The sequence below is a fragment of the Dendropsophus ebraccatus genome, chromosome 11, assembly GCF_027789765.1.
Source record: "Dendropsophus ebraccatus isolate aDenEbr1 chromosome 11, aDenEbr1.pat, whole genome shotgun sequence".
In the NCBI taxonomy this organism is placed as follows: domain Eukaryota; kingdom Metazoa; phylum Chordata; class Amphibia; order Anura; family Hylidae; genus Dendropsophus; species Dendropsophus ebraccatus.
Genome location: NC_091464.1, coordinates 87,532,310 through 87,676,488, shown reverse-complemented (window position 1 = coordinate 87,676,488; position 144,179 = coordinate 87,532,310). Strand labels below are relative to the sequence as shown.

At 43.0% G+C, this 144,179-nt stretch overlaps 1 protein-coding gene across 2 annotated transcripts; it reads right to left on the bottom strand.

Annotated features, from left to right (window-relative positions):
- Window positions 1-82,555: 82,555 nt before the first annotated feature.
- On the bottom strand, window positions 82,556-143,258 carry PROS1 (protein S). Of its 2 annotated transcripts, none has more exons than XM_069946016.1 (15): window positions 143,100-143,258; window positions 136,229-136,386; window positions 134,162-134,186; window positions 133,263-133,349; window positions 128,809-128,931; window positions 128,086-128,217; window positions 120,667-120,792; window positions 119,477-119,598; window positions 95,129-95,247; window positions 93,497-93,686; window positions 90,795-90,959; window positions 89,414-89,582; window positions 89,192-89,340; window positions 85,343-85,574; window positions 82,556-82,932 (listed from the first exon to the last, which is right to left on the bottom strand). In XM_069946016.1, exons 1-15 carry the CDS (start codon window positions 143,176-143,178, stop codon window positions 82,790-82,792), a joined length of 2,019 nt encoding a protein of 672 aa, XP_069802117.1. In that variant the 5' UTR covers window positions 143,179-143,258; the 3' UTR covers window positions 82,556-82,789. The 2 variants fall into 2 exon arrangements, with proteins under 2 accessions (XP_069802117.1, XP_069802116.1); XM_069946015.1 differs by having other exon boundaries at window positions 89,192-89,343; window positions 143,100-143,257.
- Window positions 143,259-144,179: the final 921 nt, after the last annotated feature.

Here is a 144,179-nt window from a genome sequence, read left to right as displayed (position 1 = left end):
GCTCCCATGATGTCCGTGAAGCAGTACGGTGTATTTTATGTCGATACGTAAAGCGCTCTTACCGCTAAGTACATCCATTAATAATAAGGAATAATAAAAAGCCTGACCGTTTAATAGACTTATACCGGTTCATACAGCTGCGGAATTATTTGTAATTAATTTATGAATGTGTCAGGGCTTTGTTTGATTCTCCAGGAAGGAACTGCAGGATGCATATGGGAGGAATGATCGCTCCTTGCAAAAAAAGAAGAATTTACAGTCAAAGCTTGCCTAATCTCGCTCCATTAATGAAGCCTATATATAGTTATGTATAATACTTGGCCGGTGTAACCTATATTGATATATGCAGAACATGAAACCTTTGCAGGTGCAGGCATTTCAGATGGACGAGAGTTCATAAACATGTTTAATGGAAGGTTAATTGCCGATGTGTTTTTTTTGTGGTCACAGTGCAACTACCCCCCATATAATATAATAGGAGGAGCAATAAATTGGCCTTTTGGCCCTCCAGTACCTTCAGCTTTCTTGCAGTCAGGCCTTTGGGTTCTCTTTTATTAAAGTGCTAATGTACTTGGCATTCAGTCATGCGGACATCCAGGTGAGGTTTTCTTAAGTGAATTATGTAAAATGCCGGATAACGTACAGGTTGCCAAATGCACAATAATGGACAGGATAGCTATAAATATAATGTATTAGGCGAAGTTAACATACAATGGATTGTACAAGGCTATTCATTTTTTAAGATAACTTAACCTAATTTTGGAGAATTTAGAGAATATAGTGTAATATGAGAAATTTTGTATCTACAGTGCAGTCTGCACCTGATGAAGGCTAAATACATTGTGTAATGTTCACTTACTAAATTGTAAGATCAAGAAGGATGCCAGTTTTAGTTTTTCTAATTTGTCCTTTCATTTATTTAAAAGCCGTAATTCTCTCTTTTTTTCTGATACGTCATGGTGCCGCGGGGGGTGTTTAGAGAGGGGTCCCGCCGGGACCCCGCTCTGAACGGCGCTGATCCCGGCTGACACGTGCAGCCGGGCAGTGCCTCTATTAGCCGGTGCGGGTCCCGTTGCTGCGCCGGCTAATTAAGCCTCTAAATGCAGCTGTCAAACCTGACAGCTGCACTTAGAGGCTTCAGACCTCACGTCCCTGGTGTCTAGTGGGACGGATCTCCCCCCCGCAATGCGATCGCGGGGGGGAGATCCGTTCTTCTGGCCGGCCCGGGCAATGACGCTGATCCCGGTTCGGCAATAGATTGCTGTGGCCTGCAGCAGGCCATAGCAATCTATGACCGATCTCATCGATCTTTGTATATGATCTATGAGAGATCAGTGCTGTCTATATACAAGTCCCCCAGGGGGACTTCTAGTTACAGTAAAAATAAAAGTAAAAATGTTTTTTTATTAATAAAAAATCCCCTCCCCTAATTAAAGTCCAAATCACCCCCCTTTTCCTATTTTATAAATATAAATAAATAAATAAACAAACATGTTTGGTATCGCTGCGCACGTAATCGCCCGAACTATTAATTAATCACATTCCTGATCTCGCACGGTAAACGGCGTCAGCGCAAAAAAAATTCCAAAGTGCAAAATTGCGCATTTTTGGTTGCATCAAATCCAGAAAAATTTTTATAAAAAGCGATCAAAAAGTCATATATGCGCAATCAAGGTACCGATAGAAATAACACATCATGGCGCAAAAAATGACACCTCACACAGCCCCATAGACCAAAGGATAAAAGCGTTATAAGCCTGGGAAGGGAGCGATTTTAAGGAACATATATTTGTTAACAATAGTTAGAATTTTTTACAGGCCATCAGATAATATAAAAGTTATACATGTTACATATCGTTGTAATCGTAACAACTTGAGGAACATGCATAACCAGTCAGTTTTACCATAAGGCGAACGGCGTAAATGCAAAACTACCCGAAATCAAAACAAATTCCTTTTTTGTTTTAATTTGACAGCGCCAATGATTTTTTTCCGGTTTCGCAGCATATGTTATGGAAAATTAATGCCTGTCATTGCAAAGTACAATTGGTTTCGCAAAAAATAAGTGCTCATATACGTCTCTAGGTGAAAAAATGCAAGCGCTATGGACTTTTAAACATAAAGTGGAAAAAGCTAAAGTGCAAAAACGAAAATTGGCTTTGACCTTAAGGGGTTAATCATACTATGTGTATGCAGTTACTGGGATGTCACACTCTATGCTGGTAAGAGACATAGAAAAAGAACATTTCAATAACGGCAATCTGCATTGAATAAAATATAATGACGTCCATAAAACATGTAAAAATATAAATATCAAAAGTATATGAATAAACATAAAAACAATGCATACATTAAACACAATGACATGGAGGAAGTGGCTGGACTTTCCCAGCTACGTTCGTTGCTCCAGTGTCCTTCATTTGCAATGTTCTTCTTTTGGCTTATAAAATGTATGACAACAGCGTATGATGAATTTCTGTGAATCCTGGAGACCGGAAAGTCCTTGGATCTCTCCCCAATGCATGTCCTCTACAGCCAACGGTACTATATGTCATCACTTGTCACTTTCCATGTTACTCCAGCGCTGAGGACAGATACACAATGCGGATCAACCTTGAAAACTGCTTTGAAAAATACTTAAAAGTTTTTGTGAGACACGTAAATGACATAGATAATAGGTAACAATGGATAATAACGGTAATAACTGGACATGTATCCGGTATTGTGAGATACACCTAACCTACTGGTTGAGAACCTTAACGACTATATTGAATTTATATTTAACGAAAATCAGTATGTACAGTAACTGACCATAAAAGATCTTGTGATACACCAATACCTCCAGTATATGTTCACACATAGCGTTTAATTTGCTACATTTTGTGCCGAATCGGACAATTTGTGGTAAATTATCCGTGATTATCACTTTTTAAATGATTCTTGATATGTGTGAATATAGCCTTAAAGTGATGATGATGGTGGTGAGATGATGGAAAAAGCAGTTGGATTTTAAGTGCAGATGTTACATTGACAATCCATAGTATCTATACAGTACTAGGCTAAGGTGAGTATGGTATTTAGAACATAAGGCTCAGCATGAACTTAAGTGGATCATATCAAACTAGAACGCTTACTGTATGTATGCCACAGCCCAGAACAACCTAAGGCTATGTTCACACAGTAAAATAATACCAAAATAGGGCTGTAATTTTGAGTGAAAATAAAACAACGTGTGAACAGAAGAAAAAAAACTGCAGTTTTTTGCAAAAAAAAAAAAAAAAGTAAAAAAGATTGTATACAATGATCCCCTTCACAATTTGGATGGTCATAATTAGAGTTGCATAATTAAAGTAGAGCAGACTTGCCGAACTGTTTGGGTTCAGCAAAATTCTCCAAACCTGAACGCCCGACATTTGACTTCCTGTATCTAGAGAAGTTTGCTGAATCCATGTTTTCCTGGGGTGGCATCCAACTTTTCCAGATGCCTGAAGTCAAATGCCGAGCTTTCGGGTTCGGAGACAGTTGCAACACTAGTCATAATCCATACAGTGTTCTACACAGTGTGTGCACTGCCAGGCAATTTCCCATTGATTTCAAAAGAGTGCACTATTAGGCTATGTTCACACAACGTATATTTTTGTAAAACCATGACCGTTGTGCAACGGCCGTGATTATTACGGAAATATACGTTACATAGCCATCTATGGGATCCCGGCCGGAGCGTATACACATAGTATACGCTCCAGCTGGGATTCCTCGCGGCGCCGCAAAGAACTGACATGCAGAAACCCATGTCAGTGCACACTATGGAGCAAGTGGCTCCTGCCGCAAGCTCCATAGTGTGCTGTGGGAGTTCTGATGCGGGCGCGCACAGATGCGCCCGCATCAGAACCCTGCGGCTAAAAAGATCATCCAGCCGGTACTGCAGTATCGTCCGGGATGATCTTTTCAGAGAACGGCTGTTCCATGTCCCAGCCGGGTCACGGAGCGGCCGGTCTCATACTCTGTGGGAACATAGCCTTAGGCTATATTTCCACTTCAGGAACATATCAGGGAAAGGTGGTAATCTTATTATATACATGACCGCTAATACTGATCATGATTATTATTAGCAGCCGTCTATATAACAAGATGGCCACCTTTGCCTGATATGTTCCCAAAGTGGGAATACAGCCTCATAATGAAAATGCTGCAGTATTTTATCTTCAAAATTACGGCCAAATTTTGGTATTATTTTACTATGTGTGAACATAACTTAAAATGGAAAATTACACATTGGATCACTGCAAAAGTAGAAATCACAGCATAACCTTGTAACGGATAATTACAGAAAATAGAATGGTGAAGTACCACAAGTCAAGGGGCACGATGCTTTCATTTCATCCCGTACCGACTACAGGAAAAGAAGTGTGCTGCTCCAGCATAGACTGCAGGAGCAGGCAGAGGACCGTGTGGCTATCACTGGAGCAAGGGAAGGTAAGTGGAATCTTTATTGTTTTTATGTGGTACTGACTACCAGGGCACTACTGGTGAGGCGGTGTTAACTACAGCTACCAGGACACCACTGGGGGGTAAACTACAGCTACCAGGACACCACTGGGGGGTAAACTACAGCTACCAGGACACCACAACGGGTGTCCTACAATGGGTGTTACTATTGGTTGCACCCTTCGAAAAAAGCCTGTACTTATTGTGTAAAAGTGGTGATGAAGGTAGTGATAAAGTTTCGCCACTAGATGTCGCTGTATTCCATAGGTGTATTCAGATGCTGCACAGCTGAAGTATGTAAAGGGTTTGTTTGTGTGTCACATGGATCTGTGAACCAATGGGAATCTGTTCTTCTTCTCTCCTATCACTTCTGTCTTTACTTCTTCTAATGCACTATCCACCCACTTACAGCGCACTTTAGATACGCTGAGGAAGGAAGTCACATGGGTAGAGGAAGTGCATAGGTCTTTCTTGTTGGACATTGTAAAGGAAGGATGCAAGCTAGAAAGCTCTCTACAGTGGTCCTCTCTGGGCCATGGAACTCTGTCAGGTCCCCTACTCAAGTTCAGTCTTAGTCAGAACCCCGTATGGGTAGGAAGCAAGACAGGACACAGCTAACAGTTTTCTTCTCAGTGACGCTATACAACACTATGCAGTATTAAACCCCTTTCAAGAGGGGACTTCAACCCCCGCCGTGGACTAGGAGAGTCGCAGAGCAGGACAATATCCACAGACAGCAGTAAGCTAGGAACTGATCCGGATAGAGAAAAGTTGTGATAAGCCTAAAATCTCGCAGCGCGGTTGTCAGCAGGGAACCCTCAGCATTTCGCTCATCCCAGGTAACAAGGTCTGGGCCTTGTGTCATCCTCTAGGACGGGACCCCAAATCTAGTGGGCATAAGGTGGTGTGAAGACTAGCAAGTCAATACACAGGCACAAGTATTCTCTTCTTCTTCTAAGTATTCTTCTACCTCATCCTCCAACATCCCAGCAGAGCACAGTACTACTTGGGGTGGGACTCTCACGACATCTTCCTCTCTGCTACTCTGCTTCTTTGTATCCTTCAACACGCTACTTAGTCAGCACGACTGTACTCTTCACTGTATCCCTATCACAGATCTGGTTATCGTATTATTGAGTGTATTATCTAGTGCTTTATCAAAGAAACTGTCAAGTGTAACTTATCTTGTCAAAGTAAAGCTGTATAACTTGCTGCACACAAGTAACTTTCAAGTAAAACCAAGCTTATTTATGATAAAGAACCTCAGTGATTCTTCACCCCGCAATGACACAGCATACACTAAAGCCTTGGGACATATACTCTTTCTGTGGATGGCAGTTCAGATGGCAGATGGCAGGGTCAGCCCAGCAGGACACTGTCTACAGGGGAAAAGGGTACAACCGGCCTCCTCAAATAAAAAGAGGTGTGCCACCACATCTGTGTGCCTCACTGGCACTGGCGTCACAAAGTAACATCTTAAGGTCCAGCTGTATCTTGGCCAACCACCACCGGAGTGGCGTCACATATTACCATCTAGCAAGTGACCGGCCAATCCTCCGACACAACATCACCGGGGATCACAAGCAACACCACACAGCTACCAGGACACCAATGGGGGAGGGGATTTAAGTACAACTACCAGGACACAACTAGGGGGTTAACCACAGCTACCAGGACACCATTGGGGGGAAGGGATTTAAGTACAACTACCAGGACACCAATGGGGGGTTAACTACAGCTACCAGGACACCGCTGGGGGGGGGGTTAACTACAGCTACCAGGACACCACTGGGGGAGGGGGGGTAGCTAAAACTACCAGGGAAACACTGTGGGGGTTACTACAGCAACCAGGGTATCACTGGGGGGTTAAGTACAGCTACCAGGGCACCACTAAGGGGGGGAGGGTAACTACAGCTACAAGGGCACTCCTGGGGGGATAACTACAGCTACCAGGGCACCACTGGGGGGCTAACTACAATGCTGGGGGGATAATACATTACCTTGCCCACCGAACCACGCAACTGCACTGCTGCGTACAGTATAACATTAACTGCGACAGCCATGTAGTGGAGCCAACAGGGATAAAGTTCCCTGCCTCTGGCGTCGGGGGATCAGAGAATTCTTGTGCTGGGTGACACAGAAAAGGGTGCTGCTGTTGTACTCCTTCTTTTCAACAATTAGATTATGTTGCCACGACATCATTTTTTTGGCCATTTGAGCCCAAATAAGGGCTGTTATTGTACAATAACAGCCCAAAAAAAACATTGTGAGACCATAGCCTTAAAGGGGTTTTCTGGGCAGCATGGTTTTATATATGAGCTCAATGAGGGGGTAATCAAGAAGAGCCCACAGTTACCCTCCTCACATCTGTTCTGTCCCAGGTAGAGTGGAGCTCTCATTACTGTAAAGTGATTCTGTGTTTGTAAATGTGATGTCACAGACCAGCTCAGCCAGTCAGTAGCTGAGCAGGAAATGGCTGACCTGTCACATCACATCCTTGAACCTAGAAGGGTGGCAGTGCAGAAGGGTTTCTTTTTTTTAATCACCCCCTCTATCAGCATATATACACATGTGGAAGGCATGCTGCATGGAAAACTTCATTAAATGTTCCCTTTATTTAAACAAAGGCACCAGCTTCTAAACTGCCCCCAAATACACAAAAAAAGTCAGTCAAACTTGCCAGTTTTAGGTGTAATGGGACCTTTTAACTTTCCCCCCAACATATGGTAGAGAGAAAATTTGGGCTTGCTGGATTGCATGTACTCAATCATTTTGTTCTTGGAGAGATAAGCCACCACAAGATCAGTGACTCCCCCCTATCCATTCAGAATACATGGACAATTGACCGACAATAAATGGCCAAATGTTCATTTGTATGGAGGCATTAGGAGACAGTTGTCAGCCTGTGGACCTGGCAAGAAAACAGCATACAGCATATGACATTCTCTATCCACTGGGAGTTCAATGTTGAGTGTTCCTGTTCGGACAAACGTTCGTTCAACACAAGTGGACAGCTAGGCAGCTATTCCATGTGTATAGGTACCATTACAGAATAATTATATGGACACTTTGGGTAGCCATTGGCTACTGGGCGCCCCCAGCATCTGCAATAAGCTAGATAATGGGTGATGGAACTAAACACCCTATTACATGGGCCAATCTGGAGGAGCAAGAGAGCACCGACCAGTTAGATCAGTGCTCGATTGGTCCTCATTCCCCACTCACTGCCGGCACTACAACATGCGCCAATAGTGATCGGGTAAGGGCAGAAGGGGTCTGCAAGGAGCTGCTGGAGGGGTCATCTAAAGATCGTCTGGGGAGCCCATAGGTGATAGCGGCGGTCTTCTCCTGCTTCTCCTATTACATGGAGCCATGGCCAGCAGACCATCGCTATTGTTCTAGTTTTTTCAACAACATTGTAAATGTCGGCTGATTGTTGCCTTTTAACAGGAGCTATTACACCGTTCAATTATCGGTCCTAGCGGATGATAATCGTCCAAATATGGCCGATAATCGCTTAGTGTAATAGGACTTTTAGAAAAGGACTGTGTATAGAGATCAAATGTATATAGATAAAGAGGTTTTTGATGAATTAGAAAAAGGATTTTGTTAAGGAATTTCGGAGCATGCAATAACCAGATATATTACTTAAAGTGGCTCCAAATGTGAAGGTGTTAAAGAGGAAAATAAAATACTCTATATTTTACATTTCTTTATTGATGAATGGTACAAATTATCCACCAAAAAAAAAAACAACTTGTATAACAGTACAAAACTTGTATTTTCCGATCCCCGTACCACCCCCTGTGTTGATAAGATTCTGGTTAATGGGTGAAACAAGCATTATTCATTTTCCATAATTAATTGACTGTAAAGAAACTTACAGAGTCGCACACCTTACACAATTTCCTATGGATTCATATTAACTCCCTCCTGTGAATAAAGTAGTATGGAGCCAGCGAATGAATAAACTGATAGAAAGTACAAGTCGAGATGTAAATTAACATGCATGAATGACAAAGTGCTTGACGGCCTCAGGGGGTGCATTAATGTTATTGTAAACTTATTGGCTTCATGAGTAGTAGATTTTACACAGCATAAAATGGGAATTATAAATTAAAGCTAAAAGCTGGCTGAAGAGTCACAGTCTAAATGATTGTTCTGCTTTTCTTCAGGTAATTGCTGTTTTTGGGAGTTTTTTTTTTTCTTTTTTTTTAACTTAAGAGCCATTTCCTCTTAAAGTAAAGAAAAACACTGTACACAAAATTCCTGGATTGACTTCCTAATTGTTAGAATGTTTCTCCTACATTGCCGTATAACCAGACTGCTCTCTGATTTTAGGATAGGAAAATCCCCAGAAAAGGCGGCCATGTTGTTTGGCGCATAATTTCCAGAAGCAATGAAGAGGCAGGCGACAGTTTTTTAATAACTTGACAGAAGGGGCTGAAGAAGACTGTATGTTTTATATGAGAGGCCATATGTTTGTTTTTGCTTTGCTTTTAAGCTTTATTAAGCACTGTGTGTGCCGCCATATGGTGCCTCCAGAATGAACAGTGTTACAGCTCTGTAATGCGCCATTCGATAGAATATGTCATGCCAAGTAACTTGGCATCCTTAAAACTAGAGATGAGCGAACTGAGCCATCCAAACCCAGATTGATTACAAACTTTTCAAAAAGTTTGGTCCGCTACCAAACCAAACTTTCTGCAAAGTTCGGAGGGGTTGGGAAGATTGAGCTGCTCATGTAAATAATAAAAAAAAAATAATACAAATAAACATTCCCACCTGTCCGCTGTCCCCCGATGTCTTCTGGCTGTTCTCTGGTCCCGTCCCAGCTTCTTCTGTGGTAAAGGCCCGCTCAGGCAATCAGAGGTTGACTAGTACAGAGCAGTCACACAGCCTGTGATTGGCTGAGTGGGCTGTCACTCTTGTGTCTACAGTTACAGCCCACTCAGCCACTCACTGGCCATGGTGCTGTCCCGTCCCAGTCAGCCTCTGATTAGCTGAGCGGCCTGTTACTCTTCAGACAAGAGTGACAGTCTGCCCAGCCAATCACAGGCTGCAGTGCTGTCCCATCCTAATCAGCACTGATTGGCTGAGGGGGCCTTCATCGTAGATGATGCCAGTACGGGAACAGAGAAGAATAACCCAGAGGAAGTGTGAACATGTAAGTATTAGAGATGAGCGGACTGTCGGACTTTTGGCCCGACGGCATTGGCGCTCTCTTGTGATGCCTGTGATCCCGGCCGCATAGTTGCGATCACGCGGTCAGAATATTCCAGGGATTTCAACATCGATTCCCTGGAATATCCTGGCCGCATATTCCCGGGAGCGCAACTATGCCGCCGGGATCACAGGCATGACGAGAGAGCGAACTGCTTTAGGACCAAAAGTCCGAACAGTTCGCTCATTTCAAGTAAGTATAAGAAGCAGACTTAAGAAACCGCAAAACAGCTTGAACCCAAACTATACAGAAAAGTTACACAAACCTGTCAAACCGAACTTTTAAAAGGTTCGCTCATCTCTACTTAGAACACATCAAAAGTTACCGATTTCTCTGTGACAGAGGGGATATCATCACACTGGGGGGCGCCAGGCCCGCAGGAAACAAGTAGCATTTTGAAGAATTGACTATGCCACCAGGATCCCGGCACCTGCGGTGAGAAGGGGCTGCACTTTTTTTTTTTACCTAGGTTTAATAGTACATTCGCTTTAATGTAGCTAATGGGTCAGATTGGATTCCCAGTTGAAGAGGGAAGCATGCCACTCCCTATGGCTCTATCTTGGGAACACAGCGGATCCCTCTTGCCTCCTTCTTTACAGTCTACAGGATTTGTTATCCATAGTGACATACCATATGACCACAGTTTTGCCTGCAGTAGTGATATGTCATCTTACATGTATTTTCACAAAAGTAACTGGTCACCAAGGTATCATTATGGTTACATTATGATTATAAAGGTATTTAAAGGGTTTCAGGTAATCAGGAGTAGAACGACAAGGATCAGTCTGGGGAGCCGGAGAGGTTTTCTATGGGGATTTCCTACTACTCTTTACAGTTCCTGACATGGACAGAGGTGGCAGCAGAGAGCACTGTGTCAGACAAGAAAGAATACACCACTTCCTGCAGAACATACAGCAGCTGATAGATACTGGATTGGAGATATTTAAATAGAAGTAAATGACAAATCTCCGGTACTTTCTGATACCAGTTGGTTTCAAAGAAAAACATTTTCATTCTAGTATCCTTTTAAATTGTATATTCCCTGCAGTTAGTTAGGGGGTCAGTCACACTTGCCACAATGAGCTTAGGTGTGGAGTCATTCCCTATCAGAGGCGGAAGATACTCCTGCATTCCTACAGAGATCACAACAAGATATGGCTTGGGGCCCTATGCCATAGTGAGGTGACTCCAAGACCCCCTATTTATGGAGGTTGGCACAAAGGTTTGTTACACGAGAAAAGATTGACGTCTCAAACATCTGAAGTAGGTCGTGATTTTCTTCATTAGATCAAGACTGATTGCAATTTACAGAAACACTCTGATTTCTAACTAGTCTCAAGTATTTGTAAATGATCCTTACATTACCTTTACAGTTCAACTTTCTTTCCCTAACTTCTTAATTGCTGCATTGACAAATTTTGCGACGACTCCATTTTTAACTATGCAAATGTGAAGGTGTGCTAATGATCCCAGTAATTGATGCATGTGAGCTAAATGAATTTGGCCTAATTGTATCTATATCCATACCGCCATCCCTGTAAACATATCATTTTACCCTTCTGCTGCCAGACGTGTTTCTCCTCTGTCTCTTTCATCAATACCTTTTTGAACTCTTCTTCATCTGTGTCTAAATAACAACTGCCTGTTCAGATGGAAACACTACAGTTTCTCTAGTCACGGTCCCCAAGACCGCCTTTAGTACAATTATTACAGAACATGGAAACATCCTACAGGCATTTCCAATTACTTTATTTGTACAGAGACCATTTTAAGGCAAACCGGGAACAGATACAGATGAGAGGAGGGATATTAGAGGGAAACTAACAGCATGGATATGCATGGATCCGCGCTGCCAGTCTTACATGATCTGTGATCCAGGATATTCATGAAAAAACGCTTTTACTTTGCGCTGCCAAGTGTCATAGAGGCGGGTCTGTGACACTACCTGAGCCCGCCATCGTTCTGTCTTTAAGCTTCCTCCAGAATGATTGATGGCTGGCTCACGTTGACAGCTGGTATAATTGACAGCTGGCTCAAAATCGCACACAAACGAATATGAGCCGGCTATCAATCATTCAGGAGGAGGTTGGGGCAGTATGAAGACACCGTGGCAGCCAGAGAGCAGGAAACACGACTTTGTGGCACTGTCAGCCCGAAATAAAGAGCAATTTTTTTTTTTCTGAAGACACCAGATCACAGAGCAGCACTAAAGGTATATATGCAACGCTTGTGACTGGCAGCACAGATATATGGATTTCAATGCTGTCAGTTTCCCTTTAAGAAAACTCTCTTTTTTTAAATTAGTCCTATAAAAAAAAAGTGGCCAAATTGCACCAAAATGTTAAAGGTCTACATATCCTCGCTAAAATAGTAATTCCACACAGTGTCCAAATTATATCACTCTACCACCATACTATACTACTAAGAACGTCATGCAACGTTGCTGCTATTCAGTAACCAAATACTATCACCAAAAGTATCTACATAATGGGCCTCATTTACTGAAAATTTGTAAATTTTAAGCCGTTATGCTGTCGGTTAAGTTTAGTTCTTTTGTGGCAAATTTATTAACCCCTTGCCTCCGCAGCCTGTTTTGGCCTTAATGCCCGGGGCCTATTTTTCAAATCTGACCTTTCTCTCTTTATGTAGTGATAACCCTGCGGTGCTTTTAACTATTCTGAGATAGTTTTTTCGTGACATATTCCTCTTTATGTTTGTGGTATACTTTGGTTGATACACTCAGTAGTTTTTTTTTTTTTTGAAAAACACAACATTTGCGCAAGAATTTGAAACATTTACAATCCTTTATATACAAAATTCTAGTTATGCCACATGAACTAATTATTACTGCAACATCTACAACATGTCTGCTTTATGGTGACGTCATTTGGTGAACGTCCTTTTACTTAGAATGTTAGAGGGCTTCAAAATTTTGCAGCCGATTTTTAAAATTTTCAGGAAAATTTCTAATTTTGATTTTATTAGAAATCAGTTCAGTTTTAATTGAAGTGGATTTGTGGGGCCTGTATACTAGTTACCCCCATAAATCCCTCCATTGTAAAAACTGCACTCCTCAAAGTATTCAAAGAAACATTTCAGTGTATTAACCCTTTAGGTGTTTTTGCAGAAATGTAAGCAAGTGGGAGGGGAAATTTAAGATTTTAATTTTTTTGGCAGATATTCCATTTTAATCAATTTTTTTCCTCTACCACGGCAAATACTAACTGAGAAATACCACTCAGTATTTATTCCCCTTATTCCAATGTTTCTAGAAATCCCCCATATGTGGCCTCAGTGCGTCACCTGACTCAACCACAGGCCGCAGACATGACAGAAGCCTTGTGTATTTTTGAGGTCTTATCTTATTTCAGGTTTTTTTATAGCCATTATACCATGTCACGGAGGCCTTGTGGTGCCGAAATATTTGTGTAAGACAAGTTGACTTTTCCATTGGTACAATACTGGGGGACATGTGACACCCTGATCAATATTTATTTAATTTAATTTAATTTTTATGAGATGGTACAAATAAAAAAAACACAATTTAGCAGCTGCTAAATTTCTGAATGTGCAGCTGCCTTCTCCCAGCACCCGATAGGTGAGAGGAAGCAGATCTCCCCACAGACGCTGCGGTTGCACCGACCGCGGCGTCTATGGGGTTAACTGCCCGGGGGGGCCTGGTGTGAACTGGGCCTGTTGTTGCTTTTGTGTGCCACACCGGATTAAGGAGTTAAGCTGAGAAGCTTGACTTGATTATGCAGCTGTGTTGTCTGTGTGATTGACGCGTTTCTCTGCCTGTCTGCAACCTAGAAGATCAGAGTGCCGGTCCAATGGGGATCTGGACTGGGCTCTTGGTCAGCATAAAAGAAAGCTGAGGCAGAGTCCCAGCACTGGGTATTTAGGTTCATACCCTGATCCCAGCTCCCCTGTCTATTCCTGCACTCACCGCCCTAACTCCCTCTGTTTGCTCGACTGTGTTACCTGACATCTGGCTTGACTTTTTGACTATCCGATTGTTACCTGATTTTGTACTACGCTGCTATCCGCTATTGTGTTTGTTTGTCTGTCTTGTTCTGTGTGCACATATCTAGTACAGGGAATGTCTTTGTGGTTGTCCGCAGCCGCCTAGGGCCGTTTGAGGCAAGTAGGTAGGAACAGTTGGTGGGTTCAGCATCAGGGCTCACTGTCGTGTCTTGTCCCTGCCTCCACTGTCCTGACAATAGTGGTGCACTGGTCTTCCCAAGTTCCTGTTGCACAACTATTGCTTGCTGTGCCCACCTCCTCCTCATTGGCTCTGCTAAAGTCATAGCTGCTAGGCCACCCTCTGCCGCATCATCAGCTGCTCAGCCGCAATTGGCTGAGCACAGTTATGCTCAGCCAATCACGGCTGAGTAGCTGATGACGCGGCAGAGGGCGGCCGGCACTAGGGGCAGTTGGAGCGGTTTGTCCGTCCGTCCAAAGATGACATCATTGGCACAAGATGGCGGACGGGGGTCGGCAAGAAGCAGGTATATATAGAGCATACTTCCGGGTGGGGGGAAACACATGGAAGGGGGCGATTCACTAACATAACATACATTACAAAGTTGTATAACTTTGTAATGTGTGTTATTTAGTGAATAATTGTTTAGCGCCGCACTACCCCTTTAACCAAGCTGTATTATAGATTTGCTCTGTAGTCACAGGATGATTGCTCCGCAGTTATGTGCAGGTGTATGAAGATTTTTAAAGTTATACAAATATTGTAATCATCGGTAATTTGCTTTAAATACAATTTGCAATTTTAAATACAATCAAGAAAGAATAAAAAAACACAACCTGTCATTTTAAAAGATTATTAAAACCTGTCTGGTTTAGTTACAATAACCCTTTATAGTGGTGGAAGGTGATTCTTGGGATTCTAATGAACTGGCTTTACAGGGTGCTGTGTCAGAAGAATGAGAGAAACAACAGCAGAATAAGATGGAAAGGGGTTACACTAAGCACTGATCCACTGCTGAAGACAAGCCTTCAGACTAATGGGAATGTGCTGGGAAAGATTGGATACAGATGGTAAAACTGTGTATATACAGCAACATAGCAAAGAATTGGTTACACTATGCGCGGAACCACTGCTGAATAGGGATGAGCAAACATGAACTTTAAAGTTTAGGTCCATGCCCGAATCTTTGTGTTTGGGTCTCCGGACCTAAACATGAAATTAAGTGCAGAAATCCATGTTCGGGTCCAGTGTTTGGTTTAAAAAAAAAAAGCTTGTTGAAAGGTTGCTTACCCAATCAACACGCTTTAAGACTGTGGAAATGTATTTATAAAGCCTTTACCCATTGGGGGAAAGAGGGAGTTATACTTACCATCCTGGGCTCCAGTCTTTTGTCCTTACCAAACCAGCACACAGCGCTTGCTATCTTGCTGTGTTATGGTTGACTCCGGCAATCGCTGTTCATCCATTCAGAGGTGTCCCGTCTCAGGCACCTGAACATGGACAGGTCTCCTCATCCCTAATGCTAAATACAAGCCTTTAGACTAACGGGAAGGTGGTTGGGGAGATTAGATGGCAGGGCAGTGTACACACCAGCAGCACAGCAAGGAATTAGTTATACTAAGTGCTGAAACTGCTGCTGATCTGATGAGATGATAAAAAAGCATTGATTTACCTTTAGGGGACAGTGCAGACCCTCTGGAGCAGTGTTTCTTCACTACAGTCCTCAAGACCCACCAACAGGTCATATTTTGAGGTTTTCACAGGTGATATAATAATAGTCAGTGCACCATTAACTGCCACAGCTGTTCGCTGTAACTGCCACAGCTGTCCGTTGTATGGGATATCCACAAAACATGACCTGTCGGTGGGTCTTGAGGACTGGAGTTGAGAAACAATGCTCTGGAGAATGGATGCAGCTTGAGGATACAAGCCTTTTTCTCTCTCCCTCTCTCCTGCACATAGCACCGATGAAGCTTTATCCCCACTTCCTGTGTTTTGTCCTTTGGTGTTCGTTATTAGAGACAGGATTCCCCTGACAACAGAGAGTAGTCAGAGAATTGCAGAGAAGTGAGTAATCTAGTAATCAAGACTTTAGAACAGTTTTTCTAGGGTTAGGAGAATTTCTTAGTAAATTAAAGAAGAAGTCCGGTGAAAATTTTTATTAAAGTATTATATTGCTCCCCAAAAGTTATACAAATCACCAATATACACTTATTACGGGAAATGCTTATAAAGTGCTTTTTTTCCCTGCACTTACTTCTGCATTAAGGCTTCACTTCCTCGATAACATGGTGATGTCACGACCCGACTCCCAGAGCTGTGCGGGCTGTGGCTGCTGGAGATGTTAATGGCAGGGGGACACTGAGGGACACAGGGAACTGGAGGGACACTGAGCATCCCTCTGCCATCATCCTCTTCAGCAGCCACAGCCCACACAGCTCTGGGAGTCGGGTCGTGACATCACCATTTTATCCAGGAAGTGAAGCCTTGATGCAGTAGTAAGTGCAGAGAAAAAAGCACTTTATAAGCATTTACTGTAATAAGTATATATTGGGGATTTGTATAACTTTTGGGGGGCAATACAATACTTTAATAAAAATTTTCGCTGAACTTCTCCTTTAAGTGATGTACAGAAATGTTAGGAATCTCACAGGCTGTAAAACAGAGGGACGCTTTTTAAAACGACAACAACCATTTAATGCAAACCTGTTGAATTCAGCCGGCGAATCAAGCACATAATAGTACAGATCCCCTCACTCTGAATACTAAAATATATTTTTATTTAAATTAGTCCCTCCATCCCTGAGATGTATTAGTGTTTTTTCATATGCAAATGAAACATAAACACCAGGAGACGTTCCCCTGGATGGTTCCGCCCACCTCGTGTATAACAAAGTATAGTCCATTAGTGTGCTTAGCTATTGTCATCAGACTCATAGACAGTGGGTGGAGGAGTTGTCATGCTGATGTACCACAGCTTCATTCACAAGGGATACTTGGGACCACTGTGCTTCTGATTGGTGGCAGTACCGATGTTATCCACCTCACCAGGAAACAGTGTCATGTCTCAGCATACAGATGAAGCACATCCCAATGGCAGCTGTGCCACTTTTACTCATTGTTGTCACTCCAGTCTCTGGCTCCTCTCCCTGTCTGTTATGCCTAGCTGCCATCCGATCATTCCTGGAGGAAAGCCGTTCCGTCTTCTGTGACTGTAATAATTCTTTCCCCGCGTATTCTAGCTCAGCAAAGCTATTTAGGAGAGTTCTGCCTGATATCCTGTGTCTGACCATTGTTGTTTATGTGAGTCCACCGCAAAGGGTGTGCCATTCTGATTCTGCGATCCTTTATCTCCTGACCCATGCCTGTTTCTTGGAGTTTGATTCTGCCTGACCCATCTTGTACCATACTGACTTTCCTGACCGGAACCTTGGCCTTTACCATGTGCTTGTAAAACACTAAGTTTCTTCTTCATCTTTGGGTACCATTCAGTGGCGAAACTAGAAATGGCTGGGCCCCATAGCAAACTTTTGATTGGCCCCCCTCCCAACTGACCACTAAGCCGTGAAGTGTAGTCATAACTGCAGTGCTTTCAGTTAAAGGGACATTTGCAGATCCCGGGGTACCCGCTCGGCCAACTCGTGCTGCAAATGATGACAGCTCAGGGGGCCCAGTGTATTGCAGGAGCAGGCCATGGGGCCCCCTGATGCGGTGGGCCCCATAGCAGCTGCTATGGCTGCTACAGTGGTAGTTATGCCCCTGGTACCATTTTGATTCTCTAGTATAACTGCTAACCTGCTCACTGTGCTTAATCAATGTCTTCTGGTGCCACATATTGGTACCACCTCGAACACTGGGCCATACTGGGACCATACCTGGTTATCTCGAGCAGCAGTGGTCCAGTTTTGACATCGTAGAGCAGGATAAAGGGTAAAGATCTAGAACATGTGTCTCCAAACTGTGTCCCTCCAGCAAAACCACAATTCCCATCATGCCTGGACAGCTAAAGCTTTGGATTTGGCTGTCCAGGCAGGATGGGAGAAGTAGTATTGCAACAGCTGGAGGGACGCAGTTTGGAGACCCAAGATCTAGAAGGTCCTTAGACTGTGCTCCCAGGAATGGCTCCACAGTCAAATCTGTTTGGAATTACAGCTGGTCCACACCTGTTAGCTCATTACACTGTGTCCAGAAAGGTTAGATATTTTAGTTGAGTATTTAAAACTGATGAAGCATATATTACCTTTAAAGATAGCGGTCAGGTCTTATGCACCAGAATCTAGGATGGGTGTCTGCACATTAGGACTGGAGAGGACGTAAAACATTATTTTGGATTATTCATGGAGAGATCAAAGTGATGAAATAGGCAGGTAAGAGGACATGGTGAGGGCTGATTTTTAGATTTCAGCATAAGCTTATAGTGGAGGAAATCGTTCTCCATAGACATTTGGCACACCTAATGCACCCCTGAAGAAAAGGAGTTGTAACCAAGGTTGTTGGTGGTTAAGGCTGCTTTGTCCAAGGCATTTTTGGGAGCCCTATTTCTATATCTGGCAGTCAGACTTGAACACAAAAAGCCAAAGACTGGGCACAATGAAGATTGTAGAGTCTCTTTATAATGTTCAGTGTTGATGGCCTGTAGTTTGACAGGTAAAAAGTATATTTTGCCAAGGTTGAGAATTTGTAATAGTCAAGGAGATGCATGATTGAGGACCCAATTGGCAGTAACATTTTTCCACTTTATTCAACACATCTTAAAAACTGTTGCTGGCAGAAAAAGACATGTAAGCCTTTCAAGCATTAGTTGCTGTTAGCCATGACATAATTAAAGCAGCTAAAGCTCAAAACACATAGGCATCATTTTCTACCAGCCAGAGTTTTTAAAATGGGTTGAATAGAGTAAGACATTTAAGTGCTATTTTGGTGCTGGCTTGTGCGTTCTTATTGGGTTCAGGCCATTATCTGGCTATCCACCAACAGGGGCGGACTAACTCTACCATAGGCCCCGGGCTGTTTACTATGATTGACCCCCCCCCCCCCCCTCAGCCCCCTGTAACTATGGCAGCACTAGCGTAATGTTCATGGTACAGGATAATGTCATGATACCCTGATTTGTGCAAAATTGCGTTAAAAAAAGTAGTGATGGCAGAACTGTAGCCAGGAGACAATACACCACAGAAAGTATTTTGGAAAGTCTTTTTGGGTGGCCATGGGCCCCCCCTGAAGCTCAGGGCCCCGGGCTACCACCAGGAACAGACCTATTATAATCCACTACTGTCCACCAGACATCCATGCACCATCCCTAAGAAAGAAGACTTTACAGGTGCTTGATGTTATAAAAGTAAAAGAAAAAAGTTTGTGCCCAGAGAGTAAAGGTCCCTATAACCTTAGACTTACCCTGCTTCTTGCAGCGGGTTTCTACTGTCGGAATAAGGTATATGGAGCTCTCCTAACTGACCACTGACAGATGATATCTGGGGAGATAGACATTTAACTGCTCTTTGCTGGATTGTCCGTTTTTATTGGGTTCAGTCCATTATCTTGCTATCCACTGAACAGCCATGCACCATCCCTAAGAAAGAAGACTCTATGGCTATTTGATGTTGTAAAAGAGGGAAGGTTGTGCCCAGAGAGTAAAGGTCCCCTTAACCTTAGGCTTTGATTGGCCATACCCTGCTACTTCTACTATGGTAATAAGTAGTATAGGGCTTTCCTAACTGACTATTGACAGATGATGTCTGGGGAGATAAGGTTAAGGAGTGATGGAAAATCACTGCCTAACCACTTTGTTTTGAGAGAGATAAGCCACAGCGAGATCTCTCTCACAACAGTTTTCCCCTCCACATGGAGAACAAATTACATAGTTTTTAGCCTTTAAAAAAAAACAAAAACATAATTTTCTTGAATTTCATGAAGTTTTCTACTTCTTTCATCTGATCTGTGCTTCATGAAACCTGTGTTTATTTGGAGCGGAGGACGATTCGGAATCATGAAGAACACAGGAATGCTCGTCTGTCTCTGTGTATGGTGAAGATGGGCAGTGGGCAGAAGACATAACTTCGGACGCCAGTTATTGAATCTGTACGAACCTTTGGAAACTGAGCAGAACTGAAAGATTCGCCCGGTTAATTTTTATATGATACTTTTTTTAAAAAAAAAAATTACAAAAAAAGTCCACCAAACAATAAACAAGCCCGACTCTTTTAGTCATTTTTTACGAGTTGCAAATCAATCCAAAAAGAGGAGTAAATTCTAAACGCTACAACAGGATATGACTTTTTTCCTTTGAAAATAAATAAATAATCATTTTTATTTCCTGCTGCCGTCTTGAAAATCTATTTGAAAACTCTCCCACAAATATCAGCTTTCTTCCCTTATTAAATTCATAGACAACTTAGGTAGGCTGGATATGCACCTGCATGATGCTCTTCCATCCATTACTGGATAATGTGCCAAATATCTGCTTGCCTCTACAGCCGTTCCATGAAAATTAGCTAAGCTCTTTTTGCCTAGAAAACATCTGCTTTTAGTGATAGCAGCTGTGACAGTCTAGCAGTCAACTAAGCTCTTCAAAATTCACTTGTACAAAAGGGCTTTTGACGAGGATGATAAATGACCAGAATTACACCACAGCTTTTAAGTACCTAATTCTAACCTAACGGGTAATGAGCAGCATACGTTTGCACCTGTCACATTCAGAACATTGCTATTATTTGCTGTTTTTTTTTTTTTCAAGTAGTCTTTTTTATTTCATTTTGTGCCATTAGTTCGCATAGACTAGATCGTAATAACGTTATAATTGGCTGACAGGAGAACATTATATGCAAACTTGATATTACATTGAGCTCAGTATACACAGCCTGACATGTCTCATTCAAAGTGGACCACCATTATTATTTAGCCTTTGTTTTTCTCATTTCGACCGGGAGGTGTTCGGCGTGTTAATATAAGGCAAAGCGCTCCATAAAAGTGGCCAGCAATTTAGGTTGCTCCATTTATATTTAAATGTGGAGAGGGTAGAAAATAGATGGGTTATTTAGGTTAAGATGACGCCGAATGAATATCTCGATGAATTAAACATGAAGCTAAAATAAGACAATGAGTTGTAAATTGCAAAGATCAGTTCCTGAATTTGAGGGGTTAACCTGTGACCTTTATAATTCACTATTATTTTATTCCCAATTTTTTCCTGACACTTTTTATTTTTAATGGGTCCTTAGGAGGAATAGTTTGCGTTGGATTAAAAAAAAAATTGTCTGAGTTTCAAGATAAATAGTGAGCGTGATTCTAGGTTAATTTTAATTTTCTAGAAGAAAATGCAGGCAATTTATAAAAGACCTTTACGTTAATCATGGACAAGACTTACATATTCAATAGCTTCTATAGCAGACAATGGACAAATATAGTACCATTTTGTACCAATGATGTTATAACCCACTATTGGTCACTAGACTAACGCAAGATGTTTCTATGGCCAGAGATAGTCTCCTCGTAATGCTTGGAGGGGCTGTTTGGGGGGCAGTTGTAAACTTGGCATTTTAAGTCCTTATTCTTTAGTATCCCCCTGAGGCAGGACCCTAAAATTAAAGGGGGAGTCCTGAAGCTTCATGTCATATACACATTATGGAAACATAGAAGATTTTCGCTAGAAAAAGCCCACCTGGTCCATCTTGTCTGCCCTTTTAGTAATTACCTTCATATTATCTTATATTATTATATTATTGTGTATCCCAGGCATGTTTACATTCAGTTATTTTAGATTTACCAACCACATCTGCTGGAAGTTTGTTCCATGCATCTACTACTCTTTCAGTAAAGAAATTTTCTTGAACCTTAAATAGTCCTTTAAACTTATAATGTCTAACTGATGTGGTTGTCACCTTTGGGATTCACAACTTACTAGACACCTTACTGGCCTGTTTGCATAAGCTGGAAGCTGTCCCCAAAACAACCAAATGTGCTGTTTTATATAATGTACAAAATATGAACTGAAGTTTAAAGGGGTAGTACAGTGATTTTCTTTTTCAGCTTAATCAACACACATTACAAAGTTATATAAGAAGTGGTCTAGCCCCATTTCCACTCTTCCCCTCCCCCCCCCTCTGCGAAGGTAAATAAAGTATACATACCAAAAAACTATCGACTCCATCCTCTTCTTCTGGCCGCCATCTTGGGTCGATGTCGCCGTAGCAGGGGGGCGGTCCTGGTCCCCTTCCTCTTCGCTGTCTTCCACAGCAGTGAATGGGAGAGGGAAAGGCTGCTGCATGATCCTCGAACAGTGTAATAGGCTTGGTAAGCAAGTGCTGATCTAGCAGGTTATTTCTGGAACCCCCGAGTTCTTGTCATTCTACACAACTTCATTAAAGGAGTACTCTGCCCCCCCCCCCAAAAAAAAAAAAAAAAAAAAAAAACAGACACACACAGGAAATATACTTACCATCCCTCTGGTGATGATTGCCGTTCGAATTTACCGCCAGCCGCGTCCCCGCCATCTTCGGCAACCGTCCTCATTTGCGGGGACGAGTGCAGAGAACGGAAGAATAAAGCCCTGATTGGCTGAGCTTGCTGAAAGCCATGTGATGCGCTCCAGCCGAATCAAAAGGCTGCAGGTGCGCATTTGCATATGGGGGGAGATTTACCAAACATGCTGTAAAGTGAAACTGGCTCAGTTGCCCCTAGCAACCAATCAGATTCCACCTTTCATTTTCAGAAGAGTCTGTGAGGAATGAAAGGTGGAATCTGATTGGTTGCTAGGGGCAACTGAGCTAGATTCACTTTACACCAGGTTTGATAAACTTTCCTCATGGGGTCTTCTGTTCCATTCTGGACTTCCCAGCAGTTGCACCCCCACCAATCAGCTTGTTACGCCCTATCCTGTGAACAGGGGGATAACTTTTGAACATGGGAAAACCCCTTCTGTGAGGGGTCCAAAACAACCAAATACCATTTATAATAGTTATACCAGCTCCTGGATGTGACTGCCATTTCTTCACCCCCTATAGCTTTGCCCCTTATTATGGTGGGAATTTCATCCTTTTGGTTTAGCTCTGTCTGGAAAGATATTTAAAAGTTTTTTAATTTTTATCAAATATTGATAATATATACAATTACAATGTGAATAACCGTATTAGGAGGACATGTGTATATAGTTCAGCTTCTGATACCATCAGTCCTGCATAACCATTCTCACATGTGCACATCTGGAAGTAAATGTCATATATATGAGAATATGATCTATCAGATAAGGCAGATTAATAATAGTGGGCAATGTTCCCTATCTAGTTATCAGTAAAATAAAGAAAGAAATCTAAATATAATAGAATAAATGGATAATTTGTTAATACTAAAATAAAAAAAGACAAGAGATTGAAGGATTCCTGTTCACTGTTCCTAACAAATGTGGCACGTGTAACATTGGAAATTCCCATTGCAATTCTAAAACATTAAAACGTCCTACTAGTAGAAAATAAATGTGTTTCACCTTGTGAACCCATCCGCGTACACATTTGTTTCATGATAGATGGTAAAGGAAGGTTTTAATTTCCTTTCACATTTATAAATGTTGTAAATTTTCTTCTAGTTAATTCATCTGCCTTATTTTCTAACTGCAACTTCCAGAAACAGGTAATAAGAAGAATACACTCATGTCTGACTTCAGTATATTCACCAGCCTGTATCTCACAGGTCAGGGAAAGTCAATACTCAAAATTATCTATATGTCATAGGGGATTGGTTTTCAACAACCATCATCCACAATTTTAGCATCATCCAAGTTGAAAAATTTCTTTAGCTGCCACTGCTACCAATACACACCAGTGGCGGATGAAATTAAAGAGGTATATGGAATGCATACTTACCCATCTTGCTTTCCCTGTTCTTCCTTTTTTGGTTGAGGTCTTGGACCCAACCCGCCTCTCCACTTGGCTAGTTACAGAGTTCATCAGGAAAGCAGAGAAGGAAAAACAGCACAAGAGAGGCCTACTCACGCACGTGATTTTTTTTTTTGTGATTGGTTCCCGTTAAGGCTTGGTTCACACATTGTAAAATTAAACTTTAACTATGACTGTATATTTGAGTGACAATAATACAATGTGTGAAAAGATAGAAAAAAAAAACTGCTGTATTTTGCAAAAGCCTCATAAGGCCACTGATCAGATCATATTAAGTTTAAGGGGTTTATAGAATGCATACTTACCTACTGTATCTTGCTTCCCCTGTTCTTTCTTCTTTGGCTGAGATCTTGCACCCAAACCACATTTCCCCTTGGCTAATCACAGAGCTGATCAGGAAAGCAGAGAAGTAAGAAGAATAAACAGCACAAGAGAGGCAATCGGAAGATCTGAGAACTGCAGCACCAGGGGAAAGGAGAAGGTAAGTATGAAGTCTTTTGTTTTACGGCACTTCAACACTTGGGCCCACGTTTGCCCTTTCTATACTGCTTTTTTTTTTTACTTCTGACCTCTCATTTCTGACTCCAGACCAGCCTACTTGATACCAGTTTTTTCTTCAAATCTAGGGGCAAGCACATGGAGCAAGTAAGGCAGCTCCTGAACCTGAAGATGAGCAGGGATGGAGAGTAAGATTATAATAGATAGATAATAGTTCTATTGAGTAGGTGAAAGGGAACCAATAACCAAAAAATTGTTATAAACCCATTAAATATTGCTAAAATGGCTAATCATACACTGTGGGAACATATATCTGTACCCTGCGTCCCTGCCCGCAAACATACTTTTACTTACCCACTCAGTCCCTCCTTAGAGTGATGTGGCAGGGATCCCCAGAGAGTGCCTTGCCAGCCCCAGCAACCTAATTAGTTGGGCCTCAGGGAACGACCAAATGACTAGTTCACCCACATTTACACACAGTGGGTCTCAGCATGCAGGGACACAGGGAACAGATATATGTTCCTGTAGTGTATGCAATATATGGTAGGTTTATAATAATTTTTTGAAGGGATTGGTTCCCTTTAAGGCTTGGTTCACACACCGTAAAATGAAAGCTAAAAATGTCTGTAATTTTAAGTGACAATAATACAATGTGTGAACAGATGGGTAAAAAAATGCTGTATTTTGCAAAAGCAGATTATAAATGATCTTTCTTACTGGTGCTTATTTGCGGCAACATATGGTCACACATGTGTTTAAAGGGGCCCTTACCCTCAGCTGATATGTTTGGTCCCTTGCACCCTATAGTGGTGGCCTTGTGTATTACTGCACTATTTAACCCTATACAAGAGATATATGTAGGTGTTTTATAGTGGTCTTATTAGAATAACTAGCAATTTTCTTTGGCCAATAAATGGCTGTATATGGTGGCGTTTAATGGACATTAGATTGTAGTATTATTTTTAAACCAAATATAATATTTAGAAATTATATGGCAGTATTATTCAATATTATATGCCAGGATTCAGGTAATAACCATAAGGTAAAAAAAAAAATATTTTTCCCTTTTATTTCTAGGCTTCATACTTATTAAAGTCTTCATTGTGCATGACGTATCCAGTGTTCATATATCTAATAGAATTATAGAAGCATAATATGCCCCCATGTATTATTATTTTTTTATTTATATATTTTATTTGTTCTTCATTGTACATTTGTTGTTTCCAATGTTCTTGTCTGTGAGTGAATAGTGTAACGCTGTTATTTAAGCCATACATAATAGCCCCATACATTCACATGTACAATATATCAGGCACAATGGTTTACTTGGAGACGTTTTGATGATATAATGTAATTTATTACGGATTCGTCCATCTTCTTCTTCTAAACAGCTGATTCCCATCTAACATTGAACTGACAAGATTGGGTGGAAACCCTATAGAGCATCTTAAAGGAGTTCAATCTCTTTGACTGATGTTACAAGTGATTGCAATTGCATCTCTGAATGTTTTAACCTAATGAAATATAAAGAAGATTGAACAATCAGGAACACAGATACGTCAATGGATGAAATGTCACCTTATAGTAAAGCTCCTGTAAGTAATGTATTTACAGTTCAATTGATGCGCGGAGACCATCCAGTCTCTGGCTTGGGTCTTCACATTTGTTAATGGTTCATGGTTTATGGTCTCCGTCCTCATGGTTTATGGTCTCTCCGTCCTCATGGTTTATGGTCTCCGTCCTCATGGTTTATGGTCTCCGTCCTCATGGTTTATGGTCTTTGTCCTCATGGTTTATGGTCTCCGTCCTCATGGTTTATGGTCTTTGTCCTCATGGTTTATGGCTGTGTCAGGTGTCATTTTTTGCACCACGATCTTTAATTTTTATCTGTACCTTGATTGCGCATATGCGACTTTTTGATCGCTTTTTATTACAATTTTTCTGGATTTGATGCGACCAAAAATGCACAATTTTGCACTTTGGGATTTTTTGCGCTGACGTCTTTTACTGTTAGGGATCAATAACGAAAGAAATTAAACGTTCAGGCGATTACACACAGGGTGATTCAAACTTTTATTAGCGGAGGTTTTTTTTTTATTAATAATAAAAAAAAAATTTTTTACACACTTATACTAGAAGCCCCCCGGGGGAATACTAGTATAACTACACTGATTGAGATAGTTATACTGCATAGATCCATGAGATAGGCACTCTATTGCTTTTGGCTGCTGCAGCTAAAAGCAATAGATTGCCGAGCCGAGATCAGCGGCACTACGGCGCAGACCCTGGCCGGTATCAGATGCGGGGATCGTTCCTCCGCGACCATGTCGCGGGGGGGGGGGGGGGGTTCCCCCCACTAGACCACCAGGGAAGGGATAGGGAGCATGTTAAATTCAGCTGTGAACTTTGACAGCTGCATTTAAAAGGCAAATTAGCGGGCACGGTGATCAGACCGTGCCCCCTAATAGCCGCGGTCCAGGGCTGCAGGTAGCACCCGGGACTACGGCGGTACAGTTACACCCTCATGCGGGAAGGGGTTAACAGAAATGCTGAAGAGATTGTGTCTTACATCATCATATTTTTCAGCCTTTTTTCGAATATGCAGGAGAATAAGATTCTTGCCACATCCCTAGCCCCGCCCTCCAGCTGCTGATTGACAGTTGACTGACTATACACAGCATTGATAAATAACTGCCATTCAGCTGTTTCCTGCTTCTCATGAATATCCAGGACTACTGGGCTCATGCACATATTGGAGAGCACTACTAACTGTCCATGTTATTCAGGAGGAGATCTCCGGATCAGCTGCACAGAACAATGTAGGTGATACATCATTCTGTTCAGCTTCTCTGTCACTGCTGACAGAGTCTTTTTAAGTGTGCCAATTCTTTGGGTTGACGACGGAATCTGCCTGAGCATAGAATGGAGTTTATGGCAGGAGTGGAGAGTCAAGCGGGGGTCAAGTGGCGAAATCCTCAGTGTGTATATACCCTTGTTGCCTGGTGTATATTAGTTTATCCTCAGGCCACCGTCTTATGTTGGTTGGAATCCGCTTCTTTATTGGTCATATCCTGCACCCCCTCTGGAACTGGAGCCATGTTGCATAGGAGTAAGATGGAAGTGATTCATGATCTAGTGATTCACGATCATGATCATGACACTAGAAAAACTCCGGAGGACCAACAGCCCAATCTCATTATCGGAGGGTGTCGGGACCACCCAGACCCATCTAGACCCCAACCAGGAAGTGATGACTTACCCTCAAATATTAATTCCTGTCTCTATAACCTGTTCTTTATGTGCTGCATCTCACAATATCTAGGTATGTAGGTAAGAAATAATATATCACACAGACCAAAAAAAATAAATAAAAAATCTTTCCCATACCGTGAGTTTCTATTCTCGGATCATGAATACTACAATGGAGATGAAATTGTGCGCTATATTGTTGAGTGGGATTTGGATTTGCAGTAGTCCGTCTCCATTAATAGATTATTTTTCCCTCTCCATCTTGCTGACTGATATAGAGATTTACAATGACCTCTAGGCTTGAACGTTTCTGCAATTTGCCAGCTTCTTGATAGAAATCCAACATTTTCTCCGGCCACTTAATTCCTTCCTGTTGTAACACTGACAGCCAAAGCCTGCGACAAAAGCTAAGAAAGGAATTGTCCATTCTAACAAGTCATTCTTGTCGGCGCTAAGCTAACAGTAATCCAATCTTCATTTGGCTTCTGGACCCTTTAGTCTTGCCATAAACCTTATTTTTCAGCGGCCCCAAAACAAGATAAGACAAATTCTTTTATCACGTCAGCCGCCGGTGACTACGGACGTCTTTTTCCCATCGGCTGAATATAAGCATAGCAGTCTTTTTATCTATTATTGTTAATGTGGCGGATGGTAGGATAAGATGAATGAGACACATCTACATTCGGAACACCTATTTTATTGTTGTTTCTCTAGTTTTGCTTTATTTTAAAAAAGGGTTATCCAGCAAGGGGGGGGGGGGGGGATCATTCAAATCAACTGGTTTCAAAAAGTTATATAGATTTGTAATTTACTTCTATTTAAAAATCTCAAGTCTTCCCATACTCCTGCATGTCCTGCAGGAAGGGGTGTTTTCTTTCCAGTGTGACACAGCGCTCTCTGCTGCCACCTCTGTCCATGTCAGGAACTGTCCAGAGCACTAGCAAATCCCCATAGAAAACCTTCTCCTGCTCTGGACAGTTCCCGTCTCGGACAGAGGTGGCAGCAGAGAGAAAGGTGTCAGACTGGGAAAAAAAACACCACTTCCTGCAGGACATACAGCAGCTTATAAGTATGGGAATCCTTGAGATTTTTTAAATAGAAGTAAAATACAAATCTATATCACTTTCTGAAACTAGTTGATTTAGAAAAAAAATAATATAAAATTCGCTGGACAACCTCTTTAGCAACCAGTGAATTCTTTTTCATGTCCCAACACCAGACTATGCATATATCTAGGAACAATGGGAAATTTCATTTAGAAATGCCATTTCTAATATTCTCATATGGGTCAGAAGGGCACCCTTGTCACTTCTTTTATTTAATAGCCTAATATGAAGATCACCAAGAAGAATATCTGGCAATATTTACTTGATCCGGCAGATTACTGCCTCCCATAGCCATACATTATATACTGCCCATTTCATTGCTTTCTTAGTGCAGCTTTTATTGAGACACTAATGATAAAACCATTGACGGCGGCGTGCCCTCCCATTGACTTCTGTTTCCTGTCCATATTGCCTCAGATAATTAAGGGTTACTCTAATAGGAAAAACTCTGTCCTGCCCTTATCTCCCCAGCAATTCATTTGGAACATTCTGCACTCCAGTGATAACCACATTAGAGAAGCTGATACAGAAGTTAGTTGATAAGAAGAGCAAGCAGTGTGATATCAGAGAGCAGCAGGCCATCAGCACGAGGCCGCAGACCGCCCGGAGAAAATTGTCTACAAAACACTCGCTTCTCAGCAACATTTCCTCTAGCTGTTCTATGAAAATGTTATTCCGAACAATCGCAGAAGATTTCTGGGAAAATCCCGCAAGGTCACCATGTCTACAGATTAAAAAGTTAGCAGAGAAACTGCAATAAAACTCATCAAGGAGCACAACTATCCCGTCCTGTAATAACATTCCGAGGGAGGTGCTGATCTATTTGTCTTGGAAGGCATCAGATCAATGAAGATTTATGGATTTTATATCAATTGGATATAGGAAAATAGATTAGTGGACGTCTGGCTGTCCATTAGAGTGGAAAGTATTTGTGTCTGGGAAGTGTCATGGGGGTGGGGGGTACACATTAAAGGAGGGGCAGGGGGAAACATAATAAACAATCACTACTTACCCATCCCTGTGTCCCTGTTTTACTGTTCCAGGACTCTCATCAGGTTCCTGCTGCTGGAACGTCATGAATTGGTTGATGGACTGAGTGACTGGGGCGGGGCATGGCTGCAGTCACTGATTGGCTGATGGGGCAGTCCATCAGGTGTGTTGGGTATTTTCCCTCCGAGCCACCATAACATTGAAATTCAGGGGGAAATGCCTTCCGGCGAGGGTCCCTGAGCCATGGTCACATGGTGCTTCGTGGGCACCGGGTGAGGTAAGTAGTAATTGTTTATTATGTTCTCCCCTGCCCCTGCTGGCTGTGAAATTTTTTAAATCACCGGCCTTGTCCTTTAAAGTGAATGTCCACCCCTGAATATCCTTATTTTATAAGAGTTTATGTGCTGAATAATTAGTCAAAGCTGTGATTTTATTTCTAAAAGGTTTTCCGACCAAAAGGTCTCTTTATTAGTGCCTGTTGGGCCTACTTATACTTACCTCCTGGGCTCACACTGACACCTCCATTCACCTGCACCAGACCAGGTAGACAAAGATTGCTGTGTTTAGGGTCGGCACGTGTAGTCTCTGCTCAGCCAGTCAGCATCTGAGACGGGACACCACTGCAGCCACTGATTGGCTGAGAGGAGACAGCACACACTGACCCCCAAACACAGAATGCTCTGTATACCAGATCTGCTGTGGGTGAATGGTGGTGGCCGGGTGAGCCCAGGAGGTAAGTATAAGTAGGCCCAACAGGCACTAATAGGGAGACCTTTTGGTCGGAAAACCTTTTAGAAATAAAATCACAGCTTTGACTAATTATTCAGCACATAAACTCCCCGTCCTGATAGGCACCAATATAGAGCCAGTTGGAAAACCCATTTAAATGATAAACTTCTAGGGGGAGATTTATCAAACATGGTGTAAAGTGAAACTGGCTCAGTTGCCCCTAGCAACCAATCAGATTCCACTTTTCATTTTCCAAAGAGCCTGTGAGGAATGAAAGGAGGAATCTGATTGGTTGCTAGGGGCGACTGAGCCAGTTTCACTTTACACCATGTTTGATAAATCTCCCCCATAGTCTACAGGTCTGTTGCACACTGTTTATAATTTATACTCAATAATGTATCTGTATATAAAGGTGGAATTTTATCATTTAAAGGAAACCTTAATTTTAATGCTACCTCAACCATGTGTCATTGGGGCGGTCCCCGTCAGTTTCTCCACACCCTACCAGCATTGATCTCTCTCTCTCTCTCTCTCTCTCTCTCTCTCTCTCTATATATATATATATATATGGTATAGGGAGATGATCCATCAATAAGGCCAGTGAAGCAAAAAGAAGCCTCCAGGGGACACCATGATGGCTTGTGGATCAGGCAGCATGAAAATGATGGGGGGAGATACAAACATGGTGTAAAGTAGAATTGGCTCAGTTGCCCCTAGCAACCAATCAGATTCCACCTTTCATTCCTCACAGACTTTTTGAAAAATGAAAGGAGAAATCTGATTGGTTGCTAGGGGCGACTGGGCTAGTTCTACTTTGCACCAGTTTGATAAATCTCCCCTAATGTGTCTATACAGCAAAACTGGAGTTCTGTATCAAAAAAGGAGTTCTGCATATGACCAAAATATATCTATAAATCTATTAAATCTCAAGTCTTCCAGTACTTATCAGCTGCTGTATGTCCTGCAGGAAGTGGTGTATTCTCTCCAGTCTGACACAGTGCTCTCTGCTGCCACCTCTGTCTATGTCAGAAACTATCCAGAGCAGCAGCAAATCCCCATAGAAAACCTCTGCTATACCTTCTAGGAATAACTACCTGAAACGTTAACCCTGATGTTATTTCTTATGTTTATTTTCTTTGTTCTATTATTGATATACTTTATGTATACTTTGTTATACTCTTTGTATTCATGTTCTTATTAAGAATTTTATTAAACAACTTTAATAAAATGTATTGAAACAGAAAACCTTCCCTGCTCTCCAGACTGGAAAGAATACACCACTTCCTGTAGGACATACAGCAGCTGATAAGTACTGGAAGAGTTGAGATTTTTTTAATAGAAGTAGATTACAAATCTTTGTCACTTTCTGTCACCAGTTGATTTGAAAGATTTTTTTTTTTACTTTCTGAACTACCCCACTACAAACAGCTCTGTATAGGGCTATATGGCACTATGATAGTCAGTCTGTGATCACATTTCAAAGGCCCCTACATACTATACATAGGTTTTCCTAATTGCTAGTTCTCTAGCAAAATTTGTAGCTTGTAAGGTCAAAACCTTTATCCACAAGCCCCATTCTCTTATGGGATACTTAGATTTTCACCTTGCATTATATTGCTGCAGTCGATCAATAAAAGGGAAACGCATGGCCTGTATGTAATGAAGAATTCCCTGCACTCCTATTGTGGAATGTATAATGGGAATTATTACACACTGCGTACATGGGTGGTCTGTGTCCGCATCATGTGTCCTAGAATATTCTAGTAATAATAATTCCCAGCGAGACACAGGAACCTGAAAGTATTTAATTCAATAACATTAACTAAACACAATTTTCTCATTAAAACGTAGACATTGGAAATTTTACTTGTGTGACTTCATCCCTGAAATCAATAGAAATTCATCCGGAGCCAGGTTATCGGCTTTGCTTGAAGGAAGCAGAATGGGCTTCTTTTTTTTTTTTTACCTGCCCAAAAATGTTTTTCTTTACTGCCTGTCATATTTTATGGGGGCATTTAATAAACTTTTTTTTCCCCCTATAAAATGAGATATTTGGTAATTAAATATTATAATAAATATGGAGAAATAGCGATTCATTTTGTACAGGATAAGAAACAATAAGACAGACATTGCACATTGATAGTACACTGACAGTACAGTTTTTTGTTGTATGTGCAGCAGGAGTAGTAGGGGAGCGGGAGGGAGGGCAGTAAGTATGGCTCATTTGCTGTTTTATGCCACAGGGAGGCAGTAGGGAAATCTTAAGATTTAAAGGGAACCTGTCACCCCCTGTGCCGGGGTGACAGGCTCCCGACCCTCCGCTACAGCCCCCTATATTCACCTGATCCCGCTGGGTCCCGCTTCTGGATCCGGTCGGGTCACAGAGATCTCAGCCGCTGCAGCCCGACGCACACACTAGAGATGAGCCCAACGCTCCGTCATTCTCTATGAGCGTTGGACTCATCTCTCAGCACGCGTGCTGGGCTGCAGCGGCTGCGATCTCCGTGACCCGACCGGATCCAGAAGCGGGACCCAGCGGGATCAGGTGAGTATAGGGGGCTGTAGCTGGGGGTCGAGAGCCTCTCACCCCGGCACGGAGGGTGACAGGTTCCCTTTAACAACCTCTTTAAAGAGGGAATCTAATTTAGTAAAACCATGGCTCCTTTAGGACCGGGCTAATTTTTGTTTTTGCATTTTTGTTCTTCATCTGGTTTAAAAGGCAATAGCGCTAGCATTTTTTCACCTACAGACCCACAGAAGCCCCTATTTTTTTGCGCCACTATTTGTTCTTGTTTTTGTGCCATGATCCGTACTTTCTATCGGTACCATGCTTGCATATATGCAGTTTTTGATCACTTTGTATTACAATTTTTCTGGATTTGATGTGACAAAAAATGCTTAATTTTGCACTTTGGCGTTTTTTTTGCGCTTACGCTGTTTACCGTGCGAGATCAGGAATGGGATAATTTAATAGTTTGGGTGATTACGCACGCGGCGATACTAAATATTTGGTGTTTATTTATAAAATGGGAAAAGGGTGACTGAAACTTTTATTATGGTAGGGGATATTTTTATTTATAAAAAAAAAATTTTTTCCTCTATACTTTAACTTTTAGTCCCTGGGGGACTTCCAGTATTACTGCAGTGATCTCCCATAGAGATTGATGAGATCATTGCTGTATTGCTCTGGTCTGCAGCAGACCAGATAGATGGATTGCCGAGCCAGGATCAGCGTCAGCGCTGAGCCCCAGCCATATCAGTAAAATGGATTCCCCCCCCCCCCCGCAATCACATTGTGAGGGGGAGATCCCCCCCTCTAGACACCAGGGAAAGGGGCACATAGTACATTTAGATGCAGCTGTCAGTTTTGATTGCTGCATTTAAATGGGTAATTAGCTGGCTCGGCAATCAGACCACGTCGTCGTAATAGTCACGGTCCCGGGCTACAGATAGTACCCAGGATCACAGCAGTTAAGAGCAGGACCGCCTTGCGGACCCTCTCTGAATCGCCCCTCCCACATCAGGACGTTCAGTTACATTCTGACGCGGGAAGGGATTAAAGGGGCATTCCATTCAATCATAAGTTTTTGCTACCCATGGTGAAACTAACAATTCATTCTATACTTTTTATTATCTATTCAGTCTCCTTCCCCTAGTTATGAGCTGCTGCTTTCTGCTGAAGGCACAAAAATCTATGTGTGACCTTTTCTCTCTGTCTCCCCCTCTTCCCTTCCAAAATAACTTATGTAAATAAGTCCCTGGCCAGCTGTATCTGCAGCCTTGATTCTTCTTTGTAATGCAAGGGACTTGTTTAAATCAGGTGTCTCAGAAGGGAGGGGGGAGGAGATGGAGACAAAGAGAAAAGCTCACAAACAGATTTTTGTGTTTTTAGCAGAAAGCAGCAGTTGAGAACTAGGGGAAGGAGACTGAATGGATAAAGTATGGAAGGAATTGTTAGTCTCAACATGGGCAGCAACATATAAAAAATGTGAGTGGAATACCCCTTTAAATCCCTTTAGGAAGTTCTTAGTTTATTATTATTTAAGACCTCATCTGTTATCCAGTAAAGGGCAGTAAAGAGCATCTCTCTCTCTCTGGAGGACCCAGTATGTCTGTGTATAACATATTCAGTGCAATGGGAACTGTGTATGATCAGCTTATTGCCTGGGAACCTGTCTAACAGTAATGGAAAGTCAAAGAAGAGAATCCCTTTACCATGCAGAGCAACACAGCCAAACCATTTGCAACCAAAATTTAGAGGGGTACTGCCAACTCCCAAGGCTGGGAACCCTACTTATCACGAGAACGGAGGAAAACTGCCCCCCCCGAATGGAGCACAGTGAGCACCCATTCATTCCAATGGAGGTTTCCATACATTAATGGGCACTGAGCTCATTCAGGGAAAAATGTTCGACAGTTCTTGTGATCAGTGGGGTCCCGGCTGCCGCACCCCCACCAATCGGCTGACTTTTAAAGTTAAGAAAATTGGCCATGAATTAGTAAATTACAGTCCATTAATTAAAAGACCAACAGAATGTCAGGCAGGGTATGGTTTCCGTGTGCGCTGTATTCTCGCTGTGCTGCTCCTCCTGAATGTATGGAGCAGGTGATGCCGCCATGCCGTCAGTGCTTACCTGTTCACAGATGGAGTAACAGGGGGGGAAGCTTCCATCACTATGGTGGACACAGCTAAAAGGCACGGATATTAAGAAGATTATTATTTTACCGTAAAATTTAAATGCTTTATTATTATTCAATATTTTATATATTTAAAAAAAATGTTTCCTTTGCTAAAATAGTTCAATGCAATGAAAATCATAAGGAACCTTCGACTATTTGAGCCCCACAGCAGTACGGTCTAGGCTTCGTGATACTGGAGGACAGGGCTTCAGATGTTAGTTATTGTCCACTTTCTGCCACCTTGTGGACAGTTTGGATATGACATGGCGTAGAATGCATCGTCCTACTTTTATGTGATCCCAGAATTATAGATGTAACTATTAGGGTAGTTTACATCACAGCTGCCATGTGACTCAGCACCTATGGGGCCCATGTCTGCTCAGCGAGGTGCAGGTCATAATATCACAGGATGGAAAGAGTGAAAAATTAAAGCAGATCACTGGGAGACCAAACACTATAATACATTCACATTCTGATGGAGCAGCCCATCGCTGTTTATTTCACATGTCTTATCTTATGTAGGAGAAATACTCAGGATTTTCCATGCTGATTTATTTATTTACATAATAAATTAGTAAGATTAGCTAAAAATTTGCTTAAATCATTTAAGTATCTATCTATCTATCTCCTATCTATCTATCTCCTATCTATCTATCTATCTATCTATCTATCTATCTATCTATCTATCTATCTATCTATCTCCTATCTATCTCCTATCTATCTATCTATCTCCTATCTATCTATCTATCTATCTATCTATCTATCTATCTATCTCCTATCTATCTATCTATCTCCTATCTATCTCCTATCTATCTATCTATCTATCTCCTATCTATCTATCTATGTATCTCCTATCTCCTATCTATCTCTATCTATCTCCTATCTCATGCTGTGAGAGGGTTGAAACGTCGCATCTCTGGCTGGCGTGCTGCAGAATATCTGTACATATCTATCTATCTATCTATCTCCTATCTATCTATCTATCTATCTATCTATCTATCTATCTATCTATCTATCTATCTATCTCCTATCCATCTATCTATCTATCTCCTATCTATCTATCTCCTATCCATCTATCTATCTATCTCCTATCTATCTATCTCCTATCTATCTATCTCCTATCTATCTATCTATCTATCTATCTATCTATCTATCTATCTCCTATCTATCTATCTATCTATCTATCATCTATCATCTATCTATCTCTCTCCTATCTATCTATCTATCTATCTATCTCCTATCTATCTACCTATCTATCTATCTATCTCCTATCTATCTATCTCTCTCCTATCTATCTATCTATCTATCTATCTATCTATCTATCTATCTATCTCCTATCCATCTATCTATCTATCTCCTATCTATCTATCTCCTATCTCCTATCTATCTACCTATCTATCTATCTATCTATCTATCTCCTATCTATCTATCTATCTATCTATCTATCTATCCTATTATTTATCTTCTATCTATCTATCTATCTATCTATCTATCTATCTATCTATCTCCTATCTATCTATCTATCTATCTATCTCCTATCTATCTATCTATCTATCTATCTATCTATCTATCTATCTATCTATTATCTATCTATCTATCTATTTATCTCCTATCTATCTCCTATCTATCTATCTATCTATCTATCTTCTATCTATCTATCTCCTATCTATCTATCTATCTATCTATAGTATCTATCTCCTATCTATCTATTATCTATCTATCTATCTATCATCTATCTCCTATCTATCTCTCTCCTATCTATCTATCTATCTATCTCTCTCCTATCTATCTATCTATCTATCTATCATCTATCTCCTATCTATCTCTCTCCTATCTATCTATCTATCTATCTATCTCCTATCTATCTATCTATCTATCTATCTCCTATCTATCTATCTATCTATCTATTTATAGTATCTATCTCCTATCTATTTATCATCTATCTATCTATCTGTCTATCTATCTATCTATCTCCTATCTATCTCCTATCTATCTATCTATCTATCTATCTATCATCTATCTATCTATCTATCTATCTATCTATCTATCTCTCCTATTATTTATCTTCTATCTATCTATCTATCTCCTATCCATCAAGCATCTATTTATCTGTTTTGGATATAAAAAAAACATTTTTCCTAGTTAGGGTGCATTCACACCATCCACAGCAGATTTGATGGCGCAGATTTGAAGCAGCAGATCTGCTGCGGATCCTGTACGTGTGAACATACCCTTAGGCTATGTTCACACAGCGTAATTAAATTATTAATCACGGCCGTTGTTGCAATACAGCCGTGATTAGTCCTTTACCCACATTGTGCTGCAGGCCAAGGGAATCCCGGCCCGGAGTGTATACACATAGTATACACTCCGGCCGGGACCCCTAGCGGTGCTGCAAAAAAATTGGCATGTCAGTTTTCTGCAGCCGCTATTCACTGAAAACCTGTCAGTGCACACAATGGAGCGTGCAGCTCCGGCCGCACCCTCCATTGAGTGCGGTGACAAATTCGGATACGGGTGCGCATGGATGATCTTCTCTGACACCGGCCTTTCCGGAACGGCCAGTGTCTTACAATGTCTGAACATAGCCTTACATAGCAAAATACCGGCTAGTTTGGACTCACCCCAGCACAATGCCTTTCCTCCATATAACCCATGCATGCAGTACATTGTGTGATCCTTCCCCTACTAAAAATACATTTTTGGAAGAAGAGACGACATCTGGAATATGTTTACAGCTGGGAAGCAGGTTTCCAGAATATTAGAAACAAATTAGTGCAGCATTTGTTCAGCTTATTCCCATCTTATTCTATTAGACTAAATACAATTTCCTATATCCATATGGCTCAGTATACATGAATTTACAGCAAAAATCAATATGCAGTCGCCTGGTCGAAAAGAGCAGCGGGCCACCCAAACAAAATAAGACACGAGGAACAACCTGCCAGCTGCCCTGATGATAGAAGTAAGGAAATCAGAACATTTAGAGCCAAGATTTATTTTACATCGGAATATTTGTCTTTTTTTGGGCCAGTTTGGCTCGTATGGATATGGAAGTGCTGAAAGCAATGGGAATTGCCTTATTGTTTATGTTTGTCTTTATTAGAGTCGGTCCCTGCCCACATGCACATGTAAGTGGCCGTGCAGACAGCACACTGTGCAGATGGACAATCCATGCTGGCCAGCCGGAGTTCATTGTGTACAGCTGCTGTGCATATCAGGGGAGTGTATGTCACTCCTGGCAAGTCCAACTTACTAATACGTCCAATATATATATATATATATATGTGTGTGTGTGCGTGTATGTAAGAATTTATATAACTGGTCATCTCTATCATCTACGTATTCCCAGTTATAGCTTGCGCCACTTATTCCAACCTTATGTAAAACAGACGGCAGAATGACTCTTGGATCAGACTTTTTCTCTCTAGTTTGGACTGAATGTGGATACAGAAAACCTTTCAGAGGTTCATGCTATTAAGAAGAGGAATGGGCTACACCAGTATTTTTTTTTATCGGTAGAAACTTCACTCAGAAGAGAACAGCGCAGGCACTCACCGGTATTGGCAAAATATAAATATCTTTTATTCCTTCATATGGCAACGAACATGAGAAGCGGATGAGCAATAGACAACAGCTGTTTCGCACGTCACAGCGTGCTTTTTTTTATTACTTTATTATTTTTAACTATAAATACCATATAAAAGGAGAATATTCATCAGTGATGAGAATCGTTAAATTAAAACCAAGATCATATAATCGAAGTTTAAAAATTCCATTCCCTTTGGATTTCACTTATTACTTTTAGTCATTCTGTTTTATTAAATTCTACAAATATCCAATGTTCTCCTCAGACTGAGGCCGTGTCAGTCCCCTGACCCATATCGGGCTACACCTGTATGTACTATTTCTTTCTATTTGTTTAAAATTAAGATACCATGACTCTCAAGAGACTATTAAGTGGAAGAAGATATTGGTACAATATATAGCTGAATAGATGAATAAAAGATAGATAGATAGATAGATAGATAGATAGATAGATAGATAGATAGATAGAAAAATCTTCTATCTATTATCTATCTATCTATCTATCTATCTATCTCCTATTTATCTATCTATCTATCTATCTCCTATCTCTCTCTCTCTCTCTCTCTCTCTCTCTCTATCTATCTTCTATCTATCTATCTCCTATCTATCTATCTATCTATCTATCTATCTATCTATCTATCTATCTATCTCCTATCTCTCTCTCTCTCTCTCTCTCTCTCTATCTATCTTCTATCTATCTATCTCCTATCTCTCTCTATCTCTCTCTCTATCTATCTCCTATCTATTTATCTCCTATCTATCTATCTATCTATCTATCTATCTATCTATCAATCTATCTCCTATCTATCTATCTATCTATCTATCTATCTATCTATCTCCTATCTATCTCACTATCTATCTATCCATCTATCTCCTATCTATCTCTCTCCTACCTATCTATCTATCTATCTATCTCCTATCTCCTATCTATCTCCTATCTCCTATCTATCTATCTATCTATCTATCTATCTATCTATCTATCTATCTATCTATCTATCTATCTATCTATCTATCTATCTCCTACCTATCTCCTATCTATCTATCTATTATCCATCTATCCCATATATATCTGTCTATGCATATAATTGCTCAAATAAGCATTTTTCTTTTAGCATTTTAGACAGTCATTTACTATTGAGCCCATACCATATATAAACTAGATTATCTAGCTAACCTAAATACTATATAATATTGTGCTAAGGAATGCTTGAAAGAAAGGTATTTCCATTGTTGATTTGCTATCAGCCATTCAGCAGCAGCCTTCCGGGCTTTCATATTCTAAAATTCAGACTTTACGTGACTGTGCCTCATTTTGGAGCGAATAATTTATAGCGACATCAATAAATAATGGCTACGAGTTATATCTGTCCAAACACGGTACATAATACCCACTGAAACATGCTTATAAAAAGTCGCTTATAACATTTGCCAGCTCCTTGTGTTTGCTGGGAATGACTACAACTCATTCTTATAAAGTCAGCTTTCAGAAGTGAATCCTCATCGGCTTCAGCTATCCCGTAAAGATGGATTTTAGCCTCTTGTATTCATTACCACGTATTAGCAAACTCAACAGAATGTGGAATTGTTTTATTCCTTGGAAGGAGCGTCTAAGTTTCGATAGTTTTGTGCTTACCATTCAACCCAAACTAAAAAACAGTAAAAAGAAAAGTGTTTAATAGAATGGGGTCAAATATATTTCATTGCTTATAGGGAATTTTAGTACTTAGAGGGCACCCCAATGATCCTGAAGTAATGGCATATTTTAGAAGATGCCACAAACCCTTTAAATGAAAATCTGTACAGACGTGCCTGTGCGTGGCCTGCCTGCTAGTAGTTGGGAATATTTGGCTCGTATGGATATGGATATGGATGCTCCTGCGGGGCCCCTTTAGTGAATGGATGCTGTGCCCGGCTGGGACTGGTTCTCCTCTCCTCCTGCATGCTGCTGCTGCTGACACCCCATCCTGTACCCCACTGTCTGGCGTACCTTGTATAAGAAGGAGAGGAGAGAGCATGTGATGACAGACCCCCCCCCCCCATTCCTGTACTACACTGTCCAGCATACCTTGTGTGAGGAGGAGAGGACAGACAGCATGTGATGACCGGGGCTGGAGGGATCCTGCAGGGTTATGGCTGCCAGGGACCGGACTGTGAAGAAAAGCAGCGGAAGCTCTGACAGTGAGTGATTATTGTCAGTGTGTCTGTCAGACCGCTGGAAGTTGTAAGACAGAGGGTGGACGGTGTAAGAGAAAGCACAGAGCCCCCCCCCCCTCTGGTGCTGTAAGTTTTATTGTAAGTTTATGCCTTTTAGCCAATATCCGTGGTTGTTTTTCTCTTTCATCTCCCCCCTAAGCAGCCACATACAGTACATGTCTCCCACCTGTGCAGCCACATACAGTACATGTCTCCCACCTGTGCAGCCACACACAGTACATGTATCCCACCTGTGCAGCCACATACAGTACATGTCTCCCACCTGTGCAGCCACATACAGTACATGTATCCCACCTGTGCAGCCACATACAGTACATGTCTCCCACCTGTGCAGCCACATACAGTACATGTATCCCACCTGTGCAGCCACATACAGTACATGTCTCCCACCTGTGCAGCCACATACAGTACATGTCTCCCACCTGTGCAGCCACATACTGTACAAGTATCCCATCTCTGAAGCCACATACAGTACATGTCTCCCACCTGTGCAGCCACATACAGTGCATGTCTCCCACCTGTGCAGCCACATACAGTACATGTATCCCACCTGTGCAGCCACATACAGTACATGTCTCCCACCTGTGCAGCCACATACAGTACATGTCTCCCACCTGTGCAGCCACATACAGTACATGTATCCCACCTGTGCAGCCACATACAGTACATGTCTCCCACCTGTGCAGCCACATACTGTACAAGTATCCCATCTCTGAAGCCACATACAGTACATGTCTCCCACCTGTGCAGCCACATACAGTGCATGTCTCCCACCTGTGCAGCCACATACTGTACAAGTATCCCACCTCTGAAGCCGCATACAGTACATGTATCCCACCTGTGCAGCCACATACAGTACATGTCTCCCACCTGTGCAGCCACATACAGTACATGTATCCCACCTGTGCAGCCACATACTGTACATGTACCCCACCTGCGCAGCCACATACAGTACATGTCTCCCACCTGTGCAGCCACATACAGTACATGTATCCCACCTGTGCAGCCACGTACAGTCCATGTATCTCACCTGTGCAGCCACATACTGTACATGTCTCCCACCTGTGCAGCCACATACAGTACATGTCTCCCACCTGTGCAGCCACACACAGTACATGTATCCCACCTGTGCAGCCACATACAGTACATGTCTCCCACCTGTGCAGCCACATACAGTACATGTATCCCACCTGTGCAGCCACATACAGTACATGTCTCCCACCTGTGCAGCCACATACAGTACATGTATCCCACCTGTGCAGCCACATACAGTACATGTCTCCCACCTGTGCAGCCACATACAGTACATGTCTCCCACCTGTGCAGCCACATACTGTACAAGTATCCCATCTCTGAAGCCACATACAGTACATGTCTCCCACCTGTGCAGCCACATACAGTGCATGTCTCCCACCTGTGCAGCCACATACAGTACATGTATCCCACCTGTGCAGCCACATACAGTACATGTCTCCCACCTGTGCAGCCACATACAGTACATGTCTCCCACCTGTGCAGCCACATACAGTACATGTATCCCACCTGTGCAGCCACATACAGTACATGTCTCCCACCTGTGCAGCCACATACTGTACAAGTATCCCATCTCTGAAGCCACATACAGTACATGTCTCCCACCTGTGCAGCCACATACAGTGCATGTCTCCCACCTGTGCAGCCACATACTGTACAAGTATCCCACCTCTGAAGCCGCATACAGTACATGTATCCCACCTGTGCAGCCACATACAGTACATGTCTCCCACCTGTGCAGCCACATACAGTACATGTATCCCACCTGTGCAGCCACATACTGTACATGTACCCCACCTGCGCAGCCACATACAGTACATGTCTCCCACCTGTGCAGCCACATACAGTACATGTATCCCACCTGTGCAGCCACGTACAGTCCATGTATCTCACCTGTGCAGCCACATACTGTACATGTCTCCCACCTGTGCAGCCACATACAGTACATGTATCCCACCTGTGCAGCCACATACAGTACATGTCTTCCACCTCTGAAGCCACATACAGTACATGTATCCCACCTGTGCAGCCACATACAGTACATGTATCCCACCTGTGCAGCCACATACTGTACATGTATCCCACCTGCGCAGCCACATACAGTACATGTCTCCCACCTGTGCAGCCACATACAGTACATGTCTCCCACCTGTGCAGCCACATACAGTACATGTATCCCACCTGTGCAGCCACATACAGTACATGTATCCCACCTGTGCAGCCACATACAGTACAGGTATCCCACCTCTGAAGCCACATTCAGTACATATATCCCACCTGTGCAGCCACGTACAGTACATGTATCTCACCTGTGCAGCCACATAGAGTACATGTCTTCCACCTGTGCAGCCACATACAGTACATGTATCCCACCTGTGCAGCCACATACAGTACAGGTATCCCACCTCTGAAGCCACATACAGTACAGGTATCCCACCTCTGAAGCCACATACAGTACATGTCTCCCACCTATGCAGCCACATACAGTACAAGTATCCCACCTGTGCAGCCACATACAGTACATGTATCCCACCTGTGCAGCCACATACTGTACATGTATCCCACCTGTGCAGCCACATACAGTACATGTCTCCCACCTGTGCAGCCACATACAGTACATGTCTCCCACCTGTGCAGCCACATACAGTACATGTATCCCACCTGTGCAGCCACATACAGTACATGTCTCCCACCTGTGCAGCCACATACAGTACATGTCTCCCACCTGTGCAGCCACATACAGTACATGTATCCCACCTGTGCAGCCACATACAGTGCATGTCTCCCACCTGTGCAGCCACATACTGTACAAGTATCCCACCTCTGAAGCCGCATACAGTACATGTATCCCACCTGTGCAGCCACATACAGTACATGTCTCCCACCTGTGCAGCCACATACAGTACATGTCTCCCACCTGTGCAGCCACATACAGTACATGTATCCCACCTGTGCAGCCACATACAGTCCATGTATCTCACCTGTGCAGCCACATACTGTACATGTCTCCCACCTGTGCAGCCACATACAGTACATGTATCCCACCTGTGCAGCCACATACAGTACATGTCTTCCACCTCTGAAGCCACATACAGTACATGTATCCCACCTGTGCAGCCACATACAGTACATGTATCCCACCTGTGCAGCCACATACAGTACATGTCTCCCACCTGTGCAGCCACATACAGTACATGTATCCCACCTGTGCAGCCACATACAGTACATGTATCCCACCTGTGCAGCCACATACAGTACAGGTATCCCACCTCTGAAGCCACATTCAGTACATGTATCCCACCTGTGCAGCCACGTACAGTACATGTATCTCACCTGTGCAGCCACATAGAGTACATGTCTTCCACCTGTGCAGCCACATACAGTACATGTATCCCACCTGTGCAGCCACATACAGTACAGGTATCCCACCTCTGAAGCCACATACAGTACAGGTATCCCACCTCTGAAGCCACATACAGTACATGTATCCCACCTCTGAAGCCACATACAGTACATGTCTCCCACCTGTGCAGCCACATACAGTACAAGTATCCCACCTGTGCAGCCACATACAGTACATGTATCCCACCTGTGCAGCCACATACTGTACATGTATCCCACCTGTGCAGCCACATACAGTACATGTATCCCACCTGTGCAGCCACATACAGTACATGTCTCCCACCTGTGCAGCCACATACAGTACATGTATCTCACCTATGCAGCCACATACAGTACATGTCTCCCACCTGTGTAGCCACATACAGTACATGTCTCCCACCTGTGCAGCCACATACAGTACATGTATCTCACCTGTGCAGCCACATACTGTACATGTCTTCCACCTGTGCAGCCACATACAGTACATGTATCCCACCTGTGCAGCCACATATAGTACATGTATCCCACCTGTGCAGCCACATACAGTACATGTATCCCACCTGTGCAGCCACATACAGTACATGTATCCCACCTATGCAGCCACGTACAGTACATGTCTCCAACCTGTGCAGCCACATACAGTACATGTCTCCCACCTGTGCAGCCACATACAGTACATGTATCTCACCTTTGCAGCCACATACAGTACATGTCTTCCACCTGTGCAGCCACATACAGTGCATGTATCCCACCTGTGCCCCAACAGTGCTGTACTGGGGTCACTTCCACACTCTGAGCTATATACTCTCACCCCCCACACAACATCCAGTGTACAATACACCCAGGACCCTCCAAGTACAAGAGCTGCAAACACTACAACTCCCAGCATTTACTGCAGTCTGAAGCCCTCAGGATGTGCTGGGATTTGAAGTACAAATGAGCAAACAACTCAAGTGGTTGTCCTCTCGGAAACTACAACTCCCAGCATTCTCTGAGAGCTTCATAAGTGTAGGGCATTCTGAGAGTTGTAGTTATTGTAATTCGGGAGCTGTGGTCACAGATACATCAGTCCAAGATGGTCAGCATGTCGCTTCTGACGGGTTCTTTATTTGGGTGCCCCCATGATCAGTTCTTTTGGTTGGCCACAGGTACCCCAGTCCCACAGTGGGGCCTGCACAGACTGGAGTACAGTCCTTTAGTGGGCCCTAGTATTTGTGCTATAGGGCTCTCCTCAGAAACCAGGACACATGTACCAGATACCCGGGCGTACATATGTGTGCGCCTTCAAGGCAGAAAGGTGGAGAAACGAATGGGTTATGGGGCCCAAACACATTTTTTGCACAGGGGCCCTTTGCAGTCTGTGTCCGCCCCTGACGGCTCTGCTTGCCCTAGGCCTGATGTGCCTCTCTCTTCATACTGCCCGCCCTACCTATCCTAGGGGAAGCAAGCAGAGAAAGGTGTCCTAGGACATGGATGCTCTAGGCTCTACCTCTTTGACCCAGTGCCGCCCCAAATAAAAGATTTTTTTTACCAGAATGCCAGCACCAGGAGGAGAGACAGACAAAGAAGACAGGAGGAGATATAGTAATGGGAACATTTAGGTCTCTTCCTGACGCTGCTTGGCATTAATAACTACCCAGAATAGAACGTCCTTGTGAGCCCCATTACTGCTGAAGACCTGGCAGGGCACAATAGAACAGACACAGTGCTGAAACGGCTCTTGTAAAGTCCAAGACAACCCCTTACATTGGAGATGAGGCCAACTACAAAAATGTCTTCCTCTCCAAGAAATCTATAAGGCATGTAAACCCTTCGGGTAATTAAATGGTGATGATAACACTGACAGTTCAACACCAAGATGGAAAAGTTGTGGAAATCATAGGATTGATAGATATGTTAATGATATGCAAATGATAAAAAAATAAATATTCAAGATACTCAATTCATATTCAGTGTCGAGTGTGAACACCATGTGCAGAAAAACATGCACTTATATTCCTTGGCACACTATCAATGAGGTTAATAATTGTTCTCCGAGGAACGTTCTGCCGTGCTATATGCACCTGGGCATGCACATGATCCAGATCCATTGCCGGCAGCTCCCTTTGCAGTTACCAACAAATGCCATCCTGGTTGTGTTTCATTGGCTGGAGATGTTGTAGGCCATGATAGCATGTTTAGGGTATGCAGGCTGCTCACAGTAACATGAGCAAGATTTGGCCTGGGACACTTCAGATAATAGGTCCTGGGACACTTCAGATAATGGCCGTACCACTGGTTCTAAGACCAAATCAATGTAGCACTGAGGTTTTAATGTAGCTGGGATAAAGACTAGAACACATCATGCCACCCCACAACATAATCCCAGGGACGGGACTGGTGTGATGTTCACTCCTCAACACTTAAATTGCAACACCAAGAAAAACAAACTGTAAAGTTATGGTGTACAGGGACAGCCTTTGGGTGAATGGCGCCCTGTGCCACCCCCAAACCCTCAGGCGCAGCACCATCAGAATCAGTAGGACATGAGGCCACGATGCATACAGGGAGTGCACTAGATACTGTGTAGCAAGTGCTCGGCTAATCAGTTACATTCAGTGACTCACAGGGGGCATCTTCTCTGAACGAGTAATTCACTTTTCCTTTTTCTCTTCTATCGAGCCCAAACCATCTTGAAGTCTTCTCCTGGCCATTACTCCTCTCTCTAGAATCTGACAGAGAAAGATTTTAGGCTCATTGCTCCAGCTTATATAGTAGTACGATCCCCTGTGCCCCTATATAGTAGTTAGGAATGCCTCTATATAATAACAAAGTCCCTATACAGTAGTGATGGTAAACCTTGGCAGTCCAGCTGTTGCAAAACTACAATTCCCATCATACCTGAACAGCCAAAGCCATATCTTTGGCTGGAGCAGGACCTGGATACTGGTGCCCCCTTTTGATTGATGAGGTGATGCGCTCTATGCAATTGTACAGGCCGCACACCCCTAAGGCCAGCCCTGATGGTGTAGAAATGGCAACAGAGGACTGAATTAATGCCTATCCTCTTGAGTGATGAGTCTGCTCGCAATAAGAGCCAGAGATTGGTTTGGAGACCATGGACAACGCCATGTAGAGGACATCACATGCAGGGTGCTCATACTCAGTTCTGAATTATTCTTTCCATGTTTGGATTGTTTGCATTTCATTAACATGTCTATAGATCCTGTGTGTCCATACCTCAACACATCTTTCTTCATGGTGTCATAATTGTATTGCTGAGGAGTAAAGATTGCAATGTTTTCTGCTGTTGTCTCTGTCTCCAAAATTGTTTTCCAGCAAAAAATAAATAAATAAATCAAAAGTATAGCAATTCAAAAACTGTGAAAGTTAATTACAGAATGTGTTTTAGTTTGTTTTAGTCTTAGCTGGAGACGTGTGAGGAAACAATGAAGAAACAAAAAGATTAATATACTACAATTTTTCGTTTCATTGGGCTGTTGCATTTTTATGTTAATGTGTCACTGTCGTTTCAGTTTTTTTTGCAGAAATCAATAGTCCAGGCGATTTTAAGAAACTTTGTAATTGGCTTTATTAGGCAAATATGCCATTATCTGCATTCAAAAAGACTTTCCCCAGCCCCCCCTCTCTTATTCACTGCTCATTATCAGGAAATCACATCTCTTTTCCATCAGTCGGGTCCTGTCTAATCTATGGAGAGGGGAGGGGGGAGGAGGGAGGGGGGAGATTAGTCCCAGCAGAGAGCAGAAAACACTTTGTTAACTCTTTGTTATCCTGTTTTGGTGCCTTACCTCCCTCCACTCCTCCCCTCTCCATAGACAATCATGAAGATGGGGGGGGGGGGAGCTTCACATTGCTTTTTAAATATAAAAATGCATTTTTCGGCTAATAAACACAATTACAAAGTTTCTTAAAATCGCCTGTACTATTGATTTCTGCAAAAAAAAAATCTTATCGACAGTGACACTTTAAATAAGAAAACAAAAAATGGATGAAAAATAACTTGAAAATAGAGGGGAGGATTGGGTATGTATAGTTACATTTTGGGGCTGGGTATTAGGGCATGGCATATTTGCAGCTAGAATTTTTCACACAGAATAAGAGGCCACTGGCACCGAGGACCTCACGACTTTCCCATTCCGCACTAGTTCCTGAACCTATAGCTGTCGTGGTTCTGGATATATTCCCTATTTTATTATCATATTCCACAGCACATTACAAGTAGAGACTGCACAGTGCAGTGGGAGAGCATCAAGTACTTAGTAAGTAAACCTAACTTGGTGGACAATCCCTGGGAGAAGCCCACACTTAAAGGAGTACTCCGGTGAAAATATTTTTCTTTCAAATCAGCTTGTCTCAGAATGTTATATAGATTTGTAATTAACTTCTATTTAAAAATCATACATCAGCTGCTGTATGTCCTGCAGGACGTGGTATATTCTTTCCAGTCTGACACAGAGCTCTCTGCTGCCACCTCTGTCCAAGTCAGGAACTGCCCAGAGAAGCAGCAAATCCCTATATAAGACCTCTCCTGCTCTGGACAGTTCCTGAAATGGACAGAGGTGGCAGCAGAGAGCACTGTGTCAGACTGGAAAGAATACACCACTTCCTGCAGGACATACAGCAGCTAAAAAGTATGGAAACACAAGAGATGTTTAAATAGAAGTAAATTATAAATCTATATAACTTTCTGAAACCAGTTGATTTGACAGAAAAAGATTTTCACCGGAGTACCCCTTTAACCACTGCAGCCTATTTGTTGCTTCAGTTGTTATGTCTACTACTGGCATGATGGTGGTCATATCATGGCTGCAAGTTAAGAAAGACTGGGACACTCAACAGAGCTGAGGGACCACCGTAAAATCAGTGTAATTTATTTTCCTTTATATTACATTGCATTTTTGCCACTTTTTATTACATTTACTGGGCTGGGCATTCTACACTTTGCGTGTAGAGCTTTGGAACTTTGCATTCAGGCACGAAATGTACTCCTCACTGATCAGTCTGTACAGGAGCAACTTACTGAGTACATTCATTGGTCCTGGTGTTCTTCACCTAGTTTAGTAAAAGTGTATGGAGCCACAGAAGGTAAGTGGGGATGCTATATGCATTGATGCTTATACTGTCAACATCCAATGGACCGAGCCCTCTGCGTACAGTAGTAACCTCTGTAGGAATCCAAAATGGTCATCAAGTTAAAATCAAATTTGTGATCAATTCAAGCAAAACTGGGTGAAATAAATTTTGGGAGGTTCACTCATCTTTACTTTTAGAACCAAAAAAAATAAAAAAAAAATCCTTTACCAAATGCTTCTGCCTCTTCACTCCAGTGACCGGTGGGTGTTTCAGCACTCTGATCCCCACCAAGGAGATTGTATGACTCGGCAATGTGTCATGTCAAAAGTTTGTTGAAACGATGTTATTACTTATATGAAAAATCAGATAGAGTTGCTTTATCAGCTTATTGAAGGTCAAAACCAGAACATGAATATTTTAAGCATTTTTCAGTCTAAATAGGTGAAGAATGAGGAAAATGCAATGATGAAGCTAATAATGACAACTATGATTATTCCTGATTAAGACTCCCGAATCTCAGCCCGCCTTCACATAGACTGCACCAAAACCTCCTGAATCCTATCTGAGAAAACAAAAATTGTTTTGATTTGCAAAGATGATTGTACGGAGACCAAGAGCGTTTCGCAGGAGAAGTGGAAAGCGTGAGCACATGATTGGTCTGACGTGCTTCACCATGTATGTCAGTCAACTCGGATTTGCGCGCGGCTACTTGATTTATTCATTTATGTTGACACGGGAATCGACAGAGTGTTTCTTTTCATGAATGTGCATCAAAGATTTCACATGTATTTAGACAACTTCACTTTTCGCCTAGACGGACATCTTTATTTTTTAGTTCAAATAAATTGACTTCTTCTAAGATCTGACACACACCATATATAAAGCCAATGCATATGACTGAATGCATATGAAAACTGATAAATAAGTTTATACATTTAGGGCTTTCAGAATTTTTTTTTTAAAGAGCTATTGCACCAATAACATAATAGGATAGTTGAATCAATTGATTATATTAATTTCAATTAGTTGTTAACAAACATATATCATTTTGTCACATTTGCATTTATAAGGGAACTATCAGCAGGTTAGACGAACCTAACCTGCTGATAGCCCACTATGGTGCCCAGGATGCTGAGAAGGAAGGTACGTCTGTTACCTTCCTCCTAGGCACCATTCCCGTGCCGTTAGCAGTGTAATCTTTGGCCCGGAGCACCGTTAGGAGCACCTGCCCTCAGAGTAGGAGCCCCCAGTGTAATCCTTGGCCTGGAGCACTGCCCCGCCCACAGAGCAGGAGGCCCTAGGTTAGGGCTCAGGGGAGGCAGTGCTCCTAACAGTGCTCTGGGCCAAGGGTTACACTAGGGGATCTTGCTCTGAGGGCAGGGCAGTGCTCCTAACTGTGCTCCGAACCAAGGAATCCACTGTGAATGCTGCCGAGGGAGAACATAGGATACAATCATATGGCTCTTTCAGTATTCTATTTACATTTCAGGAGCCTATAGGTAGTTCCACAAAATGTAATTCTGGAATAGGCCAAAATAAAGAAATATGGAGGTGTTTCTTGTGGATTTCTTTGTCTGTTTTGGTATGTAATGCATCCACGAATTTCACTGACTGCAATGACTGACATCTGCCAGGAAATGCCACTGTATTTCCACAACAGATATGTCACGATGTAGAGAGTTTACAGTTTATACGACAATAATTTATAAGTCATGAGAGTGTTAAGAATTGGCTAAATCCCCAACTAGAGTGTACAGCAGGACCACAAAGTCTGTTACAGGAACGTATACTAGACAAAAGGTGGTAAAATAAAAACAACAGAGCAGGCAGTCTGCATCAGAAGGAAAGTATAACATACTGCAAAAGGAAGTAAAATTACTTTGTCGGTACATATTTTTTATTAGTTAAAAATAGTTTCATCTTTGGAAAGCCCCTCTAAGTATAAATCTTAGACAATAAAGCAGATACATGCCTGAAGAATCCCAATAATTAAACTCCATGCTGGAAGGAGTTAAAGCTTAAAAAGAAAATATGAAATGCAAATAATGCGGAATCGGAGGGGCGGCCATCTTATCAGATGGTGCTCAATCAAACTTGTCTAAATGGACTTGTTGTTGGATTTTCAATGCACTGCTTTGACATTATAGTGTTTGGAGAGCGATACATGCAGAGTAAATGTAAATCTTCTGCCATTCATCCCACATTGTTATTAGACGGAATATCTAAGCATTTTCCAAAGTAATAGAGTGATAGAGAAATGCATGGCTGAAGAGCGGGCAGTTAAAAATAATCCCATACTCCAACCTATGGCTATGTACGGGTGAGAAATGAAGTGGGCTTTACTATCGGGAGAGAAATTGACTTGTTTAGAGATTGAAGCTAAAATGAAATTATAATCAGCTCCGCAAGTGAATCTAAATTCATGCAGAATAACAGATGGCGATAGCTAATCTTCAGAACTATCATTTTACCATTTATGAGCATGTGGAGAACTTACTGTATATGCAAAAGACGGCAATAAAGAAGCCATTACCTTTTATATTAACGTTTAACGTTTTATACAAACATTTCTGCCTATATATTCCTTGCCACTTTTGGCAGACATGTAAAAAAGCAAAATCTCTTTCCCGTCACTCAGGGTATAGCGTTAGACAGATTTATAGGCAGACGGTGTGGATAGATTTACAGTAATGATAAGCTTGTAATTGTATTTAACCGTATTGGATTTTGGAAGGTCTGGGCGGCTTTTAAGTGGGATTGACGGAAAACACAATAACCTTTATAAAAGCAACACTCATCTCTCCGAACGATGGATAAAAGATTTATACATTTAATGGTCAATAAACTAATTTTGGGATAGCTGTGCTTAGATGAGTTTTGCTAGTCTTAAAAGAGTACTTATCACTAAAAAGAATACTTGACATTACCTAGTGTCAAAAGTTTATATCAGTCGGGGTCTAATTATTCAGATACTGACCGATCAGTAAAGACCTGGGCAACCTCATTGACTTAGGGTCCTATTACACGGGCCGATCATAAAGTGTAAACAAGTGTCGATCTGTTTATTGTGCAATTACACAGGACGACTATCGGGCAGCAAGGACTTCATGGACATCATTAGCAATGTCTGTGCAGCCCTGCCCTTACCTTTAGTGTAAAATAATAAAGTATTAACTTACCTTGCCATGTTCCCTGGTGTTCTCATGGCTTCCCTGGTGTCCTCTGGTCTTCTCCGGTGTCCTCGTGCATTCCCCGGTCTCTGCAGCTCTGCCTTTGTTTCAGTCCCTGCCAGGGCCGCTTCTGCCATGAGGCGGAATGAGTATTCCGCCTCAGGCGGCAGATTCTGTTGTTTTAAAGAAACTGTAATTATTTCTCATTAGATTGTGTCCATCCACTAAATTTCAACAGTATGCAAGCATAGCCTTTCTGTGTTTTCAATCTACTCTTAGTTTTACCAAAAATACTGCTTGGGAACATAGCCTAAACAAGAACTACCATAAGCTTGATATTAAAATGTGAACATTTTGTAAAATTTTTAAAAGGGGGAAAAAAAGTATTTTACTATGTTATGTTTTTGTAGAGTTACCTGTACCCCAGTACTTTCAAATCCTCCTGTCTACCTTGCAGTAGTTCAGCTTGTTGGAGGCTTCTTTCCTCACTTGGCATCTTGGTACCTTGAAGCAACGTTATCTCCTCGGTTATGTCAATGAACAGTATTTGATGTCATCATTTTCATTTGAGTATTTGCTGAGGTTTGGGTGTAACTGGATTTATTAGTTTACTATAGACAACCAATTGTAAAAAAAATATCTATCTAAAGAGGAAAGGGAACTTCATGTCACTCGCTAATGTTTTGTTATTAAGATGAATCTTCACCTTTTATCATCTTGTTGTCTTCGTTCCAAAATTTTTTGCTAATTTCTTAGTATATTATTAGAGCAAGCTCTAAATCCCCTTCATGGCCATAAATTCAAACAATAAAATATATAACATTTGCTGGAATTCAAACACAACTAGTGAGGCTTAAAAGTTTAAAAGAAAAAAAAAAACTTTTCTAATTATATCCCTTCAGTAATAGTGTGGCAGCCTTCCTACACCTCTAGGCCAGTTCTTTCATGGTCAGTTCTTTTATGACACAGAGAGAACTGCTCCCCTCCATGTTGTGCCGAGGTGGGAGGAGATCAGGTGAACAAAGCAGTTTGGCATTTTTCCACCTACCATCTGAAGCCACCCTATTCTGGCTCTGCTTCCTGAATTTCATTATTCTGTACACCAGCCTTCTACTGCCCCCTAGCTGCATCACACAATCATGTGACCATAGCTCGCCTTGTACTGACACTGATGGTGGTAGGGAGGAAGGAAAAAACAGCAAAGGAAATTAATCAGCATAAAATTTTAAGACCTTCTATTTCTAGTCGAGAGTTGTACTCGAGAGTAGATATTGACTTTTTTCAGGTTCTACCACTAGCTACATATTAGGCTATGTTCACACACTGAAAGAGACCGGCCGGGTCACGGAACAGCCGGTCTCTGAAAAGATCATCCAGGCCGGTACTGCAGTACTGGCCGGATAATCTTTAGCACCGCTTAGTCCTGATGCGGGCGCATCCATGCGCACGCGCATCAGAACTCCCCACTGCACACTATGGAGCATGCGGCCAGAGACGCTTGCTCCATTGTGTGCCCTGACATGTCAGTTGTTTGCGGCGTCGCTAGGGATCCCGGCAGGGGTGTATACTATGGGGGATATTTATCAAAGGGTGTAAAAATTAGACTGGTGCAAACTGGCCACAGCAACCAATTCCAGCTCCTCTTTCCTTTCACCAGAGCTGGAAGCTAAGCTGTAATTGGTTGCTGTGGCCAGTTTGCACCAGTCTATATTTTACACCCATTGATAAATCTCCCCCTATGTGTATACACTCCGGCTGGGATTCCCTCAGAAGGCAGCACTACGTAAGTTCCGTGGGAATCACAGCCGTTGTAACAACGGCCGTGATTCTCTTAGAACCTACATTGTGTGAACATAGCCTTAAACTGCTACACATCCTCAAACTGCTACAAAACCACTTTAAGATCATTCAATCAAGTAATTTATCACTTGACAGGAAACATTTCTTCCATATTGTGACTGTAACAACTATTGGATTTAAACCCACTCTACCACCTAACAGGTTTGGCGTTGGCCATGGTTTTCCATCTTTTACCAGTGTAATGGAATCTACAGTTTGCTGTAGAGGTTCACTAGGTGGTCACATTTAAGAGTATTACATGAAATATAAATCCTCCACTCCAACCACTGGGTAAGATTGGGCGCTGGTCCTTGATAGGCCAAAAATAAATGATGAAGATAAAAAACTATTTATTAAAACACAACGCCTTTCGAAGTCGTGCTGACTTCTTTCTCAAGGTTATACACTTGAGAAAGAAGTCAGCACGACTTCGAAACGCGTTGTGTTTTAATAAATAATTTTTTATCTTCATCATTTATTTTTGGCCTATCTTGGACCAGCGCCCGATCTTACCCAGTGGTTGGAGTGGAGGATTTATGTTTCATGTAATACCGGTTTGGTTTCTGGGAGTGGCTGCGGTCCACACACATGTGAGCATTGAGAGTTGTGCCTTGCATTTGCACAACCACACCAGGTGAGAGTCTTCCCATTACTCCCCTGCACTTACCTAAGTCTTGCAGACCCCACACATTGGAGCGCTGTTCACATTTATCTTTACATTTAAGTGTAATCCTTGTGTATGTGGTAGCTAGCCTTACTGGCCGAAAACCATTTGTTCAAAACAAAGAGGTCAGGCAGGAGAGGTGTCTGGGTACGGCTGGACAGATGGAGTTCATTCGTAATCAATAAATAGGCAGGCAGGATGGGGTTTGCAGCACATACGTAAGTCAAAAACAGGCAAAGGTCAAAAACAAGAGATAAGATATACAGAGGGAAGTTCAGGTAACAAAAAAAGTCATTCGCAATAAAGGAATCAGAATATACAGAGACATATTTGCAAGAAACATTAGGAACCTTATTGCTCTGACTAGTATGGATGAGAGTGACTGCCCTTTATACTAGATCGGTGGTGATTGGCTAGATAACAGGTTTGGGTTGTATTGGCCTTTTCAAAGGCAGGAAAGGAGCATGTGATGACCCTACAGGCAGAGCTGGGAACAGCAACAGGAGGACAAACACAGCAGCAGGAGGTGACCCAAACCAGGCAACCCAGAGAGAGTACTTGCCAGGAGGAGCAGTACACCGGTAGACCCTCACCACTGGCAATATAGTGGTCTGTGGTACTATATTGTTATCAATAATGTAGAGGTAGGAAGTCTAATACATGAGGGGGCCCAAAGCCCCTTCTGCCACACAAGAAGACAGTATCATAAATGGCTCATATAAAGTTACATTTCTTACTATGCTGTTCCAAAGAAACTTTTAATATCTTTATACTTTAAAGTAACAGGTACTTTATCCTATCCTAAGTTTTCACCTCTAGTTCCCGTAATGTGTTAAAAAAATTCGATTAGTAACATTACTAGTCAAGTTTTTATGAAAAGTTGGAATAATGTTCCTAGAGTTAATTGAAATGTAGATATTTAATTAATGTAATCATTTATTCAAGAACATGTCGGCTGGCTGGATGTACTTATGCAGACGAAAAGGTTTCTTAAATTTCGCTCAGGTGTGGTTATACATATTCACTCAACTCCCGGGGAGAAGTTGCAGATCGTAGAAGTTGAGATTTTTGTGATGTAATTGCAGCCGGCTTAGGATGCAAACTGTGATATCTGAAATTTTGTCAAAGCAGCAATTATAATTTGCCTCTGTAAACTGCATATTTTTAACAAAGATGTCAAGGAGATAATTTCTACAAGCATAATTTAGAGATGTATAAATAAAATTATCATGTCAGATCTGCTCAAAATCAAGACAAGGAATGCCCCCTGCAAGGTGGCTCCCAAAGAAGTTGGGAAGTTTTATTAGCTTAAAAACTATTAGGCGACTAAATAATATAAAAAAGGGGCAAAAAAAAAGGCTATTATTAAAAAAAGAGGTTATTATTCTATATTGTGCTTGGAAGAATTATCCCATAAGGCTTGACATTGTTTGTTACCAGTGAATCCGATTGGAATTTTAATATTTCTATTACTAAGATTCTACATGGGAAAGCTTTCAATTGCCGTCAAGGTTGAGTAGCCCAATAGAGGATCCTCTGGTGGGATCAAGTTTTAACATTTTAATGGGATCAAGCCACAGCAATATACATGAGGTTAATGTAATTTGAAGATAGCTAGAGTTTATTATTATTTTAGGGCCATGGAAACACATACAACATGGATCTATGGGTGGAAGGTAGACCAGTTGAATGTTTTGGTAAAGAAGGCCAAAGCCACCACATTCACCACTGTTTTCAGTGATAGGCAAATACAAACAATGGTGATTTCCCTAAGACATCATCATAATTTATGAAATAATAATAAAATATTAGAACGATACACCAAGTACCAATTGGTCAGGGAAGGGACTGGATGGACACAGACAGTGAACCTTGAACTTGTCCCCGTCTTCTGTCCCTGCCTACTTGCCTTGGTCAGCCCTAAGTAACTGCGAACAACTGGAAGACAGTACCTGACTTGCAATACATGAAAACATAGAAAAAAGACAAGGCCAGAATAAAACCAAACAAGTAGCGAAGTACCAAAGCAGAATCCAAGAGAATAGTCCAGTAAACAAGAGCCAAGCTCAGAAGAGCCAGAGCAGGCAGCAAAATAACAAAACCGAGTCCAAGAGAATAGCCCAATTAACAATTCAGTATTGTCAGATAATACAGTAGATAATACGGAATGATTCCGCATTCCGCCAAAAGAATTGTCACGTCAATTCTTTCGGCGGAATGCGAAATCAGCCGAACCATAAAATGGTGTCTATGGAGCCAGCGGAAAGGCGAGCAGCCGTGAGCGCTTACAGGTGACGGAATTCCGCGGAATTTATCCGCGAGAATTCCATAGTCTGAACCCGCCCTTACTGGTTGAAATTCTTCCCTATGCAAGTGGAAGAGGCTGAAGTTGCAGACTGAGTTAATGGACAAGTGTTATGAGAAAAGCTAAACTTTTTTTCTGATTTTGAACAATGCTTATGGATTTATGGCTCTTAAACCACAGTTCTTATGTATATTCCTTATGTATTATCATCTATTGTATCCTCTATAGAAAAGCATGTGGCTTATTTTGACAGTACCATGTTTATTAATGTTGAAAATAAATATTTTATAATGATAAAAAAAAAATAAAAAAATCTAAATTTGGTAAAAAGAATATCTCGCAAACTTAAAATTACTCAAAATTGATAAAAAAGCATTTGAAAAGCTACATGACGACTTGATTTGTAGACTTTGAAGTGTCATTACTAGAAGAATACTAATATATACGGTAAGGTAAGGATGAAGCATGGGAAGAGATGCTGGCGGATGGTAAGAGGGTAAGTGATCTTATCCCTACTACTGCTGTGTGCTCTTGGGGTGCCTGCCTCTTATCACTTCATCCGCTCCTGGCTTTTATGAAAATCGTTTCTTGGAATATAAAAGGTTTGCGCTCTCCTTCCAAAAGAGCGCTCATCCTTAAACACCTTAGAAGACTGGGAGCGAATGTAGCGTTATTACAGGAATCTCATTTGTCTGAATCAGATTATGTTAGAATGAAAAGGTTTTGGGTAGGTGAAGTCTTTGGATCTCCTGCTCAGAGTAGGAAGCGTGGTGTGGTAACTCTTATTCATAGAAACTTTGTCCACTCTATTGTTTCTCAAACCTCAGACTCAGAAGGGAGATTTCATCACATGGTTTTGGATGCTCCATCTGGACATATAAGCTTATATAATGTTTATGGCCCTAATAACAGACGAGCTCCATTTTTCCAACACTTAGAATCGTCCCTTCTTCAAGATGGTGAATCCAAAATAATAGTAGGAGGTGACCTCAATACAGTTTTACACCCGCATGAAGATAGGAAACGTTCCACTCCTCTGACAAGGAATTCTCCTCCTCCTGAATTATTTTTAACAAATTTGTTATCTAGTACTCATCTAGTGGATTCCTGGCGAATTTTCTTTTTTCTCACATTCTCAGATGGCTTGGTCCAGACTTGACTATATGTTAGTCTCACAGGGAGCCTTGAGCCTACTAGATGACTCTGTCATAAATGATATGGTTATATCTGACCATTCTCCGATTACTTGAACCCTACGTGATTCTTACCCTAAAGGAACAGACATTATTTGGAGATTCCCAGCAGTTTTAGCTTCAGATGAAGTCTTCAAAAATCTTCTTAAAAAATGGTGGTCACAGTTTTGCGACACTAATTCGCAACATACCACAACTCCTATACTGTTCTGGGAAACTGCCAAAGCTGTACTAAGGGGCAATATAATCTCTTATCTCTCTGCACGTAAAAAAGAAGTGACCACCTCTTACAATACTCTTACTACTAAACTTCGTAATGCATACACTACCTTCTTATCTTTACCTTCTGAACAAAATAAATCCCTTTGGTGTATAGCAAAAAAGGAATTTGAATTAGCTCACGAAAAACTTAATAATTTATATAAAGATCACTATTTTTCTCGTCTTTATAAATATGGTAATAAAACAGGAAAATTATTAGCTAACTTAGCAAAGAGTAAACGCCCTATTTCCCATATCAAAATATGAAAGATCATAATGGTTTATTACTTTCTGATACAAAAACTATTTCTAATATTCTTCAAAAATTTTACCGATCCCTTTACTCTGATCTTATAGATCCTTCAGCGGGTCAACAGTTTCTCCAGTCTCTGAATCTTCCCAAATCGGATGAATCTTCTCTGGCATCATTAAATGCCCCCATCTCTCCTGAGGATATCTCTAAAACAATATCTTTCCTTCATAATAATAAAACACCAGGGCCAGATGGATTTAGTGGAGAATTTTATAAAGTTCTAAATACTGATCTGGTTCCAACTCTCCAAAAAGTATATCAACATATAATAGATAATAAATGCATGTTACCTTCAGGGGAAATGGCCTATATTAGATTACTCCATAAACAAGGGAAAGACCCACAACTTCCATCCTCATATCGGCCTATTTCTCAAGATTTAAAAATTCTTACGAAAATTATGGCTGACCGGCTTGCCTTATTTCTCCCTAAGTTGATTAGTAGCCACCAAGTTGGCTTTATAAAGGGCCGCTCAGCAATAACTCATATTAGGACAGTTCTAACCGTACAGGAAGTAGTACGATGAAGGGAAAATCCAAACCATTCACCAGGACTGCTTGTCTTAGACGCTGAAAAGGCATTTGATAATCTTAACTGGGAATGGATGGATATGACCCTCTCTCGTTATGGCATTAAAGGACCTTTTAAAGATCTTATCTCTACCATATACAATAACCCAATAGCTCGCATTCATACACCTGGATTCTTGTCTGACACTTTCCCAATCCTTAAAGGAACCAGACAAGGTTGCCCAATGTCCCCCCTTCTTTTTGATTTAGCATTAGAGCCCTTAATTAGATTTCTTCTCACACCTGAATTTAAAGGCATTCAAGTAGGCAATGAAGAAGTACGTATAGCTTGCTTCGCTGATGACACCTTATTATTCCTAGAAAATCCCACATCACACATCCCTGGTGTTTTAAAAATCTTGAAAAACTTTGGCTCATTTTCTGGTTTTAAAATTAATATTACTTAAAGCCAATTGTTACCCTTAATACCACACTTGGCTCCCCATATTTACCCTGAAGGTATAGGTATAGCAAAACAACACCTTTTATATTTAGGAATTAAAATTGGACATACCCCTTCTTCTCTCTACTCATTAAATTATATCCCAATCTTACAAAAAATAGAACAAGAACTTGATAGGTGGAAAAATGTACCCCTTTCAATCTTAGGCCGTATTCATCTTATTAAGATGATGTCATTTGCTAAATTATTGTATCCCTTACAAATGATCCCCTTACTACTAAAACATAAGGATACTTCTCGACTCAAATCAGCCTTTACCAAATTTATTTGGAGGTCAAAACAACCAAGAATAGCATATGATACTCTCAGCCTCCCCAAACATAAAGGTGGTGCCCAATTACCTAATATCAGATTCTATAATTTGGCCTCCATTTTCAGACACATCAGAGACTGGATTAACGGTACTTCTTTCTTTTCTAATTATTCCTTGGAGTCTGCTCTTTCTTCTCCTTGGCCTTTGGCTTCGCTTCTTCACTTCTCTATTTCAGAACTACCCTCACATTTAAAACACAATGTTATTATCGCTGATACCGTGGCCACATGGAAAGCTTTAAGAAAATTGTATAAACTCCCATTATGGGAAAATCCCCTTTTTCTACATGGTAACATCAATCCTGACTATATGGTATGGAAACAAAAAAAAAACCACTCACTTAAGTAACTTACTGGACTCAGATAAGGGAGAGTTGTTATCTTGGGAAAAATTTAGAGACATGTATGATATCCCTCCCCATCACCAGGTTTTATTTGAACAACTGTGTTCTTTTGCCATTAATAGAGTTAAATCTTGTGCGAAGGCAGAAAAAAATTATGATTTTGATTTTCTATGCTCCAATTCTTCTCGCACCTTATCTCTTTCACAAATATACCGTAGGATAGGTGCTGATTCCTTACACAAATCTCCTCCCCCTTTTCTCCGGAAATGGGCTGCAGAAATACAAACAGATAATTTGGAACAAAAATTGCTAAATAGCATCCGATATGTTACTGCAGCCGCTCCCAGTGTGAGATGGAGGGAAATCCACTTCCGGCTACTCCATAAGGCAATTTACGCTTTTAACTTTTCTTACTCCACCATGCCAGATGATTTCTTGACATATTGTCCGAAATGTAAAGAACCTAGCGCAGATTTATTACACTGTGTTTGGTCTTGTTCTCAAATTCAGACCTACTGGCAATTAGTACAAACCCTTATTCAGAATACATGGAATAAATCCATACCTAACTACTCAGTTATGTTTTTCATGTTGTGGTGGCCGGGGATGGAGATCCCTCTGAAAAAACTATAGCCTCAAAATGTATTCATCTTACTCTGTTATTGGCCTTAAAAGGCTTACTAAACCACTGGATCTCCAGATGTTTCCACAAAAAATTTCATTAAAAAATGGAAATTTTTTCTCATAAAGGTTATGTCACAGGAGAGGGAAGCTGTTAGGAAACACTTTTGTAATACTGTTTGGTATCAGACGGCGGAGGCAAGGGGCACCCTAGGAGTACTCAGAGTTCCTTAATTATATTAAAGATAGAGATTCTTTATCTACATTTCTTTCGATCCTGTAGAGCATTCATTTTTGTTCTTTAGATTCTATTGTTTTTTTATAGCAAAATTGTTTTCAAACTTACTATATTGTATCCTATTCATGTCTCCCTTTGATATGTAACTGTATTGTTATAGATAAAATTTTTAAAATCTAATAAAAATATTTGAAAAAAAAAAAAGGGGTAAGTGATGAGGAAATCATTGATCAGTTAAATGATAGAAAGAAGTAGAGGGGCCGGAGGAGAGGCATACGGGGTGGTAAGGAATGCCGGATAGAGCTACTGTATGTCTGACATCAGTTTCACCTTTGAAGAATTCAGTAAAGATAAAGGATATGTGTGTGGCAGGGATCAGAGGGTGGAAGGTACGGAATATACGGAATAGTTGTGTAGGGCTGTAGGAAAGAGAAAAGAGAAGTTTCCCTGTTTGAAGTTAGTATGTGTTATAGTCATCTCTACAGCTGTCTTATTCCATCTCCTTTCACCGATACTGAAATATTTCTTAGCGATTAATGTGCTGCTGTGCTGTTCATGGCGGTGTTTGCCGTTTTGTATGAGTGTACTGTAGGTGTTGTTGTCGTTGTTGTTGTGGGGCAAGAACAAGTGAAAAGAGCAGGTGGGTATCCCATTTTATGGAGTGGTTACAGGATTGGTCTAAAAAGTACGCAAAAATGACACAAAACCCTATAGGCTTTGCTTTCAACAGCAATAGGTGTACCACACAAACCTGGCACCACTTAAATGGGTTGTCCAGTGGTCGACCTTGTTAATATACTGCTGACGTCCATATAAAACAAAAAACGTTATCCTTACTTGTCTGTGCTCCCTCTGTTTGCTCTGTTGGTGTCGCTGGTGTCCCCCGCTGACTGCAGAGCCCCCACTCCTGAGACAAACTCATCTTGGGAGTGACCGTCCCCTCAGCCAATGACTGGCCGCAGGGCTGTCCTGTCTCAGTCAGTGATTGGCTGAGCTGGCTGTTACTCCCAAGACAAGTTTGTCTCAAGAGTGGAGACTCTGCAGTCAGCGGGGGACACCGGCGACACCAACAGAGCAAACAGAGGGAGTACAGACAAGTAAGGATAACATGTTTATTCTTTTATATGGACGGGCAGCAGTATATTAAAAATGGACGACCACCAGACAACCTCTTTAACTTGCAATAAAACAGATTATGTACTGGCAGAATAGATGCAGAACGCTCCATGCAGTGCTTCCCTGAGTTATTGTGTTGTGTGTGGTCCTACCCCTACCTGTATTGTTCTCTAATCAGTGGCCATCACAGAAATCCTCACCTAACACCTGCTACTGTATCTCTGAAAAGACTGCTAAAGTTATGTGCATAGGCTTTCATAGTGTCTGTGACATCATCCCCACTCAGGAACTGTCCAGAGCAGGAGAGGTTTTCTATGAGGATTTGCTGCTGCTCTGGACAGTTCCTGACATGGACAGAGGTGGCAGCAGAGAGCGTTGTGTCAGACTGGAAAGAATACACCACCTGCAGGACATACAGCAGCTAATAAGTACTGGAAAACTGGAAATTTTTAAACAGAAATAAATTACAAATCTATAGAACTTTCTGAAACCAGTTAATTTCAAAGATTTTGGCTGGAGTACCCATTTAACTGGATACAATACAAAGTCCAAGTCAGGTGGTCAATGCAAGAAAAATCCAAAAGTTAATGAAATGTTCAAACAAAACAGAAGGTCCAAATTATAATCCAAATGTCAGTTCTCAGAAGAAACAATCACAGGCATATGCCATAGGTATTTAACTAGCCTGAGCAAAAGTATAGAACGTCAAGGACGTTGCTGTTATTTGCTAACAAGCTAACTAATGGCCCAGCGCCTGGCTTTATTGGCCAAGAAGTAACAGGAAACAACAGAAGGAATCAAAAGTGCTGGGGTCCAGAGAAGTAAGTATGCATCAAAAGGGTGATGTCTGGATAAGGGGACACCTGCTTTGTAGGGCTCCATACTGCAACTTATTTTAGAGTTGTTCTCCCTAAGAGGCAATACTGTATTCCTTCCTATAAAATCATAAGCGTATGGAGACGTCTTCACATGCCGTGTTACGGTGGAGGTCGTAGGAAGCCATAAAGCAGCCGTATGTATTAAGATGTTAGCTAACAGCTTCCAGCTCTTCCCAATTGTGGGCAAATAAATGTTTGTTGCCATGTGGTTCTAGTTTTATCGGTGACCATGGAGGCAGGATGATTCTGAACTCCAGGCTCAGGGCTGAGGGAAGCGAGGAAGCTTGCATGATAACGCTTCACATCTGTCAGCCTGCTTGATTCCGAGCACGGTATCCTGCCAATGACAGGTGAGAACAGCGGGCTATACTGAGGAATCACACTGCTTCAGCTTGTTGTCAGACACATTTACATATCTTAATTTGTACTTTCATTAGGTGTGTGAAGATAGAAGAAGATGGAGAAGAGCACCGGGGAAAGGAAGGCTCTCAGCCCAAGCTCGGAGAATAACAATCCTCCAGTACTGAAGCTAAAGGGCCTTGTCCTTCTCGTGTGTCACCCCTGTTGTCCCTACTATGTGCAAGACGTGTGATGCAGAGAATACAGGACTACCATCAAGAGGGATGAAGGATACCAAAGAAAAAGGCGCTATGTCAGCTCGATCGTGGAAAAGTCACCCCCATATCTACCAGAAATGGAGGACCCAAAGTGAAGGCGCTAAACAGGGACCTTCTATTCCTGAATTATGAAAACACTATGAAGCATAATCTGTATATAACACTATATATAACACTGCGCATAATATTACGCATAGCTTTCCTATCAAGATAAATTGGTAATGGTGGACCGCTGTTGCAAACTCTTCATATATTATAATCTTCATCTCCCCCTGATATCCTGTGCTTTGCTTATGTATAAGAAACAAGAATTGGCCTGGTACTATGTCACACAAGACCTATTCATTGTATGGAAATAATGAAAGAAGATTCATACTGATAGAGCCGTTTTTACTATTGTGGGTACGATGGGGGGATATACTGTATACGGTAAGTCCTAACAACTGCAGGTTGCTGCTGCACTTTTCTGTTTGTATATTAGAAACAGCAGCGTGCACCTGCATAGTCTAAACAGTAGTATCGGAGTGCTGGTCAATTTTTTTCTTGTATTTTCAGGCTATGTTCGCACACCGTATATATTCGTATAACTACAGCCGTTGTTGCCGATTTTTTTAGGGGTCCTTTTTTAGGGGTACAGAGTTATTTCTGGTAAATGACGTGATTTACAAATATGTTCGTAACTATATACACTATCACACGCAGGAAAGTTGTTTGAAACAAAAGATGTGATCTGACCTACAGCAATTATCACATGATGAGTTATACATGTTGTATAGTTGAAGGTCCAACTGCTGGGCCCCAAATCATCTGTTTTCCATTGGCTGCAGGAACAAAGCAGGGTTAGCTGACATAGATACTGTAGATAGATAGATAGATAGATAGATAGATAGATAGATAGAAGATAGGAGATAGATAGATAGATAGATAGATAGATAGATAGATAGATAGATAGATAGTAGATAGATAGATAGATAGGAGATAGATAGATAGATAGATAGATAGGAGATAGATAGATAGATAGATAGATAGATAGATAATAGATAGATAGATAGATAGACAGACAGATAGATAGAAGATAGATAGGAGATAGATAGATAGATAGATAGATAGATAGTAGATAGATAGATAGATAGATAGATAGATAGACAGATAGATAGGAGATAGATAGATAGATAGATAGATAGATAGATGATAGATAGATAGATAGATAGATGATAGATAGATAGATAGATAGATAGATAGGAGAAAGACAGACAGATAGATAGATAGATAGAAGATAGAGAGATAGATAGAAGATAGATAGATAGATAGATAGATAGATAGATAGATAGATAGATAGATAGGAGATAGATAGAAGATAGATAGATAGATAGATAGATAGATAGATAGATAGATAGATAGGAGATAGATAGAAGATAGATAGATAGATAGTAGATAGATGATAGATAGGAGATAGATAGATAGATAGATAGATAGATAGATAGATAGATAATAGATAGATAGATAGATGATAGTTGATAGATAGATGATAGATAGATGATAGATAGATAGATAGATAGATAGATAGATAGATAGATAGATAGATAGATGATAGGAGATAGATAGATAGATAGATAGGATATAGATACATAGATAGATAGATAGATAGATAGATAGGAGATAGATAGATAGATGATAGATAGATGATAGATAGATGATAGATAGATAGGAGATAGATAGATAGATAGATAGATAGATAGTAGATAGATGATAGATATGGGATAGATAGATAGATAGATAGATAGATAGATAGATAGATAGAGAGAGAGAGAGAGAGAGAGAGAGAGAGAGAGAGATGATAGATAGGGGATAGATAGATAGATAGATAGATAGATAGTAGATAGATGATAGATAGGAGATAGATAGATAGAGAGATAGATAGAAGATAGATAGATAGATAGATAGATAGATAGATAGAGAGATAGAAGATAGATAGATAGAGAGATACATAGGAGATAGATAGATAGATAGATAGATAGATAGATAGATATCAGCAGAAAGTCCGCGGCACACTAGGATCCAGTGAGAAAACAAACGTGGTTTATTTAAATCATAGTGCAGCAATCCAGACGCGACGTTTCGGTGATATCATATCACCATTTTCAAGCGTAACAAGTGAAACACATAGTGGAGCATATATAGCAGTAAAAGCAAACATGATTGGTGTACAATAATTATCAGGCAAAAAACAACTGTGTCAAGTGGAATCTCATTAGTGGAAGTCCTCTTTCACCGCCTACTGAGGGCGTTTAAGTCCGTGTTGGTAGTTTTAGGTCACATGGGCTAATTCCAGTTAGCCACTGTGATAGGTGGAAAATCCGTGCAATTCCGTGATCACCAAAGTGTAGTGAAAAAAGTGTGACCACTTAGAAAAAATTGGCGATCAATCACATATTCTGAAAACATTATCATATTCACAAAAAAACTTTTTATAGAAAGGTAGAAAAAAGCTGGCCGCTGCTGGATCCGGGCTCACCACTATATCCACGGGATCTCGGTCACCTGGCGCATGCGTGGCTCATCAACCTCCCTCGCGTCCTGTGTTGTCATGGAGACTGGAGCAAGGTACGCACCTAGGAGTATCACTGCAGTAGTATAGGAAAAGCCAATTCTTTGTCACACGGCCCCTGGACTTCGCGGTCCACTTAAGGAACGCTCAGAACCCCCGCCACCTAGGAATAAAACACCAACTCTGTGAAGAGCAGCACCATACTCCCAGGGGCAAGGCCGGTGTACACGGACCTCTCCAGGTCCACGGGAAAACGCATCACTACCGCATCTTGTGAATATCTCCTTTCGTAGTTGTCGCTCCACAGGAAAGCAGAGAAAAGGTAAGTGCATTGCCATACAATTCCGATATCTGTGGTGAGTCCTTATCCAACAGCATGCATACTTGATCTAGTACAGAAAAAGAAGAAAATATATATCAGTATCATCACAATTGTACACGTGTTTCACATTATTGGCATCAACTCATCAACTAGGTGCGTACCTTGCTCCAGTCTCCATGACAACACAGGACGCGAGGGAGGTTGATGAGCCACGCATGCGCCAGGTGACCGAGATCCCGTGGATATAGTGGTGAGCCCGGATCCAGCAGCGGCCAGCTTTTTTCTACCTTTCTATAAAAAGTTTTTTTGTGAATATGATAATGTTTTCAGAATATGTGATTGATCGCCAATTTTTTCTAAGTGGTCACACTTTTTTCACTACACTTTGGTGATCACGGAATTGCACGGATTTTCCACCTATCACAGTGGCTAACTGGAATTAGCCCATGTGACCTAAAACTACCAACACGGACTTAAACGCCCTCAGTAGGCGGTGAAAGAGGACTTCCACTAATGAGATTCCACTTGACACAGTTGTTTTTTGCCTGATAATTATTGTACACCAATCATGTTTGCTTTTACTGCTATATATGCTCCACTATGTGTTTCACTTGTTACGCTTGAAAATGGTGATATGATATCACCGAAACGTCGCGTCTGGATTGCTGCACTATGATTTAAATAAACCACGTTTGTTTTCTCACTGGATCCTAGTGTGCCGCGGACTTTCTGCTATTTACGTCGGTCCATGGTCAGGACTTGGACCGCAGGCACCTGCAATCGTCTTTAAGCAGTGCTGCTCAGTTTTCTCTTTTTCTAGATAGATAGATAGATAGATAGATAATAGATAGATATAGATTAGCTAGATAGAGAGATCAATTTCTTTTTCCTGAGTGAATTATATTCAAGGAATGACAACAGTTCCATTTCTTACCTATATTACGCGGATCATCTCTTTTGCGCATATGGTTATTGGAAGACGTCACTGACTGTATAGGACTATTCATCATACTTGATGTCACTGCATTACTGCCCCATACTAATCATGTTTGTCCCCTCTGTGGGGTGCTGTGGTGTAAAGGTGGACGCATGACAAACACATAATGATGGATGTCTCTCTGCCCTAATGTAATAATAATGGAGCTTTATTTGCTGTAAAGAGATTATATGGCTAAGTAATTCACAGAGAAGACTATTGACAGGTGAGATGGATGGATGTGGTCTGAGTCACGCTTGTTCCTCGCTATACATCTCCTGCTGTATCCCATGAGCTTGTAAAGACATTTTGTCACCTTTGTTTAGCATTATGATAAACTGAAGACAGATAGGTGCCATGAGATATACAGGCATGGAGAGGCGCCTCTTGCTGGATTTACGTTCACCCATATGCTCCATCTCTCCATCTCCAGTGCTTGACCTGAATGAATGAAGCCCAAAAGAGGACTGGGGATGAATTGCAATTGCAAGAGTGGAAAGCATAGTGACTACCAGTAGCAGTCTTTGGCACCAAGCACCCCAAGCAATCGCTTGGGGCCCCCAACATCCAGGGGGGCCCCCACACCCCGCTCTTCTCTTGTGCTCAAGACCGCTAGACAGTGCCGCTGCCCTGCTCGCTGCTGTGATCTGAACCGTAACTATGAGTACTTGTAATGAGCGCTCACACTTACATGCAGCAGCAGCAGCAGGACTGACAGGGCGATGCTCCAGTGACATTACTGGAGCATCGGCGCCAGGACAAGGGGATCGCGGCCACAAGAGTGAAGAGAAGAGGAGACGCCCGGACCCAGGTGAGTATAAGTGTTTGTTTTATTGTGTTATATACTATATGGGAGGGGGAGCATACAGAGGCTTGTGTAACTGGGGGGAGCGCACAGCGGGGTCTATATAAATGGGGGGAGCACACAGTGGGGCTATATAACAGTGAAGACACAGGGGGGCTATATATAACTGGGGGAGCACACAGGGGGGGCTAAAGACTACTGGAGCTTTACAGAGGGGTCTATATTGTACTTGGGTCAGCACACAGGGGGTCTATACACTACTTGGGGCAGCAGAATGGGGTCTATATACAACTGGGGGAGCACACAGGAGGTCTATATCCACGTGGGGGAGCACACAGGGGGGCTATATACTACTGGGGGAGCACACAGGGGGTCTATATACTACTGGGGTAGCACACAGGGGGGTCTATATACTACTGGGGTAGCACAAAGGGGTCTATATACTACTGGCGGGGCACACAGGGGGTCTATATACTACTGTGGGAACACACAGGAGTCTATATACTACTGGTGGGGCACACAGGGGGTCTATATACTTCTGAGGCAGCACACAGGGGGTCTATATATACTACTGGGGCAGCACACAGGGGGTCTATATACTACTGGAGGAGCACACAGAGGTCTATATACTACTGGCGGGCACACAGGGGGTCTATATACTACTGGGGGAACACACAGAGGGTCTATATACTACTGGTGGGGCACACAGGGGGTCTATATACTACTGGAGGCAGCACACAGGGGTCTATATATAACGGGGAGCACACAGGGGGTCTATATATAACTGGGGGAGCACACAGGGCGTCTATATATAACTGGGGGCAGCACACAAGGGTTCTATATACTGCTGGAGGAGCACACAGCGATCTATATACTACTGGGGGAGCACACAGGGATCTATATAATACTGGTGGAGCACACAGGGGGTCTATATACTACTGGGGGAACCACACAGGGGGTTTATATACTACTGGAGGAGCACACAGGGGTCTATATCCAAGTGGGGGAGCACACAGGAGGTCTATATCCAAGTGGGGGAGCACACAGGGGGGCTATATACCACTGAGGGAGCACACAGGGGACCTATATACAAGTGGGGGAGCACACAGGGGATCTATATACTAGTGGGGGAGCACACAGGGGATATACGACTGGGGGCAGCACAGAGGGGGTTTATATACAACTGGGACAGCACACAGGGGGGGCTACTTTTGGGGGAGCACACGGGGCTATATATAACTAGGGGAACAAACAGGCGTCTATACACTACTGGGGGAAGCACACAAGGGGTATATACTACTGAGGGGAAGCACACAAGGGGTATATACTACTGGCGGCTGCACACAAGGGGTGTATACTACTGGGGGAAGCACACAGCGGTCTATTGTTGTGGAGTGCGTGTCGAGGGGGGGCAGACATAACTTCACTTGGGGCGCCAGAAATGCCAAGACCGCCCCTGGTGACTGCCCTTATGTTACGTTACCAGTTACCATTATCAAGTCAGTGACTGCATACATTTATGGGGCTGCTCTTATACTGCCCTGTTTTGTGGGAGCGCTCTGTCATTGCACTATTTTATGGTGGTTCTCTAGGACTCCACTACATTAAAGGAGCACTCTCCTTACTACTATATTATAGAGTTACTAACAGTATTATTTTATGAGAGCACTTTTGAGCTACTATATGGTTGTACTATCTAAGGCTGGGTTCACACTGCTTTTCTTTCATCCATTTTTGGGCAAAATGAATGCATTTGTATACATTTGTTTTGATCCATTTTTTAATTGATCTCCATTATAACCATGCTTTTGTGTACCGTATTTTTCGGCATATAAGACAACTTTTTAACCCCGAAAAACCTTCTCAGAAGTTAGAGGTCGTCTTATATGCCGTTTGGTCGCTGCATACAGTGGGGGAGCTCATAAATGGCTGCATCCCCACCATATGTGGCGGCCACAATAAAAAACAAACAAACAACTCACCTGTGACCTGTTCCTAGCAGCTGCGCGCCTCCCGTCCCGTTTCCGGCACAGGTATTGTGATCCACAGACACTGCCTGCACCGGAGGTCCCTGAAGCTCTCCCAGGCAGCTGAGCGTCTCATCGGAGAAGCTTGGAGAAGCTCGGCTGCTGGGAGAGCTTTGGGAGAATGACAGAGGCTTCTGAAGTCCCTGAAGCCTCTGTCATTCTCCCTGCAGCCGAGCTTCTCCAAGCTTCTCCGATGAGACGCTCAGCTGCCCGGGAGAGCTTCGGGGAGCACCGGCGCAGACAGTGTACGTCACACTGCCTGCACCGGGAACAGGGTGGGAGACGCGCAGCTGCTGGGAACGGGTTACAGGTGAGTTAATTGTTGTTTTTTTCTTCTTTAACTGTGGTAGGTTAGGTTCTTTAACTGCAGTTAACCCCTGCCTGACCGCAGCAGGGCTCCAGCTAGTAAACCCTGCTGCAGTCCGGCAGGGGTTAACATTTTCCAGCGTATAAGGTGAACCCCTGAGCGTCTTCTTAAGAGGCAGGGGTCGTCTTATACACTCAGTCGTCTTTACGGTCTTTACGGTACACTAAATAAAGGGATGCATTTTGATCCATTTTAATGGAAATCAGTTGAAAAACAAATCAATACAGATGCGCACGAATGCAAAAACAAACAAGAAAAAAAAATTACGATAACAGAAACGTAGTGTGAACCCAGCCTCACTGTACTTTTTTTATCAGACACTATCTGAGTGGTAATGTATTATGGAGTCCCTGACAGTTTTGTTTTATGGGACTGCTCCCCAATTGCACGGCTTTATTGTGGCCCTATTGGCAGATTTCAATCTTCCTAAAAAAAAAAAAAAAAAGTAGAAAAGTAAATCCGAAGCTGCGCATAGACTTTAATGTTTTCCGTACATATTTGAAATGTTTTAAGCCTTTATGGTCTTTGCAGACCCTCCCCCCCCCAAAGACACCAACCCTTTGACATGAAAAGATAAATGGGTCTCAGATTGGGAAAGCACTCATGGAGCATGAACCAAAAGGTCTACATCTATAACCTTTTTGGAAATGGCATTATAACTAAATAAAATCATTGCTCATTCATCTTACTCCATCCCTTGTGTAAAGTTGTGCGCATGGCTGATGACATGATCTATAGTCTTATAAAAAGGGTTTAAATTATGTAAATAAGTAATGGAACATTTAAAACAAATCTGCAGCAAAGGGCAGGTGACAGTTCTGAAGCTTCCTGTATCAATGTATCAGGAAAGAGACACTGCAGGTAATGCTCCCCTTAAGTAGGTAGGTTCCTCCAGTCGGTAGTTAGTTTCCCCCTTAGGTAAGTGTAGTAAGTAGACAGGACCCTGAATAGGTAGATAATTTGTCTCCCTAGTAGGTAGGTAGTTTCCTCCACTAGTTAGGCTGGCTTCTCATACGGTAATTTTCCCCCTTAGGTAGATATTGTAAGTTTCCCCAGCAAGAAGGCAGTTTCCCCCATAGATAGTTAGGTGTTCGAAGATAGAAGATAGACAGGCCACTCTGGTAGGCAATTTCCCCCATTATGAAGATAGATCCCCCAGTAAGTAGGTAAGCTCCCCATCAGTAGAAGGGTAGTTTTCCTCAGTTGGTAGGTAGTTTCCACCATAGATAGTTAGGTGTTACTAGAAGATAGACAAGTCACTCTGGTAGGTAGGCAATTTCCCATATTACAAAGATAGTTCCCCAGTAAGCAGGCAGGCTCCCCATTAGTAGAAGGGTAAGTTTCCTCAGTAGGTAGTTAGTTTCCTCCATTACATAGTTTCCTCCGAGTAGGAAGTCAGGACCCTAAAAAAGTTAGCAATTTCCTCCATTAGGGAGAGAGGTTTCGCCAGAAGGTAGTTATAATTTCCCCCTCGCAAACATAAAAAAAAAAAAAAAAAAAAAAGACGCTGACCTTCCTCCTGTCCCCACTCAGCGGCAGAGTTTTATTACTCCTGTGCTCTGGTCCAATGAAGTAATGTGGCTGCGTATGCCTTTACCAGGATACAACACTCTTGAGCCACTCCTGTTCTCTTAAAGGGTACAGTCTTAAAGATGCCTGCAACCTACGAGAGTAATAGAGGGGGCAGGAGGTCAATAAATCTTTGTCCTTTCACAGCTTTCATTTGCTTGAAGATCCTTAAAGGAGAAGTTTGTTATTACATAAGGAGAGTTAGACAAATTCCTAATACAGTATACACTTATTATGGGAAATTTCGTCGATCAGGCAGACTTCAATTTCTTTAAAAAACCGATACGTCATGAATCAGAGCAGGGCTGGGTGTAATTCCTATGAAGCGTCCAGCAGGAGGTGCAGTATATGGAGAAATTACATTGTAATTTCAGCACGGGTTGCAGTCATCTATAGCAGCTTGTGCAGTCACCGGGTGGCAGGAAGAGGCACCCAGTATCTGTCCATCCCACCGGCCGCACACGTCCATCCCGCCGGCCGCCCTCCCCTAGCCCCCGCCCGCACTTGTCCATACCGCTCTTTCTCCCACTGCAGTCAATGAAGAGAAGAGAGCGGGGACCACGGTACAGCAGGGCTCTCCCCGCTGCCCGGTCCTGTGTGCAGCACCATGGAGCCTCTTCCTGCCACCCGGTGAGTGCACAAGCTGCTATGGATGGCTGCAACCCGTGCAGAAATTACAATATAATTTCTCCATATACTGCGCCCCCTTCTAGACGCTTCATAGGAATTACACCCAGCCCTGCTCTGATTCGTGACATCACAGTTGTTGTTTTTTTTTAGAGAAACTGAAGTCTGCATGATCTACTAAATTGTGGAAAATAGCAATATATGTGCATTTCCCATAATAAGTGTATATTAGGAATTTGTCTAACTTTCCTTACATAATAACATACTAAAAAATACATTTTGGCCAGAGTTGTCCTTTAAGGCAACTGAAAGCCGCACTCCCTTACCTGGGGATTTGGGGTGATTGCCTTGGGTGTTGAGTGCCCCACTGCTGACAACCACCAGGATTACCCCCCTCCCTTCCTCTAGATAGATAGATAGATAGATAGATAGATAGATAGATAAATAGATGATAGATAGATGATAGATAGATAGATAGATAGGAGATAGATAGATAATAGATAGATAGATAGATAGATAGATAGATAGATAGATAGATAGATAGATAGATAGATAGATAGATAGGAGATAGATAGATAATAGATAGATAGATAGATAGATAGATAGGAGATAGATAGATAGATAGATAGATAGATAGATAGATAGATAGATAGATAGAAAAATAGATACCTTGATATGATTTTGTTATGTATTCTCTCTGAATAATAATTCTATGATAATTTGGGTAGGTTCTATAATTTCACAGCCTTTAAAACTTTCTACTGACATTAGTGATGTATAATGTGAGAGCATTATATTCTATCTGGTAATATAGATCCTGGAAAACTTTGTTGCTTAAATAAACAGAATAATTATTCTTAACTCTAATAGCTCTGATTCCCTTTGTTTAAAATCACGTTTTGTTTAAAGATCATTATTATGATTAGTTTTTCTGAGAATTTGATGTTATGTACTGAAATGCATGAGCACCACCTAGTGGCAGTAAGATTTCTGCTGATGAAAGGTTTGCCAGCAGCTAAGAAGTGGGATATGGGATTGTATCAAACACATCAACGCATATTAGTCTTTTAGATATAACTGTGGCCTCGTAACTAGATTCAATAAGTGGTGATGGGGTAAAACGGTCTGAATTCTTAAAAATGGAAAGATACTAGAGATGAGGGCAACTGGAGCATGCGTGAGTCCGATCGTTGGGCATTTAAATACCGGTGGCTAAAGAAGTTGGATGCAGCACTGGGAAGTCCGGAAAAACATGGCTACAGCAGTATCCCGTACCCCCCAAAGCTGCATCCAACTTGATCAGTCATCGGTATTCAAATGCTGAACGATCAGACTCAATCATGCACCAGTTGCGCTCATCTCTAACAGAACGGTGCCCCTGCACATATGTAACTGCAAAGAGGTTCTCAAAGGCTACTTTTTGTTAGTGTACTTTTTGAGGAGTTATCATTGCCTGCCGCACATGCCTCTATGATGCATTCAAAGACATGTACCGCTGACAGACTGAGAGGGGGGGACATCATTGCACTGAGAGCAGCAGGAAGGTTGTTTCAATGAATTGTTCACCATCTAAGCAATTCTGACCAAGCTGTTATTGCGTGTTTAGAGCAGTGAATATTTGAGGGTATACGCACAGTGAACAGGGTCTGGGAGGCTCACATAGACCACCAGTAGTGAGGATTATTGGATCCGCTGACAAATATGAACAGATATCATAGTGACCTTGCCCACCATCTAAACACTGGCTGCCCCTTCTTTACGCACCCCTGTCTCTGCCCAGACCATCTCCAGGCACTAAGCACCATTGTGCCCTTTAAACAGCATGGGTGGGCAGCTTTTCGGGATGCCCCGCTGCATCTTCGTCCTCAAAAAGCTAAAGTAAGATGGTGGACGAGATTTGTCATGTCAAGATCTCCTTAGATTATATGACGTCATTGCCTGGGGATCCCATAACTGCGGCTCTCAGGCCGGAGGTGTGAAGGGCTGAAGTGAGTGAGAGATGGCAGCTTCATTAGGCTTGGGAGCCCAGACAAGGTGGGAACTGTGTTTTATTTTTTTTCCTGTTTCGGCACAGGGGGCATCACCGCATGTGGAAACATAGGGGGCATGATTACTATATGGAGTCACAGAGGTTTTATAACTATATGGGGGAGGACTATGGACATTATTTCTATATGAGGGCACAGGTGGCACTATTATTATATGGTGGAGGACAGGGGGTATCATTACTTTATAACGTGAGGATGGGGGCAAGAATGCTATAAAGAGGTGGCATAGGTGGCATTATTACTTTATGGGGCACATGGGGCATTATTACTATATGGAGGAGCATAGGTGGCATTATTACTATATGGAGGAGCATAGGTGACATTATTACTATATGGAGGAGCATAGGTGGCATTATTACTATATGGAGGAGCACAGGGGGCATTATTACTATATGGAGGAGAATAGGGGGCATTATTACTATATGGAGGAGCACAGGGCGCATTATTACTATATGGAGGAGCATAGGTGGCATTATTACTATATGGAGGAGCACAGCTGGCATTATTACTATATGGAGGAGCATAGGTGGCAGTATTACTATATGGAGGAGCACAGGGGGCATTATTACTATATGGAGGAGAATAGGGGGAAGTATTACTATATGGAGGAGCATAGGTGGCATTATTACTATATGGAGGAGCACAGGTGGCATTATTACTATATGGAGAAGCACAGGTGGCCGTATAACTATATGGAGGAGCATAGGGTGCATTATTACTATATGGAGGAGCATAGGTGGCAGTATTAATATATAGAGGAGCACAGGTGGGATTATTACTATATGGAGGAGCACAGGTGGGATTATTACTATATGGAGGAGCACAGGTGGCATTATTACTATATGGAGGAGCACAGGTGGCAGTATTACTATTTACTATATGGAGGAGCATAAGTGGCATTATTACTATATGGCGGAGCACAGGTGGCATTATTACTATATGGAGGAGCACAGATGTCAGTATTACTATATGGGGAGCATAGGGTGCATTATTACTATATGGAGGAACGCAGGTGGCATTATCACTTTATGGGTCACAGGGGGCATTATTACTATATGGAGGAGCATAGTTTTCTGTGTGTATGAAATGTAATGGAGCTATCACAGATGTCAGTCTCCAACCACTCTGGAGCCATGAAATGGGAATGCTGATACTTAGAAATGAATCCTAGAGGGGTATCTGGGGAAAAAAATGGCATTTTCAATCCAAAGTAATATAAAATCCGAAAGTAGTGCCACTCCACATACACACGGCATAGCGTATTCTGATGCAGTGTCCCAGTACAGGAAAAGTTCTATATATACGTATACTATTGCCTATAAGTACTGGGAAGGGTTAATGGCCACTGCAAAGAGTTTGGCTTGTATTGCGCCCCCCAGTGTTCAAATTTGGTGTTCTTCATATTCTCCCATGTATATTCATTTGCATATGTGTCCATGTCACATGGTGTGGTGATGCAAACGGCATAGTGTCACGTGACTTTCCCCGGCTGCCATAGTAACCCAATAGCCGTCGAGCTTTTGGCTGGGGTCAGTTGGTCACTCCCCTTCTAGTGTGTGGTTCTCCCTCTACTTTCAAGAGGGAAGGACGTGTTCTCTGCTCCTCCTCAAGAAAGGCCGCAACCTAGTGTGATTATCTCCACTATCTCTGAGACAGATTCCGGTCCAGTCCTGATCAGTCTCATCCTCAAGATTCTTCCTTCTGTCCAAAACCTGGGTATATCCTCAAGTCTCTACCCTCAGTTCATCGCTAACAGCAAGTATTCTCTTCAGTATCATTCCACCCAGCATCATTCTCAGGGAACTACTACCCTCATTCTCAGTTAAGACTCCTCTCACCCAAAGTAACGCTATCACACTACAGCCTATTGCAACATCACCTATTGCAACCACCGTGTTAATAAACGCACACCTCCCGTTGTTTCTGAACCCTGGCATTGGTCTAATTATTGGTGCCTTGACTAAGAGAAAGGAAGAATTGTCCTGGGTCCCGCTTGCTCAAGTTCCCGTGGTCTAGCCCTGCACCTTCGTGCCAATACCGTGAACATAACATCTAACAGTGGCAGCCCAGGTACCGCTAACATCTACCTCCCCAGTGGGTTACTCCATGCGACTTTTTGGCGTCACGAACAGGATCTTAACTACGTTGTGCCAACTTCCAATACCCTTAGAGAGACTTTGCCTCAGGTGAGGCTATTAAAGTGAACTGTTTGTTATATTATCATGGGAGTCATCGAGGTAACCAGCATACAAGATGCTCGCCGTCCCCTATCGGGGCCTACAACTTGGAGATTTGTAACTGCGCCATGCCACGGAGAGGAAGGGCTTTACTTCCACGCTGCCAAACCGCGGGAATCGACCGGTCGCCATAGACTTTGCTGCTGGCCTCCCTGATTGGCTACTCCAGCCGGATGACGTCACTGTTGCTGGGCAGACTGACGAGTCGGGCTTCCGGGCTCCATGCTCCTTCCTCCACGTCCTGAAAACCCACCAGTGCGCAGCAAGATGGCGACCTGCGAGGAGCGCGTACCTGTGGCCGCTGCTTCTGTGCTACCAGAGCTGCCCGAACACTTACCGGCGCTTGATCCGGCTTGTCTGCTAGCGACGCTCCTGTCTGACAGCGACAGCAGCTGGGGTCCGCCCGTTCGGAGGATGGGAGTTGCAGCCGGGCCTCTACCCTGACCTCCACTGATCTAGGTGAGGGGACCACGTCTGATATCAGCATCTCCCCGGGTCCCGATCGTTCTGGCTCCTCCAATTTAACTTTTTCCATGGGGGACGATCGGATTATAGACCGACCGCCTCCATTGCCCCCGGACCCTGAACCTAGGGGAAAGACTCCAGTCAAGGGCCCCATATCTCCGGGCTTGTGGCAGCCTCAAAATTGTGCAGCTGATTGAAGACATTCAGCACGCCCTCTCTGCCCTGCCACCTGCCACCAAAGCTGCGACCACCATGGCTACCACCGCGCCTGCGGCTCCTATAACAGCATGGCAGTCCGCAGCAGCTACCACTGCCACTGATGTTTCTTCCGCCAAGGCTGGCCTATCAACGGCACCACCTTCTCAAGTGCCCTATCCCAGCTACTGTGGGATCATCCCTACACTCCATATACAGTGTCTAATGCCGCGTCAGAGCGGCTGTTAATCCGGAAACTGGAGAGGCCTAAGCCGGGTGAAGTTCCTCTGGAGCAGAGACGGGGAACGGTCACCAAATTCGATAAACAGCGGGGGTATGGACTCATAATGGATTCTTACACCGGTCTGCTGGTACTGGCTAACCGAAGAGCCGTAATGAGAGAATACCAGTCAGCCTACTTGAATAATCTCACCCCTGGGGAAGTCGTGGAGTACACTCTGGTGGGGTCCCAGAAGGGTCCCTGGGCAGCAGCTGTCACCAGGCCCAGGAATCTGGGGCAACGGCCCGTCATGCCTTCTCCATCAGAGCAGTGGGACGAGGACTGGCCGGATTTCAAGCCCCTGGGCTCATTTATCGCTACCCCTGAACCTCTGGGCTCATCCACTACAGCAACTAGCACTGCTTCCACTGCTGTGGCTAAAGCCGCTACTTCTACCAATACCGTCACTTACCATGTGGCCCCTATCATTTTCCCTATCACCACTGTGACACCTAGCATTGTGGTCACTACTGCGTCAAATGACGCTTCTGCTCCATCATCTTCTTGCCACTACTACCCCTGGGAGAAGAAGAGAGAGACCACCTCGGTCCTACTGCACGTTTCTATTAAAGCTTCATCTGGAAGCTAGGCCAAGGTGGCCATTCTGACTGTTTTCATTGTTCTTGTTTTGTTTGTGTGCTGGGAAAGGTTAACTGTAACGTTTAAGTCTTCAAGCCTGGTCCTCAGAACATGTATCCTACTGTATTCACTATATTGCCTTAGTTTGAAAGTTACGTAACGTTTAAGCTTTAAACCCGGTCCTCCAGACCAAGCACCTTGTTGTACACTATCCAGCCATAGGCTGAAAGGACACTCAGTTTTTATACAGTTCTCCATTGCCTGTTCTCAAAACCTTTTCAAGGACGATGGTCCTAATTGCCAAAAGAGACTCTCCTGGTCAGGGGCATAGCTAATGTCTCTTGGGCCCTGGTGCAAGAGGTTAACTTGGGCCCCCCCTTTCTCGATGCTATTGGTATATAAATATGTATATATATATGTATATATATATATATATATATATATATATATATATATATCTCAAGACTGATATTACCAATATTACCAGTATACAGGAAATATTATCCCCATACATATTACCGCCATACTGTTACTAAACAAATCCGCCATACTGTTACTAAACAAATTGAGACCAATATTGCCAATATTACCAGTACACAAGGGGAAATATTACCGCCACACCACAACCATCACCACCATATTGTTACTGACCAAATCCAGTATACTAAATCCAATAAAACACAGTACCAGATAACAAGTAACAAATAATACCACCACATAGTGACTAACACCACCGCTGCTACTGAATATAATCCTCTGTACATAGACCAATATCACTTCATACAGTCATATAGAGGTGAACGCACTGTACACAGGCTCTATACACTATATACATATACCATATACATGTACAGTGTTATATTAAGTGACTCACAGGGGATGTCTTCTCTGATCGGAGTTCTTCCCTTTTCATCTTCTCCATCTGCCCTGGGCCATTATGAGAACTTCTCAGAGCCACGAATCCACAGAATCTGCCAGACAGACATATTAGGCTCCTCACTCTTTCACCATCCTCATCTCTCTACACACTGTACATCTGTATTGTCCCCTTTACACCCTCATTTAGTAGCTAGCCCAGACACTATGTGACCCCCCTTACAGTACATGCCCCCCTCTGTGCATGCCCTATTGTATACACCCCCTGTGTTGTCCCTCTTCTAGATGCCCCCCATGTTATCCCCCATATAGATGGCCCCCCATTTTATCCCCCTTACAGATGCCCCCCATGTTGTCCCCTCCTCCTGCCCCTTCATCATCATACTACTACCCCTTCATCCTCCTGCCCTTTCATAATCATACTACAAACACCTCCATCATAATACTACCACCCCCTTCATCCTCCTGCCCTTTCATCATCATACCACTACACCCTTCATCATCCTCTTGTTCTTTAGTCATCATACCACTACACCGCCCATCATCCTCTTGTTCCTTTATTATCATACCACTAGATCCCCATCATCTTCTTGTTCCATCATCATACCACTACACCACCCCTCATCATCCTCTTGTTCCTTCAAGAACTGGAGAGAATGGAACGGCTGCACATCCCATCTATGGCTGATACTAATGCTGCTAGGCCTATATTAAAAATCAACACCAGAGTGTCTGTATATGAATTGATCAAGCCATATTGCCCCGTGTACCACCGCGCAGGTCCTCTGGTCCACACGGGTCCCTACGCTAACTCCACACCGTGTCGGTCAGCGACCGCCAACCCCGCAAAGCGTGCACGTGCAGGGGAGGGAGGCCATGGAATGGCCCTGCAACCCCCATGTCACAGGACCAGACCCAAAAAGCCCCACCAAAACCCAGCCAGCACCACCGGCGGGGAAGGCTGCCCTCAAACGACACCGGCCGTTCTGTGACCCGGCCGGGGTCACGGAACGGCCGGTCTGTTACGTAGCGTGAACATAGCCTTAGTCTGTCTCCACACACACACTTCCAACACTTAGTAGTTGCTGCACATAGTGAAATTCAACACCCACACTTGTTAACATATCCTACACTGCACCTTTGGCACCTTTTCGTGCGTATAGCCTATTGAATAATTGTGTTGTATGATTGACCGGTGTTTAAGGGGCCCCAATGTATGCTTGCCTTTATTATTTTCTTCTTTCCCTCTTCAAGGTGTCCAAACCACTCCATGCACGACACATCTGTTCAAGTTCTCAAAACACCCAAGGTTTAACACAGGTTCCAAGTGTCTTTTCCAGTAGGGTAACCCATTGCTACTATGAACCTACTGTCCAAACTACCTGGTCACCAGAGTACGTTAGGCACCCCTAGCTGAAGTCCTGCCACTAGGGTTTTCTCTTTGTATTTCTCTTCTCCTCACCTGTGCCTTGAGAGTGGAACACACACACAGATTTCTCCCTCTTGTCTTGTTGTCTTATTCACCTATGCCTCCTACATGTACCTCAACTTTCTGATTCGCCAAGGTCGGCTCATTCTTAGTGGGGAGGTATGCAGTGTCCCAGTACAGGAAAAGTTCTCTCTCTCTCTCTCTATATATATATATATACTATTGCCTATAAGTACTGGAAAGGGTTAATGGCCACTGCAAAGAGTTTGGCTTGTATTGCGCCCCCCAGTGTTCAAGTTTGGTGTTCTTTATATTCTACCATGTATATTCATTTGCATATGTGTCCATGTCACATGGGGTGGTGATGCAAACGGCCTAGGGTCACGTGACTTTCCCCGGCTGCCATAGTAAACCCAATAGCCGTCGAGCTTTTGGCTGGGGTCAGTTGGTCACTCCCCTTCTAGTGTGTGGTTCTCCCTCTACCTTCAAGAGGGAAGGATGTGTTCTCTGCTGGTCCTCAAGAAAGGCCGCAACCTAGTGTGATTCTCTCCACTATCTCAGAGACAGATTCCGGTCCAGTCCTGACCAGTTTCATCCTCAAGATTCTTCCTTCTGTCCAAAACCTGGGTATATCCTCAAGTCTCTACCCTCAGTTCATCGCTAACAGCAAATATTCTCTTCAGTATCATTCCACCCAGCATCATTCTCAGGAAACTACTACCCTCATCCTCAGTTAAGACTCCTCTCACCCAAAGTAACGCTATCACACTACGGCCTATTGCAACATCACCCATCTCCTCAGTTGTATCCAAGTCTGCTTATCACGGGTTGCATCCAGAAACTGTTGCTATTGACAACCACCGTGTTAATAAACGCACAACTCCTGTTGTTTCTGAACCCTGGCATTGGTCTAGTTATTGGTGCCTTGACTAAGGGCAACAAAGAATTGTCCTGGGGTCCCGCTTGCTCAAGTTCCCGTGGTCTAGCCCCGCACCCTCGTGCCAATACCGTGACCATAACATTTAATAGTACCGCTAACATCTACCTCCCCAGCGGGTTACTCCACTGAAAATTTATGTGCAATGACAGGTAAACTAAGGGAAAGTACTTTCTCTGACAATCTGCCATATAACAGAATAGACAAAGCAGACAGAAAAACAAGAAACCAACAAAAATCTATAAAATGTTTAACTTTGTTTAAATGGATTTCTACGATTTTCTTGTTTGTCCTTGTGATATTGATAAAACGGAAAATACAAAGGGGTTACGTTCGGCACACGATACAGTACAGAGTAATAAAAATAGCACAAAGAATTCTGGCACATCTCTCGTAGGTCACATACGTTTGGTAGTTCAGTAGTAGATGCTACAAAAATATATATAAAAAATATATAACAGGTCCCTCATGAGACTAGGAAATTACAGGACAGGAGTGTGATCGAATGTCATTCTGCTTCATCAAAGCGTCGTCCAGGTCAATCAGCTTCCCGTTAATGGTGATGTCCATGCAGCCAATGTAGAAGGCGGAGGCTGGAGTAGCCGTAAGTGGGATATCTAACGATAAAAAGGATACCTTGTTAATGACCCTATTCCACGGCGATTGAGAGGTGCAAAAAGATATAAATATAAAAAAGATATATCAAGAAGCTGCCTAGATAAAGATCACTGTGATCCAGGGAATGAAATCAGTTTTTTATTATCAAGCTCTAAATCCTATTTTAAGATGAATGACAACAATCTGGCTCCCTGCAGTCACCAATAGAGGGAGCACAGGGGCTAGGTGCATACAGCTTTAATATTAAAGGGGTATTCCATTAAAAAAACATTTTGAAATGTTACTGCCCATGGGGATAACCATCAGGCAAGTTTATCTTGGAAGTGGAGGCAGGATTGTCTCGTCCGGGACTACAAAGATGCTGTAGGAGAACACCAGCATTTTGCGGAAAAGTAAAAATACAATGTTTGTTATGTTATCCCTATGGGCAGCAACATATCAAAACTTATTTCGGAGCGGAATACCCCTTTATGTTCAATGTATAAACAGTATGAAGTAGACTTCTAAGCTTGTGGTGGTGGCTGCAATAAGATGAAATGTTATCCTCTCTATTCCTGCGAGGATTTGGAGCTATGTATTAGAGAAAGCTTTGAGAGCAATAAAGATGTATTAAGAAATTAATCAGCACGTAGTGTTATACTTCTGGTAAAATAATAATGTTCAGGGGTGGATATTAACAGCCTAATACCTCATGCAGTGACCCCCACTGATCATGATGCAATGCAGCGGCCCCTTCTTAGTCTTTCCCTGCACAGCGGGCCCCTTTTTTCTCAGAAAGGGTGGTGTCCGACCTCTTAGTATTAAGGTAATTGAAGAGATGAAATATCCCTTTAAATTTTATCCATAAATAAAGGCATTAGATTTTTGTCTTCCTTATTCATATAATGTATGCAGAGCTATATAAATGATCAACAAACATCTGCCTCTAGGGAAACAAGGTTGGAACTGGTAGAACTTTATCCTGCCTTAACCCGCTTCTCCGGGTGATCCGTGTCTGGCAGTAGCCAATGCACCTATAACATTCCAGTAACACATGGGGGAAGATTTATCAAAACTGGCATACTCGTACGCGGTCTTAAATATAGCCCTGCCTCCATTTACCCAGCCGATTTACTAAGAGTCACACACCTCCTAGTAGGACCTGCGTCTGTCCAGTCTGATTAATAAGAAATTATTTAAAGAAGTCCAGCGATATTTATTAATTTCCAGCAGGCAGGGGCAGGGAGGAACATAATAAACAATCAGAACTTACCTCTCCCCGTGCCCCCGAAGTACTGCTTGCTACTCTGGGAACCCCTCTGGGCTCTGGGATCCCTGGCTCTGGCGATAGCCGCAGATCGCTCATTTAGCCTATCAGTGGCTGGGGCGGGACACCGCTATAATCACTGACTGACTGCTGGGGCAAGCCAGGTCAGGCATTCCTTCCACGAGTCGTGATGGCCTCAGTACTTGGGGGACAATTAGTTCCGGCCAGGATCCTTGAGCCTGTGATGCGGCGCATCAGGGGCCCAGGGAGAGGTAAGTAGCACTTCTTTATTATGTTACCCCTTTGCCACTGCCTGCTGCCAAATTTTAAAATTTGCTGGACCTCTCCCTTAAAGTGTAACTGTCATTTCAGGGTCATTTTTTTTAAAAACATTAAATATCAACAGTTCAAGCGATTTTAAGAAACTCTGTAATAGGTTTTATGTACTAAAAGAGTTTCCTTCTGTACTGAAAAAGCAATCTCCCAGCCTCCCCCCTCACTGCAGATGAAGCAGGATTTCTGTCTCCATTATGTGGCTATGGAGAGGGGAGGGGCTGTTAGGAGTGACTGAGCACGGAGCAGTCCTGCAAAGCACAACATCCTGCAATCTTCTCTTAGTAAGTTCATATATAAGCACTGACCTTTCTGACACCTGAATTTAGGGTTTTTAGCTGCCCAGAGAGTCTACAGACAGCTGACCTTCATGTCACCTCTTCCTGCTCCCTCATCTCCCTCGGCCCCTCCCCCCTTCATAGGCTTACAATGGAGAAAGCAGAATCTGTCTTCACTGGCTTCTCTGTAATGAAGACGTGTTTGCCTGATAATGCACAGATAAGAAGTCGGGGGGGGAGGCTGGGAGATTGCTTCTTGAGTACAGAAAGAGGCTTTTTTGGCTGATAAAAGCTATTACAGAGTTTCGTAAAATCGCTTATACTACTGATTTCTGCAATAAAAAAAAATATGACAGTTACACTTTAATAATCTAGTTTTTGTAGGATTTAGCAGCTCAAAGCAGTATTATTACTAGAACTATATCCAATATGTCCATTCATAACCTTATAGTAAAGGTAAATCACTCACATACTGTATTTAGAAGCCATAAAATATACATATAACCATACAGGCTTTTATCCCTGTAACAATATCCTAATCCTTTACATTACCTGGAATGCCTCCTAAATACGTGTCCACTTGGCCTTTTAGTGACTGATCCAAAATGGCGAGCTGCTTCTTCATTTCCTCCTCGCTGATGTAGTTAATTTCAGTGTAAGAACTGGATGTTATTTCCACAGCGGACTTTGTGGCAGTGACGCTTATCAGAAGATTCTTGTCCGTGCATATTCTTTTAGTTGTGAGTCGTGCCACTGTAACGCTGTGAATGCTGACAATAATATCCTACAGGAGAAAATATACACATATATAGGGGGGAGATTTATCAAACTGGTGTAAAGTAGAATTGGCTCAGTTGCCCCTAGCAACCAATCAGATTCCACCTTTCATTTTTCAAAGAGTCTGTGAGGAATGAAAGGTGGAATCTGATTGGTTGCTAGGGGCAACTGGGCCAGTTTCACTTTACACCATGGTTGAGAAATCTCCCCCTATAGTACACACGAGCAGCCGAGCTCCGTATTCTGGTATTCTGCCCGATTCAGTAGACGGGTGAAGCCAGGTTGTAGAAGTCCCACGACTTCCAAAAATGACAGTGAGGCAGGTGGGTGTGGGGAAATAATAAATAAAGTAAAATGACCTATCCCATGCCCTGTAGCACCGCTCCTGAGTCAAGCTGACAGCCTTCGATAACCTGCAGCTCTTCCAGACGCAATGGTACGTACCTGGATGAGCCATTGCCTGCTCAGTCAATCAGTGACTGGGGTGGGACACCACTGAGTGGGCAATCGTTCAGCCGGGCCGTGACGATGCAGCTGGATGACGTACCCGGTTTCCAGCAGAAGATGACATCTGGCAGCCATCAGCGAAACCCGGGAGTTTAAATTGTTTATTATTTTCACGAATCCCTCTGCCTTCCTCCATTTTTTGAATTTGGTGGGACCTCTCTTTTAAAGGGGTAGTTCACAAAAAATGTTTTCCTCTGAATTAAGTGGTGCCAGAAAGTGACAGAGATTTGTAATATACAGTGGTACCTTGGTTTAAGAGTAACTTGGTTTAAGAGCGTTTTCATTTAAAAGCTCACAGTTTTTCAAAATTGTGACTTGGTATAAGAGCATTGCTTTGGTGTAAGAGCTCCCTGTACTGGGTGGGAGGGGGAGGGGAGGAGGGGCATGGTCTGCATAGCGGGGTCTACAGCACTGTACTCTGACCCAGGAAGTCTCCCTCACCTTCCAAATCATAGCAGATCCACTTCAGGCTGGGGCTTACAACAGGGGACAGGACTGGGGAGATAATCTCTCCATAGCTGTAACCCCTCTCTCTCCATAGCTGTAACCCCTCTCTCCCCGGACAGAGATCGCTGCATGTATGTGCCCACATCTGTCCTGCTCATTCCTTCATGCTCCCTGCAGTCTCTGTCCGCCTTTGTGTTTCCCATCCTCTCCATTACTGTACAGTAACTTATAATATCACAGATTCAGCTGTTTCTGAATGTTTCATCTTTTTTTACATGTTATTCAGAATAATAAATCATTATTTTTGGGGTGTGGAACCAATTGTCTGCATTTCAGTGATTTCTTATGGGAAAATTTGCTTTGGTTCACTAGTGGATTTAGATTACAAGTGCGGTACCGGAAAAAATTATGCTCATAATCCAAGGCACCACTGTACTTCTATTTAAAAATCTCAAATCTTCCAGCATTTATCAGCTACTCCATGTCCTTCAGGAAGTGGTATATTATTTCCGGTCTGGAGAGCAGCAGAGGTTTTCTATGGGAATTTGCTACAGCTCAGGACAGTTCCTGATACGGACAGGGGTGGCAGCAGAGAGCACTGTGTCAGACTCAAAAAAAAAAATACATCACTTCCTGTAGAACATACAGCAGCTGATAAGTACTGGAAAATTGGAGATTTTTTTAATGGAAGTAAATTACAAATCTCTGGCACTTTTTTTGAAAGAAAAAAAATTGTGAACTACCCCTTTAAGTACTCTTGATCCCCATCTATGTAATGTAGTATTATCATCAGTTCACAGATTTGAAACTCAATGGAGGGAGGTTAGTAAAGTTAAAGCCCTTTTCTTTGCTTTAATGGAGCACTTAATTTTGGTAAGACCTTATTCACACGTCCCGTAATTTAAGGATGTCTATTGGGCTATTCACACTATTTCATCAGTAGATGAAACGGATTAAAATCAATGCCGAAAAAAAAAAGGACATGTCTAGTGAGGACCCAGATTTTTTTTTACGGATTTTCTAATTGAAATCAATTGTTTACGGATTGTTTGCAGATTGCAACATGTTTGGCATCCGTATTTCCCTATTCTCGTACAAAAATACGGATAATTCATAGGTCACAAGGTTCTGTTTCTAAGCAACCACAGGCTGACAAGTGATCATGTGACTTATTTTTGGGGTTGGGCAAACTGGTGCTATATTTTTTTTTAACCTACTAAACTTTATTAAAGGGGTTGTCCGGCGCTAAAAAATTATTCACAGAATAACACACATTACAAAGTTATACAACTTTGTAATGTATGTTATGTCTGTGAATGGCCCCCTTCCCCGTGTCCCACCACCCGTGTACCCGGAAGTGTGGTGCACTATACATACCTGTCACGTGCCGACCACGGTCTCCGATCTTCAGTCAGTGACGTCTTCTTCGGGAGGCCGGCGGATCTTCCCGAGTGCCGGCCGCCCTCTGCAGCGTCATCCGAAGCTCAGCCGCGATTGGCTGAGCATAACTGTGCTCAGCCAATCGCAGCTGATGACGTGGCCGCGATTGGCTGAGCATAACTGTGCTCAGCCAATCGCAGCTGATGACGTGGCCGCGTCATCAGCCGCTCAGCCGTGATTGGCTGAGCACAGTTATGCTCAGCCAATCGCGGCTGAGCTTCGGATGACGCTGCAGAGGGCGGCCGGCACTCGGGAAGATCCGCCGGCCTCCCGAAGAAGACGTCACTGCTGAGGATCGGAGACCGTGGTCGGCACGTGACAGGTAATGTATAGCGCACCACACTTCCGGGTACACGGGTGGGGGTGGTGGGACACGGGGAAGGGGGCCATTCACAGACATAACATACATTACAAAGTTGTATAACTTTGTAATGTGTGTTATTCTGTGAATAATTTTTTAGCGCCGGACAACCCCTTTAACTTGTATAAAGCAGTCAGTAGTAAAAACGGATTTACGGAAATACGGATGCAATACGGATGTACTACGGATGTCCAATCCGTAATTTTTAGCGGGTTGTTTCAGGACTAGAAAATATTACTGAACGTGTGAATAAGGCCTAAGAAATCTGAATGGAATTGCATTTATTGTGTTATAGTACTTTCTTACAGCCCAATTCTTGGGATACTGGTGGTTTTGATCACATACAGTATGAGGCTATGTTCACACTGCGTATGATTCCGGCCGTAGTGCGAACCGCGAACATACGCACGTAGTTTTGAGGTTGATGCGTTCGCTTGAAAGTATACGTTATCCGGCCGCACAGTGCACACTACGTATGAGCTTACGGCCGGATCGTATACGGCGCCGTGAAAAATTAACAAGACCATTGTTTGAGGACGGAAATGTTAAAACTCACGGCCGTGGATTTCCATGCGGTCCCGTACGGAGTATTTATTTCAGCCAAATTGAACTTGATTTTTCGATCCAAAAGGTTCTGTGACTCTTATTGGGCTGGGCGAAAAATTCCAAGTAAATGACCTGCCTCAGATCGCTTCGAAACAAGCTAGGGAAGCAGAACTGTAGTACGGGCGTATGCTTGCGGTTCGTACGCATCCGGCCGCATGTCTATTTTTCCTACGCCCGTAGTTTCAGCCACACATGTGCGGCGGCGTACGATCTACGGACGGAATCATACGCAGTGTGAACATAGCCTGAAGCTATAAACTTACTTGCACAATATCCAGTGAGTGATCTTCAATAGCTATTGCCAGAGGGACAGTCTCCTCTTTGACCAGAGCAAACATCACCCCGGTGCTTGTAGACGATCGAATGTCCAATGTGACGTTTACTGACCAATCGCCATCAGCTGAGGTGTCGTCTGCTATAGAGAATGAGGAGACATGAAATATCTTGGACACTTACACAATCCATACCCCCAGTCCATGACTTACTATAATTCACATAGATCTGGGCCACCCCTCCGCCAGGGTAATAGGAGCCTTTCTCTACAGACACCAGACAGTGCTTGCTCTGCTTTTCCTGAATAACTTCTTTTACCCCCAGTGCTCCTTGGTTCATCAAATTCCATCCCCGGATGCATCCATCTAATCGTGGGTTAATCTGGAATGATATCACAATAACAAGAAGAGTGATGGTTAGATGGATGGAGGTATGACGTTAGGGCCTATGCACATTGCCACCTAGACTAAAGGCCCGATTACACAAAGCAATCATCGGCTGTTATGGCTGATAGTCGGTTCGCGTAATAGAAGACAATGATCAGCTGACATACATGACGGCAGCTGATCGTTGTCTTTCAACAGACTATAACACAAACGATCAGCCTAGCAACGATCTGCTGCTGTCGCTCCGTGTAATAGGAGACTGACGCTATTTGCTATGAACTGCCCGGACGATCTAACAATCATCCGGGCAGCGCCTTTTACCCGCTTGCTGTCGTGCATGTAATAGCGCCAATAGTGAACGGGGAACGAGGAACAATGACAGTTCGGCACTCACTTGCTCCGTGTAATAGGGGCTTTGTACAGTAATGATTTAAAGGGGCACTCTAGAGGAAAAGTTATATAGATGTGTAAATTACTTGTATTTAAAAATCTCAAGTCTCCCACTTTTCAGCTACTGTGTGTCCTGCAGAAAGTGGTGTATTCTTTCCTGTCTGACACAGCGCTCTCTGCTGCCACCTCTGTCCATGTCAGGAACTGTCCAGAGCAGGAGCAAATCCCCATAGAAAACCTTCTCTTCACTGGACAGTTCCTGACATGGACAGAGGTGGCAGCAGAGAGCACTGTGTCAGACTGGAAAGAATACACAACTTCCTGTAGGGCATACAGCAGCTGATAAGTACTGGAAGACACCAGTTGCGTTGTTAAAAAAAAGAAAAGTAATTTTTCTCTGGAGAACCCTTTAACATGTAGTAACACAAAAACTTCTAACACAGTGATATTCTCCTATACAACTATGTCTTCACAGGCACCATACAGGAGCGCATGAAGTGCCAACATACAAGGCGACTTAGGCTGCACTTTTATTACAGCAATTATATAGATTTACATGAATTAGAGAGTATAATTACACATAGCCACAGGCTTACACTACACGAGTGAAAATACTGTTTATAGCACAAACACATTATAGAGCTAATACATTATACTACAGGAAGGATCGGGTGGCATGGTACCAGTTGGGCGATTACGTGGCTGTTTATGGTTACTGCGACTTCTGGGTCGGGGCCAGCTCATGTATTTTTGGTGCTTAGTCAATGGAGTTATTTATATAGAAGGCGATTAGTGAGTAGACATTCCGGAAACTTACCGGTTTAATGAGATTTTCTACTTTGCGTGGTAATCCTGCAATGTAGACTTTGGTTTCCAGAATACCATTTACGGGTTTGAACAGATATTTTGGGTTGTTGATATTCATAACGGCTTCTTTTGCTATCTTAACACTGATGCTGTTTTCCAACTCTTCCACAGACACCTAGAAGGAAATAGGTAATTACGTTTTTATTAACATTTTCATAGTAAGAGTAGCTTCATGCTTACCGGATTCACAGCGGATTTCACTCTGCGAGTTTGCAGCGAAATACGCTGTGAATCCTGGAAGTGTGAAGTTGAATGGGTCACATACCCGCAGCGGAATTTTCATTCCACTGCCAGTATGTGACCCGGCCCCTTTAATCCCCCACAGCCCGTGCTCGGAGCATTCATTACCTGCTTGGCGCCACGACTGCATGTGAGGCTCCTGGCTCCCGCCGGTCCCAATCAGCCAATCAGTGCACAGGCAGCACTGATTGGCTGATGGGGACCGACGGGATTCGGAGCCTCACATGCAGCTGCGGCGCCGAGCAGGTAATGTATGCTCCGAGTGCTGTCTGCGGGGGGTTAAAGGGGCCAGGTCACATACTGGGGTATGTGACCCAATCAACTTCACTGTACCAGGATTCACAGCGGATTTAGCTGCAAACTCGCAGCGTGATATCCGCTACGAATCCGGTACGTGTGAAGCTCCCCTAAAAGGGACAAGAGGTTGAGGTGTCGACAGAATACATCAGAAATGGTAAAGGGGAACTATCAGTAGGTTAAGTAGCCACAAAGAAAGGTTAGTAGGTTAGATGAATCTGCTATTGCACAGAAGACTCTGAGGAGGAAGGTATGTACAGTATGTCTCTTACCTTCCTCCTCGGCGCTGTTCTGGTGACACCGTTAGGAGCACTGGGCACCTGTTAGGAGCACTGCTCAACCGCATAGTGCCAATACGCCCGTGGCCGGCCCAATCCATTAATTATCATTAGCAAGGGGCGGGCTGGCTCGGGGCAGATCGGCGCTATGGGGACAGGCAGTGCTCCTAACGGTCTCACTAGACTGTGGAGCACTACTCACTGAACCAGAACAGCGTTGAGGAAGAAGGTAAGAGACATACCTTCCTCCTCAGTGTCTCCTCTGCAATACGGACATATCAGCAGGTTAGATTTGTCTAACCTCCTGATAGTTCCCCTTTAATAATGACAAAGACCGGAGCTAAGAGTTGTAGGTCTCTATGGTTTTCGGAGGTGCGATTGCTTCTGTAACCGATTTTGTCCAAATTCCGAGCATAAAACAAGGTCATACTCCACTTTTGTTTGCGGTCAGCCTTTTTTGATGCCTATGGAAGAGAACCGGGGCTAGGACGATGGGTGGGCAGAATAGGCAACTGATTTGGGCACAGTTGATGGGAAGGAAGGATATTCACATATTAAAAAAATTCTGCATCCAACTTTCCTTGTACAACCACCATATCTATTATGCTGAGGGTGTCATAGTATACGGACTACATGCCCTGTGCTCACCACCAGTGCTGATTTACGGATTTTGATATTTCAATGGTAGACTTAAAGGGGGTTGTCCAGTGGGAAAAAAAAAAAATCTTTCAAATCAACTGGTGTTAAAAAGTTTACAGTATACAGATTTGTAATTTACTTCTTTTTGAAAATCTTAAGTCTTTCCATACTTATCAGCTGTTGTATGTCCTGCAGGAAGTGTTGTTTTATTTACATTCAGACATAGTGCTCTCTGCTGACATCTTTGGCCGAGATCAGGAACTGTCCAGAGCAGAAGCAAATCCCAATAGAAAACCTCTCCTGCTCTGGACAGTTCCTGTCTCCGCCAGAGATGACAGCAGAGAACACTATGTCTAAATGTAAATAAAACAGCACTTCCTGCAGGACATACAGCAGCTGATAAGTATGGAAAGACTTGAGTTTTTTAAATAGAAGTAAATTACAAATCTATATAACAGTCTGACACCAGTTGATCTGAAAGAAAAATGTTTTTCGCTGGACAACCCCTTTAAAGGGAACCTGTCACCCCCCGTGCCGGGGTGACAGGCTCCCAACCCCCCGTTAGAGCCCCATATACTCACCTAATCCCGCCGGGTCCCGCTTCTGGAGGTGGTCGGGTGACGGAGATCTCAGCCGCTGCAGCCCGGCGCGCATACTGAGAGATGAGTCCAACGCTCATAGAGAATGACGGAGCGCTGGACTCTCCTGTCATTCTCTATGGGTGTTGGACTCATCTCTCAGCGCGCGCGCCGGGCTGCAGCAGCTGAGATCTCCGTCACCCGACCACCTCCAGAAGCGGGACCCGGCGGGATGAGGTGAGTATAGGGGGCTCTAACGGGGGGTCGGGAGCCTGTCACCCCGGCACGGGGGGTGACAGGTTCCCTTTAAGGAAGACTTTGGCTATCTTGTCATCTAGCCTCATTACTAAAGCGAATGTATACGTAACTTTGTATGGCTAGAGACGTATATCCATCATACTGAACTAAAAAAAATGAGAAGAGTCGTGGTGATTACAGGAAAGCAACAGTTCATTTATTCCACTGACTGGTGTGAATTGTAATGTACATTCCCTCACAAATAACATTTTCTAATACATCTCCATGACGTATAAGACGACACTTTAAGCGCTCCCATATACATTACAGGCAAGTTGCCCCAACCCCGCCAATCAATAAATATAATAGAAGATCCATCTTACTATATGCCACTGTCCGTTATTGATCGCTTTCCCGCCTGTTGTAACTTTGGTCCATAAGTCATTCTTGAACTGAATTTCAATCTTTCCATCTCTCAGAGCCAGGAGAAACCACGAGGAGCTGTCGGCAGACTCGGCATACAGAATCACCCCCTCTCCGTCGTACGTACGGAAGTCAAACTCTGCGGAGAACCTAGTTAGAAAGTGAATTCCAAACCTTGTAAAGCGGAGAAAATGTTCTGAGCAGCAACTACAAGACTAGTTCTGGTTCTCCAGCACATAGGTCCGACTCAGTATATAGTATAGGCACAGAGCTACCTGGTACAGCACTGCTTTGGCTTGAGAGCTATACTGTAGGTGATTAGGGATGCTGGGAGTTGTAGTTTCGCAGCCGCCACTGACACTTCTGAGACATCTCTAAAATGATAGGGCCTTTAGCCTATAGCGTGAATGTAATGCTGTTTGCTGACAGATACTAAGGGTAGCCTAAAACAATCTGTCAGCTCTGTGTGTTATATAGGGAGGCTTTTGCAACTAAAGGCCCCATTACACGGAACGATTATCGACCGTATTAGGCCGATAGCGGACGATAATCGTCCCATGTAATAGAAGGCAACAATCAGCCAACATGAACAATGTCGGCTGATCGTTGCTGTCGTTTGTCTTTCAACATGTTGAAAGACAAAGGACAATGATAGCAGCGATCTGCTGCTGTCACTCCGTGGAACAGGAGTGGCGACAGCAGACCGCCGTGATCCTCTATGGGCTGCCCGAACAATCTAGCGATCACCCAGGCAGTCCCTGCACCTCCCCGCGGCCCCTCCTCCATCTACTGGCTCGCTGGCGGCGCGTGTAATAGCGCCGGCAGCGAGCGGGGAACAAGGAGCAAACAAGCACTGACAGCGCTCGTTTGCTCATCACAGTCGCCCCGTATAATAGAGACGAATGTAATTCCTAAATTAACATTATAACAGCATTACTGCTTAAAAAGGTTATCCAGGAATAGAAAAAAACACAGCTAGGTTCTTGCAAAAAACAGCGCCACCCCTTGTCCTCAGGTTGTGTGTGGCATTGCAATTTAGCTTCACTCACCTCAATGCAACACCTCACCCAAATTGAGAACAGGAGTAGTGCTGTTTTTGGATGAAATTGAAAGCGGCCATGTTTTTCTAAAACTAGACAACCCTTTTAAGTGATGAATGTTAACCTTGACATTCTGTGTAGTTGACAAATGCCATGCAACATCCAACAATGTCTTGTCATCCTAGCAAGGTCCAGGCAGCATATGACTATCTAGTAGGTCCTGACCTATATTCGTCAGACGTCTGGCTGCATAAATGCAGTCTACTCCCTTCTGTACGGGAAGGGGGGGGGGGCAGAAATCTACAGAGTCATGAATAATACATTTGCAGTGAATAAAGGCCCTATTCCACCAACAGATCTGACGACAGATTATCTGCCAAAGATTTGAAGCCAAACCCAGGAGTGGATTTGAAAAGAGGAGAAATCCAGTCTTTCCTTTATGACCTGTTCTCTGATTATAGTCTGTTCCTGGGTTTGGCTTCAAATCTTTGGCAGATAATCTGTCGTCAGATCTGTTGGTGGAATAGGGCCTTAAGGATTCTTCTCCTTTACCTTGTGACATCTGGCAGCTTGAACCTCAGGTAGACTACGGGTATCCCTGTGAACTGCTCTGCCAGGTACAGAAGTTCATAATTTGTCTCCAGATTGAGTGGAACACAAACATTGATGCGCTAAAGAAGACAAAACGGCAAATATTAGGCAGAATTCAGATTGCAGGTCAGGACATTGCTTTGCTAATGGATGATACTCTCATGACTTTTTAATACCCTTTTCTTCTTAGTATTATCAGGTTGTACAGTGCAGTCTGATAGGACAATGACATAAATGGTTGGTTTCACTGGATATCCAGCATTTCTGGACTTTAGTGAAGTGTACAACATTGGGTTTTCATTGGACTGATCATCACTGGGCTATACTCAGGACGGGTCTGAATGATGCAATACCAGACATGACCACATGGATATAGATGGCACTGTACTGAAGGAGCTGTGGCACTTCGTCAAGCATCATCATAGCCCATTCTGCTGATTGGCATGGTTTGAGAAACCCGACCACCACAAGTCATGCAGCCATAGTTTATCCTAAAGACTGTCCTACAATGAACACTGTGGATGATAGATTACAAGTGACCAGTGGGACCACCAACCATCCTGTGCTCTCTGTTTAAAGGGTTATTCCAGGAAAAACGAACTTTTCCCCTGGAAGTAGGAGATCGCGGGGGTATCCAACCTCTGAACCCCCCGCCGATCTCTGTACCGAGGTCAGACCCCCCCCCCCCCCCCCTCTGCAATCTCCTCCTATTTTACTGAAGTGGCTGTGAATATTAGGATATGTATTTTTTTTTAATTATTATTATTATTATTATTGTTTTTTATCCAGTAAAATATTTGAACCTACATGAAAACTCTGCATTCCTACTAATATTACATTTGTATAGGTTAGAAATCAATGTGATGAATAAGCGACAGGGATCATAGATTAACACATTAAGATCTGTGGGGAAAGGTCTATAAGGCGAGAGATATTCATAAGTGAGACCCTCAGCATGAAGACCTGTTCCTCTGCTATCTTCTGCTATCACACCCCTCTAGTTGCTAGCTATCAGATAAAAGTTCATACATGTGAGCCTTGAAGGCTGAGACTGTAAGAGGCAAATAGCAGGAGCGGCGGCGGCGGTGTCCAGGTGCAAGAAACGCATTAACGTTACTGCCGGCAACCCATGGGAGAAGGATAAAAACAGGGGCTGATATCAATAATTGAGCGGCGCAGGCTGTGCGCTGTGTGTGCTGCAGCTAATTGACTCTGCACAGTAGGAGCAGGAGATCCCCCTCTCCGCTCACTCCTCTCATTACAGATGTGCTGCAGCCGCAGAGATGAAACATCCAATAGAAAGGACCCCCGGGGGGCAGCTGTCAACCTCACTAATAAAATGGCAAATGGTAAAGAATCTGGCCTGTGATTCCTTTAAAAAAAAAAAAAAAAAGGTTTTTAATACGATTTTATAAATGTCCGAGTGATTGGGTGTGACCCCTGCTGAGACCCTTTACCAATCTGTTCACCCCATACACCCATACAACCAGTCACTCTCCAAGGATGGACAGATTTGTTACGAACTTTGCAAAAAAGTTTGGTTTGTTACCAAACCAAATTTCTTGAAAACTTAGTGACCAGTTCGTAAAGATGGCGGCTGCATAATTTTAAACACATAAAAACCAATAAAGAGTTCATACTTACCTGTCTGCACTCCCCCAGTCTTCTCCTACAGGTCTCATCATTGCATGTTTTCGTTCTAATGTTGATGTTGGAAATATAAAATGGCAACATTCGTACTAAAACATGCGTGATATGTAAATATACACAAAACAAGCTGGTGTGGTAGAAAGCAATTGGCATACACGGGGATCATATCTAAGATCAGGTTCCTCCAAACCAAACCCGAACTTAAAATTTCAGTTAACCAAACCTTTAAAAAGTTTCTCTAAACAATATGTCTCTGTATTTGCAGTGTGCAGTTGCACTTTTCAGTTTTTTTATCTGTATTTCAGGCATGGTAGCATGCACCTGCATAGCGTGAATAGTGGCAGTGGATGTGCTAGCCATTTTCTTGTTTGTTTTCACAAAGTATGTCCAGAAATGTTCTTCATTCATGTCACTGGGACAGGCCCTGTCCATTGTTGTTCATGGGGCTTGCTGCTGTAGCGTAAATCACTAAATACTAATGGATGGCTGACGCCATAATAAAGGACAAAAGCATGAAATTTAAAAAATTACGATCAGAAAATAGAAGCAGATTAAAAAAAAAAAGAAAACTGTTCAATATCTAAATCTAATCAGTAGAGATGAACGTACCGTAAATAAATTTGGTTTGTCAATTTTTAATTAATTAATTAATTAATTAATAATAAAAAAATCGGTTTGTCAGGTTCGCCAAACTTTAATGTAAAGTTCGGGTTTGTGTAGAACCGAACTTTAACGAATTGACTGCAGGTTTTTAGCTGTTTTAATGTGGTTTCCAAAAACTGCTCCTTATACTGACATGTCTGTGCTCCCTCAGGGCACTTCTTCCCCAGTCCTGTCCCGGCATCTTCTACAGTGAAGGCCTGCTCAGCCAATCCTAATGTGACTAGGACAGGGCAGCACTGCGGCCTGTAATTGGCTGAACGGGATGTCACTCTTGTCTCAGGAATAACAGTCCTCTCAGCCAATCACAGTCTGGCTGGGGCGGGACTGAGTGTGCTGTCACTCAAGAGATAAGAGACATAAGCGGCCTTCACCACAGAAGACGCCTGGATGGGACCAGAGAGCCACAAGGAGAAACTGGGGGACTGCGGACAGGCGAGAATATGTTTATTTTTTTTTACATGAGCGGCACCATCTTCCCGAACCCCTCTGTACTTTGCAGAAAGTACGATCTGGTAGCTAACAGAACTTTTTGCAAAGTTCAGAACTAATCTGGGTTTGGGTGCCGGTTCACTCATCTCTACTAATTAATAAAAAACAAAACAACAACAAAAAAAACAGATATCTGTAGCGGCGCGTCCTAAAATGAGTGGTACCTTACAGTAGCGGGCTCATGTTAGCTAGCCCTTGTATTCAGCTCTTTAACAAGGAAACATACAGTACAGAACTACCGTGTTTTGTACATTACAGTACTGGACTGTAGCAGTTCTTTTTTTTTTTTTATGCAGCCCCCCATGAAGGCCAGATGGCAGCATTACAGCTTTTTTATGTATCAATTATTAAGCCATCTATTAGCATTAACATAACATCCACCACTTCAATGCCAGTGAGTATCCAGCCTTATGATTCCTAGAAAACATCAAACAACATTCTGAAAGCACACATGAAATCAAGGATAACCATGTCAGGAGGGGCTACTTACTGCTGCGAGCCGGCTAAGTGCTTCTAACTGCAGCAGAAATCCTCCCAGACAATATGGCACGGATGCCAACCACTGGGCCCGCTACAGGGGGCATTTAGATAAGCTGATATTACTTTCCCATTTATGAGGTTTGAACATTTCAGATGAATGTAGCAAAAGCCATGATTCCCATCTCATGCATATAATCATACACGGCTACAGGAAGATTAGCACAGCATGACGTGGGATCAGTTACATGATGGATGGAGCGGGATACGAGTGGTGTGTACAAGAAAGGCGCATTGTTAGTATAGGAATTGCCAATGTGTGTTGCCCAAGTTTTGGCCATATCCACGGAGCGTGAGGAAAGCACATGGGATTATGAAGGTATTATGGTTCTGATAGAACTGGACACAGCTGATAGCGCTATACGTCAAGAACACAGAGGAAGCAAAACTAAGGCTGGGTTCACACTAATGCTGCATTTACACGGAACGATTATCGTGCGAATAACGATCGAATTTAAACGATAATCGTACGTGTAAACGCAGCGAACGATCAAGCGACCAGCGAGAAATCGTTCATTTTGACCTTTGAACATGTTCTCAAATCGTCGTTGGAAAAAAATTTGCAGATCGTTCCATGTAAACAGTCGTTCACCGATTTAACCTGTGTGCGAGATAGGCTTAAGCGATGGAAAAACGATTTTTCCGTACGATAAATCGTTCCATCTAAACGCTGATCGTTTTAAAAAAAAAATTGTTACTTCGAAATCATTAATCGTACGATCGGGCTAATTATCGCTCCGTGTAAACGCAGCATTAGTTTTTGCAATCCGTTTTTTGGAAAAAATAAAAATAAACAGATGAAGAATGGATGAAAAAACAGATGCATGTGTGTGCATCCGTTTTGATCCGTTTTTCCATTGACTTCCATTATAAAAAAAAAAAAAAACGGATCAATTTTTTTTATAACGGACACAAAAATGAGGTATGTTAAAAAACAGATTCTTTTTCAGGAGAATGAACGGATTTCTCCCAGCTCTGTCTTACTGTATGTGACCTGGGAGGACGCATAACGTAAGTCTAGGAGCCATCCAGGTCGAAAGGGACACAGAACGGGGAGAGGAACGCATAGCAGCATAGTCTTCTCCTGGATTGTTCTCCGGATCGATCGTGTCTGAACATCAAAACTTTTGACATGTCTCTGTTTTTTCTAATGTATAGAGGTATGTCGGCATTCTGTAGCTGTGTTGCGTGTGGATCCGAAGTATGTAGCACATAAAAGTTCCCGACACTTGCCAAATACTTGTAATTTTAACTTATTCCAACATGAAAGGAGGTACACTCAGGCTTTGCATAAAAAGAGACAGAACGAGTTTCGATGCCATACGCCTTCAGCCGAGGAAGGTATATAGCGTTAAAACGCATTCAGTCTGAAAATTGAAATTGCAAGTATTTGGTGAGTGTCGGGAACTTCTTTCTGTTTTTTTGTAATGACAGGTACTCTTTAAGTGAATCTGTCAGGTGTTATTCACATTCCTAAGGAATTACACTGTTAGGGCCATATTACCCGGCTAGATGAGCAGGTTAAGTGAGCACCAATTTGTTACACTGGCTGGACATTGTTAGCAAACTCCGTGCAACCCTTGCTTTGGGTACTTGGCATCTGTAAATATATATAATTTGCTCCCCTCTCTGTGCTTCCCCGGTGTCCTCCTGCCATGTCTCTGGGTCCCCCACTAACCACAGCCGCCGCAGACACTTTGCAACCCGTCTCTTTAAGGACATCCCACTCAGCCAATCAATGGCCGTGCTGTCCCATCTTGGTCAGTGATTGGCTGAGCAGGCTGTCACTGCAGAGCAGTGTCCGCGGAGGCTGCTGTCAGCGGTGAACACACAAACAAGGAAGTAGAACACTGAGGAAGCGTGGAGAGGTAAGTATACATGTTTATTATTTTCTATATACCAAATGAGCTGTTGGCCAAGCATCACCTATTACACAGAGCGATGCGCAGCCAGCAGGTGATGATTTCTAAACTTGAAAGATAACGATCAGCCGACAGATTGCTCGCTCCTTGGCTGATCATTGAATCAGAGTGGTCTCTGTCCGATTTGGGCTTGAATTGCCCTGAGTAATAGGGCCTTTAGCTGTAAGGTCAAGGTGACACATGGTACCTTGTATATATCCAGCTGTGCCTCCAGAATGTAAACAACCCTTTAATTGTCCTGTCAAAGAGGTGTTCCCAGGCCCATAGATTGCTGCAAGCTGGAATGCCTCCTTTCTCCTACTCTTAACTGTACCCTTGCTTCACTGAGGGCTGGAAGCTGAGCCCCAAGAAAGGATAGGGATGGGAGAGGGAGCAAGGAGGTGTTACAGTCTGCAGCAATTCCGGGGCCTGGGAACACTTTCATTTAACAGAACTCTGAACATGTCACAGACACACATCAACAGCTTTGGGGTCTTTGTGTTCAGCAGGAGAAGCATGCAGCTGTGCACTTCACCCCCTGATTCACTGCAATGTTCATCCAGATGCATTAGACAGGCTCCAGGAATTGAAGCAAACACTTATCCTGCTTGATTTATCGATCACTGCTGGGGTGAACACTCAGACCACAACCGATCACAACTTTTGACGGTTCTGTGACATGTCAAAAGCTTTGTTAAATGGCAGGGACACCTTACGTTCTGCAAGTTACAGTGTGCCTCTTTGACAAAGACATGCGTTAAATGACCAATATAGGGGTGATATTCTGTGACTGTTTCATACTTTCAGAAAAATTGTAAAAATCCATGTATGTGCTACACAGGCAGCCTCATTCATATATGGAACTTATTTTTTTGAAACACAGAGGTCCCATATAGAACATGTGAGGTGTCAGCGGTTATCAAACTGTGGCTCACGACCCCAGCGGGGGTCGAACGACCAAAACACAGGGGTCGCCTAAAGCCATCGGAAAATACATATATCCAATGGCTTTAGCTGCTGAGAATGCGCACTACCTTCTGCAGCGGCGCTATTTAGCTGGAACGCATGCCGTCATGGATGCGCACTCCGAACTGAATGCCTGTGTGCATGCACAGACGTGATTGCATTATCCGTAAGGGGCCTAAGGGGCGGGGGGAATGACGCAGTGGGCGGACGCAGCAAGCGCCAGAAGCCTAGAAGGCAGAGAGCCTGAGGGACAGCCTGCTGCTGTAAAAAAGGTTAATAATGTAAAAACAGAACACACACCATACACACAATACTGTGTAAGTGTAAGGTGCTTTGTGTGTAATCATTACACAGTACACAAAGCAGCTTACACTTACACAAAGCACCAATGAGAATACATAATGCATATCAGGTATTTACTTTCCGAATTAGAACTGTAGCAAAATTACAGTTTTGAAGTAGCCACCAAAATTATTTTTTGTTTGGGGGTCACTGCAACATGAGGCACAGCATAAGAAAGGTTGAGAACCACTGCTCTACCCTATTGTGTGTATATAGCCTAGTGTGCTTGGGTGTGATTGTGATTGGGTGTGAAGCGACTCTGTACCCACAATATGACCCCCCCCAAAACCGCTTGTACCATCGGATAGCTGCTTTTAATCCAAGATCTGTCCTGGGGTCCGTTCAGCAGGTGATGCACTTATTGTCCTAAAAAACTACTTTTAAACTTGCAGTGTCAAACTGGCGTGGCCTAGATTGTGTATGCATTAGGCTGGCACACCCTCTCTGTCCCTCCTCATTAGGAATGCTCCAGGCAGGTTTTCTCCTATTCATCACCTGTGTGAGCACGGCACATGGGCTGGGTCGTTAAGGCTCCTGTGCATTGTTCACTGCAGAGAAATAGGAAAAATCTTGCCAGTGGCATTCCTAAAGATGAAGAGGGTGGGGAGGAGGGACGGAGAGGCGGGGCAAGGTTAGGGCACAGATACTCTAGGCCACGGCAGTTTGACACGGGGCTGCAAGTTTAAAAGTTGTTTTTAAGGACAATAACTGCATCACCTGCCGAACGGAGCCCAGGACAGATCTTAGATTAAAAGCAGCTATCTGACGGTACAAGGGCAAATTGTGGGTACAAAGTCACTTTAAAGCTGTTTTCATCTGGTTTAAAAACAAAAAAAGGAAAAAAACTAATATTTTTCTCTGGTACTCAGTATACATAGTATACATAGCATTATAGACTACAAAAGAGCAGCAATCATACTACAATATCTACAGTATGTGCTGTGTAGAGGTTTTACAGCCCAGCAATTTATTCAGGAAAACGATGCATTTGAATTATACATCCAGGAGATGGCGCTGTTGGGCCTTTCCTGGATTTCTAGAGCAAAAAGTAAAATTTCTTGCAGTTGAAACCTACAGGAAATGAAAGCGTCGTCTGATGTCATATTTTGCCGTAGTAATTACAATATGATTATCATTATCACTGAAAGAGCCCGGAGACATCGCTAAACAACTACATATTAAACTGATGAGATGCATTTTCAGATACTGTCACGGAATCGGTATGGAAAAGTCAATTTATTTATTATTATCTGTCGTTATTAGCAGACGAGTATAATATATCCATCAACATGGTTCCTGGATATGTCTAAAAGAAAGCAGCGGGTCATTCTCAGCTGAGGAACACATTGAAAAGACCATTTCACTGGATGGCATTACATTATATGTGCTTAGACAATGGCGTGATTGGGCAGCGGCATCGTATAACTGATGGCTCATAATAGTGCAATGACACTACAATGGGCAGAGCTATCTAGAAAGGTAGCACACAATACTCCATAACATCCAGGGCAGTGCCAGGAACATGTCAGCTCTGCAGTGCCTTGTGCAGACAGGACATCATAGTCTACAGAGTAACTTTCACAAAGTAAGTTGGAAAATCCTTTAAATCTTCCTAATTCCAAACATGTCAGAATAAATCCCAGATTAAGGACCCATCTCCATGTGGCGGCCCCTAAGTGTCCTCTGTTCAACCCAAGGGAAGATGGCTACACAAGAAGTATCTGCCTTTCCCTGGAAAGTGATCACTTCTGAACTGTAGAGAACACTTACAGAAATATAGAAGATTGTCGGCAGAAATAAAAGTCCTTTTCCATATTACTGACACCTCCAGGAATATTAACGCTATTGCCCACTTTTGTGTCATCAGCCAAACCTTACAGTACCTACCAACCCTTCTCCTATGTCACTATCCTTACCTACCAAACCTTCTCCTATGTCACTATCCTTACCTACCAAACCTTCTCCTATGTCACTATCCTTACCTACCAACCCTTCTCCTATGTCACTATCCTTACCTACCAACCCTTCTCCTATGTCACTATCCTTACCTACCAAACCTTCTCCTGTCACTATCCTTACCTACCAAACCTTCTCCCATGTCACTATCCTTACCTACCAAACCTTCTCCTATGTCACTATCCTTACCTACCAAACCTTCTCCTATGTCACTATCCTTACTTACCCACACCTTCTTCTATGTCACTATCCTTACCTACCAAACCTTCTCCTATGTCACTATCCTTACCTACCAAACCTTCTCCTATGTCACTATCCTTACCTACCAAACCTTCTCCTATATCAATATCCTTACCTACCAAACCTTCTCCTGTCACTATCCTTACCTACCAAACCTTCTCCTATGTCACTATCCTCACCTACCAAACCTTCTCCTATGTCACTATCCTTACCTACCAAACCTTCTCCTATGTCACTATCCTTACCTACCAAACCTTCTCCTATGTCACTATCCTTACCTACCAAACCCTCTCCTATGTCTCTAACCTTACCTACCAAACCTTCTCCTATGTTACTATCCTTACCTACCAAACCTTCTCCTATGTCACTATCCTTACCTATCAAACCTTCTCCTATGTCACTATCCTTACCTACCAAACCTTCTCCTATGTCACTATCCTTACCTACCAAACCTTCTCCTATGTCACTATCCTTACCTACCAAACCTTCTCCTGTCACTATCCTTACCTACCAAACCTTCTCCCATGTCACTATCCTTACCTACCAAACCTTCTTCTATGTCACTATCCTTACCTACCAAACCTTCTCCTATGTCACTATCCTTACCTACCAAACCTTCTCCTATGTCACTATCCTTACCTACCAAACCTTCTCCTATGTCACTATCCTTACCTACCAAACCTTCTCCTATATCAATATCCTTACCTACCAAACCTTCTCCTGTCACTATCCTTACCTACCAAACCGTCTCCTATGTCACTATCCTCACCTACCAAACCTTCTCCTATGTCACTATCCTTACCTACCAAACCTTCTCCTATGTCACTATCCTTACCTACCAAACCTTCTCCTATGTCACTATCCTTACCTACCAAACCCTCTCCTATGTCTCTAACCTTACCTACCAAACCTTCTCCTATGTCACTATCCTTACCTACCAAACCTTCTCCTATGTCACTATCCTTACCTACCAAACCTTCTCCTATGTCACTATCCTTACCTACCAAACCCTCTCCTATGTCTCTAACCTTACCTACCAAACCTTCTCCTATGTTACTATCCTTACCTACCAAACCTTCTCCTATGTCACTATCCTTACCTATCAAACCTTCTCCTATGTCACTATCCTTACCTACCAAACCTTCTCCTATGTCACTATCCTTACCTACCAAACCTTCTCCTATGTCACTATCCTTACCTACCAAACCTTCTCCTGTCACTATCCTCACCTACCAAACCTTCTCCTATGTCACTATCCTTACCTACCAAACCTTCTCCTATGTCACTATCCTTACCTACCAAACCTTCTCCTATGTCACTATCCTTACCTACCAAACCCTCTCCTATGTCTCTAACCTTACCTACCAAACCTTCTCCTATGTCACTATCCTTACCTACCAAACCTTCTCCTATGTCACTATCCTTACCTACCAAACCTTCTCCTATGTCACTATCCTTACCTACCAAACCCTCTCCTATGTCTCTAACCTTACCTACCAAACCTTCTCCTATGTTACTATCCTTACCTACCAAACCTTCTCCTATGTCACTATCCTTACCTACCAAACCTTCTCCTATGTCACTATCCTTACCTACCAAACCTTCTCCTATGTCACTATCCTTACCTACCAAACCTTCTCCTATGTCACTATCCTTACCTACCAAACCTTCTCCTGTCACTATCCTTACCTACCAAACCTTCTCCCATGTCACTATCCTTACCTACCAAACCTTCTCCTATGTCACTATCCTTACCTACCAAACCTTCTCCTATGTCACTATCCTTACTTACCCACACCTTCTTCTATGTCACTATCCTTACCTACCAAACCTTCTCCTATGTCACTATCCTTACCTACCAAACCTTCTCCTATGTCACTATCCTTACCTACCAAACCTTCTCCTATGTCACTATCCTTACCTACCAAACCTTCTCCTATATCAATATCCTTACCTACCAAACCTTCTCCTGTCACTATCCTTACCTACCAAACCTTCTCCTATGTCACTATCCTCACCTACCAAACCTTCTCCTATGTCACTATCCTTACCTACCAAACCTTCTCCTATGTCACTATCCTTACCTACCAAACCTTCTCCTATGTCACTATCCTTACCTACCAAACCCTCTCCTATGTCTCTAACCTTACCTACCAAACCTTCTCCTATGTTACTATCCTTACCTACCAAACCTTCTCCTGTCACTATCCTTACCTATCAAACCTTCTCCTATGTCACTATCCTTACCTACCAAACCTTCTCCTATGTCTCTAACCTTACCTACCAAATCTTCTCCTATGTCACTATCCTTACCTACCAAACCTTCTCCTGTGTCACTATCCTTACCTACCAACCCTTCTCCTATGTCACTATCCTTACCTACCAACCCTTCTCCTATGTCACTATCCTTACCTACCAAACCTTCTCCTATGTCACTATCCTTACCTACCAAACCTTCTCCTATGTCACTATCCTTACCTACCAAACCTTCTCCTATGTCACTATCCTTACCTACCAAACCTCCTCCTATGTCACTATCCTTACCTACCAAACCTTCTCCTATGTCACTATCCTTACCTACCAAACCTTCTCCTATATCACTATCCTTATTCACCAAACCTTCTCCTATGTCACTATCCTTACCTACCAACCCTTCTCTTATGTCACTATCCTTATTCACCAAACCTTCTCCTATGCCACTATCCTTACCTACCAAACCTTCTCCTATGTTACTATCCTTACCTACCAAACCTTCTCCTATGTCACTATCCTTACCTACCAAACCTTCTCCTATGTCACTATCCTTACCTACCAAACCTTCTCCTATGTCACTATCCTTACCTACCAAACCTTCTCCTATGTCACTATCCTTACCTACCAAACCTTCTCCTATGTCACTATCCTTACCTACCAAACCCTTCTCCTATGTCACTATCCTTACCTACCAAACCCTTCTCCTATGTCACTAACCTTACCTACCAAACCTTCTCCTATCTCACTATCATTACCTACCAACCCTTCTCCTATGTCGCTATCCTTACCTACCAAACCCCTCTCCTATGTCACTAACCTTACCTACCAAACCCTTCTGCTATGTCACTATCCTTTTCCACCAAACCTCCTCCTATGTCACTATCCTTACCTACCAAAACGTCTCCTACGTCACTAACCTTACCTACCAAACCTCCTCCTATGCCACTATCCTTACCTACCAAACCTTCTCCTATGTCACTATCCTTACCTACCAAACATTCTCCTATATCACTATCCTTACCTACCCACACCTTCTCCTATGTCACTATCCTTACCTACCAAACCTCCTCCTATGTCACTATCCTTACCTACCAAACCTTCTCCTATGTCACTAACCTTACCTACCAAACCTCCTCCTATGCCACTATCCTTACCTACCAAACCTTCTCCTATGTCACTATCCTTACCAACCAAACCTTCTCCTATGTCGCTATCCTTACCTACCAAATCTTCTCCTATGTCACTATCCTTACCTACCAAACCTTCTCCTATGTCACTATCCTTACCTACCAAACCTTCTCCTATGTCACTATCCTTACCTACCAAACCTTCTACTATGTCACTACCCCTACCTACCAAACCTTCTCCTATACCTACCAAACCTTCTCCTATGTCACTATCCTTACCTACCAAACATTCTCCTATGTCACAAATTAAAAAGAATAGGACCCAGAACAGACCCATGTGGCCACCACTTGTAACCAGTCTCTGCTTGTAATATTCACCACTACACCATACACCACACAGCAGTAATGTGCCCCTTCTTTATAATAAAAAAGAAAGAGAGAAGGGCGCCTCCTAGTGTAATAACGTAGTAAAGAAATTGTGCACAAAGTATCACAGAATGTGACAATTATAGGCACAACACTATATCAAGCATAACTCCAATACCGCAGCTCAGCCAGGGATCCTCCACACAAGTATGGATAAAATGCACAACAACAGACAGGTCCTTAGTGAACTTCAGGAACCAAACTTCAGGATCTAGTTTGGTTCCTGAAGTTCACTAAGGACCTGTCTGTTGTTGTGCCTTCTATATAATAGGTATACCACTGGCATCTGTATTCTCACCATTATTAGGGCCAAGAGCAGCTGAAAAACAACAATTGTGGTCAGCTCACCAAATGGACAATTTGCACTGGGTCCTATTTTGAAGCACGGAGAAAAAGCAAGCGTGCCAACTCCTGGTCAAATGTGGCAATGTAATGAAGGATATTCTCCAGCTCCAAAGTAAGTAAAAATCCAAAGTCTTTATTAGAACATGTAAAAAAATATTCTTAAAAAACATCGATGTTCACAAGAAAAATAACCGATGCATTTCGGACAGAACGTCCTTACTCATGTCTCCTTGAGTAAAGACGTTCTGTCCGAAACGCGTTGGTTATTTTTCTTGAGAACATCAATGTTTTTTTAAGAATATTTTTTAACATGTTCTAATAAAGAGTTTGGATTTTTACTAACTTTGGAGCTGGAGAATATTAGGCCACTGATGGGAAAATATCACCCGTTCTGATCAATCTTTTCTTAAAAATTTAGTCATAAGTTTATATAGGTGGAGGTCTGGGTGTTGAGACTGAAGGGGAATAGCACTGCGCCCCTTTGTTTGTGATAAGCCTCCCTTAGGTTTCCTTGGAGAACCCAGTGGGCAGTGTACAGATCCTTAGAATGTCTAGGCGACGTCCATGAATCTGTACACTGCCTCTTTGGGTCTCTGGTGAGCATTTCTACCTCTTGTTCAGTGTTCACACCCAGAATTCCTCGAGGGAACAACTAAGGAACAGCAAAAGGCAAATAATGTTCCACAAGTTTTAAAAATTTAAAATATTGGAAGAAAATACTTTACTCACACTACTTAGTCCCTTGCTACTCCAATGGAGGCCCAGGATTAGCTGCAGTGTTTAGCGAATGATATTTATGACAATATCATTGCAGTTTCAGAGGGGAACACCAGAGGGGTAGTGTTGCTGAGTATTGTAAAGAGGACTTGCCAAACCGTTTGGCAATGTTCATCAAACCCGAACGCTCAGCATTTGACTTCCGACACCTGGAGAAGTTAGATGCCTCCCTATTGATGCCATGAAAACATGGATACAGCCATGTCTTCTAGGACTCCCTAAGTCAAATGCCGAGCGTTCGGGTTCGACAAGCATTGCCAAACAGTTCGGCAAGTCCTCTTAACACTAGTTCTAAGGCAATGTGGCATTTAGGAGGGGCAAATTTTATTTTATTTTTTGTTGGCCTTTTAAGTGAGGTCTGACCTCAGTAAAGATATATAATGCAGTCCGTAGCAATAAGCCCTAAAGCTCTGGACCCACAGAGCTAATGGTTAAAGGGGTTATGCAGCGAAAATCTTTTTCTTTTAAATCAACTGGTGTCAGGAAGTTATATAGATTTGTAATTTACTTCTATTAAAAAATCTCAAGTCTTCCCATACTCATTAGTTGCTGTATGTCCTGCAGGAAATGTTGTTTTCTTTTCAGTCTGCCAGAGTGCTCTCTGCTGCTACTTTTGTCTGAGATAGGAACTGTCCAGAGCAGGAGAGGTTTTCTTTAGGAATTCGCTCTTGCTCTGGACAGTTCCTGACGTGGACAGAGGTGGCAGCAGAGAGCACTGTGTCACACTGGAAACAATACACCACTTCCTGCAGAACATACAGCAGCTAATAAGTATGGGAAGACTTGAAATTTTTTAAATAGAAGTAAATCACAAATCTATATAACTTTCTGAAATCAGTTGATTTGAAATAAAAAGATTTTTGCTGGGCAACCCCTTTAATTCCTCTAAGTTTTGCTGTGGGTATCTATGGGTAACTATCACTAGCTTGCCCTTGCTCTTTATATTTAAGTAGCCGGTTTTAATGTGGCAAGCCTATTCCCGCGACAGTTCATGGCAGGTATAACACTATCATTAGTTAAGGGCCAGTCCTGCATGGAAACAATGTTAAACATTGTTATTCATAGAAACTTAAGCTGGGTTGCTGGAATACTTTTTTTTTTTTTTTGCAAGCTACACCCCAGGAGCTTTCAGAGGCTTAATAAGGATCCGAGATACTGGCACGTTCCAGCCTCCATGCCAGGGCTTAGAAGGAATTATACAATATTGTTGCCTGCTGGGTGTACATTGTCTGCCAAGTCACTCTTGAAATGTGCCAAGTTTTTGAAGCATTCTTAACACAAAGGCGGCAGAGCTCAGGGGGGAGAAAAGCTGGAGGAAAAAGAAAGATAAAAATATTTCCTAAAAAATAATAACAAAGCCTTGTCATAATGCCGACAACATTAATGAAGACGCATTAGGAAGTATTGTAATAGGGGGGAATAGAGAGGTGCAGACTGGACGGCATAGATCATGTGTAATATAACCTAGTAAGAAGTCTATAGCCTCAGGCAATGGGGAGTTAATGCTGATTTCTCGAATCACACAATGAAACTCCAGCACATTAGGTTTCCCCTCGGTGACTGGTTGTAGCACAAAATAACACCTGTAACCAGGATTTCAACTGAGATGAATAGATGCAATGCCTCATGAAGACCTCAATAAGTGACAATTGCCTACAGCGGTATGTTCCATTACAGTGTGGTCAATGACCCCTGCAACTCGGTGTCATTATTCTAGAAATTATGTTACTAATTTGCTTCTCGGTCCAAGAATTGGCGGGATGAATGGCCGGGCTGAGATCTGGTTTGGCGGCGGGGAGATGATTTGATACGTAATGACGAATTAGAGGGATACTCATCGGCGTTAGCGGAGGGGCAGCTAGGGGGCTAAGGCTTTATTAGCGCCTTCCATCTGCCTGTCTAGTCTGCTGCGAGACGTCCAGGGCTGTCCCAGGGTTCGTTTATCATGTATCTCTGGTGGAAAGTGAAAAGTGGGCATGTCTATTACACAGATCAATCATGATCCACGCTATAGCATCTCTCCCCACATATAAATGGATATCTATTACTTCCCTTATAAAAGGCATTACGCTGGATGCTAGGATTTAACCCTTACATGATGAGGAAGGAGAAAGATTCGGTGTTAGTCTGTTTCTCAGTGTTGTTCATCATTTATTCATCAATCCATTGCATTGTTTAAATTTCATGGTATGAATTGGCTTCAACTATCTACTCCTACCCCCATTATCCATTGCATTGTTTAAATTTCATGGTATGAATTGGCTTCAACTATCTACTCCTACCCCCATTATCCATTGCATTGTTTAAATTTCATGGTATGAATTGGCTTCAACTATCTACTCCTAGCCCCATTATCCATTGCATTGTTTAAATTTCATGGTATGAATTGGCTTCAACTATCTACTCCTACCCCCATTATCCATTGCATTGTTTAAATTTCATGGTATGAATTGGCTTCAACTATCTACTCCTACCCCCATTATCCATTGCATTGTTTAAATTTCATGGTATGATATCTGGCTGTACTCTTCTCAGCATTGACTTTTATTGCCCTCTTTTCTAAGCAGTGAACCCAAACTGTTTGTTTACAATCTTCTCTCTATCAGTTACCCCTGCCCTCTTCCATCTCTTCCCCACCCACCCCATGTTTCACACCTGGTAGTACTTCTCAGCTAGTTATCTAACTATATAGTGAACTGCTCTGGTCATTCCTGACCATGGTCATTGCTGATCACTCTAAGTGCTGATCAGTCAAAGTGTCTAGATGAATTAAACCAGAATTGGAACTGAAGGTAACTGCATTCCATATACTCCTCTGCTCTCCAAAAATGTTCACCTTTGCTATCACTTTTGCTTCCCTAATACTCAAACTCTGCTCCAAACCCCCAACTCCTATATCAAGCAATAGTATATGTATCTCTCCTTCCCTTCTACCTGCTGATCTAACCCCCCTGCTGTCTTTTTCCCATACAATAAACCATTTCTTCCCATTCCCTCCAAACATCCTCCCTCCCTCTCTTACTCACACGTGCTATCTCTATCTCTGCTCCTGCTTACTGCTGGAGACATCTCTCCTAACCCTGGTCCTCCAACCTTTACTAACAGCTTCTCTTCATCGGCCACCTACAGAAACCCTTTTAACCTGATTAAGATTCCCTGCATGCCAGACCCCATCTCCATTAACTGTGCTCTATGGAATTCTAGATCTGTCTGCAACAAACTCACTGAAACCCACGACTTATTCCTCAATAAATCGCTCAACCTGCTGGCTCTCACAGAAACATGGCTACAAGAGTCAGACACAGCCTCACCTGCTGCTCTGACCCATGGAGGTCTTCAATTTTCCCATACTCCTAGACCTGATAACAGACATGGTGGAAGAGTGGGTGTACTTCTCTCTCAGGACTGCACTTACCAGGTAATTCCCCCTGAGCCCTCCCTCTCATTCTCCTCTTTTGAGGTGCACACCATTAGACTCTTCCGGCCCTTTTCCCTGAGAGTCGCAGTCATATATCGCCCCCCTGGTTCACAACGACGCTTTCTTGACCACTTTTCTACCTGGCTTCCTTACTTTCTATCTTCTGACATTCCCGCCCTCATCATGGGCGATTTTAATATCCCTATTGACAAACCACTTTCCCCATCGGCCTCTCAGTTTCTTTCCCTAACCTGCTCCCTTGGCCTCTCCCAGCATTCTGACTCTCCAACCCACAAGGGTGGGAATACCCTGGACCTTGTCTTCTCCAGACTTTGCCCAGTTTCTCGCCTTAATAACATTCCTACCAGGCTCTCGGACCACAATCTTCTCTCCTTTTCAATCACTAATACTCATTCTCCTCCTGACACCCCAACCTTGGTCATGTACAGAAACTTACGTGCCATCAACACCCAACAACTTACAGACTCTGTACGGTCATCACTGCCTCCTATCTCTTCACTCTCCTGTCCCAATGTGGCTGCCAAATGCTATCACGACACCCTCAAAACAACCCTTGACAAAATGGCACCCCTCACACCTCAATCAGCAAAACGCAGACGACCACAACCTTGGCACACACCTTCAACTCGTTTTCTTAGACGGTGTTCTAGGTGTGCTGAACGTTCGTGGAGGAAGTCTAAAACTGATGCAAACCTCCTACATTACAAATTTGTGCTTAGAAGCTACTACTCCGCTCTTCATTCTGCTAAACAATCTTACTTTACCTCTCTCATCTCTTCTCTATCCCATAACCCAAAACGTCTCTTTGATACCCTCAACTCCATCCTCAAACCCAAAGTTCAGACACCCGTAACTAACCTCTGCGCTGAAGACCTAGCATCCTACTTCAAGGAAAAGATAGATACCATCCGTCAGGAGATCACCTCCCAGTCCCAAAGAAGTGTTGATCCCATTCTCTCTTGTATTTCCTCCTCTTCCCTCTCAGTATTTGAACCTGTAACAGAGGAGGAAGTCTCCAGACTCCTCTCCTCCTCTCGTCCCACCACCTGCCCTAGTGACCCTATTCCCTCACACTTTGTCCAGTCTCTCTCTCCTGTTGTCACTACTTACCTTACTAAAATCTTCAACCTCTCCCTCTCCTCTGGCATCTTCCCCTCGGCTTTCAAACACTCCATTATCACTCCATTACTGAAAAAACCCTCTCTAGACCCCTCCTGTGCTGCCAACTATCTACCTGTCTCTAATCTTCCTTTTATCTCCAAACTGTTGGAACGTCTGGTCTATTCCCACCTAACCCGCTACCTCTCTGACAACTCTCTCCTTGACCCCCTTCAGTCCGGTTTCCGTCCTCACCACTCTACAGAAACTGCCCTTACTAAAGTCTCTAACGATCTCCTCTCCGCCAAATCTAAAGGTGACCATTCACTTCTCATCCTCCTGGACCTATCTGCAGCTTTTGACACTGTAAACCACCAGCTCCTCCTCTCCACGCTCCGCTCTATCGGCCTCAAGGACTCTGCTCTTTCCTGGTTCTCCTCCTATCTCTCCGACCGCTCCTTTAGTGTATCACTTTCTGGCTCCACGTCATCTTCTCCTGGGCCCTCTCCTTTTCTCACTTTACACTTTACCCATCGGACAAATCATCAGCAAGTTTGGTTTTCAGTACCATCTCTATGCTGATGATACCCAGCTATATACCTCCTCCCGTGATATCACCCCCGCACTTCTACAGAACACCAGTAACTGTCTGTCTGCCGTCTCCAACACTATGTCCTCCCTATTCCTAAAACTAAACCTTGCTAAGACTGAGCTTCTTGTCTTCCCTCCCTCTGCTAAACACCCTCCACCTGACATCTCCATCTCTGTCTGTGGTGCGACCATAGCCCCTACACAGCAAGCCCGCTGCCTTGGGGTTATGTTTGACTCAGATCTGTCCTTCACTCCTCACATTAAATCTCTTTCACGTTCCTGTAATCTGCATCTAAAAAACATCTCTAAAATCCGTCCCTTCCTTCCTGTCGAATCTGCTAAAACTCTCATTGTCGCTCTGATTCATTCCCGTCTTGACTACTGCAATTCCTTACTAATCGGCCTTCCTTCCTCTAAACTCTCCTCTCTCCAGTCCATTCTCAATACAGCGGCCAGGCTCATCCCCATGTCCAGCCGCTATACCAATGCCTCCCCCCTGTGACAGTCACTACACTGGCTCCCTGTTAAACACAGGATACAATACAAAGTCCTCCTGCTCACCCACAAGGCTCTCCACAGTGCTGCACCTCCATACATCTCCTCCCTCATCTCTGTCTACCGCCCTACCCGTGCCCTACGCTCTTCTAATGACTTACGATTAACATCCACCTTGATTCGCACCTCTCACTCCCGTCTCCAGGACTTCACCCGAGCTGCACCAGTTCTATGGAATGCATTACCCAAGACTGTCAGACTCACCACCAATACACAAAGCTTCAAACGTGCCCTCAAAACACATCTGTTCAAGCAGGCTTACCAGGTTCCCTAATTTTGACTCAACCCTCAACCCCCCCTCCACACACACACACACACACAGACACCTCCACCACGCACACACACACAGACACATACATACACGCGCACACACACACCAAGCATTTAAGCACTTAGACCTGTGCATGCAGGCATTGGCTGGTGACAGGTTCACCCCCCCTTACCCGCACTGCCTTATTTATATAGATGGCCGGACCATAAGAACAATGATGCACTTTGCCCCTCTGCCATTTTGTCTCGCACCCCCTTCTAATAGTCTGTAAGCTGATGCATGCGAGCAGGGACCTCACTCCTCATGTATGGATAATTATATGTATCTCTGTAATGTCGATTTTTTTTGTCTATGTATGTACCCCCAGAATTGTAAAGTGCTGCGGAATCTGTTGGCGCTATATAAATAAAAATTATTATTATATTATTATTTATTGGATTAGTATCTTCTATACTAGAATTTTATGGCTGTATACTGTCTGTCATCCAGGTAAAATGGACAGCGGGGATGAGTTGATGAGCAAGGTGAGTCCTGTCAACTGCTGTCACCCACTCAAAATCTCTGACATCACTCCAAATTATACGGACATCACTCCTAACTACGCTGACATCGCTCCTAACTACGCTGACATCGCCCCTGACTACGCTGACATCGCCCCTGACTACGCTGACATCACTCCTAACTACGCTGACATCGCTCCTAACTACGCTGATATCGCCCCTGACTACACTGACATCACTCCTAACTAGCTGACATCGCCCCTGACTACGCTGACATCACTCCTAACTATCCTGACATCGCCCCTGACTACGCTGACTTCACTCCTAACTACGATGACATCGCCCCTGACTACACTGACATCACTCCTAACTACGCTGACATCACTCCTAACTACGCTGACATGGCCCCTGACTACGCTGACATCGGCCCTGACTATGCTGACATCGCCCCTGACTACGCTGACATTGCCCCTGACTACGCTGACATTGCCCCTGACTACGCTGACATCACTCCTAACTACGCTGACATCGCCCCTGACTACGCTGACATCACTCCTAACTACGCTGACATCGCCCCTGGCTATGATGACATCACTCCTAACTACGCTGACATCGCCCCTGACTACGTTGACATCACTCCTAACTACGCTGACATCGCCCCTGACTACGCTGACATCACTCCTAACTACGCTGACATCGCCCCTCACTATGCTGACATCACTCATAACTACGCTGACATGGCCCCTGACTATGCTGACATCGCTCCTGGCTATGCTGTGTGCACTGGAGGTGGGCTCGGTGCCCCTAGTGTGATAATACCCCTTCCTCTTAGTGATGCGGCCCTGTTGATTCTTATAAAGCCGAGTCACAGTGGGAAGGGGATATTGTCACTCTGGGGGGTGCAGGGCCCACCTGCCAGTGCATAGAGCCGAGCTGGTGCATGGCAAAAGAACAGAGCCGAGCACAGAAATCAGGCGGCGTTTCATAAAAAGGACTGTGTCACCAGGATCTGTGCCCGGTGCCAATCTGATAATGTAAAAAAAATATATTATATGTTAAGTTATAATATATTATTCATGTATTTGTTATTTTAATTTTTAAAAACTATGGTATGCAAAGAGATGAGTATTTCTTTCTGAGCTTATACACTTCTCTTTCCTTAAAACTAAACATGTTTCTTATGTTTCTACAGTTATTTTTTTTTCCCTTAATGTTCTTACTTTTCGGAAAGGTTATTTATTCGTGTTTACCAGCAGCGAGGAGACAAACTTTATAGCTTATCCTGTGTGCTGCATGCTGGGCCTGAAGGTCACACAATTAAAGGATATACCCTGCGTAACTCCCTGATCTCCTAACACAGCAGCACAGGAAGCAAACTAAATGTTGTTTTTCCAAGTCTGAGCTGGATGTTTGCTTACCCTGAATTGACATTTTGAGCAGGACTTGCGATGGTCGGCAACCAAAGCTGATGCAGATAGAAAACTTGCAAGAAGAGACTCCAGAATAACGAATTAGGAGGCGAGTATCCGCAATTTATTTACCGCATTAAGGTGAAAGTCCGCCTTTTAAGAACATGACAAAAAGATGTGGCAGTCTGCTCAACATGTTGAAAGACAACGATCAGCCAGCATCATGCATGTCAGATGAATGTCGCTTTTTAACATTACCTATTACACCGAGCGATTAATGGCTAAATACAGAAAACGAACGCTTGGTGTAATAGGGCCTTAAAGGAGAAGTCTGGCGAAAATTTTTATTAAAGTATTGTATTGCCCCCCCAAAAGTTATACAAATCACCAATATACACTTATTATGGGAAATGCTTATAAAGTGCTTTTTTCCCTGCACTTACTACTGCATCAAGGCTTCACTTCCTGGGTAACATGGTGATGTCACTTCCTGGATAACATGGTGATGTCACTTCCTGGATAACATGGTGATGTCACTTCCTGGATAACATGATGATGTCACTTCCTGGGTAACATGGTGATGTCACTTCCTGGATACCATGGAGATGTCACTTCCTGGATAACATGGTGCTGTCACTTCCTGGATAACACAGTGATGTCACTTCCTGGATAACATGGTGATGTCACGACCCAACTCCCAGAGATGTGCGGGCTGTGGCTGCTGGAGAGGATGATGGCAGAGGGATGCTCAGTGTCCCTTCAGTGCCCTGTGTCCCTCAGTGTCTCCCTGCCATCATCCTCTCCAGCAGCCACAACCCGCACAGCTCTGGGAGTCGGGTCGTGACATCACCATGATATCCAGGAAGTGAAATCACCATGTTATCCAGGAAGTGACATCACCATGTTATCCAGGAAGTGACGTCTCCATGTTATCCAGGAAGTGACATCACCATGTTATCCAGGAAGTGACATCACCATGTTATCCAGGAAATGAAGCCTTGATGCAGTAGTAAGTGCAGGGAAAAAAGCACTTTATAAGCATTTCCCGTAATAAGTGTATATTGGTGATTTGTATAACTTTTAGGGGGCAATACAATACTTTAATAAAAAATTTAGCTGGATTTTTCTTCTGGAATCCATACAGTACATAGGTGGCAATGCTGCTGAGATAACCAGTGTAAGGGCCAGGTGCCTACACCCCAGCAATCAACCATTGATGGTCTAATCGTATGACTAGGCCATTGACAGTTTTGGGCTGTAATCTGCCAAGCTTGTTTGTACTTATAACGTGAACCAAGTTATCTGCCAATTTCTACTTATGTCCAAGATAAGAAAATGTGCAATCAATAGGCCGAGTAATTCTGTGCAATTAAAAACTCGCTGTCTCTATGAGACAATCTCTACCCAAATGCCATATTAGTGGTGAGCATGGATATCGCGGGGTCCCCGACTATAACAGATTGCCTTACAAGACACAATTTAGGGGCTGGGCCACACAAACGACCCCTGTATCGTTGGTGCAGCCATTTGAATACATTATTATCGGCTGCACATTCCCTGGTTACACAGGGAGACGTGCGGCTGATAGGCAATGATTTAAAGGACTGCTCAAAAAATGTAATCAGCTTAGAAGCAGGCATTTTCCCACTCACAGCTGATCACTGACCCTTTTACATGGGACAATTATCAGCCGAATGAGCATTTCTAGTAACGCTCATTGCTGATAATTTCCCCATGTTAAAAGAGAAGTCCAGGCAATTTTTAAAAAATTGCAGCCGGCAGGGGCAGGGGGGACTGTAACAAGGGGTCCTAACATACCTCTTTGTGTGCCTGCGGTGAGCAGCGGAACCAGCTCCGGGACCCCGCCAGAAGGCATTTTCCCCTTGTCTGTGTTGGCTGATGGACAGGCCGCTCAGCCAATCAGTAACTGGAGCTGCATCCCGCCCCAGTCGGTCCATCAGCCAGGTCATGATGTGTAAAGCGTCGGAGCCCAGCAGGGGTCCCAAGGCCGGTCCCACCGCTCACCATGGGCACAGGAAGAGGTAAGTTAATACTCTTTGTTACCTTCCCCTGTGCCCCTGCCTTTTTTTAATATCATCCCCGAAGGCCGGACTTCTCCTTTAAAGGGCCCTAAGACCCCCTAAGATTCCCAGTCTTCCAGTCCCAGCTCATTCATAAAAAAATTGGCAGGAGGAAGTGTAATAAGGGTTCCTAACATACCTCTTCCTTTTCCTTTTAGGTGAGCGGCGGGACCAGCCTCGGGACCCCGCCGGAAGACATTTTCCCCGCCTGTGTTGGCTGATGGACAGCCCGCTCAGCAAATTAGTGACCAGTCGGTCCATCAGCGAGGTCATGACGTGTGCAGCGCCGGAGATCCCGAAGCTCAGCGGGGGTCCCAAGGCTGGTCCCCAGTGCCCCTGCCTTTTTGTTTTTATCCCCCCTACCCCCCCCCCCCCCCATAGCCCAGACTTCTCCTTCTCCATCAAAAAAATGGCATATGGACAGCCCACTCAGCCAATCAGCCATCAGCCAGGTCGTGACGTGTGCAGCGCCAGAGATCCCTGAGCCCCTGAGGTTTCCAGTCTTTCAGTCCCAGCTCATCCATGTAGTTATCGATCAATTAATGTGAATGACCAATCTACAATACTCAATTTCCAGGCAGGAAAATCCTCAAGGATTCCAATAGTCAGACCCACAGTGAGGAGGCAGACCCTTGTGATAAGGGATTTACTATAAGGTTTTTATGTATGAATATAACAATATGGTGTACTCACTTCACACGATTTCTTGTCCTGAGCGAGCTTCAACTTCTTTCTTCCTTCACAGTAGCATTTGTAACTTCCGGGCGTATTAACACACACTTGGCTGCAAATATCTTCTACACATTCATCTAAGTCTATAAAACAAATGGGAGGTTGTGAGGTAGGGCTAATGCCTTTCTATTGTGTCCTAATCAGAGGTGATCATATGTGTAACCTGAAGGACACCCAGGGGCCCTACAGGCAAGGAGCCTGCTGCTACTGTATAAGAAAATTACCAGTGCCTACTGCCGTCTATACAACTAGATGATTTCTATGGCATAGGGTCCATTTACACAGAAAGATTATCTGACAGATTATCTGCCAAAGATTTCAAGCCAAAGCCAGGAACAGACTATAAACAGAGATCAGGTAACAAAGGAAAGCCTGAGATTTCTCCTGTTTCCAAATCCATTCCTGGCTTTGGCTTTAAATCTTTGGCAGATAATCTGTCAGATAATCTTTCCGTGTAAATGGACCCTCAGAATAACGGGTGGAGTAGCATAGTAGCCAGAGACTTCCATTAGATCCACATGGGATGTGCACACCACCTAGCTCAGCAGATAAACCATTGTTCTTGCCCAGGGGAATGTCTACTGTCTGGGTCTGCCTTTGTCCTAATGCCTATGGATGGCTGCCAACTCTCTTTTCCATCTGCATCAATTATTTTACCACTGACTGTATAGTATAGTTGAACCTGATGCTGGTTAAAGGAGTACTCCAGTGATTTATTTTATTCTTTCAATTCAACTCCTGGCACAAAGTGCCAGAGATTTGTAATTTACTTCTATTTAAAAATCTCCATTCTTCAAGTACTTATGAGCTGCTGTAAGTCCTGCAGGAAGTGGTGTATTATTTCCAGTCTGGAGAGCAGGAAAGGTTTTCTATGGGGATTTGCTACTGCTCAGGACAGTTCCTGACATAGACAGAGGTGGCAGCAGAGAGCACAGTGTCAGACTGGAAAGAATACACCACTCCCTGTAGGACATACAGCAGCTGGTAAGTACTGAAAGATTTGAGATTTTTTTAATTACAAAACTTTCTGACACCAGTTGATTTGAAAGAAAAAAAAAATTGCTGTAGTACCCCTTTAACTTACTTGCATAGGCAAAACCCTGTAAACCCATATATATAGGCAACTATATAGGGCGAAGAGTGTCACTTACCTTCACAAACCTTTGATGATGTGTTGAACCGATATCCAGTGCCACACTCACATTCATACTTTCCTGGAGTATTTCTGCACTGTGCCCCTCCGCAGATTACAGGGCTCAGCTCACATTCATTTCTATCTATTGAAGACAAAGACATCTTACATGAAGAACACAACTATGGATACATTAAATGGCAACATGTTTTAGTTTGGTTGCACCTTGTCTTAAACAGGTTGTCAGTCTGACTTTTTTTTATTTTTATATACCCTGGTAGGGTACTGAGTTAATAGAGGATGAGCTCTGTTTCAGGATCCCTATCAGTTTACTAGAGCATAGGGTCTCATTTATCACTCTGGAGGACCCAGCACAACACATCCTCGCCCATTGGTTTTAATGACCACCATGTAATGTTTAGTTTCTCCTATGGTGGCGCTGTAGGGAATTTTAAATCTTGCAGTCAGATTCACCTCCAGACTAAAGCCAATAACTAGAGTCTAAGCGATACCTTGAGATTAAGCTTCATAATATGGTATATAGTCAGTGGGAATATCCAGTATATAAATATGTGTTGCTATGCAGAAGCATCCACAGAATGTGTTGGGCATCATTCTGAATATACACTAAAAATGTTATGTTAAAAGGGGTTAATCAGGATTGGAAAAACATATTTGCTTTCTTCCAGAAGTGGCGCCACTCTTGTCCTCAGGTTGTGTGTGGTATTGCAGCTCACTTTCAGTGAATGAGTTCTAATAACACACACAACCTGACACAAGGAATTTTTCAAATCTTGGATAACCTCTTTAAAGGGGAACTATCAGCATGGTAGACAAATGTAACCTGCTTATATGTCCCTATTGCACAGGAGATACCGAGGAGGAAAGTATGTCTCTTACCTTCATCCTCGGTACCATTCCAGTGCAGTTAGTCACGCGCTATATGGTCCGGTGAGACCATTAGAAGCACTGCCTGTCCCCATAGCACTGATCAGGCCCACCCCTGGCCGGCCTGCTCCATTCATTATTAGTAAGGGGCGGGTATCCTTGGCCAGATTGGCTGTATCAGGATAGGCAGTGCTCCTAACGGTCTCACCGGACCATAGAGCGCATGACTAACTGCACCAAAACGGCACCGAGGAGGAAGGTAAGAAGACATACCTTCCTCCTTGGCGTCTCCTGTGCAATAGGTTAGATTTGTCTTACCTTCTGACAGTTCCCATTTAACTAGTAAAATTTTTGCTGGGACATGATCCACAAATGTCTCTTTTTAGACCCTTTTTATGATTCACTAGACAATGGGGTGTGGCCAGAGAAAAGGGGGTGTGTCCTAAAATGCACAAAATTGTGGTCTGAAATACACCAAACACTGCCTTGTAAAGTTTTGTTTTAAATTATGGGAAATAATAAAATCTTTTTACCTACAGGACATGTTTTGTGTATTTAAATTTGTACATAAGAAACCGCTAGCCGACATATGAGACTGGGAACAAACTATAGGTAAATGCGCAAAACCAGTATCGAGGCCTGTCAAGGGACACTGTAAAATAGATGAACAAAACATATTTTGATAAAGTGGATGGCGGATGATGTCTGCCCGCTGTCAGGGGACGGGAATAGCACATAGAAGATTTATGTACGGCTGTTTGCTGTGTCTTCTCTCGAATTCTCGGCAATGAACATCAATTGATTACAGTGATGTAGTACTGAATCTGTTTCTCTTGGATGCTCTGGAAGACTGTGGAGACTCCTAGATATGGATTGGGTTCTTAATCACAGAGGACCCGCTCTCTCAATCGTACAAAATTAGCTTTTTAGGGACTAGATGTTATTTTATGAAGCCGTTCTTAGCAGTGATAAATGCCTCCCGCGAAGCCGAGCGGAGATAAATCTATCAATGGTTTAAATTGAATAGAGGATTTTAGAGATAGGTGGTGAATAAGAAGAACAGGTGGTAAAGAATGTAACATCTCATGACATCAGGCAGGAATCAGCTTCTCATGTTCACAATGTGGGGAAAAAGCCGGTAGATTTATGGGACATATAAATGAAATTCAACTCTAAGAGCTAGAATGGAGCCCCACTCATCCATTCATATAATACTACATAGCGAAGGCTATAAATTTGGATTTCAGCACATAAATGTCTTCATACATGCTTCTATTAAGATATAGGGCTAATCCGAAGAAGTTCTACGGGACTGAATTATTATTCAGAGTGCTCTCTGCTGCCACCTCTGTCCATGTCAGGGACTACATGTACAAAATAAAGAAAAATGGGTGCAGCTCACTGAAATTGCTGAGGTTAAAGGGGTTATCCAGCGCTACAAAAACATGGCCACTTTCCCCCTACTGTTGTCTCCAGATTGGGTGGGGTTTTGAAACTCAGTTCCATTGAAGTAAATGGAGCTTAATTGCAAACCGCACCTGAACTGGAGACAACAGTAGGGGGAAAATTGGCCATGTTTTTGTAGCGCTGGATAACCCCTTTAAAGTTGTGAACACCCTAGTCACACAAAACGAGATTCTACTACAAACATAAGCCCTCAAAGCAGATCTAATATACAATACAATACAATACAATATGAAATAAAATGGATAAAATCACATATACTATCACAAGTAACAGAAGGGCCCTTCTACCATTGGGATGTTTGGCACATAAAGCCCGTATCTATAGCATAGGTTGGTTAAAAGTTCTCCACTGTGGAGGTTCCGTACAGGTCTCAGCCAGGCTAGGCTCTATGGAACCCTCTAACAAGTTCCAATATTGGGATATTACGATGCCCTCAGCCTTGGCTACCCAGCTGTCTGACGCCTCGGATGTGCGGGAGATAGATGGTATACTAGTTCTGTCCCCGGACTGCGCGTTTTTGCCAGGGGAGGAAACACAACAACAAGGACAATTGGTGCCGACAGGCACCTCTCACCCGTCCTGGATCGCTGACCCCCCAGGTGGTCTACCCATCAATAAAATGACAAGGGAAAAACCAAGGCCGGGTATCAATCCACAGCCAGCTGTTTCGGAATGTTGCCCCTCATCAGTGTGGAGTCATTTCATTGACCTATAGGGCCGCTTAATAGGGTGGTTTTGGTGTTTTCCCTACAGGAGACACCCCTTGGCTGGGTCCTTCCCGGAGGGATATCTGTTTTGAGAATTTTAAATGAGTCTCCACGGGCTCTTCTTTTTCATATTCATGTCAGGAACTGTGCAGAACAGTAGCTATTCCCATAGAAAACCTCTTCTGCTCTGGACAGTTCCTGACATGGACAGAGGTGGCAGCAAAAAGCACTGTGTCAGACTGGAAAGAATACACCACTTCCTGCAAGACACACAGCAGCTGATAAGTACTGGAAGACATTCTTTTTTTTTTTTATTGAAAAAATTTAGAAATCTGTATAACTATAGTACAAATATAAATAAAGTAAATGACAGACTGGCATATAGCTAGAAACCCTGCCCACATAGGCTTACAATAACAAAGTGAGGGGAGGGAGATGGTAGGTGAGGAGAGCAGCTGTTCTTCGTGCGGAGCAGTGACAGCAGAGTTATTGTAGGTTGTAGCCTATTCTGAAGAGATGGGATTGCAAGTTGCTTTTGAAGCTGGTGATGGTGGATGAAAGCCGGATGAATCTTTCTGAAAATGGATTTATACTTCTCAGTAATAAATCTGTATGCAATAAGTCGTCCCTAGAGAGCGTCTGGCAGTATTTTATCCTTTCTCTCTAGGGCTGTGTGCATTGTGCGTAGTGGGTTTGCAGCTGTGCTTCATAAAATGGAGCGATAACCATTAAGTAGGTACACTAGTAATATATTCAGCACTAAACTCTCTATGTAAGAATACAACCATGTTCATAGGGACAGAACGATGGCTTAGTATTGCTGCCTTACTGCACCGAGCTGTAATTAAAATAAAGATCTGTATGATGTCCCCATGTTCTATCACCTTTGCAAGCACTTAAAAAGTTTACTAATAGGTGAATTGGATTTTATGTATGGGCCCTAGTGGGTATCTGAAATTATCAGCTGCTGTATGTCCTGCAGGAAGTGGTGTATCCTTTCCAGTCTGGAGAGCAGGAGAGGATTTCTATGGGCATTTGCTACTGCTTTGGACAGTTCCTGACATGGACAGTGATGGCAGCAGAGAGCACTGTGTCAGACTGGAAAGAATACATCACTTCCTGCAGGACATCCAGCAGCTGATAAGTACTGGAATGTTTTTTTTATTTTTTTTTTACAGAAGTAAATTACAAATCTATATAATGTTCTGGCACCAGTTGATTTGAAAGATTTGTTTTTATTTTTTTGCTGAACTACCCCTTTAAGGACAGAGAGCGATGACAATGTCTGTACAGCATTTTGGAATATGTACTACATCAGCAGTCATAATAAATAAATTAGCTGCCCATTTTGAAGTTTTCATAAAAATCATATTTTAAAGTCAGTCACTATAATTAAAAATAACTTTTGACATCTTATTAGGCATGTCAAAAGTTGTTAAACACAGAGGGTCATAAATTGATCAAAGTCTCATAGACTTATGTGGTGACCCCCGGTGTGAGGCTACGGCCGGTCACTTGTTAGATGGTAAAGTGTGACGCCAGTTCTATGGTGGTTGGCCGAGATATAGCCGGGCCCAGTGATGTTATGTTGTGACGCCAGTGCCGGTTGGGCACACAGGTATGGTCGCACACCTGCTTTTATTTTAAAGGGCCGGTTATACCTTGTTTCCCTGTGGGCAGTGTCCTGCCGGGTTGTTTAGGGGTCCCTTGGGCTGTTGTCACGGTGGTCCGGAGTGGAATGATGATCCACCCGGACTATTGGCACTGCCACCCACAGAAAGGTGAGATGACCCAAGGACTATGTATGTACTGTGTTGGTGCTTGATGAGGAATCACAGAGTCTCTTAATCATATATAAAATCTGTTTTACTTCGAAGATACTTGTGTGCAGCAGATCATACAGCTTTGCATTGATATGAGACTTTATACTTAAAAAGACACTTGATGGTTCAGGATCCAGATCTGTAGTGAGAATATAGAGAGTGGTACAGTCATGCTGACTGGGTTGCGTGCTGAGAGGTATATAAAAGAATCAGAGTAGTAGAGAGGAGGATGTCGTGAGAGTCCCAACCCAAGTAGTACTGTGCTCTGCCAAAAGGTTGGAGATAGAAATAGAAGAATACTTGATAGAGAGAATACTTGTGCCCGTGCTTTGACTCTTTTGGTCTTTGCACCACCTATTGCCCTACCAGTTTCAGGGGACCCATCCTAGTGGGTGACACAAGCCCCAGACCTTGTTACCTGGGATGAGCGGAATGCTGAGGGTTCCCTACTTACATCCACGCTGCGAGATAGAGTTCATAGGCTTCTAGCAACTTTGCTCTATCTGGATCAGTTCCTTGACTTTTCTTTATGGATACTGTCCTGCACTGTGTCTCTCCTTGTCTACGGAGTGGTTTGAGATGATCTCTGACTTGTCCTCTCTAGTGAAGGGTCTAACACTGCATAGTGTTGAGTGGAGTTACTTGAGAAGAATCTGTAGGTTGCATGTGCCTGGGTCTGCTTCTAGACTGCACACTGAGACTGGGGACCTGGCAGAGGGCCAGAGCCCAACTGGACCACTGTAGAGAGCGTTTTGGTTTGTGTCTAGCGACAAAAGACACTACACTTCCTCTACCCATGTGACTTCCTATCTACAGCCCCTGTAAGGTGTGCTGTGAATGGGTTAAGAGCGCATATGTGAGAAGTAAAGAGAGAAATGATAGGATAGAAGAAGAAAGTACTCTCATTGGTCTACAGATCCATGTGACATATAAATAAACAATAACCCTTTCAATACTACAGCTGTGCAACAACTAAGTACATATACCTGGCTTTGTCAATTTGAATCAATTTGAATGTTATTGAAATGTACAATATTATGCTGTATTATATGGGATTTATACGTAATAAAGAATTTAAAAAAAAAGTACATATACTTACAATAGCGACATCTTGTGGTGAAACTTTAACACTGCTACATCACCACTTACACACAAAAGGTACAGGCTTTTACGAAGGGAGTAACTACTAGCAACACCTGTGGTGGGACACCACACTTACACTGTCAGAATTAGCTGATAAGAGGTACGACCACAGAGTGGATGGCATGGCTGCCGCACTCTCTCTACGGCTTTAGGCTATGTTCACACTACGTATATTTCAGTCAGTATATGTATATTTCAGTCAGTATTGCACCCAAAACCAGGAGTGGATTAAAAACACAGAAAGGATCTGTTCACACAATTTTGAAATTGAGTGGATGGCTGCAATTTAATGGCAAATATTTGCTGTTATTTTAGAACAACGGCTGTTGTATTGAAATAATGGCCGTTATTTACTGTTATATGGCGGCCATCCACTCAATTTCAACATTGTGTGAACAGATCCTTTCTGTGTTTTTAATCCACTCCTGGTTTTGGTTGCAATACTGACTGAAATATACGTCGTGTGAACCCAGCCTTAGGCTGCGTTCACACTACGTATATTTCAGTCAGTATTGTGGTCCTCATATTGCAACCAAAACCAGGAGTGGATTGAATACACAGAAAGGATCTGTTCACACAATGTTGAAATTTAGTGGATGGCCGCCATATAATGGCAAATATTTGCTGGTGTTTTAAAACAACGGCTGTTGTATTGAAATAATGGCCGTTATTTACTGTTATATGGCGGCCATCCACTCAGTTTCAACATTGTGTGAACAGATCCTTTCTGTGTTTTTTTAATCCACTCCTGGTTTTGGTTGCAATATGAGGACCACAATACAATACTGACTGAAATATACGTAGTGTGAATGCAGCCATACACTGTATCGCTTGGTCACAGCCGGTCTCAGCAGTGAGACCCCCTGTGATCAATAGCTTTTTGCATGCCTGATTACATGTCAAAAGTTTTAGGTTTTTAAAAAAAAAAAAAACCACCAGGACCCAGGTAATTAGTGACTGCAGTAGCTCCTGTCCCTGCCGTGTATAAGGAGAGATGGGACCATTAGTCTCAGGCAGGGCCACTTTAACCAGAGGGAAAATGGTGCATCTGCACCGAGCCCACTGGTAAAGGGGCCTCCCCCCGTGGAGGCTGGCCTTTGCCATGTGCGCGCACAGGGTTCCGGACGCCAGCCTGTCTGGGGGAGGGGGGGGGGTGGCGCCGCCATCACGATAATAAAACCCTTACTGTCCAGTTATCCTGAGGTTTGGGCAACATGAAACAGGTGATCCATCTGGGATAGCTCACCTTTGTGAAACCAACCTAAAGGTGTGCTTACAGATTTTTGAAGCCAGGAATGGATTTGAAATGCACTGTGTAAATATATTCAAGACCTGATTCTGCTTTGTAGAAGTGAAATGAATACTGCTATCCCCATGATCACCATGACATAATACATATAGAGCATTTACCGCTACAGGTGTGCTTATCAGGAAGCAGGTAGTAGCCATCGTCACATGCACAACGATAGCTGCCGGGGATGTTCACACATCGCTGACTGCAGCCGGCCTTCACTTTTTCTGGATCCTCACACTCATTAACATCTGAAATAAAATAACAAATACTTAACAATACTAATAAAGAAATAAAAGACCAGGGGAACGGATCAGTCTAAAATGAGTGCATGAACTTTTTGGTCATATAGGCCATGTTCACACCCGGTAAGACACCAGCCGTTCCGTGACCCGGCAGGGCTGTACCGGCCGGATGATCTTCACTGCTGCAGAATTCGAATGTGGGCGCGCCTGCATCTGAATTCCCCACTGCACACAATGGAGTGTGCGGCTGAAGCCGCACGCTCCATTGTGTGAACCGACAGGATCTTCTAAGGCCGCTATTCATTGACTGACATGTCAGTGTACTATGTGTATACACTCCGGTCGGGATTCCTTAGAAGGTACCACTACGTAGGTTCCATAGTAATCACGGCTGTTGTCACAACGGCCGTGATTATTACGAAATTTACGCAGTGGGAACATGACCTTATATGGTTTATTCTGTTTATTCTGTCAGGTCAGCATATAAAATGATCTTTTGTAATACATATTATATGTTCGCTATCTACATATACTCTATATAGAGCTTTCTGTAGTAATATATCATGAACATCACAGTTTTTGTGTGGTTTCCCTTACCTTCCTCGCAACGCACTCCCCGCCAGCCGGGTTTACAAACGCAGGTGAAATTTCCTTTTCCATCCTTGCATTCTGTATATCCCTCTTTATTACATGGTAAGGGCTTACACTGGTCTGGGATTGCTGCAGGATAAATGTAATATATAAATATACAACAATATTGGGTCCCGTCTATGATCCACAGCAAAAAGCTGCTTAAAAAGAGTGGTTTTTACTCTAGCGGACTTAGCTGGTCTATGTGTTATAGGGCTAGAGGTTGATTTGAATGACTATCATGTAATACTATACGCTGCAGCCACTGCTAGGAATGTATGGGCGGACGTGGCCGGCAGGTCCCTGGTCTGGCCCTTATTTACCTTTAACTTACATTGCAACAACCAGAACAAAGGTGCCACAGAAAACAAAAAGTCATTGCCAATGGCATTTGATGAGACTGTGGCTCTCGTTTTTTGACTGTCTGTATAACTGAGATCCTTTGTCCATACACTCATACAATTCTATACAGACAAGCTTCTAGAAAAGAACTATATTATATTTATCATTCTATTGGTTCTAGAGCATTCGTGCCATTTACAAATTTGTAAATTAATTCTATTTTAAAATGTAATGTCCTTCAGAACTACTCGGCTGCTGTATGTCCTACAGGAAGTGGTATATTCTTTCCAGTCTGACACAGTGCTCTCTGTTGCCACCTCTGTCCATTCCAGGAACTGTCCAGAGCAGCAGCAAATCCTCATAGAAAACCTTTCCTGACATGGACAGAGGTGGCAGCAGAGAGCACTGTGTCAGACTGGAAAGAATACACCACTTCCTGCAGGACATACAGCAACTGATAAGCAGGGCCGTCTTAACAGCATTATGGGCCCCTGGGCAGAGGTGCGAATTACCCCCCCCCCCCCCTAGCGGCCGCCGCCCCTCTTATCTGGTAAGGTACAGTGGTACCTTGGTTTAAGAGTAAATTGGTTTAAGAGATCACAGTTTTTCAAAACTGTGACTTGGTTTAAGAGCATTGTTTTGGTTTAAGAGCTCCCTGTATTGGGTGGGAGGGCGGGTGGAGGAGGGACATGGTCTGAATAGCGGGGTCTACAGCCCTGTACTCTGACCCAGGAAGTCTCCCTCACCTGCCAAATCATAGCAGATCCCCTTCAGGCTGGGGCCTACATCAGGGGACAGGACTGTGGGGGTAATCTCTCCATAGCTGTAACCCCTCTCTCCCCGTACAGGAGCGCTGCATGTATGTGCCCCCATCTGTCCTGCTCATTCCTTCATACTCCCTGCAGTCTCTATCAGCCCTTGTGTTTCCCATCCGCTCCATTACTGTACAGTAACTTATAATATCACAATATGTTTGTTTAATCTGTTTTACATGTTATTCAGAATAATAAATCATTATTTTTTGGGTGTGGAACCAATTGTCTGCATTTCTATAATTTCTTATGGGAAAATTTGCTTTGGTTTAAGAGTGATTTGGATTACAAGCACGGTCCTGGAACGAATTATGCTCGTAATCCAAGGCACCACTGTATATTGCCTATAATAGTGATTGTCATATATGTTGCACACATACAGTATATCACTATTACAGGCAATATACCTTACCACCTATTTATCTACCATATAGATACAGGTATAAGGGTGGAGCAGTAGGTAGGTGGTTATATAGCCTATAGTAGTGATATATGTGTACAAATATATATGGGGGGTACAGGTATATGTGGGGTATACAGGTGGTGGGTAAAAGCCTAATTAATATATATTGGTGCCCCTCTCTATATATGAGACATGTTGCTGTCCCTCTGCATATACGCCATGTTGTCTCCCTGTATACTGTGTAATACAGGGAGTCTGTGTATACTGTATTATACAGTATACAGGGAAACAACACGGCTTATATATAGAGAAGGGCAAAACAACATGTCTCATATATACAGAGGGGCAACAACATGACTATTATATATGAGAACCATGTTGTTTCCCTGTATATATACTGTATAAGGGTACAAACACACACAGCAGATACGCAGCAGATACGGAGCAGATACGCAGCAGATTTGATACTGTGTTCAGTTATTTAGATCTAATCTGCTGCGTATCTGCTGCGTATCGCAGCAGTAAATACGCAGCGTATATGCCGTGTGTGTTTGTACCCTAATACAATATACAGGGAAACAACATGGCTTATATATAGAGAAGGGCAAAACAACATGGTTCATATATAATAGTCATGTTGTTGCCCCTCTGTATATATGAGACATGTTGTTTTGCCCTTCTCTATATATAAGCTGTGTTGTTTCCCTGTATATTGTATTATACAGTATACATACAGGGAGACAACAATGGAGTGATAGGTGAAGGATAAGTATATAATACACTGCTGTATACACTGAATGGAGATATATATACACTTATACAGGAGGAGGATAAGTATATAATACACTGCTGTATACACTGAATGGAGATATATATACACTTATACAGGAGGAGGATAAGTATATAATACACTGCTGTATACACTGAATGGAGATATATATACACACTCAGGAGGAGGATAAGTATATAATACACTGCTGTATACACTGAATGGAGATATATATACACACTCAGGAGGATAAGTATATAATACATTGCTGTATACACTGAATGGAGATATATATACACACTCAGGAGGAGGATAAGTATATAATACACTGCTGTATACACTGAATGGAGATATATATATATACACTCAGGAGGAGGATAAGTATATAATACACTGCTGTATACACTGAATGGAGATATATATATACACACTCAGGAGGAGGATAAGTATATAATACACTGCTGTATACACTGAATGGAGATATATATATACACACTCAGGAGGAGGATAAGTATATAATACACTGCTGTATACACTGAATGGAGATATATATACACACTCAGGAGGAGGATAAGTATATAATACACTGCTGTATACACTGAATGGAGATATATATACACACTCAGGAGGAGGATAAGTATATAATACATTGCTGTATACACTGAATGGAGATATATATACACACTCAGGAGGAGGGTAAGTATATAATACACTGCTGTATACACTGAATGGAGATATATATACACACTCAGGAGGAGGATAAGTATATAATACACTGCTGTATACACTGAATGGAGATATATATACACACTCAGGAGGAGGATAAGTATATAATACACTGCTGTATACACTGAATGGAGATATATATACACACTCAGGAGGAGGATAAGTATATAATACACTGCTGTATACACTGAATGGAGATATATATACACACTCAGGAGGAGGATAAGTATATAATACACTGCTGTATACACTGAATGGAGATATATATACACACTCAGGAGGAGGATAAGTATATAATACACTGCTGTATACACTGAATGGAGATATATATACACACTCAGGAGGAGGATAAGTATATAATACACTGCTGTATACACTGAATGGAGATATATATACACACTCAGGAGAAGGATAAGTATATAATACATTGCTGTATACACTGAATGGAGATATATATACACACTCAGGAGGAGGATAAGTATATAATACATTGCTGTATACACTGAATGGAGATATATATACACACTCAGGAGGAGGATAAGTATATAATACACTGCTGTATACACTGAATGGAGATATATATACACTCAGAGGAGTTACACCCCGATCCCTCCCCCTCCCTGTTTACCAGGTCACCCACGGCCCTGTCTGCATCCCTGCAGAGAGCACTCCCATGATTAACCCCTTCCCTGACAGCTCTCCTCCCCCCTCTGGTATCAGCACATACTCACTCAGGCTTTGTGCTTCAGGCCTCCAGCTTCTCCTTCCTCTCAGGGCTCTGCTGGTGACGTCACTCTCCTGCTCCGCACGGGAATGCAGGGGGTGAGAGAGACCTCTAGTGACCGGAAGCAGAATGCAGCTTCCGGCCACAAGAGCGAGCTGTGCACAGCCCCTATCTACCAGCGCTGATCAGGAGCACTCCCAGTTAAAGGGCCAGGGAATATGACACAGGGCAGGGGCCCCCTAGGACGCATGGGCCCCCGGGCAGCCGCCTACCATGCCCAATGGTTAAGACGGCCCTGCTGATAAGTACTGGAAGACTGGAGATTTTTAAATAGAAGCAATTTACAAATCTGTCTAACTTTCTGACACCAGATGATTTGAAAACATCTTTTTTCCCCCCACCGGAGTACCCCTTTAATTCCATGATAGGCCATATTACTACACTGTTTCCAAGGTGGGCTGAGATTATGTGAATAAAAACAGATGATGGAATTGGATTGCTGTCTGTCTTCAATTATTGCTATGGATCAGGCGCAGGAACCCCACATAAACAACAACAATTGATAAATCTCTGCAAAGTGGCCAGATATATAATCTATGACAACTAATCTACACTTTCTATTAATGTAAAGGAAGAAATACAAACCAGTGATGCAAGACCTCAGATCAGCCGGTCCATCAAAATCCAAGTAACTTTTCCTATCATCTTTATTTCGATGATCTCCAATGCAGGCTATAAGAGATTAAAAGTATATATATATATATATATATATATATATATATATATATATATATATATATATATATATATTAACAGGTTTATATATATAACAGAGTTGCCCTATAAGGATACTAACCTTCTGTTAAATGCTAATAAACACAATGGGGGAGATTAATCAAACATGGTGTAAAGTGAAACTGGCTCAGTTGCCCCTAGCAACCAATCAGATTCCACCTTTCATTTTCCAAAGAGTCTATGAGGAATGAAAGGTGGAATCTGATTGGTTGCTAGGGGCAACTGAGCCAGTTTCACTTTACACCATGTTTGATAAATCGTCCCCAATATATACTGACTAAATAATTAAAGGGGGTTTCCATGTAATTACATTGATGGCCGAAGAGTGTTATTATGTTGGTCTGTGTTGGCCTCAGGACCCTTATAAATCAGTAAAACAAAACAAATATGGACGGCGACATCCATGGGACTCTGTCTGGTACTGCTCAAAAAGTCAGCTGGAAATTGGCTGCAACATAGACAAGTATCCTGTCACTTTTTGCAATTTAGGTTGGTACAAACTTGGTATGACGGCCATATCACTTGTGTTTCTGTAAAGTTGGCCTTAGATTATTACTTGAGAATGGAACATGAGGCGTCTATTGGACTAAACCCCAAGAAATTAACATAAACGGTTATAAATAATAAATAAATAAAATAAATAATAAACAAAAACATTTAAATAATGATTATAAATAAATAAATATTAAATAAATAAAAAAATTATCATAAATAATCTTTTTACACCCTAACATTTACCCACAACTTACCCAAATATCTTGGATAGAAAAATTCCTAAAAAAAAAATATATATATATTAATAGCCTGAAACTGAACAGAATATATTTTATGCAAGTTAAAAATTATCAATGATGTTAGTGGTGCAACACATAACTGCTGAGACAACTAACTGGCTGTAATAGGTAACGGGAAAGCCACCAAGCTCTGCGGAATCTGTTGGCACTATACAAATAAATATTATTTTTATGAATATTATTATTATTATTATGCACTTGTGCTGGTTTACCTGACCTCTGCAATCCTCCCTGGCATGCTCTCAACTTCTGGACCAAATTCTGACTGATAGCAGTCCATTCTTGCACAATCAATACTTGCATTTTGTCAGAATTTGTTGGTTTTTGTTTGTCCACCCGTCTCTTGATGATTGACCACAAGTTCTCAATGGGATTAAGCTCTGAGGAGTTTCCAGGCCATGGAACTCAAAATCTCTATGTTTTGTTCCCTGAGCCATTTAGTTATCACCTTTGCTTTATGGCAAGGTGCTCCATCATGCTGGAAAAGGCATTGTTGATCGCCAAACTGCTCTTGGACGGTTGGGAGAAGTTGCTCTTGGAGAACATTCTGGTACCATTCTTTATTCATGGCTGTGTTTTCAGTCAAGACTGTGAGAGAGCTGATTCCCTTAGCTGAGAAGCAACCCCACACATGAATGGTTTCAGGATGCTTTACAGTTGGCATAAGACAAGACTGGTGGTAGCGCTCACCTCGTCTTCTCCGAATAAGCTGTTTTCCAGATGTCCCAAACAATCGGAAAGGGGATTCATCAGAGAAAATGACTTTACCCCAGTCCTCGGCAGTCCACTCCCTGTACCTTTTGCAGAATATCAGTCTGTCCCTGATGTTTTTTCTGGAGAGAAGTGGCTTCTTTGCTGCCCTCTTTAAGACCAGGCCTTGCTCCAAGAGTCTCCGCCTCACAGTGCATGCAGATGCACTCACACCTGCCTGCTGCCATTCCTGAACAAGCTCTGCACTGCTGGTAGCCCGGTCCCGCAGCTGAAACACTTTTAAGAGACGGTCCTGGCGCTTGCTGTTCTTTCTTGGGCGCCCTGGAGCCTTTTTGGCAACAATGGAACCTCTCTCCTTGAAGTTGTTGATGATGTGATAGATTGTTGACTGAGGTGCAAGCTTTCTAGCTGCGATACTCTTCCCTGTTAGGCCATTTTTGTGCAGTGCAATGATGACTGAACGTTTCTTTAGAGATAAACATGGTTAATAGAAGAGAAACAATGATGCTAAGCACCAGCCTCCTTTTAATGTGTCCAGTGGTGTCATTCTTACTTAATCATGACAGATTGATCTCCAGCCCTGTCCTCATCAACACCCACACCTGTGTTAATGGAGCAATCACTGAAAAGGTGTTAGCTGGTCCCTTTAAGGAAGGGCTGCAATGATGTTGAAATGTGTTTTGGGGGATAAAGTTCATTTTCTAGGCAAATATTGACTTTGCAAGTAATTGCTGTTAAGCTGATCACTCTTTATAACATTCTGGAGTATATGCAAAATGCCATTTTAAAAACTAAAGCAGTAGACTTTGTAAAAATTAATATTTGTATCATTCTCAAAACTTTTGACCATGACTGTACTAGGGAAATGCAGAGTGAACCTAGAGGAGAGGACACATGCATGATACCTGCCAGCCAACATAGGTTACATTGAATCAATAGTGGATAATCCTTAGAGGCCCTGACTGATGAGCAGTATGAAAAGATTAAGGCACAGCAACAGTCCTGAGGGAGGTGAATTATATGAATCTTCTTAACATAGAAACATAGAAGATTGTTGGCAGAAATCTTCCATCTAGCCAGTCCTATTAGTATTTCCTTTTTTATTATCTTAGGATAGATATATGTTTATCCCAGGCAGGGTTACATTCTGTTGTTGTAGATTTACCTACCACATCTGCTGGAAGTTTGTTCCAAGCATCTACTACTATTTCAGTAAAGTAATATTCTTACTTCTAATAACAATATAGACAGAAAGAAAATTATTGCAAACAAGGTAAATAAATAATAATAATAATTAGAAAAAAATTTTACCGTCTCAGGGTTATTCTCAAATATCTCTCGGGCTTCTTCTTTCCCACAAAGTTCTTCAATACATTCCCGCTCCAGGTCTCCACCTTTACTCTCTTCAAAAAATGAATTTGCTCTCTTTTTCCGTGAAAGGAATTGGGATGCAGCCTGAGGGGGCAAAACTTTGTCCAGAAAACATGGTTAGGGGGTAGCTATTAAATGTAACCAAGATGTCACACAAACTCTAAAGATACTATAAAATTCTTCATCTGAAACCAGAGAGAGAGCGTCTATATAGACCTATAGCACTATTTGTTTGGGACTACCTTTGTCCTGTAAGGTTATATTAACATTTTTGTTCATTATATTTCGTAGAATATTTATTTGGAAAAATATTGCCGCTTTAAGCTTCTTTTCCCCTGAAGAAATGAGAAACACTTCAGTGAAACCTGGTAGACCCCAATCAGGTCCCATGGCCACTGGCATCCACTGATCTGCGATCCAATGTAAACTCTGTGGCTAAATCTTCGAGTAACATTGTGTATGTCCTCATTTTATATTTGCTGACACAACATAAAATCATGTAAAAGTTGCAAGCCACTTGCGCAGGGTCTCTAACACATGACTATGATTTTGTCACCATGTAGCGTCAGCTATTTACCTCCCTTGCAAGGCTTTGTCTAAACTGCTAAGTCTCATAGGAAAAGGTTAATAAACTTGGGAAAACAAAGAGACAGAGAAAGGTCAAAGGGGCTGATGAACTAGAGCAAGGAATGCTGACACATCTGCCCCAACGTGTCTTCTTCATCATCCGCCTCCCTCTTGTCAATTAGGAAACTTTGAGAGTCCTTTAAATGTACAGGTCAGGAGTTTACATTGCTTAGGGCCCCCTGAAGTCTGCAACTACCTCACTACACTAACTAAAAACTAGAGATGAGGGAACCTTAAGCACTCTCAGGTTCATCCAAACCCAAACGGCATTTGATTACTGGTGGCTGAGAAAGTTGGATGCAGCCCTAATGGTCAGTCTGTATCTGGGCATGGCATATAGATGATTACCGTGATCTTTGTGTCCCTTATGACCTGTATCTGGGTTATGGACCTCCATCAATGAAATCTTCTGACATGTTGGATGTTTTAGAAGTGGATCAATCAGGTAATGACCCACAGAAAGTTTCTAGTTCCCAGATAGTAACAGCACCAAAAGCCACAGGTAATAGTTTCCACAATGTGAGGGCTGACAACCCATTCCCATTCCTGAGATAAGCCTGCGTTTACACAGACAGATTTATTGTCAGGACTGGGGAGGTAGGGACAAGACGCTACAATGGGCCCTGAGCCTGAACCTACCTACTTGCCTCAAACGGCCCTAGGCAGCCGAGGACAACCACGAAGACGTTCCCTATACTGAATAAGTGCAACACAGAACAAGACAGACAGACAAACACAATAAAGGAGAGTCAACAAGCCGAGTCAGAACCAAACGAGCAACACAGTACAAAATCAGGAATCAATCGGATAGTCAAAGGTCAGGCGGGAGGTCAGGTAAAAAGTCAAGCAAGCGGAGGGATTAGGAACGGGGATCGCAGAAATAGACAGGAGAGCTTGGATCAGGATATGAACCTTAATTGCCAGCAGAGAAGGACTGGCTCAGCTTTCTTTTACAAGGATCAAGAGCCCGGTCCAGATCCCCATTGGACCGCTGCTCTGATCCTCAAGGTTCCGGACAGGCAGAGGAATATGTCAATCAAAAGCTCAGTGTAACTCCTGCATTGCCGCAAGGTGAGAAGCAAGCGGGTGTGTCACACAAGAGTAAAAACCAGGCCCAGTTCACACCAGGTTACTGCACATTCCTGACATTTATCTGACAGATTTTTAAAACCAAAGCCAGGAACATACTATAAACAGGGAACAGGTCATAAAGGAAGGACTGAGATTTCTCCTCTTCCCAAATCCATTCCTGGCTTTGGCTTCAAAAATCTGTCAGATAAATCTGTGTGTGTGTAAACGCAGCCTAAAGATTTTACTAATCGGTTGACTAGCATGTTAGAATTCACCTGCTGGATCCATCTCTCGCCTGACATCTTGGGGTAGAGTTGGAAGTCCCCTCGTACACATTAGCTGGTCAGCCACATTCGATAGTTGGCTTTATTATAATGTGCTTGTATAGCCAAAAACCTAAGGGGGCTGTCTAGTCCTGTCTATCAGTATTGATCTATTAGCACCAGCAGAGAGTGGCTACAAAGAACATGTGTCACTCTGGAGGACCCAGCATTTCTATGGGTCCAATTACACGGGATGATTATCGTGCGAAAAATCGTTATATAGTTCGAATTTAAACGCTAATCGTTCTGTGTAATTGCACACTGCCCATTATTTTGCTGTGATCAGAAGGAATAAATGATCATAGTAACGCAATAACGATCATGGTAATGATTGTAACTAATGACCATCGTTCTGTGTAATATAGTGAATGATTTCAGGTTAATAATAAACAATCTCGTTTGCAATCGTTTATCGCTAGGCCTTAAAAATCGTTCCGTGTCATAGGACCCTAATAGAGATGAGCGAACCTGGAGCATGCTGGAGTCCATCCGAACCCGAACTTTCGGCATTTGATTAGCGGTGGCTGCTGAAGTTGGATAAAGCCCTAAGGCTATGTGGAAATCATGGACACAGCCAATGACTATATTCATGTTTTCCAGACAACCTTAGAGCTTTATCCAAGTTCAGCAGCCCCAGCTAATCAAATGCTGAACGATCGGGTTCGGATGGACTCGAACCCGAACCTGAACCCAGTTCGCTCATCTATAGACCCTAAGCATTATATGAACACTACACAAGGACCCTGTAATGCATATTCTCCCCTGTGGAGGTGCTGCAGAGAAATGAAATAGTTTATCCACAATTTCCTGCTGAATTGTAGGATTTTGAAACAAAAAAGGGCTGAGGTGACAGGCACCACTAAACAATTACTGAGAAAGTTAATGGAGATTTATCAAGCAGTTGTACAGTAACATTCTCTCTGTTGCTTATGGCAATATACAGAATCTTATTATAAGGCAGTTTAATACATTTCAACTTGTATTAAGATAGCCGTACATTTTAAATCAGGGATGGGGAACCTTCGGGCCTCTGGCTGTTGCAAAAACACAATTCCCATCATGCCTGGACAGCCAAAGCTTCGGTTGTCCAGGCATGATGGGAATTGTAGTTTAGCAACAGCCAGAGGCCCTAAGGTTCCCCATCGCTGTTTTAGATGAATGTCAACCTAACATCTGTTAAGCTGACTGCTGTCTGTCCCTTTTCCTCCCTATGCACATACAAACTCAGGTCAAACGTGCATACATATATTCTGTATAGAGAAAAGAGAGCTACTGCCAGATACCTGCGGCTGTTCTTTATCTCTCTGAGAACAAAAGGACTGTGTGTGTTAAAATTCAATGTGACTGACCATTACTTCCCCCATCATCTGCCACTGGAGGAAAGCCTGGAGGCTACCATACACATTAGATCAGGGATTGGGGACCTTCAGCCCCCCAGCTGTTGCAAAACTACAACTCCCTTGATGCTTGACAGCCAAAGCTAAAGCCGAAGGTTCCCCATCCCTGCATTAGATGGTCAGCCTATCGCACCAAAATTGAAAGGCTTAAAGGGCGCCTGTCATTAACAAAAAAACTTTTCATATGTTAAGAGACACATCAAATTTTTTTTTTTATCAAAGTTTGAGTGTTCAGTCCATGACGGATCAGTAGAACAAGTGAGGAGACAAGTTTGCCCATGCTTCTCTTTCTGTTTTGTGTCTGAAACCTAGACAGCCCCATAGACTTGTACTTTAAAGGGGCGTATTACACGGAGCAATAATTGGCCAAATCGCCCGACTATCGCTCTGTGTAATGCAGACAACGATCAGCCGATTACAACGATTATTGGCTGATGGTTGGTTTAGGTTTGGACCTAAAAATCGTTGGTCGCCGACCGCACATCGCTACATGTATTAGTGGACGACGATTGCCCAAACACCTGACACCTTCCTCTCCCCACTCCCGATCTTCCGGGAGCAGTTAGAGGTAAGGTGTCAGGTGTTTGGGCAAGGGCTGCATGGACATTGCTAATGATGTCCGTACAGCCCTGACTGCCCAATTATCGGGTCATCTAATAGGTCCAGTAAACGAGCGCCGATATGAAAATGATTGGGGGGGGGGGCGTGGTTTGCCGCTGATGGGAGCAGTCGCACACTGCCGAAGCTACTGCCCAACTACCGGCTAACCAGCGATTCCACAGCTAATTTTGATTTGATCTACACTTTGGGGGTCACCCAATCCACCCTGCTCTTCCCCCACGATGAAGTCCCTCATCTGCTGAAAACCCCCAGGAAGCCATACAAAGGACTTTAACGCCCATATCATCTTTACCACAAGGGTCACCTACATCAGCCACGCATGACCCTCTGAACGACATATTCTATGACACGGACCCCCCAACTATGCTCCCATTAAAAAAGATGCTATTAGCTCTTCGAAATTCTATTCGCGCTGATTTAGACCGTGCCATCTCAGCAATTTCAGATTCAGTACAATCAGCGACAAAAAGGATTCAATGTCTGGAACACACGTTAACCTCTGTTATCAATGAACACAACTCGCTGCTCGCCTCTCACCATCTACTAGAATCTGAACTGTCCGCTGTTAACTTTGGCTGCAGTGGATAATCGTACCCGGGACCAGAATTTCAAATTGAGGGGCGTCCCTGAGGCAATCTCACCCTCTGAGCTGCCCAATTTCACCCGGGGACTTATTGAACACATGGTACCATCCCTCAAACAAGACGAGGTATTTATTGAATGGGCACACCGTGTCCCCAAGTCCAATCACATCCCCTCGGAGGCTCCACAAGATGTCATCGTAAGGGTGCGCCATGTCCATGTCAAGAACCAATTCCTAGCAGCTACCAGAAAACGGACTGCTACGTCTCCCAGGTACGCTCATATCTCAGTCTTCCCGGACCTCTCTGCCTTTACCTTGGCTACACGGAGGCAGTTCTCCCCAGTTACCACTGCCCTAAGACAAAATGGGATCCTGTATAGATGGGGGAAGTCAAGCGGACTTGTAGTCAATTATGGATCTGGCTCCACTTTGCTTCCAGACGTCAATGCTGGCCTCCAATTCCTAAGAGATTGCAAACTTGTTTTCGGCGAAACGAAGAAGACATCTCGTTGCCATCTTACAGTGGTGCGGTAGCCTATTAAGAACCCTTCGCAACATGCAGGACTTTGACTTGACTTATACTTCGTGCAGGACCCACAATGGCGGACCTTCAACTACGACTCCCAATTTCCATCCCTTCAGTTTAAACTGGACTAATTTCCCCTCCTGGTTTGTCGCTGCATAATTCCCATTACACCGGACTATGAGCAGCGTTCTGTTTTATGTGCCTTGCTTTATATGCTTTATTAGTGCCTATAACTGCCTTGAGTGTGTTGCTTGCATGTTATACCACAACTGTTCATAATCTATTTCACTACCCATAGCAACAAACAGGTAAATGCATATGTATTATATCAATGACTCTTTTCAACACATCCTCAGTTAAAGCAACTATAACATCTTGGGACAAACTCCATCTAAGCGTGTTCCAGTTCTCACAACAGCTTTATAGCATCACACCCTTTTCTTATACCTACTACTTAATAAATACATTAGGCTTTTGCACCTAGCACAGACTATGTTAGCTCTCCAGCTACATTTTAATGAAACTACTGTCAACACTAGCTACTACAGTGGATAGGGTATAAGCGTATTCTTCTAACTGAGACCTATCTTCCTCAGCAGGTGTGAATCCTCCCACACTAATTTGTTCGTATTACTGTTATTATTATTATTTATGCTACTATTCTTGCGTAACTATTTTGTATCCTAGCCACATTATGTATATACCATGTAAAAAATTTTATGCAAAGTCTTTCAATAAAAACTATTGAAACATTAAAATGATTGGGCCGTAGTTGGTTCATGTAATAGGACCCTTAGGGCCCTATTTCACGGGACGATTATCGTTCGGATAATCATGAAATCATTCCGAACTAAGGGCCCTATTCCACCCGACGATTATCGTTCAGATTATCGTTAAATCGTTCGAATCTAAACGATAATCGTTCGTTTGAATAGCAGTTAACGACTAACGACCAAACGAGAAATCGTTGATCGTTTAATAAGACCTGGACCTATTTTTATCGTTGCTCGTTCGCAAATTGTTCGCATTGAATAAGAAGTCGTTCGGTCATTCGCAGTAGTTTATCGTTATTCGTTAAAAATCGCTCAGTGTAATAGGACCCTGAATGTGCCCTGTTTACAGGAAATCAGACAAGCAATCTAAAAGCTTATCCCAGGGTAAAGGAAACCATCCACCCCCACTAAGACACGTGTGAAGTGGAGATAAACAACAGGATGTCAATGAACAATAAAGGAACAAAGTGGATACCTTTAATGAACTCCAGCTCAATGTTAAGGCTGTGTGCACACACGGTATTCTCAGCCTTATTTTGATCAGTCATTGTACCAAAAACACAGAAAAAAGTGCAAATGATAGTTTTGCTCAGGTTTGGACCCACTACTGGCTTTGACCAAACAGTATGTGAGAACACAGCGTTACAGGCCAGGATCTCACAGCTCTCAATCCACTTAGCTCTCAGCATATACAAATTTACTTTGGATTATATTTCTCTTACAGACTAAGATGCAAATAATGAGTCCATGACGGTAATCCCGCCGTTGTTTACTAAACTCTGACTCCTGTTATTTATCCTTATTATTACCGGGATATACAACATATAGGAGAAAGGAAAGGTTCATGTCAGAGAGACACAAAGAGAATCCTACACAATGCATGTACTTACAAGTCCGCCCCTCACATAGGGAAGTAATGAAGAGGGATGAGGCCAGCAGGAGCAGGCAGAGTGTGCTCAGTAACATCATGATCCGTTAGCACAGAGGCGCCTGCTATAGCCAGGCCTGCACACTGTACGACTGAGCTCAGCCCAGCCTCTCGTCCAGCACACTGGGCTGGGGGGGAGCTCAGCTGCTGGAGAAAGGCCCAATGACTCCTGGGCTTTTCCAGGAAACATCCCTCCCCTGACATGACAAGTACACAAACACAGTACCATGGGATCAGGTATCCACATGGATCACAACAGTGGGAATTGCAAAACATCTGGGTATTTGTATTAAGCAACTCTGTCCTGAAGACTATAGGCGGCTGAATGTGCAGATAAACTGCTTACATGGACTTTTCTCTTAAAGGGGCTGTACGGATTAACATGTACTTGAGTATAAATGCCTAGGCTCTGTTCACACTCGTTCACAATAAAGAAACGTCAGCATTGCCAATGCCTGTTAGGGATATGTTAGATTACACTTATTGTTTACTCTTTAGAGTTCTGTACATTGTTCCCTGTATTGTCAATATTTTGTTTCCTTTTGTTCTTTAGCACTGTATACTATCTAGAAGTAATTCATTTTTTAAAGATGATTAAACACTAAGGTTACAAACACACTTGGCGGGTGTGCAGCGAGTCTCCATGCTGTGTTTTTGCAGCGAGACTCGCTGCAGATCCCGGCCCTATACTTTTAATGGCAGACAAACACATTAACCCCCCGGCCGCCGGAGCTGATACTTCACCTGATCCCGGCTCCGGCAGTTCCCGATGACTTCAGCAAGCCGGAGCGGGGACCAAGTATATGCTCCAGCCAGCCGCCCGCAGCCCCGGCCTCCCGATCGCACGCCCCCCCCGCAGCACCGATCGCACGCCCCCCCCCCCCCCGCAGCACCGATCGCTCGCACGCCCCCCTGCAGCCCCAGCCGCCCGATCGCCCCCCCCGATGGGGGCTGCAGGTGGGCGATCGGTGCTGCGGGGGGGACGTGCGATCGGTGCTGCGGGGGGCGGCCGGGGCTGCAGGCGGCTGGCTGGAGCATATAC

Bases quoted from the DNA above. Each gene is read 5' to 3' on its own strand.
- PROS1 (XM_069946015.1), bottom strand. From the start codon at position 143,178: ATGATGTTACTGAGCACACTCTGCCTGCTCCTGCTGGCCTCATCCCTC. The intron at 133,350-134,161 runs GTAAGTTGTGGG...AATCTCTTATAG, and splicing joins TTTCTATCCAAGATATTTGG to CCTGCATTGGAGATCATCGA. The intron at 119,599-120,666 runs GTAAGTGACACT...TTTGTTTTATAG, and splicing joins ATCATCAAAGGTTTGTGAAG to ACTTAGATGAATGTGTAGAA.